The sequence below is a fragment of the Culex pipiens genome, chromosome 2, assembly GCF_016801865.2.
Source record: "Culex pipiens pallens isolate TS chromosome 2, TS_CPP_V2, whole genome shotgun sequence".
In the NCBI taxonomy this organism is placed as follows: domain Eukaryota; kingdom Metazoa; phylum Arthropoda; class Insecta; order Diptera; family Culicidae; genus Culex; species Culex pipiens.
This window is the reverse complement of record NC_068938.1, coordinates 198565115-198706531: the sequence shown is the minus strand read 5'-3', so window position 1 is coordinate 198706531 and position 141417 is coordinate 198565115. Positions and strand designations below refer to the sequence as shown.

Here is a 141417-nt window from a genome sequence, read left to right as displayed (position 1 = left end):
TGCTCCTCGAGGTAGGCCTTTCTCGCGGCACAGCCACGGAAGTTTGCAGTATGGTTGCCATCGCAGTCTTACTTCAATATTAAAACGAGTCAAAATAAAAAGCTGTCAAATGCAAAGTTATGGGAAATTGAACGAGCTTTCAGTTAAAAATATTTTTGCGACTGAAAAATCAAGTCTGTCATATAGAAATTGCCAAAAACCATCAATAAACTATTTTTTCAACAATTTTTATTTTTAAAACCGCTGTATCTTCACAAGGCTTGAACATAGTACAATGGTCAATATGGAGCCACTATCGGTTTTTGAAAATTTTGACATTTTGACCACTTTTCAAAAAAACAGTTTTTGTAAATGATTTTTGTATTTTTTTTAGGAGAGACATACCATCCTGCATTTTACGTGAGTCTTTTTGTAACATCTTAGGCTATTTCCTCAATCAATTTGTGCGAAAAAAAATCGTGACATCCTTTAAATTTAACTTTTAAACTTAAAAATTGAAAAATCTCGTGGAAGTGGCGTGTATTTTTCTTCCAGTGTTTATTTTGTTAGAAACCCCGTCCAATTTCCTCATATACACAAAAATGGCTTATATAAACCTAGGATAACATTTCTAAAAAGTTTCATTGAAATCGAAGAGAGTCGGGTACAAAAGAACCAGAAAAATTCCTGATTTGAGCTGGAATTGCTCAGGAAAAGTCAACTTAAGCTTGTTAAACAAATCAAGATCGTAATTATAACAACAGAGATAATCCTGAAACCTTGAGAAACAAATAAATTTGCAAACTTAAAAGTTATATAGTCACTGTAATGAAAAGCACAAGATTGTATTTTTATGATTCCATGGAAAATATCTCGTAAAACTTTTAATTTTTACTTTCCGCTTAGAAGACTATTCATTGTCAAATACTGTGAAAAAAATAAAACAACATATTTTTGTATCATTTTGATAGCGTTTTCGTTTTCAATAATTGAAACATGAACACTTTGTGTTTGAGCTCATTTTGTAGCGAATTCGAGCATCGAAAGCCTAATCCTTTTAAACTCGAAGCGATACGATGTGTACAATCTAGGGTATTTTAACCATTAGTGGACCCCCTAGTAGAGCCGAAGCACATTTTTCACAAATTTTCAATGTTTTAAGCACTTTTTCATAACTTTTTGTACAAAACAATGAAATCTGAAGTCTTTTGAACAATTTTGACTATTTGTTTCATCAGTTATTTGTTTTTGAGCAGAAAAATAGCCAATTGAAAAAAATGTTTTTTTTTGCCGTTTATGGACCCCCTTTTCCTATAGTGGACCCGGGTCCATAATCCGATTGTGGACCCGGGTCCACTATAGGCAAACTGTTATTTTTATACCAAATTTAACCGATATTTGATGTTTTGATGCATGGTGTAGGTCTAATGATAGATATAATGAATAAAAGATGGATTTTGCTCACTTTTCATCATAAACAAATATTTTTTGTTAACAAATTTGGCTTTAAACAACAAAAAACCAAACAGACATTTAAACACATTTATTTCCGAAAAAGATCAGAGAAAACGTCTCAAAAACCACTGTAAACATAAAAATAATTTAAAAAAGTAATCTTGATGCAAATTTTTCCATATTAATTACATAAATGGTTGACCGATACTAAACAATAGAATTGTTTACAGTTGCTGATAAAACCACGCATGTTTATTGGAAAAAAATGTTTTGTTATTGATTTATTATTATAAAATATCATTTCAAACTGCAATTATGATGCTTCAGTTAAATACAACTAACTATAGTTTTCATTAATTATTAACTCTTACGGCTTCAGCATTTTTGGTACTTTTAACATGAAAACAGCTATATTTATACTCATCATTGAAAAAATATGCGTTTAGGTTGATAACAACAAGCATTTATTGTATGTTTTAGAAAAACTTTTGCTTGAATTCACAGTTTTCATCATTTTTGAAGGTTTAATTAACAGGGGTCCACTTTTGGAAAAGTTTGGATTTTCGTTGTCCTATATTGGACCCCCCTAATTTTTGCTCGAAAATTGCAGTTCTTCGCTTTATTTTAGTAAAGATCCTTAAACTTACATTATTTCGACTTGTTGAAGTTAAATAATCAGTCAAAAAATGATTGGATGGTTAATTCAATCATAAAATATAAATGCAGTTTTGTTGTGAAAATGCTAGTGGCCATGGCTGATTTCAGATGTCGAACTCAAAACACTTATTTTGGTGAAAAGGACAATTCAATGTCAGTCAACATTGTTCTAAATGATGCTGAACATGCCAAATAAAAGATTTGTAGACAACATCACGCTTGAAATTGTGATTTTATTGAATTTTTCATCAAAAACCCTTCAGAGGGTCCACTATAGGAAAGGGGTCCACTAATGGATAACGTACCCTAGAGTAAAATTACGATTTTCGAAATAAAGCTCAGGGATACCAAAAAGTGTGAAGAGATTTGTCTAAAAGAATGTTGAAGAATGTATAAAATTACAAAAAAAAAATCCTTCAGAGTAATCGAATCGCTCACTAGTAGAAGGAACATTGATTCAGTCAGAACAGTGTTACAGTTGGAACAACCCCTAATTGAATTCTAAAAAAACAAGTCCAACCAGTATGGAAAACGCCAAAATGATATATTGCAGCAACTCATAAAATTAGCACAACATGATAAATAGAGTCGATCGTCAAACAACGATCATCAATTAGCTCGAACAACATTCCCGCAGTTTCCTCGCGCTACAGATGGAGGTGTGATAAACAGCCAATTCACAATTACACATTACATTGTAAAGTTTCCAAGCAGGGAGTGGTTTGCAACCTTTTATTACAACCTATCACACATATCACAATTAGCCAAATTTACGTTCGCCGCGCACCACGTGATCACGCTGAACTCAACACTTCATCACCTGACTCGATGAAAAACCAGACAGACTGCTCCTATTCAGTGCAAAACGTGTGAAAAGTTCTCACGGTCGATGCCGCCGGGTCATTATTTTAAACAGAGATATTGCAATTTAGTTCTCACCGGCAATCGAAGTTTCCACAACGCCTTGCATTGAAAAATATCAACGATTTAGATAACTCTAAAGGGGAAACAAAAACAAAAAAACAATAATCATATTCTAACATTCCGCCAATAACGAAGTCGGGCACGTGTCCCCCCTCCCCCCTCAAGGAATCCGATACGGCGTTCCGGCGTTCGTCAACTGGTCCAAGATGGACTTGTGCAGGTCCTCGATCTGCTGGTACAGATACGAGTGCACGTCCCCACTGCCCGAGTGATTGTACGAGTTTCCTCGGTTGTCGAACGACGCAATGTTCCCGTCCTTGTCGATTTCCGCATAGCTCTCGTACTTTCCGCCCGGGAACTGGTTCGGCTCCTTTTCGACGGTCTTGGCCGTGGCCTTGCCGGCCGCGTCCAGACACTCGCGCGTCACCTCCACCACGTTGACGTCCTCCTTGGTGTTGTTCTTCACGATGATGCACTTGAACGACGTGTCCGGACACTTGAGCGTGTCGCAGAAGATTGTTCCTGGGGGTGGAAATGAAGACGTTATATTTAGAAATGTCTTAGTTTATGATAGAGTCTTTGATTAAATTGAATAATGATAGTTTCAGTAAATTTCAACGTATTCGGTAATTAATATTTAGTGTGTAATTAAATTTAATGGAAATACAGTCCAGACTAGATTATCCGAAGACCTCGGAAAAATTTCACATCGGATAATCGAATCACGAAAAAAATATTTTTTTCGTTGTCCAATTTTTGATTGTCGAGCTTAAGTATGACCCATAAACTACTCTAAAATGATTTAAAATTTTGAAATCCAAGATGGCGGCCAAAATGACCGGGCTGAAATATTGAAAAAATTGCATTTTTTGATTAAAAATGCAATCAAATATTCAAATTTCACTAAAATGTGGTCGCAGAACTCAAATTTTAGGTTAAAAGTAAAAAAATTTAAAAAAATATGAAAAAATATTTTTTTTGGTCATGATTCGATTATCCGAAGTCAAAACAAACCTTCGGATAATCGAACTTCGGATAATCGAAACTTCGGATAATCGAGGCTTCGGATAATCGAGTCTGGACTGTACTTATTTCTGAAAATATGGTAATGCATCTATTTTTTATGGAAAAAAAATATTATGACATATTTTGATTATAAACTTAACTTCAGGTCAAACAACTGGCCGCAATCGAAAAGTGACGAATTTTTCAATTTCTTAGTATATAAGCTAGGATGTAACAAAAATGACTTTTTGACGGGCATTCAAAGGTTTGTTTCGGTGGGCATACTATGCCCAAATCCAAAATATGAGCTTGATTGGACGTAACAGGAGCTGGCGCTTTTCATTTGAATTTTAAATGGGATTTAACCCGTAAGAAAAGATTTTTTCAAAAATGTCACTTTTTAAGGCATTTTGGCCACTGAAGCGTTTATTTTCAACATCATTGCCGTATAGGCCAGATCCTTCCGCATCGTTTAGTATATATAACATTGAAATTTGGAGCACCCTGGAGCTCGGTACAGACTTTCAAAGTTTGGCATTTTTTAGAAAAATCGGCCCCGGCAAAAAAGATATGCGTTGCGCCTCGCGACGCCCTAGACGCCATTTGCTGGGGTCAATTTTTCGAAAAAATGCCAAACTTTGAAGGTCTGTACCGAGCTCCAGGGTGCTCCAAATTTCAATGTTATTTATACCAAAAGATGCTCAAGGATTTGGCCTATACGCCAATTATGTTGAAAATAATCGCTTCAGAGGCCAAAATGCCTTAAAAAGTGACATTTTTGAAAAAATCTTTTTTAACGGGTTAAATCCCATTTAAAATTCAAATGCAAAGCGCCAGCTCTTGTTACGTCAATCAAGCTCATATTTTGGATTTTGGCTTAGTATGCCAACCGGAACAAACCCTTGAATGCCCGCCAAAAAGTCATTTTTGTTACACTCTAATATAAGCGTTTTTAGCATAAAACATTGGCTACTATGATTACAAACGGGAAGGCATATATTTTGGATATTTTTTATTTTGCTCGCTCAAAAACGATATTTTTTATAACATTTCATGAAAAAACATGAGATTTTCTCACAATGTGACGTAAACGACATATTTATAAGTACTGCTCTTTGATCTTCTCGATATGATCAAATAATGCTCGAATTGATAACTATTTTAAAAAAAAACGTTTTTTTTATAAATTAATTTGTATTATCCGAATGTACATGCCCAAAAAATCACGTTAATTTTAATTTATGATTATTTGTAGTTTACGTCAAATTGTGAGAAAATCTCATGTTTTTTCATAAAATATTATAAAAAAAATATCGTTTTTGAGCGAGCAAAATAAAAATATTCAAAATATATGCCTTCCCGTTTGTAATCATAGTAGCCAATGTTTTATGCTAAAAAAGCTTCTATACTAATAATTTTGGAAAACCGTCACTTTTTATTCACTAAAATGCAAATATCTCGGCTTTGCTTGGACATAAATTTAACACAGCAAAAAATTGTAAATTTGGAAGGTGTAATATTAGAAGGTTGAATATTACCTCTTTTATGATGTAATTTTACCTCAATTTAGACTGAAAATGCGACATTACACCAGAATAGTGGTAAAATTACACATTTTCAGAGGTAAAATCACATATTTTTTCTGATATAAAAGATGTAATATTACCATGATTTTTTTCTGTGAATATTTAAAAAGCAAAATTTTCTACGTGAAATGTCTTGTAAGCTGCATGCAATACTTTTGGCTGCAATTTTTTTTTATCGCTTTGGAGAGTGATTTTTGAAATTTTTTAACTAAAAAATACAATTTGTTCTCCCTAAAACGTCCTGCCATGCCCAAACACAAGCTTTTATGGACTATATCTGTACAGGAATTTGCTCATGGGACATTAAACTATAACTTAACCCTCTACTGCCCAAATTTTTTTTTCGAAAATATTATTTTTTCCCGTGTTCAGGAGGTCATTTTGAGCAACTTTTGTTCTACGAAAAACTTTACTTCTCTTGTTTTATGTTTTTCTTGTTTTATTTTTAGTATTTTAATTTACATTTATCTTGTTTAGTTTATGTTTGTTTTTGGTAGTATTTGGTCTATTTGGTCTATTCTACCACCTTAATTTTTTCACGTTTTTACAGTCACTTTTACAATTTTTTGCATGTTTTTCACATTTTCTGCTATAGAATGGCACCATCATCATTTAAATTGCAAAAAAATGCATAGAACCATAGTTTGGGACGCAACAAAAATTACTGCATACTTCTTTTTACTGAAAATATAGGAAATGTTAGTAAAAAACACAGCCAAAGTTGACCCCTAAAAAATGACAATTTTAAAAACATTGGCAATGTCACCTAAAACAAGTTAAACTGCCAACCCTGAAATTTTCTAAAATTTTAAGAGTTCTTCTTTCCAATGCTTTTTAAAGATCAAAAATTGGTTGGAAAATTGTTTTTTGGCGATTTTTTAGATCGAAGCCCGTCTATAGGCGGGGTTAGGTTGTAGAGGGTTAAAGCGCAAGACGACCAAATTTGATTTGACCTTATTGATTGTTACGCGCATTTCTGAAAAATACTCGAAAAATGCACATTTTTCATTCAAGCTCAGCGCGCGTGTTGTAAACCATTATTGGGATTTTTTCGTTGTGTGGAAACATTGTACCTGACATCCTAATCTATCATTCTAGGGATGAGCACCAAAGTTTTGACAACTTTTTTTGGGACGGCCTAAGGAACATTTAACTTATAATTCCATTTAAAGGCTGCTTTTCGGAATTGCAAAAAATGTTGTATGGAACTCGTTGCAAAACTTCACAGCAAAAAATGGTGTAAATTTGGAAGGCTGAATATTACCTCTTTTATGATGTAATTTTACCTCAATTTAGACTGAAAAAGCGACATTACAACAGAAAAGTGGTAAAATTACACATTTTCAGAGATAAAATTACACATTTTTTCTGACATAAAAGATGTACCCCTTTCCAGATGTAATATTACCATGATTATTTTTTCTGTGTTGATTTTTTCAACAATCGTCGTAATTATCCAACTCGGTGAACCTCGTTGGATAAATGTACGACTCGTGCTGAAAAAGTTCTTTTTTGCACATTGTTGTATACACAACTATTTGATTCCCAATTCAATTTTACATGTGAAAACAAATTTTCGATATATTCTAAAATTTCTATTTTTTTAAACTTTATAATTCAGCGAAAAATACAAGTCCATTAATTAAAAAAAATGTATTTTTATGCGTGTATTTAATGCTTCGGAATAGTACTAATCGTAACATGAAACTTTGCAGAAGTTGATGTGTTAATGAAGTCGATCAGAAAATCCCTACTCAAGATACAGATTTGAGGGGCTCATTTTGACCTAAGGAGATCGATCGAAGGTTCATTCATACAAAAAATACGACATTATTTAAAAACTTATTTTTTTGCGGAATTCTCTGTGTAGATAACTGCTGTAATAACAATTTAATCTACCAACATTTTTATACAAAATTACATGGGTCAGGTTAGCAAGTTTCACCTCCAGGCAGGGTTTAGAGGCAAACAACTACCTATTGACAGCTACTATAAAAAGCAAGCTCTTAAAGAACAAAAATATCAGTTCCAATTAGTCAGTACCCATATACACAAAGTAAGTAAAAAAAGACAGGCCATTTCAAAATTGCGCATTTTCAATCCATGGGTGTTTAAAAAGATCTCTGGTTTGAGTGTTTCTTTTCTTTATCAATTTGTTTTATCCGTTTTGTTTTGCAACATTGTCAAATACTATGATTTCACTGAAGTTTCTGTCAATATAAATTCCAAGACCATTATTTTTACATAAACTACTGTGTATGGTCCAGGGAAAAAATTGGCAAACGACATCGTCCACTCAAAAAATGATACTGAATTCCTAATATCGTACTCAATACTTTTCTTCAAGCACATCTGGCAGCATATATCTAAATTGAATCACAACAGAAAGCGATGAAAATACTAGTTCCTGATGTAAAATTACACATTTTTATGGTCAAACAAGCTTTTCCCGGCAAACTTCGTCCTGCCCTTTTTGATTTCTTGACGTTTTTAGCTTGTTTGCTTGTTCAGCCTCCTGTGATCAAAATTTGATTTACGCAACTTTTCCCATACAATCTGCAGATGCTCTGGAATCGGTTCCAGAGTGGCCAAAGTGTCAATTAGTTAGCGTATAAACCTTCCTTGGGCTTATACGAACCCAACGCAACAAATAGCACCTCGATCCGACACTCCGTGTTGAATTGATTCGCGTTCGAACAAACCCGTCGAAATTTTTTATATATATAGAAGATATCGTTCATGAATAAGGCTACCAACTCTTGCTGAACAAAAATATTAAACTGAGTGGTATTCACTGCTTTGCAAAAGCCTTCCCGAAAGGAAAATAAATTTTTATTCAAAAAAGCGTTTTCATATTGTCATCATTGAATTGCTAGCAAATGCGTATTATACGAAATAATCCGTACAAAAATCCGCGAAGAGGGTCGAAAATCCGTCAGTTGGCAGCATCATCATTCATTTTTCCATCAGAAAAAAAATCAACAGTTTCTGTTGAATTTCACTTTTGATTTTGGTGGCATCATTAATTCAATTTTCCATCATAAAAAGATTAAATTTACTGTTTTGAACTGTTTTTCTACTGTGTGCATCAAAACGTGATGCTGTCTTCGACAGAAATGTATATTTTAGTTATAAACAACACTTCAGAACAAATCAGGCATCAAAACTGATTAAATATTTTTTCATCTTAATTTTCAGAATAAATCCATGTTTCCGACCAAACCATCAAGCGAGACTGCTGCCAACAGTTCTGATAGGATCGAGATCCAGTTGCGCATTCCCGACCAGAACATGGCCAAACAGATAATGGACAAAACCATAAAACTTCTTCAGGATACTGCGAATAGCACTACATTTGAACAAGAACGGGAGCAAGCTTTAGCGTGTATTAAACTCATTCGGCGTGATAATCGTAAGTTTAAATAACGAAGTGAATAACTCAACGTGTTGGTAACATTTATTTCTGTTTCGTTTTTTTCAGCAACGTTGATCTGAAGGATCACCGATTTCACAGTCCGAACAAATGTTGTCTCATAGGTCATGTTGTGTGTTCCAATTGTTTTCGCTCCGGCCAATTAAAATCGTCTCACAAATTTGTTTCACAGCTTGTGCTATGCCCTTTTGAAATTTTGATGTTTTTGATGTGAATTTGTCACTGATACTTATTAATTTTGCAGGAATAAGTTGATTAGAAATGACTTTTTTACGTAAAAACTGGATTTCTTAGTAGTCATCTTTATGCATCTATGACATGATTTAAAAATTATTTTGAAATCAGCTAAATATGTCATTCAAAAAAGCTAAAAAATTTCTTGCAAAATTAAAATACTTATCAACGTAAATTCACCTATTCATTTCTTAAGGGCAGAGCATCAAATAATGAACAATTGAGGTAAAACGGATTTAGATTGGGCGGAATGCATTCTACTAGAAACACATACTTTGGTTTATGAGGCACGAAATGCAACGCAGTTCGAATGGGCTGAGTTATTTAGAAAAAGCACTTTCTTTTTTATTTTATCAGTATTCATTGGTTGTGATACCTTGTAAGAATAATGGACTGCCATTTTGATTTACGTTAAATTAGACCTACGATAATAACAAGTGTAACACAATACCTGTGGAACAAAGTAAATAAAAAGTAAGCGATTAAAAAACCCTTGTTTTCATAGAATGACAACCAAAACAATCTCCCTGTTCTATGAATTATCCTTATCGGTTGTGATTTTTACCAAGTATGCATGATTTTCAATACTTCTATAAAATCGGGACATATTATGTACTAGAATAAAATTCCGGGGAGCGAGATAGTCAAAATATTTCTTGAAATTTTCACCCTTAAAAGATGCACTTAAATACAATACACGTTAAATTGAAGCTAGGATGATAAAATGTTGCAAGTTCATTTGCAGAAGATTTTTTGTGTAAAAATATTGCCAATATATGTAATTTAAACCGATTCCGAACGGATCTAAATTTTTCAAGCCCAAATTCCAATAAATGCTTGAGAAATTATTAAAATTGCTAAAGAACAAGACATTTTTAGCAAATTTTGTCTATGAAAAAAGTAATTCTCTTTTGTTATCTTTTTTTTTATTTTTTTATTAATATTTATTATTTTTTGATAGAACAACAACTTTCAATCATAGAGCAATTCTCTCAGATTTCGGTCATTCGATTTTTTTTTGTGTTTTTTAATCCGACTGAAACTTTTTTGGTACCTTCGGTACGCCCAAAGAAGCCATTTTGCATCATTAGTTTGTCCATATAATTTTCCATACAAATTTGGCAGGGGGTTAGACAAAAACGATGTATGAAAATTCAAAAATCTGTATCTTTTGAAGGAATTTTTTGATCGATTTGGTGTCTTCGGCAAAGTTGTAGGTATGGATATGGACTACACTGAAAAAAAAATGATACACGGTAAAAAATGTTGTGGTGATTTTTTATTTAATTTTTTGCAACTAATACTTGATTTGCAAAAAAAACACTATTTTTATTTTTTTTTATTTTTTGTTATGTTTTAGAGGACATTAAATGCCAACTTTTCAGAAATTTCCAGGTTGTGCAAAAAATCTTTGAGCGAGCTATGAATTTTTGAATCAATACTGATTTTTTCAAAAAATCTAAAAATTGGTCGCAAAATTTTTCAACTTCATTTTTTGATGTAAAATCAAATTTGCAATGAAAAAGTACTTAAGTGAAATTTTGATAAAATGCACCGTTTTCAAGTTAAATCCATTTTTAGGTGACTTTTTTGAAAATAGTCGCAGTTTTTCATTTTTTTTAAATAAGTGCGCATGTTTGCCCACTTTTGAAAAAAATATTTTTGAAATGCTGAGAAAATTCTCTATATTTTGCATTTTTTTACCTTTGACTAACATTTTAAAAAGGCGTAATATTGAATGTTTGGCTCTTTTGAAATGTTAGTCTTTGTTTAAAAAAATTTAAAATATTTTTTTCGAATGGATCGGAAAATTTCACGAATGTCTCATATTTTAACATTGAAAATCGGACCATTAGTTGCTGAGATATAGACATTACAAAATGGTGGGTTGTTTGGGTGAGACTTGGAAAACATCAATTTTCCTGTTTTTAAATCTTTACATGGCAATATCTCAGCAACTTAGGGTCGAATCAACAAAGTTCAAAAAAGCAAAATATAGAGAATTTTCTCAGCTTACCGAAGGCACCAAAAAAGTTTCAGTCGGATTGAAAAATAAGAAAAAAAATCGAATGACCGAAATCTGAGAGAACTGCTCCTAAAGGTAAGCAAACGACGAATTCTGATTTTATCTTAAGATTTTATCTCTTTTAATCATAACTTTGCAACTATTTGAGCAAAAGACTTTCTACAGGTTGCATTTTAAAGAAAATTGTTCAAGGAACTCGATAAAAATAAAATTTTAACCCTTAAATGCCCCCTAATATTATATTTTAACGTTTTAAGTATTAAAATTCAGTTTTGACCAATTCCTTATATTTTTATTTGTTTTATTTTATCACCATCGTGTTCCCCGGACAATTTTACATAATAATCAATGTAAACCTCAAACTAAAATGAACTATTGGCGAGAAACAGCGATTTTACTGCAAAAAGTTTGATTTTGCGCAGCACTTTGTCCTATGAATTCGAATCCGAAATAGGTTTCTCACATATAAAAACCGAACTATGCGGGATTGATCCCTTTTTATTGAAAAGTACACCATGTACTTCCGAGTGCTGCGCAAAATCAAACTTTGTCAGTAAAATCGCTGTTTCTCGTCAATAGTTCATTTTAGTTTGAGGTTGATTTTTATGCAAAATTGTCCGGGGAACACGATGGCGATAAAAAAAATGAAAAATATAAGGAATTGGTCAAAACTGAATACATAAAACGTTAAAATATAATATAAGGGGGTTAAAATTTTATTTTTATCGAATTCCTTGGACAATTTTCTATAAAATACAACCTGTAGAAAGTCCTTTGGTCAAATAGTTGCAAAGTTATGCCGTTGCAAATATTTTTCAAAGTTTATGTAAAACAATGTAAACAATGTTTATGTTTATGTAAACAAATATTTTTCAAAGTTTATTCAAAACTGGTCTGAAAAAACGAAAACGAAACTATTGGCACTACGCCCCCCGGGGCATGGCCTTCCTCTAACGTGGGATTTCTGCTCCAGCGCCTCTGACGAGACAGGAGAAACCGGGACCGACGTTTTACTTCACCATCCGATAGAAGCTCAGTGGATAAGGCGGGAATCGAACCCGCGTCTCATAGCATCATCGGGATCGGCAGCCGAAGCCGCTACCCCTGCGCCACGAGACCCACCGTCTGAAAAAACAGGGGGCATAAAAAATATTTTTCCAAAAAACTTCAAAATTTCCATGAAAATAGAAGTGTTATCAACTGAAAACAATCCAAAATGCATTTTTCTGCATTGATAATCATATTTAGCATGTTTGGGCTTGTTTAAAAATGTTTTGAATTTTTGTGAAATTCCAATTCCAAGCACCGTAAAAATTTTATTTTTGGCAAAAAATAATAAATTTCTCAATACTTAGAATTTTTGGAAACTAATGATGGCAAAACAGCTGGACAGGTGTATAATGCCTTTTAAAACACTTTTTTCATTAAAGTGTTGAAAACATGGCTCGTAATTTCTATTTTTATTTGTATTTTTTTTTCAATTTTTAAAAATGTAAATATTCCTATTAGCATTACTCACCATTGACAATCCTTGCGTTGGACTCTCCGCTAATAGTAAGCAGCGTGTTCAGCTGCCTTTTTTCACGAACCACAGCTCCATCGGCGATACTCAGTCCGGCTACCAAAACCAGCCCGAAGCACAGGATCACTTGTTGAGAATTCATTTTGCTTAAAATGTTCCCAGTTCAGTCCTTCACCGAATCACTTGTGTCGCACTAGTTTCTTCCCCTTAAAATCTGCTACCACACAAACCTTCGATCACCAAATCCCAACTGACAACATCCACCGGTTGGAGCGGCTTATTTAAGCTGTTCTAACAGCCGCTGCTACTACTCCACAGTCACTAACCTGGATAATTAGTAATTAGTGTAGAACATCCACAGTGCGAGGAGTTCACGGGATGACGACCTGCGTGTGATCTGGGAACTTATCGCAGTGCGTAGAATCTGCTTCGCGCGCGGTCAGATTAATTCGCACGCTGAAAGCTTTAGAAGTAGTCACGTTCTAGGCTGATTTTAGTTTGAAGCTGGAATTAACCATCAATTGGAGGGCTACTTGGGCGGGGCACCGTTATCAGGAGTTACCTTGGACATAAGAACACAATATGGCTTGTCGTATTGTGAGTTCATCAAGATCAAGGTTAGATCCCAAGTTCAAATCAAGTTCCAAAGCAACCCCTCGTAACGGTTTCAACCCCAAACAGTAGTGCAACACAGCTTTTGCATGATGCAGTCTGGGAACCGCGCGTCTCGACGGCACCGTTTTCATTTGCACTTATTTAGATCACTATCCGGACGACGCGGATCAATAGCCAGAGGGTGATACCTGTCAGAACCGTGCGTCACCTTGGCACCGCCGGGTCAGCCGGATGTCGTTAAACTCGATATCGAAAATATATCTCACTTGAAATTAGAACAATGCGGATCGCGCTGCCGGAATTCGCGAACGATCGGCGCTGGCAGTGATTCTGATTCAGACTATGCCTCAGTACAACGCCTCAGAATGGAATCGTACTACCCCGGCAGGGCTAGAACCTGGCGATGATAAGGTTTGTTGTGTGTTGTTGTGATTGATGGCGCTGGCTATAAAATGAGAGCAATAATTCACGCTGGAAGTGTTGTAATCATCATTACGACCGGAGAGCTTTGTAATCTGTAGAGGAGGTCGGTAGTAGCTTCGCGCCAAAAAGTTTGGTTTAGCAAAACAATGTTTCTGAAGGACCACAAGTGTCCAGTCAGAGTCGATGGAATCTGAACTTTTTGACCACGGAGTCGAGTCGAGTCGACACATTATGACAAGCTGGAGGTGAAGTCGAAGTCGGATTCTACAGTTTTCAGATTCATAAATTTTCTGAATTTGCTAAAAAAAATGTTCTGGTGAAAATGCCTATTAATTTGAAGATATTTTTGATATCTGTTTAAATAACACTTGAAGCTTGTAGAAACATAATTTTTGCTGTTATTATCATAATGTTGTCTAATGTATAATGCTCCGCCAACTTTTTTTTCGCAAAATCGCGATAACTCGTGATGTTTATAAGGAAACCCCTTATGTTTACATATCAAAATTTTTGTAATTGTCGGTTCTACAACTTTGTAGAACATTGTTACACTCTAAAAAAAAACCCTGCAAAATTAGAAAATACACGAAATTTTAAAATGAAAATTTTTGTTCTAAATGAAAAAAATGACCCTTCTGGGTCAAAGTATATTCGAAAAGTAAATTAAGTTTCCCTTAAAATGACATGTTCCAAATTACAGTCTTAGTAACAGAAAATGGCAGTCGAGTAACAGAAAATGGCAGAGTTTTTAAAACTTTTTTAAAGTTTTTAAAACTTTTTTAGAGTTTTTTTCGATGAAAAATACGTTTTTTTGGAATTCTGAGTACGCCATCAAATCGGGCGTAAAATTTATTTTAGTCCCTTTGACACCAAATTTCTATCTCATCACCGTTTCATGCTGCAATTTATTGAAAAACACCTCTTTTTTCGCATTTTCAAAACTGAAAGGGCGACCCTCCGTAACGAGATATCAAAAAACGGACCTCGGATTCGTGATCAGGGACAAAAGTTACCCCTTAGGACAAAGTTTCACGCAAATCGAAGAGGGGTCAGGCCAACATTTCCCGATTTCGTGTGAGTTGGTAGAGAATTACCCTAATGCATTTCGTTATCCGTTTCGTTATGTTACTCCTTCCATCTTTGAGTTTGTTACGTAAAATACCCAGAAAAATCCGATAAAAATATTTTCAGCGATAGGCTGTTTGGTCCAGACACATTCAAAATAACTTTTTAAATTTCATACGACTAACGACCTTTTAAAATGTTAGACTGAAGTCTTCGGTCCTCAAACTATTTCCCCTTGAAAAGACAACAAATCATCTTTCATTTACGTCCAAGGCACCTAAAATCGGTTAAAATAGCGCGGAGTTATTATTTTTTGAAAACAATGTTTTTGCGAAAATCAACGAAAATTACAATTTTTTGGATCACCAAAACGGCGTAGGTCACCCTAATGGTCACATAAAAATACGGGTCTAATAATTTCTGCCAGGAAACCATCAGTCCAATTTTGAGCCCTGTCCAAGCTCATTTCGATGCCTCTGTACTCGCTTATGCTAACAAGATAGGAAAACCAGCAAGCTTAGTACAGGAGAGCAGAGAGGCATCGATTCGTTTTCGGAGGTTTTCGTATAGAATTGCTGTAAAGTTAACTAACTTTTGAAACTTTTAAAAATTTGTTAAAAACTACTTCTTGAGGTACTTTGAACACTTCTCTTCCAAGGTCATTCATACCGTTTTGTTTGTATTTAATTCGTATTTTTCATTTTACAAAAATAAAGTCTTTAACTTATCAATGTCACCTCGGCTGTCAATGTCACCTTTGATTATGGTTATGTCAACTGTTAACTAGTTTACTAATTTTTTGTATTTTTTTTCTATTTGGTTTGTTATTGTTTAATACTTGTTCGGTAACTGGGCTGAGAACGTAGTCGTAGTTACTGAATACTGGGCTGAACGAAAAATGACAAGGGGACCACCGATGCACACTATTATCATAATAAATACCCAAATTTGTTTCTAGAGTTTACCTATCAAGTTTTTTTTATTATGACTTCAAAATGGACAAAGCCTTAAAAATGTTTTTTTGATTTATTAAACTTTTTTTTTGCGTGCACTGACTCCTAGGTGATTTTTGTTGTTTGACGTTTGTCGGCTTTTGAAGTGGTTATTAAGCCTCATCTACAATCAAACCTACACAAACTCTTGTTAAAACAATCATCAAGTTGATCCAGATGTCAGTCGAGTATCGATCATCGGTTGCTGCGATCCCTGTCTGACATCGAAGTGACAAGCAAACAGGGGCAAAAGTGACAGACGCGACATTCTGCGATTTGCCATTGCAGATCAGGCTTAAGGGTGCTTTGTTTTTTTTTTTTTTTTGCGTAGGTGGGAGCGTTCTTTTATTGTAAGATCAGTTCCTAACTGGACTCGGTCGTTGGAAACGACCGTCGGCTCAACGACCGACGAAATAGGCGGCGGGCCAGATGCGGGCATAAAAATGTCAAAACCTCTCCCCCTCACTTCGTCTCACCATCCAGCTGCAGCTTTGTTGACAAACAAACGGAGCACGCGGTCGCTTGATGGCGGCATCAAGCCAGAATTAGGGGTGGTCATGTGGTTAAAAATGTAACTTTTTTTTAAGAAAAATATTTTTCCGACTGAATAAAAAAATTGCGAGCATGTTCAAACAATTATTCTTGATGTCAGAGAATTGACTAAAAATCAAAATGTTAATCCATAATTTTTCTAGAATTGAACTTTTTTACACCAATTGGGAACCCCTAGGTCTATCCACGACCGTTTCCGATGACCGTGAGAAGATGCCCGAAAATTCAGCTACCAGCTAAATCCACAATATTTCGAAACGCAAAAAAGGATATTTGTATTAAATTGTATTAAGATATTACTAAAAATTCAGGGTACAAATTAGAGGTGGGCAAAATCGCTCTTTTTTAGGAGCCGCTCATTTCGACTCTTTCTCTCTTTTTTTAAAAATTGAGGAAAATGCTTCTTAAAAGCATGGTGTGATTTTTTTATGTTTTTCATTGGATCGCAAAAAAATATTGTTTGAAAAAGCTAAAAAGAAAACATTTTCTTATAATCTATAAATATTGGTGGCCTCTATATTCAGATTGAAATTCGAATCTTAACCGTCGAATGCTTGGATGGGAAGAGCTTCGAAATTTTATCTTGGATATTGGAGTAAGTAAAAAAAAGTAAATCTTTCCCAGTTCCTGAGGGGAACACCCTTGAAGAGTATCGGGGTCGGCATTTACAAAGCGGATTCAGTGGCAATTGTCATTCTCAACTCAATGTTAACATGTTAAGGTTAATGTTAACATTCCATAGGTTGCCTCCCTAAGGTGTCGTGATAAGGTCCAGTTTGTGACGATACACTACCTTCCCTTTACTAAGCAATCGATTCCAGAAGGGAAAAGATCACCAGTTGTGTTGGTCCGAGCCGGGATTTGAACCCCGATCTACCGCTTACGAGGCGGAAGCGTTACCACTGGGCTACGTGGCTCGGATATTAGAGAAGGTTGATATTAATTTTACGAAATTGCATGGAAATTGCGTTTATTTCTGCTAAAATAAAATAAATGCTGATATTTTATTTTAAGACAATATTCACGAACTTTTCCTAGATTCTGATTCAATTGATTAAGTCTATAAATGCCATAGTTTATTCGGGTCAGAGGATTTTTTTTTTTCGTAATGTCATGGGCTTTTTTTGGTTAAATTTTTCAAGTTGGGCATTTTAAAATGCTAAAATTTGAATTATTTTATAGACCTTTACGATGAGTTGTGCAATGAAAAGTAGAAAACTGAAAATATGGGTTGAAATACTTTTAAGTGGTGTTCAAACATTGACTATTTGGAGTCTTTCAATGTAAATTTATAAGAAAGTTGCAATAGACTCCTTCAGCGAAATATGTCAATTCAGCTCCGAAAAAAAAAGCGAGAAATAAACCTTGCCGTTATTTTCTTAAAGTTCTTGAAAAAGTACACCGTGGGACAATTTTGACAAATTTGGCATTAATTTAATGGCGTCATCCATAAAGTATGTCACGCAAAAATCGGCCAAAATTAACCCCCCTCTCCCCTATGTCACACTTTGTCACACAAGGTTGTACCCCCCCTCAAAAAGTACGTCACATTTTGCCAGACCCCCCCCCCCTCTTGTTTTTATGATTTTTTATAGTTTTTATATCTTTAAACTCTCATAATTTTGGTATTTTTGCCAATTTAATATAAAAAAATAAGTTGTCTAATTATTTATTTGTTAGAATAAACATTGCGATATAAAAAAACAGTTTTGTATCTTTTAAAAATAAGAAGGCCTGGTATAACATTCAAGTATAAAAAAATCATGAAAACTGTTTTTCACAGCTTTGTATCTAATAAATTCAAACCTATTTTAGCAGTTTTCTTATCACAGTAAAAAATTGTGTAAATTTTGAAGCTTTAATTTTGGAAGGTTGAATATTACCACTTTTATAATGTAATTTTACCTCTATTCAGACTGAAAAAGTGTCATTACAACAGTAAAGAGGTAAAATTACACATTTCCAGCCGTAAAATTACACATTTTTTCTGACATAGAAGATGTACCCCTTCCCAGATGTAATATTACCATGATTTTTTTTTCTGTGTATGAACACCCTGCTTTCAAAGTTTTTATTTTTATCGAGCAAGAATTTGCAAAATATTCAAGTTCCAGCGGAATAAAAAAATGTGACTATGTAATTAATTATAATAAGATACTTCAAAATAATAGTATGCAAACAATTTTAGAAAAGAGGATATAATTTAATTGTGAACATTAAGAATTAATATTATGCAATCATAAAAAAACCTACAAAGAAAAAAAATGATGGCAATAATGATGAATTTTACCTTAGAAAATGATGAATTTTTCATCAGTTTTTGATGAATATTCATCAGGTTCACTTTTTTACACATTTTTTATGTAACGAAACGAAACTATTGGCACTACGCCCCCCGGGGCATGGCCTTCCTCTAACGTGGGATTTCTGCTCCAGCGCCTCTGACGAGACAGGAGAAACCGGGACCGACGTTTTACTTCACCATCCGATAGAAGCTCAGTGGATAAGGCGGGAATCGAACCCGCGTCTCATAGCATCATCGGGATCGGCAGCCGAAGCCGCTACCCCTGCGCCACGAGACCCACACATTTTTTATGTAATATTACTCAAAAAAAGAGGTAATATACAACCTACCAAATCTTCAACATTCAAAAATTCAACTTTTTTTCTGTTAGCGTGACGTCACAGTCTCGCAAACCCCCCCTCTCCCCTTCGTCCCATCTTGTCACGCCTACGGTAACCCCCCCTCCCCCCCCTAAGAGCGTACGTACTTTATGGATAACGCCTTATAAGCATTGAAACAGTTGAAATATAATTTTCAATCCGCAAAAAAAGTATTTTTAATACTATAATTTTCTGTAATCTCAAATAATTATATTTTTAAACTACAAAAGAAACATTTTTAAAAATAATTAACATCTTGGAAAAATATTAACATCTTGGAACGGTTCTTTCAAAAGACTATAGTTTAAAAAAGAACCGCTGCTCTTTTTTTGTGAGATATAGATTGTTCGCTCTTTTTAGTGAACCGGCTCTTTGAGCGATTCGCTCTTTTTTGCCCACCTCTAGTACAAATCGAGTATAATGTTCATTTTGAATCCATTTAAAAAATTGAGATTTTTTTCCGCTGCGGCAAAATAAATTTCGATAAGTCGACTCTCGTAAATTACTTTATAATTTATTTTCTCTCAGTAAATTCTAACAAATTCCATCAACACATTTCCTCGAAGCTAAACAAGCTGCAAAGTAAATATTACAATTAATTAAATAACACGCAAAGCGCAAATCAAGCCGCTGCTGACTGCTGACGCGTACCGCCAATTGCGCCGCATCTTATGTTATTTTAATTCACTTATTGAAAACGCTAAACCCTACTTCACAGCCGTGTACACCTCTGCTCGATACACAAACAATACACCGGCGACAAGAGAAGTCGCGGTTTATTAATTTCTCCAGCCGCGAACAAGTTCGCGAAAACGTGACTTTGGGTTATTTGTACCCGCGGAACCCTTTGCGTCACTTGCAACTTTTCACAGATTCCGCCATTGTTGTTGACCCATTGTCTCAACAATTCGCTAACCTTTGAACTGGGTTTTTATTTTATTTATTTATTTTTTGTAGTTGCAAACTGTTATCGAGCATATTTTAACATTGTATATTGCACGCTGCATGCAAAAGTGTCGGCCTGATCAAATGGACCGTGGAGATAACGTATAGTTAAAAGCAGGAGGAGACACGTGGATAAATGCTTCAAGAAGTGTGCCTCAAAGGAATGCAAAGAAAAGTAAGTCATGCAAACTGGTTCAACATTTTCAAGCCGCAGATCGTGATCGGATTTGACAGCTTAGGGTAGGTTACGAATTCGAAGACACCGTTTGTTTATTTTTTATAATATCATTTTTGTTGCTTCATTCCTCCTTTACAGAGAGTTAAAGGAGGAGGTTAAAGTGGAATTGAGTGATAAAAAAGTTGACTATTTTAAGTATTTTTTTAAGAAATTGAAAATACATACAAATCCACAAATATTTGTTTGCTCTTATTTTAGATAAGAAAAAATCAAACACCTAATACCAATTCTTCACCAAATTCAATTAATCTGAACCAAAGAATTGTGAACAAATTGCATAATAACTAAGCATAAATGAATCCTTTTCACTCTCTCGTTACAGCAAAAAAAAAACAACTGCCACATGTCATATCGCAGTCCACAAATCCAATCAATTCGGCCGATGAATCGATTCCTGTTATTCACGCAGGACATCAGACAGCAATTAATTTCTCGTATACATTTATGCATCACCCGAGTTATGACACGCATTAATTAACGGTGTTCCTTTTTTTTCGTTGATTTTTATTTTATAAAACATATGGAAAAGAAAAAAATAATAAAAAAAAATCACAAACAGATCGTCAATTCTGGATTATATCGTGGAAACTGGTTCTTCTCCATCTAGCGCGGCAAACTCCCTTTCATCGTTCAATCAATCTGACTGGCGGCTTTTTTTTTTTTTTGCATGCAAATAAAAAAACATTTTGCAATCCGAGAAGTACGGAGAAACCTCTCTAGATTATTACTAATAAATTGTAAACGATTGCGGTTTGTTGCCACCTAGGACGACTATTTGCCGGACAAGACAAGAGGGACATGTTCGTGCTCGTGCCAGTGCTCGATCATAACTGTCACTCCGGCTTGACGAGATCGAGAAGAAATTCGATACTTTTTTTTCTCTCTCTTGAGGTGCAGGCGCCTCTTGGGTCTCGGTAAAGGTCCTCGGCAAAGTGGACCAACGTTGGCGCATGAGTCATATAAAAAGGTCATCGATTTGAACGAGTAAATAACGGCATAGTTAGATCAATTTTTAACCAGCAAAATAGAAATCTAAAGATGTCTTTCCCAAACTTTCAAAAGATCAATTCAGTTTCGTTCAGTTTTGATTGAAAGTTACCCAAATTAGACGTAAGCATTGAGGGCTGATTTCTGAATTGAATCGGCTTTTACGAAACTGATTGATATTAAATTGGAGTAATTTCGCATATTTTGAGATTTATAATTTTATATTTTATCTCAAAAGATGCCATTTTGTATCTTTCTTTTTTCCAGAAATTTGCTGATCGGTTTGGTGTCATCGGAAAAGTTGTAGGTTATGATTAAGAACGTCTAGAAATAAAGTGGCACGTGGAAAGGAATCCGATTTCCAAGGTTCCGAGAATCATCTAATTAATGTTTTGAGCATTCATTTTACCGATACAGAGCGGATTCGTTAATTCGAACACAACTGCATTCGAATTAGCATATCCAAATTTGCTAATTGGAACGACTGATAGCTGTCAAAAACACGAAACTACGTGCTCGAAAATCGATGAACAAAGAAGTCGAAATGTAAACATTAGGTTGACAACTCAATTTTTGACATTTGAGTGCATTTAGATTCGAAACGCTCGAATTAGCGAGTATCGAGTTAAACTAGCGGACATTCGAAGAAGTGAAATTCTAATTAACAAATTTGCTCTGTACATAGAAAAAATATGATGGTATGGAATGGTAACATTCAATATTACGCCCTTTTAAAATGTTAGTCTTGGTTTAAAAATTTTGAAAATATTTTTTTTTAAATATCGGAATATTTTACCAATATTTCATATTTTAACATTGTAAATCGGACCATTAGTTGCTGAGATATCGACATTAGAAAATGGTGGGTTGTTTGGGTGAGACTTAGAAAACATCAATTTTGTTGTTTTCAAACCTTTGCATGGCAATATCTCAGCAAACTAAGTGTCGTATCGACAAAGTTCAAAAAAGTAAAATATTGAGAATTTTCTCAGCTTTTCAAAAACATTTTTTTTTTCAAAAGTTGGCAAACATTTGCACTTATTTAAAAAAAATGAAAAACTGCAACTATTTTCAAAAAAGTTACCTAAAAATGGCTATAACTTGAAAACGGTGCACTTTATCAAAATTTACTTTTTGCAATTCCGTCGTGAAATTACTTACTTTTCCTGTCATTCTTGAACGACGAAATAGCCTACTTTTCTGTACCAAAAATAACAGAATCGAATAGCAACACTTTTCAAAATAAATGCTGAAAAGTTCTACTTTTCAGCACTGAAATGGGTGCTGAAAAGTTGAACTTTTCAGCACTTGTTTCGAAAAGTAACACTTTTCAACATTGTTTTGATTTAAACGATTTATTGTCAAAAACAATGAAAATTTGACTTAAAATTTCACTCAATGGTTGTTTTTCGGAATTGCAAAAAATGCTGTATGGAACTTGATGCAAAACTTGATTTTTTCAGCACTCTTCGTATTCATCCAACTCGGTGAACCTCGTTGGATAAATGTACGACTCGTGCTGAAAAAATCCTCTTTTTGCAACTTGTTGCATAAACTACTATTTTGATTGCAAATTTTTTGCGACCAGTATTTTGATTTTTTGAAAAAAAAATCAGTATTTGTTAAAAACAAATTTTTACTCGGTCAAAGATTTTTTGCACAACCTGAAAATTTCTGAAAAGTTGGCATTTATTGTCCCCTAAAACATATCAAAAAAAAACCGTGTATAATTTTTTTTCAGTGTAGTCCTTATCCATACCTACAACTTTGCCGAAGACACCAAATCGATCAAAATATCCTTCATACATCATTTTTGTATGGACAGCTGCCAAATTTGTATGGAAAATTATATAGACAAACTAATTATGCACAATGGCTTCTTTGGGCATACCGAAGGCACCAAGAACTACTGAGAGAACTGCTCTTATGACCTCTCAGAAAAAATAGGTACAAAGAACTAAAAATTCCCGAAATTTTTATTTGACTTTCTTTCTTAAAATTCTTAAAGATACATTTATTAACTGTCCAATTTTTTCATAAATTTATGATTAAAACGCATCTTTTGCGCTACACTTTTTGATGGTGCCAAATCTGATACCAAACACGGATAGAAATTTTAAATGTTTTGAAAAAAGACAACATTGTTGTTCATTATCGGAAAAAATGTTGACGATTTTGAAAACATTTCCATGTTTTCGAATTCGACAACACAAAGTTACCGGATTAGCTTACAGGATTTCTATCCGTTTTTCAAATAAGGATATTTTAAAAATAAAGTGATTTTTGAAAAAAAAAACGAAATTGTTGTCATGCATAATTTTGAAAATCAATTCTAGATGCAAAATCAAATTTGCAATTCATGATAAAGTACACTATTTTGAAGTTTATTAAAAAGTTTATTCTCAAAATCGTGAACTGTGTTCATGAATTTGAGAACCACGAAGGAATATATTTACTTTTGTAGTGCAAATGCACAATACTTATGAATAAATTCCTTCTTGGTTCAAAATTCATGAACACAATTCACGATTACTGGAATAGATAAGAAGAAGTATCCAAAAATGGTTTTAGCGTCATCAATGAGTTTTATTTTGAAAATGCTGAATTTTGATACCCATATTGCCACTCTAATAAAATTCTTGAAATTGCTCTGTAATTGGAGATATTCCGGGTTCCACCGGAGAATCTGGAACCGGTCCCAAAGTGGCCAGATATGTCCAAAATGGTTTTCAGCGTCATCAGTGAGCTTGATTTTGAAAATGCTGAATTTTGATACCCATATTGCCACTCTAATAAAATTCTTGAAATTGCTCTGTAATTGGGGATATTCCGGGTTCCACCGGAAAACCTGGAACCGGTCCCAAAATGGCCAGATATGTCCAAAATGGTTTTCAGCGTCATCAATGAGTTTTATTTTGAAAATGCTGAATTTTGATACCCATATTGCCACTCTAATAAATTTCTTGAAAATACTCCGTAGTTGGGATATTCCGGGTTCCACCAGAGAACCTGGAACCGGTCCCAAAGTGGCCAGATATGTCCAAAATGGTTTTCAGCGTCATCAGTGAGCTTGATTTTGAAAATGCTGAATTTTGATACCCATATTGCCACTCTAATAAAATTCTTGAAAATACTCTGGAATTGGGGATATTCCGGGTTTCACCGGAGAACCTGGAACCGGTCCCAAAGTGGCCAGATATGTCCAAAATGGTTTTCAGCGTCATCAGTGAGCTTGATTTTGAAAATGCTGAATTTTGATACCCATATTGCCACTCTAATAAAATTCTTGAAAATACTCCGTAGTTGGGATATTCCGGTTTCCACCGGAGAACCTGGAACCGGTCCCAAAGTGGCCAGATATGTCCAAAATGGTTTTCAGCGTCATCAATGAGCTTGATTTTGAAAATGCTGAATTTTGATACCCATATTGCCACTCTAATAAATTTCTTGAAAATACTCTGGAATTGGGGATATTCCGGGTTTCACCGGAGAACCTGGAACCGGTCCTAAAGTGGCCAGATATGTCCAAAATGGTTTTCAGCGTCATCAGTGAGCTTGATTTTGAAAATGCTGAATTTTGATACCCATATTGCCACTCTAATAAAATTCTTGAAAATACTCTGTAATTGGGGATATTCCGGGTTCCACCGGAGAACCTGGAACCGGTCCCAAAGTGGCCAGATATGTCCAAAATGGTTTTCAGCGTCATCAGTGAGCTTGATTTTGAAAATGCTGAATTTTGATACCCATATTGCCACTCTAATAAATTTCTTGAAAAAACTTTGTAGTTGGGATATTCCGGGTTTCACCGGAGAACCTGGAACCGGTCCCAAAGTGGCCAGATATGTCCAAAATGGTTTTCAGCGTCATCAGTGAGCTTGATTTTGAAAATGCTGAATTTTGATACCCATATTGCCACTCTAATAAAATTCTTGAAAATACTCTGGAATTGGGGATATTCCGGGTTTCACCGGAGAACCTGGAACCGGTCCCAAAGTGGCCAGATATGTCCAAAATGGTTTTTTGCGTCATCAATGAGCTTGATTTTGAAAATGCTGAATTTTGATACCCATATTGCCACTCTAATAAAATTCTTGAAAATACTCTGGAATTGGGGATATTCCGGGTTTCACCGGAGAACCTGGAACCGGTCCTAAAGTGGCCAGATAAGTCCAAAATGGTTTTTTGCGTCATCAATGAGCTTGATTTTGAAAATGCTGAATTTTGATACCCATATTGCCACTCTAATAAAATTCTTGAAAATACTCTGGAATTGGGGATATTCCGGGTTTCACCGGAGAACCTGGAATCGGTCCCAAAGTGGCCAGATATGTCCAAAATGGTTTTTTGCGTCATCAATGAGCTTGATTTTGAAAATGCTGAATTTTGATACCCATATTGCCACTCTAATAAAATTCTTGAAAATACTCTGGAATTGGGGATATTCCGGGTTTCACCGGAGAACCTGGAACCGGTCCTAAAGTGGCCAGATAAGTCCAAAATGGTTTTCAGCGTCATCAGTGAGCTTGATTTTGAAAATGCTGAATTTTGATACCCATATTGCCACTCTAATAAAATTCTTGAAAATACTCTGGAATTGGGGATATTCCGGGTTTCACCGGAGAACCTGGAATCGGTCCCAAAGTGGCCAGATAAGTCCAAAATGGTTTTCAGCGTCATCAGTGAGCTTGATTTTGAAAATGCTGAATTTTGATACCCATATTGCCACTCTAATAAAATTCTTGAAAATACTCTGGAATTGGGGATATTCCGGGTTTCACCGGAGAACCTGGAACCGGTCCTAAAGTGGCCAGATATGTCCAAAATGGTTTTCAGCGTCATCAGTGAGCTTGATTTTGGAAATGCTGAATTTTGATACCCATATTGCCACTCTAATAAAATTCTTGAAAATACTCTGGAATTGGGGATATTCCGGGTTCCACCGGAGAACCTGGAACCGGTCCCAAAGTGGCCAGATATGTCCAAAATGGTTTTCAGCGTCATCAGTGAGCTTGATTTTGAAAATGCTGAATATTGATACCCATATTGCCACTCTAATAAAATTCTTGAAAATACTCTGGAATTGGGGATATTCCGGGTTTCACCGGAGAACCTGGAATCGGTCCCAAAGTGGCCAGATATGTCCAAAATGGTTTTCAGCGTCATCAGTGAGCTTGATTTTGAAAATGCTGAATTTTGATACCCATATTGCCACTCTAATAAAATTCTTGAAAATACTCTGGAATTGGGGATATTCCGGGTTCCACCGGAGAACCTGGAACCGGTCCCTAAGTGGCCAGATATGTCCAAAATGGTTTTCAGCGTCATCAATGAGCTTGATTTTGAAAATGCTGAATTTTGATACACATATTGCCACTCTAATAAAATTCTTGAAAATACTCTGGAATTGGGGATATTCCGGGTTTCACCGGAGAACCTGGAACCGGTCCCAAAGTGGCCAGATATGTCCAAAATGGTTTTTTGCGTCATCAATGAGCTTGATTTTGAAAATGCTGAATTTTGATACCCATATTGCCACTCTAATAAAATTCTTGAAAATACTCTGGAATTGGGGATATTCCGGGTTTCACCGGAGAACCTGGAACCGGTCCTAAAGTGGCCAGATAAGTCCAAAATGGTTTTTTGCGTCATCAATGAGCTTGATTTTGAAAATGCTGAATTTTGATACCCATATTGCCACTCTAATAAAATTCTTGAAAATACTCTGGAATTGGGGATATTCCGGGTTTCACCGGAGAACCTGGAACCGGTCCCAAAAATGCCAGATATGTCCAAAATGGTTTTCAGCGTCATCAATGAGCTTGATTATTGAAAATGCTGAATTTTGATACCCATATTGCCACTCTAATAAAATTCTTGAAAATACTCTGGAATTGGGGATATTCCGGGTTTCACCGGAGAACCTGGAATCGGTCCCAAAATGGCCAGATATGTCCAAAATGGTTTTCAACGTCATCAGTGAGCTTGATTTTGAAAATGCTGAATTTTGATACCCATATTGCCACTCTAATAAAATTCTTGAAAATACTCTGGAATTGGGGATATTCCGGGTTCCACCGGAGAACCTGGAACCGGTCCCTAAGTGGCCAGATATGTCCAAAATGGTTTTCAGCGTCATCAATGAGCTTGATTTTGAAAATGCTGAATTTTGATACACATATTGCCACTCTAATAAAATTCTTGAAAATACTCTGGAATTGGGGATATTCCGGGTTTCACCGGAGAACCTGGAACCGGTCCTAAAGTGGCCAGATATGTCCAAAATGGTTTTCAGCGTCATCAGTGAGCTTGATTTTGGAAATGCTGAATTTTGATACACATATTGCCACTCTAATAAAATTCTTGAAAATACTCTGGAATTGGGGATATTCCGGGTTTCACCGGAGAACCTGGAACCGGTCCTAAAGTGGCCAGATATGTCCAAAATGGTTTTCAGCGTCATCAATGAGCTTGATTTTGAAAATGCTGAATTTTGATACACATATTGCCACTCTAATAAAATTCTTGAAAATACTCTGGAATTGGGGATATTCCGGGTTTCACCGGAGAACCTGGAACCGGTCCTAAAGTGGCCAGATATGTCCAAAATGGTTTTCAGCGTCATCAGTGAGCTTGATTTTGGAAATGCTGAATTTTGATACCCATATTGCCACTCTAATAAAATTCTTGAAAATACTCTGGAATTGGGGATATTCCGGGTTTCACCGGAGAACCTGGAACCGGTCCTAAAGTGGCCAGATATGTCCAAAATGGTTTTCAGTGTCATCAGTGAGCTTGATTTTGAAAATGCTGAATTTTGATACCCATATTGCCACTCTAATAAAATTCTTGAAAATACTCTGGAATTGGGGATATTCCGGGTTCCACCGGAGAACCTGGAACCGGTCCCTAAGTGGCCAGATATGTCCAAAATGGTTTTCAGCGTCATCAGTGAGCTTGATTTTGGAAATGCTGAATTTTGATACCCATATTGCCACTCTAATAAAATTCTTGAAAATACTCTGGAATTGGGGATATTCCGGGTTTCACCGGAGAACCTGGAACCGGTCCTAAAGTGGCCAGATATGTCCAAAATGGTTTTCAGCGTCATCAGTGAGCTTGATTTTGGAAATGCTGAATTTTGATACCCATATTGCCACTCTAATAAAATTCTTGAAAATACTCTGGAATTGGGGATATTCCGGGTTTCACCGGAGAACCTGGAACCGGTCCTAAAGTGGCCAGATATGTCCAAAATGGTTTTCAGTGTCATCAGTGAGCTTGATTTTGAAAATGCTGAATTTTGATACCCATATTGCCACTCTAATAAAATTCTTGAAAATACTCTGGAATTGGGGATATTCCGGGTTTCACCGGAGAACCTGGAATCGGTCCCAAAGTGGCCAGATATGTCCAAAATGGTTTTCAGCGTCATCAGTGAGCTTGATTTTGAAAATGCTGAATTTTGATACCCATATTGCCACTCTAATAAAATTCTTGAAAATACTCTGGAATTGGGGATATTCCGGGTTTCACCGGAGAACCTGGAACCGGTCCCAATGTGTCCAGATCGGTCCAATATGGTATTGGGTATTATAATTGTACTGTAACTTGCATTATGATAAAATTTTAAACAAATTGTCATTCAACATTCGATCCAAAATGCAAAACAACTAGAAAATAGAGGGTTAAAAAAAAGTTACCTGGTTGGTTTTGGGAATAACTTAGGGTAAGTGCCTCTGTTTTTGACTTTTCAAAAAGCAAAATAAACTAGAGATCTGTCCGCATCTTTTGCTTCTTGAATTTTGAAAATCCGTCCACAGGGAGCCGAGATACAGCTGTTTGAAGTTGGACTTCGCCTTTTTTCGCTAGCTTGGTAGTTCGCGGGATAATATTGAGGATGGTAGTTTAAGTGTTAAAGTCTATTTTTTGTGAAAAATTAGCTCTTCTCAGTGTCACCTTATTACCCCTCATTTTTTGAACTAGCGATTATTTAATAAATTCAATAATCATCATTTCAGAATTCTAAAATTAACATTTTAAAATGTCAAAAATGAGCGGAAATGATTTTAAAGGTTTTGAGAGGCCTAGAAATGGATGCGTTGATAAATAATTTTAGCAGTATTTCTAACTAGAGAGAAGATAGAGGTTTTTTGAATAAAAACTCTAAGTAAAGATTTTTGATGACGTAATCGCTTGGAGGTACGGAAAATTTCTTTCAAACAAACAATTAAAACATGACGAATTTACGGAACAGTGCTACGAAATGTGTTTTATTTTTGCAATATGAATAAATATATGGTAAACCTCATCTGCTGATTTTCCTGAAAATATCCCACCGCAATACACGCCAAACATTTTTCTGGAAGAATCACTTTTACATTTACAAATCCCCTCCGGACATTCTGAATTGATGAATAAATATCTACGCTAAAGATGGGTAAATATGTGTATCGATGATTTTTTGCTCTCCTACACTTTGCTAAATTGCTCTCCTTATCAGGAGAACAGGATAATTACACCTCAAACAGTTGCTGAACTAGCGATTTAATTAGCAAGCTATCACTCAAATTGCCTCCAATTAGCGATAAATCGTAGAACTAAATTAGTATTGTGTACAGGCGAAACGATTAGTGCAGTGGCATATCTGAGAAGTACTAAAACGTTTTAGCATGTAATTACTTGGAACGAATAAAATAACTTAAAGCATCACAGTTGAACAAAGCATCTTCTATTTTTTATAAGAACAACATAAATTCGATTTCAATTAAAGCTTTAGTGAAAATGTAAGCGCATACTCTCGATGTAAAATAAACAAGCCAAAGGAACTTAAAACAACTAGAAATGCAATTGGAAGCTACTTTCGCTAACCTAATAAGTACTCTAATATCAACTAATCTATTTGCTTGGCCATCGCAGCCAAAGTGACCAACAAACTTTTAAAACATGTCAAAAAAACCCAAATTTACAAACAGCCACTTTGGCAACGACTGCCCAGCTAACCTAGTTTTGCCTGTGTAATTTGTGATGAATTTGTAACTTTTGCACTTATCTAACATTGATGTGGCTTGTGGGTTGAGAGTTGAACCGGTGCTTAACTTTTTTTTTCTATTTTGAGATGACTTTTTTGCTGTCTTTTCCATTACTCTTTACGACTAACATTGATGGATCTTATTAGTAAATTGTGATTTTCAGTGAAGTTATGGTTGAGCAACGCTTTATTGTGTTGGTTGGTAATCTCGATCATGGCGAAAAAAAACGGTGCTACGTAGTTTATGTGCACGGTGAAGAATGGGCGCAACCAGTGAAACGTACATCTCTAACAAACAGTGACGATTTTTTTTGTAAGAACAATCTCAGGTTCAGTAGAAGCACAATATTTGCAAAAGTTGAATTTTAATTTACGAAACTTTAGATAAAATGGTTCATAATAATTCATTAATTATATATTTGAAAACGGATACATGACAGTGTTCCCAGATCGCCAGATTTTTTTTCAAATATCTGCTAATAGGTATTCATTACGATTAGAGCTTCTTGCAATTTTAATTGACATCCTAAAACATTCCGTCAAAAAATATTTAAAAAAAAATCAGTTAAAGTGAAAACGTTTCACGACAGGGTAGCCAGATCTCTTAATTTTTCATTGATAAAGTTTACAAAATTATCGGACAATGTACACACAATAGTCCCGATTTTGTTTCAACCTAAAAAAATCTAATTTCCATTGAGTGGTAAAACTTATGGCAGGGTTGCCAGATCATCTAAATAACTGGCTCATCAGAAACAAAGCAGCACAAATTTTGATTAAAATTAATTCCGATTTCAATTCCAGATTTCAACCTATCGCTTTTTTAAGTACAACAATTCATTGTAAACATACTACGACTGGGTTGTCAGATCTCAAAATTTGTTATCGAACAATAAACAGCGCAATCGTTCTGAAAGTATTTTTTTTTTTTCAACTAAAAATATTGATAAATTTCCCTTGATTGGATAAAACTTACGACAGGGTTGCCAGATCATCAAAGTGTGTGGCTCATCGGAAAATGTATTTAACATGGCAGTACAAATTTTGATTAAAATGAATTCCGATATCAATAACAAACTTCTACCTCTCGCTTCGAAAAGTATGAAATTTATAGAGAAATTCATGACATTTGGGAAAAAGCTATGCATAATTTTCTTAATTACTGACAACTCTTGACAGTGTTGCCAAATTTTGAACATATTTTCCAACAATATTTTTTGGAAATTTTTCCGTGTGTTTCGATAATATTCATTAACAATTGCAAATACTGTGTTGCCAAAGAGCCTCTCCCCAATCAATTACATTCAGACTAACTTAAAATTCAATTGACCATTACTTTCACTCGAGTTGAAAGTATGCAATTGAACGTCAAGTACTCAATTCTCCTTCAGAACCGATTCCCCCTCGTCAAACCACGAATTTCCTCACACTGCCCGATTTTTTAAAACTCTTTCCCGCGGAGGAAATCACGCGCCTAAACTCATCTACTGTTGTACGTCCCATTGGTCGCGTCCTGGAGTTCCTCCATCAGCGAAACCACGTGGTACCGCTGGTTACCGTTCTGCCGCACCACCGAGTTCAGCTGGTGCATCTCCGCCCGAAGCGAAGCGACGCATTCCTGAAGGGGTCTTACCGAACTCCGACGCGAACACTCGCTCACGAGCGCTTTTAGCGATTCTTCATCGAACCTGGCCGGTGCCGCCGAATCACTGCCACCCGAATCAAGGCTGGGAACGCTGGCGACACTGTTGTCGGTTTGGTCACTGGCGATGTGGTCACTCTAAAATGAAGCATTTAGGGTCAATTTCCGTTGAATTCTAGAGCTGTTCATCAAACCCACCTTGAGATTACATTCCACCATGCGGACCAGTTCCGTTTTCAGTTCCGCCACGGCGTCCTGTAGTGCTTGCTTTTCCTGCTTCTCGGCGATGATTTCGTCCCGCAGTATTTGCACGTCGTTGAAGAACCGATGCCGGGATTCCTCCAGAACCCGCTCGGACTCTTCGTACAGCTGAAGTCGCGCGTAAGCCGTCTCCAGCTGAACGACACAAATCTGAAGCTTCTTCTGCAGCTCGTCGATCTGATCCCGAAGTTTGCCCTCCTCCAGCTGGCGAGTTCCGATGGAATCTTGCAGTGAGTTCCGTTCGCTACTTATTTCTGTTAGGATTCGTTGGGAATCTTCCAACTGGAAGCGTTTGACAGTCAGTTCCGACCGTATTTCATCACTCTCAACGCGTTGGATTTCACCTTCAAGCTTCAAATTTTCTATCACCGTACTCTTCTCCTCGGACGAAGACAGTGACTGCTTGAGCTCCTCCTCCAGTTGCTGAATCTTCCTCTCACTAATCTTAAGAAGTTCCTTGAAGCGTTGATTCTCCTTGCTAACATGCTGCTTGTCCCTCAAGTCAGCAAAAATACGTTGAAACGAGCTCCAGATGTCCTCATCCACCTGCACCAAGCAGCTGTTCTGCAAAGCCATCGCCAATCGCAGCTTCTCTCCCTTCAGCGTGTCGCGTTCACCAACCGCCGACTCCAGATCCGCTTCCAGCAGCATCGTCTTTTCCCTCATCCCAGCCAGCTCACACTCCATCGACGATATTCGGCAAACGTCCTTCTCCAGCGACTCCACCTGCTGTTCAGCTACCCTACGCGCACGCTCGTGCTCCTTGACCTTACGCAACAGCGTTCTGTTGTTCAGCTCGTACCGCTTCAGCTTCTGGCGATGTTCGCTCTCGATCACCTTCAGCAGAATCTTCAGCTCCCGCGTATCGTCCTCGGGAAGACTCTGGCCATGCTTCTGACACGTGTTGCTGTTCTTAGCGTCCTCAGAAGCTTCCTCCCTGCTGTTATCCGAGCTGCTACTGCTAATACTCGTTCCGATGGAACTCTCGCTACTCGAGCTCATCTTGGCCGCATCCCGTTGCAGCCGTTCCTGCAACTCCCCGATGTCCTGCTTCAGCTGCCGAACGACCTGCTCGCTCCTCCGGAACTTTTCATTGTACTCCGCGCACTGACCTAGTTTCAGCTCAAGGTCCAAGTTCTTGGACTGGATCGTGCGAAAGTTGGCCAGCAGTTGCTCGTACTGTTCCTTCGCCACGGCCTCACTCATGCTCAGCCGGCGCTGCAGATCCTTGCGACATCGTTCCACCTGGACATACCGTTCCCGAAGCTCGCGATTATCCTGGTCCAACTTGTCCGCCGCAAATTCCTTCACAGCCAGCGCTCGTCGCGTGTTTTCAAAGTTTATCGATAAAACTTGCAATTGCGCCCGCAGGTGCCCAATGCTGACATCTAGGTCCCGGTTGGTAAAGTTCTGCCGCGCGACATCCAGATGGAGCTGGGTGTTCTCCTGCCGAGCATGCTCCCTGGCTGCCTTCAGCTCGGCGTTTTCTGTCTCGAGGGTCGCAATTCTTGATATGGTTTCACTTTCTTTGTTTTTACACGCTGCGGTGACCGCTTCTTGACTGGAGAGACTGCTTCGGAGGAGTGCAAGGTTGCGTTCCAGTTGTTCCGTCCTTTCCTGGTAGTCATTGTTGGATTCGGTGAGAAATTTGATCTTTTCTGACGAATCCTTCAATTTTTGAAGCGTTTCTTGCAGTACGAAATCGGAAACGTTTTCCAACTTGTTGGAAGCCTCTATGCAACTCAATTTTTCCAGCAGGTCTTCCTTTTCCTTGATAGCCCTTCGCTCAACCTCCTCCGCGTTCCGTATCACTTGCTGCAGTTCCAGTTTCAATCGATCGTTGTTGGCTTTTTCTATACTTATACGATTCTCTAGCTGTAAATTACTCTCCCTCAATTTGGCGTTCACATTTTGGCACGTATGTAACTCATCCCGGAACCACTGCTCGGAGCTGCGCACCGAGCTGAGCTCGTTCTTGATCTCCAGCAAAATCTTCCCCAGCTTCCTCACCTCGAGCGAAAGATTCTCCCTATCACAGTACTGCTCGGCAATCTTCTCCTTCAAGACCACATTTGCACGATCCTTGCAGTCGAGCTGAATCTTTGCCTGATCCAGCTCTGATTGTAGCTTCAAAATCTCCAACGATCTTCCACCCGTCAAACCCCTGTTCTCCGACACCCGTAATAATTCCTGTAACCGCTCCACCTCCTGCTGCAGACCGCTCTTTTCATCCTCCAATCGCCGATGCTTCTTGGTCCACTCCAGCTCAACCTCGTTCCGGATTTCGTTCCATTTGTACTTGTACGTCAACAGCTCCGTCCGCGTCTGATACAGCTCCGTATTCAGCTGCACGAACCGCTCGTGGGCCAAATCCTGACTTCCCGGACTCGCTGCCGTCTTCCCCTTGGAACTTTCCGAGAACGAAAAGTTTCCCGAATCATAATTCGTAGAGCCCTCGTTCCGCAGCACAGCGTTCAACGCATCCTCCTCTTCTCCAGCCGTTTCGGTAGCATCCGAAAGCAGACTCTCCGGAGCGCTTTCTTCCGCTGGTTCTGGTGTATCGAAGAAGCTGCTGCTTCTCCCTGCCAGCAGTAGCCGATGCCACGTGACACTACTGCTCCCATCGCCATCGTCGTCGTCGTCCCCGGCCACGGAACAACCCTCCGGTGCAGTGGACATCGCCTCAAAGGGTTTCCAGCGTCAAGTGAAAGGAACCGATGTACGTGTGTCTGTGCGTTTGCTCGTTTGGCCTCGATTCACTTTTCCTTACTTGCCATGGTGGCAGCCAATCTCTTCGCCGTCAGCAGGCTTGCCAATTCTGTTTGCTATTCCAAACCACAATGCTTTTGATGGATGTTGTCGCTCGGAATGCTTGAAATTTAAATGGAATTTTAAAAAGACACAAAACAATGACACAACAAGCGCGATAACACAACAATTTTCCAAGAGACAAGTGCTCGTCCCTCTCTCTCTTCTGTATGTTACGAAGACCCGAAAGTGAATGAAGTTTTCGCGCTGTCAGCACTTTTACTTCAATGACGTCGTCGTCGCTCGCTCGCTCGCAGGTGATTTGAAAACAAACAAATATGGCGATGCTTCGCAAAGGGCGTATGATGAATGAATCAGGGCGCGATAGGTGTCGAGTTGGTATTTGTTCTAGTCAATTTGTGTATGAATGAAAACTTTTGAAGTGATCAATACTAATAAATATAAGATTTTTTTAAATAAAAAGTTTATCGCAGGCCATAAAATTTTTAAAGTACATATAAAAAATTATGTAAACTTTGTTCTACCTATTCAATAGTACCTACTACCGACCAAGTCTTACCTATTCAATTTAAAATTTATTCAACATTATCAATTTTGGTGTCTTTTACAAAATTTTAAGACTATTTTGAACTATAATTAGTTTTTTTAAATTTTTATCCATAATTAAGTTTTTTTCTCAACTTTCGATTTTTTTTTTTTGCACAGTACAAAAGCTTAAAAATCTGATATAAAAAAGTTTTTGTCTCCAAATCCGGCCAATGTCGAGAGGGGGGGGGGGAGGGAAGGGATCAAAATAAAAAAAATGAAATTACAAGCAAGAATTCAACATTTCAATGAAAAATTATCGGAAAATGCATTATACACTCGTACATTTGATTTGTAATCATTGATTTTCCAAAAAAGTAAGAAATGCCGAAAACATTTTTTTATAGAAGCAGAAACTTTTTGCGGTACTGTACATCGAAAATTTCCTAAAATTCAAATGATTTTTGAATGAACATGCTAAAAACGATTCTAAACGCGAGGAATGCACATTTAAATGAATTTAGCTGTTGGCTTTTAAATTTCCATTAAAACTTTGAAGATGAAAAAATAAATTCTGTCCCCTGACTTCTTGAGCCGATTTTGGAGGGAGGGTGACAAAATCTTTGAAAAGTAGTTGATATTTCGTGAAAAGCAATTTATGGGATATATTGTTACAAAATATGTAAAATTAATATTTTAGATGCAAAATTAAATTCGCTAATTTTAATCGTCACCAAGTTCAAAGCACTTTTAAGTAAACATTTTTGAATACTGTTAAATTTTTGGCTTTGTTTTAAAATTTGTTTTTTTTTTCGTTTCGAAAAGAACAGATCTTAATATTTTTATTTTTGACAAAGAAATCTTTAAACAATTTTTTTTTTCAGAAATAACGTTTAACTTTTTCTATAAATTCAAATAACCATTTCCTTTGACCATCCTGCAAACCATTTGTAAAAAACTAATAATACACGTAAAATAGCTTCTTTTGACGAAGAGTAAAAAACAATCATTAATTAGAATTGTCTTTTAAACTTGTCATAATTATCGAGAGCATCGTTTTTTTTTTAGTTCAAGATTAATTATCAAGTTGTTGATGGTTTGACAAACAATCAATGTTATCCATCGAGCTTTAACTGTATTTACTTAACCGGAGACTTCTACAAGCATGAAAAGTGAAGCGAGAAACTCTTTATTATAATATGTATTTCTAACAGGGCTGCGGAGTCGGGTCATATTTCAAACGACTCCGACTCCGACTCCGACTCCGGCTTTCTCAGAATAGCCGACTCCGACTCCGACTCCGGCTCCGGCTTTCAACAAATGGTTGGCTCCGACTCCGACTCCGACTCCACATATTTTTAAATGTTTCAAAAGTTAGTCAACTATTATCAGTTAATTATTTTTAAAACATTGATAAATAAGATTAAATACTCTCTAAGCGTCATGTTTTTCTCAAGAAAAATAAGTTCGAATCACAAAACGAAAAAAAAGTTTCTAGGTTAAAAGTTTTATACGTTATGGAAACAGATATCAAAAAATATCTTCAGTTTTAGAGGCATTTTGAGAAGAACAGTTTTGTAAGTAAATTTGGATTTATTTGCTTAACCTAAAATTTGCAAATAATGTATTCAAAGCTAATAAATTTAAATATTAAATTGTTATTTTTGAATGAATTATTAAAAGAAACCTGGCCTTAATGATCTATTGAATATTAAAATTCAATTTGCTCTTTTTCAAGCTGACATTTATAAGAAGCACAGTGACAGGCACCTTGTTTTTTAAATGACAATTTTTAACGAAACATTTTTTTTGTTTTTGTTTTTTAAGACGTACATGGACATCACGCCATGGCAGAAGGAGATTATTATTGCAAATCAATGTATCTGAACAATTTCCTCGTGGAAAGGACGTTTCCTTTTCAAATATCTGTGACAAGGAAAATATTTTACCCTGGAATTTTTTAATTTATTTTAATTTTAAAAATTAATATACATTAAAAAGGAGTCGCACGATACTTCGTGAATCTTCACCTAAAACGAAGCTTTATGAATGATCTTGCGCCTCCATCAAAATATATGAAAAAACTTAAAATATAATAAAAAACAAATATCCACAAGTAAAATATTTTCTAGGTCACAAGTATTTCATTTTTTTAAGGTACATTGATTTGCATTGATAATCACCTTCCGTCATATTGGCGTGGGACATACAGTATGAGAAAATTCTTACGGGTTGATAATATTTTGATTTCGTTTTTTTTTAATAATATTTGAAAAATAAATTAAAATCCTACATTTTCTTCTATACATTTTTTTATTAGTTCATTTTTGTACTGAAGTCTTGAGATTTGTTCAACGATGATTTGCAACGATATCAAAATAGTTTACCTAAAATCAACATCAACATTCAATGATTATTTCAAATTAGTTGCAACTTCTTTTGATATTTTTTGTTAGTTTTAATTATTTTATTTGTTACAAAAGTTAAACTGTCAGTGACTCTTTTTCGATTTCCAAAAACAGTAATTAGGGGAGAGTGGGGAGACTTGATCCCCGGGGACACTTGATCCCAAGCCTGTATCTCGTCAGCATGTGGGTAAAACAATTAGCTTTGTTCTAGAAAGTTGCGCGAAATTAACTAAAACTCTCTGTAGAAAACGAAGAAAAAAATTAAACAATGTTTAGATTGAGTTACACACATTTTTGTAAAACGAGCTGCAAAAAACTTCCAAGAGATCTTTTTTTTCTTTGTTTTGATATGTATAGAAAACACTCAAAAATTATTCCCAAAAAAAATTTTATACATGAATTGTTTGATAAACTTATCAACTCCAAAACCCTTACCATTTGATGTTGAATTTATCGTCATACTATTTTTACAATCAATTGTTTAAAAAAGTGCGTTTAAGGAGACATGATCCCTGCATTTTTACAGTCACTGGAATCAGCCTCAAGATTAATTAATTGGGCTGGGTTTTCATACATAGTTTCCTTTAGTATAGTTGTACATAACTTACTGCAGTTTGAACTTTTTTTCAAAAGTTTTGTAAACCAAAATTTCCAGCTTTTGTAAACATGTTTAATTTTGGTCTAAAAAATAATATTTTAAGTTTTTAAATATTTTACATACTAAACTTGTTATATTTTGAACACAAACGTACAGGTTTTATGTGAAATTGCTGTAACTTATAGAAAATTAAAAGTTTGGATGAATAAGAAACATTTTGCTTAAGATTTCTTCAAAATGTTGAAAGGGGGATCAAGTTACCCCTAACATTTTTAAAATGCCGGTTTAAAATATTTTTTAAAGCGCTTGGCATGATTCGAAGAGTTCATCTGAGGAAATACCCTTATTAGCCAAACATAGATGAATGTTTAAGCTTTCAATTCATGCAAAAAGTTTATAGTTTTGTGAGACATTGACAGAGTTATGTGCGATACAAAAAAAGGGGATCAAGTCTCCCCACTCTCCCCTACTATTTTCAATCTTTTTATGTACCTCGTAATTTTTTTCCTAAAAAATGATTTAATTTAAAACCTCCAAGACATTCTCTATCGGGGTAAAAGATGACTGTGTGTGTTCTTTTTTCAGAAAGAACTGGATGAAATTTGGTCATATTTGAATCAATTAGATATGTCTGACTACATAACCAATATTTTTTATATTTTTTTAAATTATGATACTACATATTTGGGTAAGAGGTTATCATTTAGTGATTATAGTGAAATAACACAATTAGAGCTTTCCAATCACAATAAAAAGTTTCAAAAACATAATGGCATCGATTTATCAGAAAAAAAATATACGACGTAAAAAACAATTAAAAACATAAGAAGTTTTGTTAATTATGCTGTTATATAGTAAATACTGAACAATAAAAAAAAAACATATTTTTTGTTGAATTTAAGATAACTCCGACTCCGACTCCGACTCCGGGTTATCAGAAATCTTCGGCTCCGACTCCGACTCCGACTCCAGCTCTTAAAATTTAGCCGACTCCGGCTCCGACTCCGACTCCAGCTGTTCGAGTTTTGACGACTCCGACTCCGACTCCGACTCCAGGTCCCCAAAAAGACCCGACTCCACCGACTCCGGCTCCGGCTCCGACTCCGACTCCACAGCCCTGTTCTAAACAATATCACTGGAAAGGGAGACCAACGTTATACCTTATTCACTCCATGGATCAATCCACCTAAATTTTCCCTTCTTTTTTTTTAATTTAGAAACTTGAAATACACTTCTTAATAATATGTTTTCTGCTGATCTGATCGTCGTATTTATGATTTATAGTTTTTATTTAAGTATTAGCATTAGCATTAGCAATAAAGGTCGCACAATTCCGGATGGCTGCACAACGCTTATCTTGCTGTTTAACTGTAATTAAACGTATGATAGCACTAGACTCTCATCCGGTTACAATATTCCATCACGGGAGATACCATGTTTTCATCTTTAGATCAGCGTGTAATACTATCCAGTAAGATAAGGGGCTCCTGGCCGCTACCTTGCTAACCTCGGGGATTGGAAGGTATGTTAGTAAACATATATCTCTATGGTCTTAGCAGTCGTATGACAGAAACAAAAAAAAAACATATATCTAGAATGCGCAGAGATTTCTACGTCACCTAGTGGTATAGAGGTTTGTAGGAGGTTTTGGACTCAATGTTAGTAAATTGAATGTTTGTTTTATTTAACACCATCAGCACCACCACCAAAAACAATTCCATCACACAAATACATTAAAACACGTACACGACAATTAAACCATCTTCCCGGCACTGCTGCTCACGCGATACTGACGCGCAATAATATTCATAAGCACAATTACCTCCCTTCACCGCATGCATGACATTATTAATTTTTGTTTTTATTTAATTAAAAAAGCCACAGAGCACAAGACCTTTCCCTTCCAACGATACCCAGTGAGAGAGCGCCAGATGTTTTGATGTGAGCTTCCCTCCGTGACCGCCAGGGGGACAACCACTTCTCTCTCTCCCACTCTCATCTGAAAGTTCCATTCCCTTCCAGACTTTTAGTATTAGTTTACGACATTCTGTGTGTGTTTGCGCAGCTGGAATTGCAGCCAAATTTCGCCAGACGTTTTTGAAACTTTTTTGTTTTCGCACGCAAATTGTGCAAGTGTTACTAACTAATTCGGTTATTTTGTAGGTTAGATATTCGTTTTAAACATTAGTGCGTTCAGTGCGTTGGCGGGTAAGTTTAGTGGCTTGAAATAGTGCGTGTGATTTTTTTGGAACCAATCTGCGGGTTCTTTGTTAATTGCCACTTCCGACGTTGTTTACAAATACCAATTAGGGGCGCTTCGGTCGAGATTGGAGCGATCTGAGTGGGATTTGAGCAAATTTGAGGGGCGTTTGAACTGTCGCGACAGCTGTCAAGGTTTGTTTACAACCAGGTGCAATCGCGGGATGTGCACTTTGCGTTTCGCGTTATGATTCATATCAATAAACATTTGCAGATTCTGAGGAGAGGGTTTGGTCTTGTGACGGATGGTTTCGAGGGCTGGGGTTGTGTTTGTGCAACGTTTGTTTGTGGGAGAGAGCGAATGCACTTTTTTACTATTTCTCTCGTTGTCTGTGGTTGGCGCTCTCTCTCGAGAGAGGGGCGATTCGCTCTCTCAATCTCTTTACGATTTCTTTGGTGGGACTGGATAGGGTGGGCGGGAGGGTCATTCATTCAACATTTCGCTACAACTCTGGGTTCTTCAGATGGGCCAAAGCCGTGGCCAGTTCAGACGGGGCGTGCGGACGGATCAGACGTGTGTTGGTCGGAATACCCGGGGTTTGGTGGAGTAACGCGTGTGCAAATTCGACCTAAATGTCATGCTGAGAGAATCACTTCTAGCCGGGACTTCATTCCGCCGTACCTGGAAGAGAACCTACTCCTACTCCACGCGGGGATTGCCCTCTGTTTTGGGGCTAGGGCTGTAGTAGTGGTGAGCAATAATTACGAAAATTGCCACTAGTAGATACTCTCTGGTGTCCAGAAGTGAGAGGTGTGTACTATAGATCGTGTTACTTCTTTTTTTCACGAGGGCGGAATACGCCTAGTTTTACGCGGTCAAATCGTGCGGATTTAATCCGAAGAAAAAGTGATGTCTTAGTGGGTCAACGACGTGAAGTTGAACTGTGACCTTTATCACAAAATTAGTGCTCAAAACTACCCCGGAATACCCCAACTAATCGCACCATGGCTTCGATTTCGCTGCCCCGAGTCTTGCAGAGCAAGAAGAACAACCTGGAAATTGAGCACGAAAATCTCGTCAAGAATATGGTATGCCACTGGACCCCAGTTGATGTTTTGAACCCAAGTTTGTTTGACTGACACCCACCACAAAATCTAACCCATTGCATCGACGCAAGCCCCCCAAATAAAATATATATTCCGTGTACAGGGTCGATTGCTCCGCAAAAGGTCATCGCCAAACTAACACACAGCACCAACATGGATTGAGCACCAAAACGCACCACCTGACAACAATTAGCCATTTCCGGTTTATTGTAAAGTTTTATTTTTTTGAGCTTGCTTTCAACTCCGATTTTATTATTGTTTGGTTGTGATTTCGCGTGAAAAAAGTACTAATTCGAAACACCTAAAATTTTCTATTTCACTCGGTGAAAGAGTAAACACATGTGATGATTCAGTGTTCCTAGCCGGCTTCCGGTTTATGCTGAATTACTTTTATTCTTGTGCTGACTTTTTTTCTCCTCTCATTTCGTTCGTTCTGTCACGATACGCCTCAACTGCTATGCAAAGTGTTGCGCTTGAAAGATCTACAAAGCGGTAGTGCCGGATGACTCTCACTCTGTGTATTTTTTATCGTGAAAGGGCAGGGACGTTGCGGGGAGAGGTGACAAATGAGTTGAAATCATTTTTTAATAAGTTGGCTGAAAGTGGTATGAATTTATTCTTATTTATATAATTACTCAAAAATCTATTTCAACAAAAAATAATTTTTTTCATTCATAATTTTTGATACTCAACGTTTATTAGACAAATATGCGATGAAAATAAAATAAATGTCAACAATTTTGATCAATTCTAAAAAAAATCAATTAGTTTACGTCTCAGAGAGCACAGACTATATGTATTAAACTAGAGAGTAATTTTGTAGAATTTCGGTTTTTTAAATTTTTTATTTTGTATTGTTGACTCGGATGAAATTTTGTCCTTGCATTTGCACAAATCTCTATACAATTTTCAGGGCTGGTCACACAAAATGGGTATGCGAATATTCAAAAAACTGTTTCTCGAGAATCTATTTTCTAATCGATTTGATTTCTTCAGAACTGGTATAGGTTCTGATCTATAATTTTTATGAATGTTATTATTTTGTTATTTAATTTTTTGTATGTATCATTTTAGCTTAATGAATTTTTGCAGAATTTATGATTTTTGGAAAATATCAAACATCTAATCACTAGAAATTTAAAAAAAAAAACTTTTTAAGATGCAAATTTTAATTTGCAATCGAAAATGACGAAAAACATTTTTTTCGATAATGTGTACCGTTTTCAAATTCAATGCGTTTAAGGTTAAAATTTTGGAAAAAAATAATTTATTTTTGCGATTTCACATTAAAAAAAAGAAAAGCATCCTGTTCAAAAATCTTGGAAAATGTCCTGCAACTTTTCTTTCAAGACTTGAAAGCTTTAAAAAATCACACTAAAAATTTAAAACAAGTGGACATGTTGCATACATTAATTTATAATCTTGTTTAAGTTTTCTAAATATCGCAAAAGCCTCCTTTTTAAAAACCGTTTTCGATCGTTTTTCAATCTTTTTCCGAAACAGTAAATCTAGACTTTTCTATAAGAAATGTTTCAAAATGTTCTTAAACCCTCTACCGGCCAAATATTTTTTCGAAAATATTTATTTTCCCGTGCTTTGGAGGCCATTTTGAGCAATTTTTGTTCAAGGAAAAAAAAATGTCTTCTTTTATGTTTTTCTCCATTTATTTGGAATATTGTTGAAGGTATTTATCTTCTTTATTTTTCTTTTTGTTTTAAGACTTTTCTACAACTTCTAATCATTTCCTTATGCCTATTTCCTGTTGTTCATAAGTTGCTAATCATTTTTCGATTTTTCGGGGTTTTTACGAGGTTTTTTTAAACTAAAACCACTAGCTTTTAAGTTGCACCAAAAGTTGACACATGGAAAATATTTTATTTTTTCAAAGCATTTACAAAACAAGTGAAATCATTAAACTCCTAACTATAAAATAATTCAAAAGTTTTCCTTTAAAACGATTTTTCAAGATTCAAAATTGGTTAAAAAAATTATTCAATGTAAGCGAATTTTTAGAAAGAAATCCGTTCAAAGGCGGAGTTGGCTCTTCGAGAGTTAACTACCGGGAAACAACGAAATGAACTGAAAATGCAACTTATTGTCGAGATCACGGTGGTTCTTGTAAGCCTTTGAAAACTTACATAAGAAATAAACTTTGGGATAGAATTGGGTAATACAAAATTAATCATAAAAAAATCATGATATTTCTTGACAAAAAGTAAAAATTAAATAATGGTTCTACTGAAAAAGTGATTAAAAAAAATTGTTTGTACTATTCGTTCAAATTCACTATAAAATTTTCTTGGTTGCGGCAATTTTTAATTTTTTTCATAAAAGTTAAAAATTCTAAATAAATTGACTTTTAACTAAGCACTTTAAAAAACAATACATGGAAAAGCCTAATTTTCTATATCATTGGCTAATACTTTCTTAAATGCTATTCTATAGTTCTGTTTTTCTGCAAATCGAAGAGATATATGAACAAGAAGGTTCCTAGAATTACGAGCAGTTTGATTTTTTTCCAAAAATCTTCTGGGAGGACCGAATGGGTTTTCTTCAAAGTTTGAATGGAGAAATTGTGTGGGTTTATCCTCGTACATATTGCATGCAATTTTTTGGTTGTACGAGCGAACGATTTTTATTCCCTTTAATCAGTTTCTAAGCAACTCGGGCTGAATATTTATCACATATACATGACGAAGTCCAGTCTGCAACTCGTTAAGGTCCATCCTAATTCTCGATTAAAACTTCGGAGAAAAACCATTCAGCACTTCCAAAAGATAATTAAAAAAACCAAATTGCACTCGACTTTTTAGATTATCTTTTTTATTTTTTTTCGTTTATTGTTGTTCTGTGTAATTTCAATCAGGCTTGAATCAAGGCGGTCTAAAATTACTGTATGATTAAGAGATTGCAAAGTGGAAAAATCAAGATATTATAAATTCATTTTTCATGTCTTCTTCAATCGGTGGCAAAACATTTGAAATTGCCTTTATCGAACTGTAAACTATTCTTACAACAAACTCCACCACTTGATTCCGAACGGGTCACTGCCGATCGAACTTTTGTCTGACCAACTGTTCCAATGACTTGCTAAGGTCAAGTTTTGCTTTTATTATTATTATTTTCATTGTTATTTATCGCTTATTCTGTTTACTTTCCGTTCCACCGTTCAACAGGTGACGAATTGTGCCGTTCCAAATTGGTTTGCTAGAGAGCACTGTAAAACCAAGAAACACTATCGTTTTTCCGCTTTGATTAACTGTTTTCGAGACCACACCGCAACGGTTTAGGTTTAACGAGTTGTGAGGTTTAGGTTTTTGTAACTTCTATTTACAGTGGGCTGCTTGACGTGCGTTTGATTAGATTTTAAATTTGATAAGAAGTATACGCTTTAAGTCTGAATTAGATCATGATTCAGTATCAATTAGAATTAAATTATTTTTAAAGAACTTACATACTTTTTATTTTTGTTTCTTTTAATAGAGGAAAACTCAATTTTGATCCTTTTCCACGTGTGTATTCTGGAAAGTTCCACCATTCAATGGCAGTTAGCTCATAATTGATGAACGTTTCGATGTAAACTTGCTCTGCTATCGATTTACCATCAAGTATCAAACGACTTGCACCTGCCACCGACGTGGCTGCTTTGTGCAAGGAAGCAATCCAGGTAGAAAGGTCCAGAGAACAAAGATACCCCGAAGAACACGAAAAAAAAGGATTTCAGCAAACAAAATTGCCACCTTTCCCTTACTTTGTGACCATTTTCACCGGTCCTCGAGAGCAGCAGATGTTTTCTCTTTCTTTCTCAAATTTCGTGATGCATTTTTTTAAATGCATTCCATTGCAAAGCGGCACGAGACTTGCGAAAGCCAAAGCCATATGCATTTCTTAGATTTCATACATAAATCTTGCATCGAAATAACCAAAAATCAGTCAACCGACAAGTCGATCGTGATGAATCTCCAACAGATTTTTAACTCTATCCTAACCTAGCCCAGCAAAGTGCCACTATACATAACCTCACGCATCGGCACTTTGAGGGTGGAAAATGAATCTGCAATTACCTTACTGGTTGATGCATCGATAAATTTTCCACCGAAAGCAAGACTTAGTGAAGGTGGTTTGGTGGAAAATTTACTCAAGTTGGAAGAGGAAAAAAAGTGAAAATGCTTCGCGCGATTTGGTCGTTTGGAAGTTTCGTGTTGGAGCATAAAAAATGCATGCTCGCTGAAGCTAAAAATAATTTTAAACTTCAAATATTCAGTGCCCATCAGTGGCCTGCGGGGGAAGTTGATGGCGGTGCAGTTTGATGGACTTGAGGAAAGTTGGTTTGAATATTTGAACAGTTTTAGGATGGGAAAGCTAAATTAAAATTGATGGGAAATAGTAGTGGAAATGTTCCACTATGATAGTTGACGAGTCAATCAACAGCATTGTCTTCTTGAAAAAATGTAAACAAAGAAAAATAATGTTAAATTGAAAAAAAAACATTTACAAAAAAAAGATGTTGTTCGGTAAAAATTTCAAAAATATGATTGAATTTTCTTCGGTAAACCATTTTTAAACTGTACTACAAACAAAGAAACTAGATTACGAAGAAGATGATTTGAGTGTAAATAAAACATGATAAGGCCATTGCAATGCCATCTAGTTATACGAAGACTATGATTATATAAAAATATTATGCTTAACTGATCATTGAATAAATAAACATTAAAAATATAGAAAATTCAAGTGCTTATCAAAATCAAACATATTTTAGTCATCATCTCCACATACCAGCAATTACCATATAGCACAATAATGATAAGTTGCGTTATGTGTGTGTGTCGTTGTACTCTGTCAGCCGTCAGAATATTGGAACGGAATGTGAGGCAGCGGCGTGTGACGTGAGAGTATCTCAGCGTTGCACGCCACGCAAATCCAGAAATGTGCTGCGAATGAGTTATTTATGTATTTATAAACACGCAGTTCCGACAGGGACGTTTTAAGGGTTTTATGGAAATTTTGATACATTGAAAAATAAGTATCACTTTTTTAGTAATATTGATAAAAAATCCTTTTTTAAGAAATTCTAGGTTTAAGGCAAAACCAAAATACACCAATTCATTTTTTTTAGTAAACTCATTAGATCAAAAATCAAAATCATTCAAAAATTGGAAAAAGAAATGCCAATCAAACCCTGCTAGCTGATTTGACTCTCCACCGTTTCGCTTGCATCCAATTTAGTTTTAATAACATTATAAATCCACATCTCTTTCGCGCGTTTTCGTTACGGCTCTTGTCTGCTCTGTAGGTTAGTGGCATAATCACAGAGTCGTTCTCCTCGCATCTCTTCTTTCATCTCTCGTGTGTGTTATTCTCCAACAAAGTGCGTTTTTCTTCCATGTGTGTTTACTGTTTTCGAATGTTTGGCGTGCATAATCATTAACATTCCCATGGCGAGCGAGAAAGAGAGTTTAGAAGTGGAGAAAGAATTCGCACTTGTAAACGTGTGAAATTGCATCCAGTCAGGTGTAATGTGAGAGTTGTGAGGAAAATTAAACCAAGACATATTTTCTTAAGAGGTGGAATTCGGTAGGTTGCAGTTTTAATTGATAAATTTGCATATAACTTTCAATGTTTATCCTAATTTTTTAATGGATTTCTTTTAGGTCATCTCTAAAATACTTAAAATGTAGGAGTGAAGCATTGTTTGGTGTCCTCTACGTAGTGGAGTAACTTTTGGAAGGTATAGGGCAATTTGGGGGCCATTGTTTGCTAATTGGTGGTCCAACATTAATCATCGTTGCTGTTTTTGTAAGCTTTTCTCTTCTTTTGGGAATGATCTTCCGGTTGAGATTTTACGCCCTGAGTTTATGTCTTGATTACGTTGTTAACCCTCTGCGAAACTATTTAGACATTTGAGGTTATACAACTTTGTTTATGTTTGAACTGATCCGTTTTGTCAAAATCTAATGTCAAAATATATAAAATTTTAAATTTGAAGGCAATTAAATTTTAACGAAAGCAAAAAAAATCTTGTAATTAATACGATTAATTTAAAAGTTTAGGGCAGTTTTTTTTTAGTTAACATTTCAAGGACAGATATTGATTAATTGTTTGAAAAGGGATTTAAAAATTTAATTTAATTACTGTATTGCATAGAATTTAACATTTCTGCACCAGGTTGTTACATTTGTAATTCAGAGATGTGGAGAACCTTTCAACTGTGATCAATTCATAAGCATTTGCAGGGAGGTTACAAACTTCTAGTTTAGTTTTTGCTAGTGCTCTCTTGCAGGAAAATAGTTTTTGAGAAAAAAAAACCCTAGATCTATGCAATTGAAAACATAATTTATTCCTTATTAGGACAATTATTCTTTTATTGTCATAACATTGATGAATTAAAAATAATATTTACAAATCTATGGAAATAATACAAAACATACATTTTAATTGTTTTTTTAGTACATTTTCTTCAGAAGTTTTTTTTTATGACAACATTTGAATTATATATGTTTGATAAAATTCATTGGACTCGTTTTCAACTTTTTCCGAATAAACTATTTTGAAACCTAATAACTGTGCCTCGAGAAGATAATTTCTGATCGTTTTGGTGTCTTGGGCAAAGTTGTAGGTTATGATCAGAACTAGGCAGAAAAAATGAGTTTACGGAAAAAATCGAAAAAATGTATCCCTTTTTATCCCAAATCACGATTTTGCCAAACTTAATTCCCTTCGAATTTTTAGCTCTTTGATGTGTTTAAGTTGACCAACTTATTTGCTTTAGTGCATTACTACCGATTTGTTTTTCGACAAGTTATTAATTTTTGGGAAAATATAGATTTTTGCAAAGAATGGAATTGGAAAATTTACCTGTAAAAGGCATCACTATAATCATTTGTGGTTTTAAAACTGAATTTGCACCGTTTCCAAAAAAAAAAAATATTTTTTCTCGTCCAACTCTGAAAAAATAGTTTGAAAAGCTAAACAAAATCAATAAATTTATCTTATTTCGAAATTATTCGATTAAAGCCCTTTTGAAATTTAAGTAATGATTTAAAAAATCTGAAAATAATTGTATTAAAAGGGTGACCAAATTTCTCCGGATTTTCACTTTTAAACATTAAAAATGGAATCAATACTTTCCAAGATATTTGATTGATTGAAGAAAAACTCATAATTCGTTATTTCAATTCTTTACAACACCATGTCTTAGCATTAAATTGCGGGATTAAGTTTGTTCAAAAATTGATTGAAAATTTTCTCAGCTCTTCGACCATATTTTTTCAAAAATGGACTAAAATGGCCACTATTTTGAAAAAATAAAGCAAATTTTCTTAAATTTTCAGGCTAAAAAAAGCTTTATCTCGAAATCAGTATATTTTATCAAAAAAAAAACAATAAATTTTCCTTCCAAAAATTATTTCTGAAATAAAAATTCTTAGATATTTTCGACACTTTCCGAAAAAATGTCGATTTTTTCACGTTTTTCAAACGCTTGTTCACGATATTCAGATCTGATTTTTCTCCTTGTAGGGGAACAGCATCTAATTCCAGCGTGCCTCTAATGTTGGCAGGTCAGAACTTTGACATTCAATTAAAGCTAATTAAAAGCGTTTTCAACTGAAATCGAGTGATAAATAGCTCAATAAGAAGTGAGCAAGCAAGTTTCTATCAAAAGTTTTGTAAAATTAGTTGCTTAAATAGTGAAAATCAGCAAATTGGATGGAGTTAAGAGCGAGTGCTTAACCTGCCAAACATACGAGAATTTCCCTAACAACACCTTTTTTGTATTTTTTTCTCTATAAAATCCTTTCAACTCTAAAGCAGAGTACAGCATTAAAAAAATCACATTTTTAAAATAAAAAATATATTACAGGTCATGGTTTTTACATTTCAGTATTTTTTTAAACATATAATACAAAAGTACAGTTCTGTTACTTCCACCTTCATTAAGTCACCAACATGCACCGCGGGGGCGTGTTATGACCGCGTTTTATTCCGCGGCCGCGTGAGACCTCATTGCACCGTTTTATTCGTGGGTCTGGAAGCAGGGTCTTTGCTCTGTCGGGCTGTCTTTTATAACGTTTACGTAACGCTTCCCCCAGCGCAAAGGGAAACAACAATAAACAACACCACCGGGGGAGCACTAAACAAAATGGTAATACCCTAACGCTTTTCCCGTGAGCTTTTATACACTGGTTTCAGTTTAAAGCTGGAGTTTGAGGTCCAAACGGTTTCTTGAGCTTGATTGGTGATTTTCACAGAAAACGGTAATAATATTTGTTTAGTTTTTTTTTATTTCATAATTTTTTTTAAAGAAAAAAAAACAGATTTTTATAGGTCTTTCGAAATTCAATGAGTTTTTTTTTTCACAGTGTCACCTTAATTCTGATTACATACTTGGTATAGCTAGTCAAAATAAATGCCAGCCAGAAAAACCAGGAAAGCTCATTGTTGGTATTTGGTTCGTGTCGTTTCACCAAAGACCAACGAAAACAGAAGAAGCGACACATACTGGCTTGAAGGTGGGTTCTGCATAATCTAAAGAGAGCTTATACCTAGGTAATAACATAACCTAAAAGCACGTGGCCCTTACCGTGGTGCAGTTATGGGCCTGGTTTATTGTGTTTGCCATTATGCACTCCAACGCGCCCAAGTTGGAGGAGGCTTTCTTCCTGTTCCTTCTTTCTAACTATGCTAATAATGTGCCTTGAACCAGTGATTTGTTCCAGCTGTTTGAAGGCGATTCAGTTTTTGCTATTATTTTGCACGGTCAGTTGCTCTACTTTCATATCCTGTAATAAATTTTCGTTGAAAAGATTTTTCCCAATCAAAACAATCTCCAATCGACACAGTTTAGCAACACCCCATCCATAGAAGAAGAAAACCCCAACCCAAACAATGCAGTTTCGGTTGCAAGGCCACCCCGAGCATCATCTCTCCTCAATCAAATCAAAGCACGTATGCTTATTGAGAATTGCATTTCGCATCGGCGCAGCTAGCCGTGGAAAGAGATCAAAAGCTACGGCAAAGAAATATCTCAACGGCTGAGTGGCGTAGCGCCAACACATTCATTCAGCATTCAGCGGCTTGTGATGGGGTTATTGCACTAAAGAGAGTATAGGAGTCCCACTCTGTGAGTTTTGCGAAAACATGAATAAACCGATACGGATTATGACAGCTCAGAGTGTGTGGAGGAGTTCTCCAGGAGAAAAAGAAAAATATTTTTTTTTTTTCAGTTTCAATTTGAGATATTTTATTTTATTTTTATTGATTATGCAATTAAAATTTGGACCTAAACCTGGACATTTTAATATATACTTTGTTAAGCAATATCGAATTGTAAATATTCATATAAGTCTAAGCTTATCTACCAATTATTTAAAAAAAATCGCAAAAAAATATTATTAACTCTGATTTTATACATAAAACTTAAAATAACCAAAATCGGGGGAAAAAAAAAGAAAATAAATTCAACAACAACGAAAAACTTTACTTCTGAGCAGTTCTCTACGGAATCGGTCTTTTTTCTTTAATTTTAATTTGTATATTTTTTAATCCGGCTGATACTTTTTTGGTGCCTTCGGTATGTCCAAAGAAGCCATTTTGCATCATTAGTTTGTCCATATAATTTTCCATACAAATTTGGCAGCTGTCCATACAAAAATGATATGTGAAAAGATGTAGGTATGGATATGGACTACACTGAAAAAAATTGATTCACGGTAAAAAAATTTTGGTGATTTTTAATATATCTTTTTGTCATTAAAGATTTGCAAAAAAACACTATTTTTATTTTTTTTTATTATTTGATGTGTTTTAGAGGACACCAAATGCCAACTTTTCAGAAATTTCCAGAATGGGCAAAAAATCTTTGACCGAGTTATGATTTTTTAAATCAATACAATTTTCTTCAAAAAATCGAAATATTGGTCGCAAAAAATTTTCAATTTCATTTTTTGATGTAAAATTGAATTTGCAATCAAAAAGTGAAATTTTGATAAAGTGCACCGTTTTCAAATTATAGCCATTTTTATTAAACTTTTTTCAAAATAGTCGCAGTTATTGATTTTTTAAAAATAGTGCCCATGTTTGCCCACTTTTGAAAAAAAATATTTTTGAATAGCTAAGAAAATTCTCTATATTTTGCTTTTTTGGACTTTGTTGATACGACCCTTAGTTGCTGAGATATTGCCATGCAAAGGTTTAAAAACAATAACATCCAAAGTGTAAACTTCGGCTAATTGATGAAGTTCACTGGTGCTGAACCAGGGAGGAAGTTTCAGAATCATTTTCAGAATTTTGTTCTGAATCCTCTGAAGTTTTTTCTTCCTGGTTAAGCAACAGCTTGTCCAGATCGGCACAGCATAAAGCATGGCCGATCTGGACAAGCTGTTGCTTAACCAGGAAGAAAAAACTTCAGAGGATTCAGAACAAAATTCTGAAAATGATTCTGAAACTTCCTCCCTGGTTCAGCACCAGTGAACTTCATCAATTAGCCGAAGTTGACACTTTGGATGTTATGTCCAATAAGATAATTGATGCATTTCGACAAAAATCATTGCAGTTTTCAGCTGCATTGATCCGCTCTTTATATAGTTTATAAGTTAGTTTTAAGGTATCCCTTTTTCTTTTTGTACATGTAGGACCTCCTACATTTGAAATCACTGAATAGCGAAAGCTACAATATTTCATGAATAAATGAAAATTGCTATTATTTAAAATTGAGGTGAAAAGTCATCGATTGTGATTGGACACTCAATAATATTTTAACTGAATGAATGTACATGGAAGAGAAAATCTGAATAAATATAAATTAAAAAAAAAAAAGGTTTAAAAACAAGAAAATTGATGTTTTCTAAGTCTCACCCAAACAACCCACCATTTTCTAATGTCGATATCTCAGCAACTAATAATGGTCCGATTTACAATGTTAAAATATGAAACATTCGTGAAATTTTCTGATCCTTTCGAAAAAAATATTTTCAAAAAAATTAAATCAAGACTAACATATCAACAGGGCGTAATATTGAATGTTTGGTCTTTTTGACTGCCTATTTATTTAAAAAAATGAAGCCTTATTTTCAAGATATTTTCTGTAAGTTTTTTGAAAACTTTTTCTTACTCTTGTCTATTTCATAGTTATAAGTAATAATTTTTCGATTGAATTACGATGTAAAACACAGCTGAAAGGAACACCAAAACTCTGTTGCGTACCTAAAGGAACTCATTGTATCTTGATTATTCACAAATAAAACCGAATTGAATTGAATTGAATATTTTCAAGATATAGAAACAAAAAGCATCCAAAAAGGTATCATTTGATGATTTTTTTTACTAAAGTTTTCCGTCTTTTTCCGATCCGATGTTATAAGCGCACTATTTGATTAAAATGCAAAAATAAACCATATGCAATTTTTTTAAATAGTTTTTAATAGATTGAATCTTATAACATTTTTCAGTGAAAATTTAATTTTTCGGCAATCATAATTTTCTCCCCTTATTTTTTGAAGAAATTTTGAAAGGAGGGACGGAGTAGGGCAAAAGCTTGGAAATAAAATTTGCATTGGCCTAAGTAATTAAAATTAACTATTATTTCTTTTAATTTGAATATTTTGTACTATGCTGATGTCAAATATTTCCTATATTAGTTTTAGGTAGATTTCAATTTCATTTTTTAAATGAAATATCCTTATCCTTATTGACACAAGCCAAATCAAAAAAATGCTGCTCGCTAACTGGGCTGAACAAAAAAATACGAGGGGACTACCGATGCATAATATTTTCCTGATGAAACAAAAAAAAAGTTATTCAAATTTGCTTACTGTTTACTTCTTTTTTTTCTTATTGGGACTTTAAATTTGTTAAATGTTTGAAAAAAGTTTTTGTTTAGTTATTGAACTTGATTTTTACATTTACCTACCCCTCGGTCATTTCAGTTTGTTTTGGTTTTTTGACGTTTGTCTGCTTTTTAAGTGGGCTACGGCCCAGTTATCGAGCGCCCAGTTAAAAAGCAGCCCAGTTATACAACGCCCAGTTACCAAACAACTACTGTATCTGAGAATAACAGTGAAATATTTCAACAAAACAAAAAGTTTTTCTTGACAATTTTGCAAATTAATTTAGCATTTGTTTTTTTTTTATTTCAATGAAATTTTAATTAGTCATTCCACCCATAAAATTTCAGGACTATCCATACAAAAGTACTATGCAAATGTTTGAAAATCTAAGAGTAAAATATTACCTCTTTTTCAATATAATTTTAAATCAATTTATGTGTAAATCCATATTTTTTTTCAAGTGTTAACATTAAAAAATGCGGATTTCCACAATTTAAGAGGCTATATTAAAAAACTTACTCGAAATCTGTCCACATTCTTAGATTTAATATTAACATTTTTTTTCTAAGTGGACCTTGAGAAGTGATTTTCAGATCGATTTGGTGTATTGAAGATACATTTAAAAATAATTTCTTAAGTCATTTTTAAAGTGGAATTAAATTTGCAGTCAAACATTTTTTTGTGAATTTTGATTTAGTGGACTGTTAGTATTCTTCAGGTGATTTTTTCCGTTTCTTTTTTTACGATTATTGATCCGATTTTTAGCCATGAATCGGCCATTGAAAAATATGTCTTATTTCGTTCAATTATTTTACATTTGTTTTCTCTTCTGATATTGATTAATATTTCATAAATACTTGTTTTTTAAGCTTAAAAAAACTTAATAAATTTTGAAGCATATGGGACATTTTTTTACTTTAATTGTTCAAAATTTTACAGAGAACTGTTCTGTAAACACATCTCCCAACGAGATTTCACGGTCTACCGGCGCCAGCGATATGCCGTTTAACTAAAGTATGCGCGAGCGTATCATTACCAAATGCAAATTTTTGCATTGAAACCCCCAAGCTCCCCTTTATAGTAGCAGCACTATACCCAGAAGTATGAATCATGTGGCGCAAATGATTGATGTCTGCTGGATGAGGCAGTTGCCGGTGTGTGTAACTGTGTTCGTGGAAGACACACATTCTGACTATAACAACAATTCTGTTTCACTGACTTACTGACTGAATTGCGAAAGTTTCTCTGCGGGTTCCTCAATGCAAGGCGTTATTCTCCCACTTCTAGAACGTTACCAACCTGCAAGTGTTTCAAGTCATGGCAAATTTCAAACATTTTTATCGAGTTTTTAAAGAAGTTTGCGAAATCGGCTGATATCGATAAAGGTAAATCCCGGGAAGTACCCCCCAAAATTAAGGAAGCCAGAGTATGATTAAACATTGAGCTAACAAAGTTTTGGCTTCTATTTGCTGAGTTTGCCAAGTTGGGCAAGTGTCACTTACTCACTCACCTGTCGCGTTATCTAATCGGTTCGAAAAGGTAACGTTTCACATTGAGACACTTTTATCAGTGACAACAAAACGTGCCAGAGGGTAAATTTCCAATTATTGATTTTATTGTTTTATAATTTTTCAAGCAAATTTAGTAAAAAATAACCTTAAAAACAGCACGACTTCTTATTATGAATTTTCACAAAACTGCGCAAATAAGTGACAATTCTCCCCCTGCAACAAGTCCACTTGGGTTGTGAGTCTCTCGATCGATAGGATTTCGATTCTTAATCCTGTTTGTGTGGCCGCGGCAAAATTGGCTACCTTGCCTTAACTGGGCGACGGGGCTCAGTACCAGTTCGTAACGGGTCGCGAAAGCAGTCCAATCGCTTCGGTGGCGAAGCCACGTTTAATTAGAGAAAAATTAAAGCCAGGAATTGGTGTGTATAGTGATTTGCAGACGAAGAAGAGATCAATTTGAATCAGTTAATTTTGAATGTGTTAATAAGAAGTGAGATTTAAGGAAAATTTCAAAGTGCTTCTTGGAATATCTACATTGAACAAAACTTGGAAGCCTGTTGGTAATCGATAAGACAAGTTTAGTCATCAAGGAAAAAAAAGATAATGGTACCAACTCAGATAGATTATTCATTATTCTGTACTGGATTCAAACCCAGAAGGAATTCACAAAATTTATAAATTATGCAAATTAAAAAAATAATGTGTCTCTCATTCCATCGAAGGCTTGTTTTGCTCAGTACAGTCCAAACTCGATTATCCGAAGGCCTTGGCGAGATTTGACTTCGGATAATCGAGTCTGGACTGTTTAACGTATTATTTTACACAAATTTTAATAAATAAAAATTATGAGTTTTTAGGGGAGTTTACCATAATATGAACATTTTGGTTAATTTGGAAAGATCTTTATTAATCCATTTTTATCCAAATAAGTAGTCAAACAATCAGCATTTTTTCGAAAGCCTGTAGGAACTATACTAATATATTATAATATATGAGGACTGGAACATACATTTAGGATAAAAAGAGTAACCAAATATAGTTTTAGCAGTTATTTAGACTACATATATGAGTAGTAGGGTGGGTCATTTTTTTCGAAAGTGCACGGATCCGGCTGAAATAAAGACCATCTTGTAGAGGGGACCCATAGGGGCTCTCATACCAAATTTGAGCTCATTTGGTTGAAAACTGGCTTGTCGCTCGGGGGTTAAAGTTTACATGGAAATTACTATGGGAAATGCGTGATTTTACTTCAAACGCTCCTACAGGCTAAGCGACAAACTTTAACCCACACTTACACTAGGTAGCCGTGTCGGGGGTGGTCCAAGGAACATTTTTCTCTAAGGGTTCATGGTCATCCGTTCAACCCTGAGCTTGCGCCGGAATCCTTCTAAATCCCGGTTTTAACGGTCAACGCATGCTACGAAACTTTGATTGAAGCATCACATGAATGAATGAGAAACACGACGCCAAACGTCAACACACTTGCTCACCAACATTTACGAACCGCGCGTTGCAGCTTGGTCATTGGCTAGTGACCACGTTGTTGACCGAGAACAATTCGCATCATTGCGTGCATCGACTTCCGGTAGATAGCGGGATGAAGTGGTTACGTTGCGGAACAATTCGGACTGAGGCTAATGGCACGGGAAGTGTTTGTTGCGGTGAATGTCTGTGCAAGATCAGAAGTGGATAATGGCGATTGGACAAGATCCACCAATGGGGGGATGAGGAACCTACTGTACAGCGTTTTGGTGACGTCGGAATGCACTCCGACGTGTCTTGTTCAACCCGGCGGCGGACAGCGGACGGCGGACCTCTTTGGGAACCACACGTCTATGTACTTCCGGCAGAATGATTGCGAGTATTGGGGACAATTTAGCCGTGTGCCGCCACCCAGAAGGTCAAGCGAAAGCAGATGCTCGAGGAAGATGCTTAGAAGCTGATCCGCTCGATAGACAATTAAATAAATAGGAGGTGCTCAAGAAAAAAACTGCTTATGAATTTATTTCAACCACAAAATAATAAATACATTCGTAACTTCTATTTCGTGTGTGACGCGATTAAATTGATCGGCCATACAATGACTTCCATCACCGGTTCACGATCTTCGTCCCGGATGTGATTCTTGTCGATCCACATCCCGCACGGATATTTTGGTGGCCATCGTGTACATCACGGTACATGTTAGTTCTGGCTTCATCCGGTTTGCGTCCCTGAAACGCCCTTTGCAACGGACTGAACATTGATAGACCAGATTGTCTTTCCTGCCTTGCCGGTGATGCTTTCCGTGTTGGATTGGCCGCCTTCCTCCCCCTTCTGTGGCAACAGATCCCCAACTTTTGTCGGTTTTGCGGGCGTTTTTTTTCACGATGTTGGTCAGCGATGTTGATTTTCTGCATTCTCACGAAACAAATGTCTGAAATTTAAAGTGACGGTTATTGAAGGTTTTCAAGTTCTAGACTAAATTAATTGAACTTACTGATTTGAGACCTTCTTTTTCGAACAGCTGCAAGGTTCTGCTATTTCTCCCCCAACTTGAAACTTTTTTCGGTTGACGCTGCTACTGGCATCCGCGGGTACGCACTGAAATTCTGTCGCTATGGTGTGGCCAGCCGTCATGTCACTCTCTTTTGCAACGTGCTTCCGGAAACCAACTTGCGCTGTATTTGCCGACGGGCCAGCGAAATCGACGGCGAACCTTTGTTTTGCGCTTAATTTTTTTCAAGTTGACGTTTGGCGTCGTGTTTCTCATTCATACATGTGATGCTTCAATCAAAGTTTCGTAGCATGCGTTGACCGTTAAAACCGGGATTTAGAAGGATTCCGGCGTCGCCGGATGTTTCGGCTTTGCGCAAGCTCAGGGTTGAACGGATGACCATGAACCCTTAGAGAAAAATGTTCCTTGGACCACCCCCGACACGGCTACCTAGTGTAAGTGTGGGTTAAAGTTTGTCGCTTAGCCTGTAGGAGCGTTTGAAGTAAAATCACGCATTTCCCATAGTAATTTCCATGTAAACTTTAACCCCCGAGCGACAAGCCAGTTTTCAACCAAATGAGCTCAAATTTCGTATGAGAGCCCCTATGGGTCCCCTCTACAAGATGGTCTTTATTTCAGCCGGATCCGAGCACTTTGAAAAAAAAAAATGACCCACCCTAATGAGTAGTACCAAAATTTGCCATTATCAAAAAAAAACATAAAAATTTAAATTACAATTCAAGGTTTTAACATTTGAATGAAAAAAGTGTTTTAGAATGCTTTTTTGCTATATCGTCTTGAAACTTCTAACTTTACCTGTCACTCTCGAACGACGAAACGGTCTTCTTTTCTCTTCTTAAAATGGAATAATAAATACCTTTCAATACCAATGCTGAAAAGCTGAACTTTTCAGCACTTGTATCGAAAAGAAACTTTTTTCTATTTTTTTTTTATTCTAACGGTGAATTTACTTAACTCATGGATGTTTGACATAAAATTAAACCCAAAAAGCGTTTTTGGGAATTGCAAGAAATGTTGCAAGCAACTCGTTGCAAAACTTGATGTTTTCAGCACTCGTCGTATTTATCCAACTCGGTAAACCACGTTGGATAAATGAACGACTCGTGCTGAAAAGATCTTTTTTTGCAACTTGGTGCATCACTTTTTTTTACCCATGCCCAGTTTTTTTTCCATAATTAACATCAAAACATGTAAGTATTCACGATTTTATTTGGCAAAAAAAAATTTGAAGCAGGGGAAGGAGGGGCAAGACGACCGTCCGTAAATTTTAACAATTTCGATATTTCCAGTATGAAGAATTGTTGCTAGCAATGCAATTAGTTGATTCTACTACCACCGTTTTTTATGGGTTTTAACGAGCATTTTCTTAGCTTGTTACACTTGCCCCGCTTTCCCCTAATGAAAAACGGAATTTCGCAAAAAAAATCAAAATATTTTTGACCGATCCCAGACATGTTAAATATGCCATATGAATTTGAACATGTTTTCAGTTGATTAGGATTTTATGGGGGGGAGGTGTCCACGTGCTTCCATCCCGCCAGTCCATATGTATAGCCTTAGTGTTGTGTTTGCTGTATTTGATATTTTGTGAACCACACCGTATGCTGTACTCGACAGATATGGACTGGTTCCCGGCCGGGCTGATGGGTCTCGCAGCTGGCTAGTTGAACGTACCTGTTAGAACATCAAATAATGATGTTTTATCCTTTTGTTTCCTTAGTAACAGGAGAATAGTTAGTTCAGCAAGGGAAGCAACAGTTTGATCCGTTCAGCTGTTGAAGCAATTGCTTCCGATGCAAACTTGTGCTGAACATTGTTGGACTACCTAGACTACTGATCGAAGGAAACAAACACGAGGGTACAAAGGGATAAGCTCCCCCCGGATGGGGCTAAATTGTGGAACGCTCCCAGTGAGTTTTACTGAGCTGCTTTGGACATTTTAGGTAATAGTTGAACAAAAAATAGTTAAAGCTCGGTATAAATTCACTGGGAGGTTGTGTGGAAATTCCCGTGCTTGTAAAGTTCTGTTTCTGTGTCACTGTTGTGTTAGCTTGTAACATGTTCGACATGACACTAATAACCAGCAGTGATTAGTTATGCGGAAATTTCCAAGTACGGGAACACGACGAAAATTAGACGACCCGAAGAAATAGTGAAAGTGATAGTGAAATCAAATAAATAAAGTGTCTATAAAGAATCATGAAGTGAAAATATTATTATAATTATTTATATTTAATATGATATTACACTTTACAGCTGAGTTGAAACTCACTATCAGAATCTAATGTTTTCTTGTGTTCTCTTTTGTTCTTTTCGTTTCAAACTGAATGAGCGAGCATCTGACTTGCTACGCAGCCGCAGGATAACACCAGCTGTGATCAATACCACACCGACTGACGAGGATTGCTACCAAGCTTGGTGTCCACGGCTATATGTCCAACCGAGAGACCTCCAAGGTCGCAGGGAAGTATTAATTAGTATCGCCTTTTTATGTTTGATCCTTTTGTTAATACAAATTCCTTTGCAGATACAAACCACTTTAAAAGTATGCCTCGCGGCCTGCTTTGATCTTTTGCTTATTCTATCCGCTTTCTACCCCCAATGCGTCCTGCACGGAGAACCTGGGGTAGCTTATGGTTGACCTGGGGAGCCCGAGGAATTATGCCGTAGGTGGCTCGTATAGTCTTACTCACCTATCCTCGCGGCAAGGTCTTCCGTAGGTCTACACCCGAACATGCGACGTGGGACTGCATGAATCTTCAGCTGCTGCCGGAAGGGTGTATTCCGAAATTACCGAATTACCGAATTTTCAGTTGATTAGGATTTTATTTCCATAAAACAAATTTAAGTTTTTTGGAAAACAAATCTTCTCTGATTCCCCCCCCCCCCCTCCCCCAATGTCGGCCTGAATAATCAGGGGACAAAAGAAATATTTTTTCGAAAAACTTAAAAAATGTAATGAAAATTAGAGTTAAATCAACCAAAAACCAGTTAAAATGCATTTTCCTGCGTTTAAAATCATATTTAGCATGTTTGAACACCTTTAAACTGCCCATGTTCGCATAAATGTTCCATATGCCAAAAATAGCAAGCTGAGAAAAACGCATTCGAAGTTTGTCCCATACATAAGGCTACGTGTTAAGTTTTTGCGAAAAAACTGGATTTCCTCCTGATTTCTAGAACAAAGTACTGGATGTTATAGGCTCTTTTGAAAGAGCACACGATTTTGAACCAAACTGCATCAATAACTCGAAATCGATGAAAATGCATATGGGACATTTATGCGATCAGGGGCAGTGAAGACATTTTAAATTTTCATAAAATACCAATGTACAGTCCCACGAAAAGTTTTAATTTTCGAAAAAAAAAATCCATCGGTACATCGATATTTTGAAAACTAATGATTGGAAAGCAACTGGACGGGTGTAAAATGCATTTTAAAACACTTTTTCTATCCAAATTTTGAAACCTAGACTTGTGATTTCAATTTTTATATTTTTTTTATTTTTTTGTACACACCTGAAAAAATAATTTTTTCGAGAATTTTGCAACTTTCATTTTTATGAATATTTTTGAGTTGTTAGTTTGACTTGATTTATACAAAACATGCGACATTAAAAAAATTAAAAAAGTTTTTTTGCCAACCAAGTTTCCCCTATGCAAAAAAAAAATTGCAAATTTTGTTTAGTTTCTTAAATTTAAAAGCTAACAAATTTATATTGAATGAAAAGATGTAAAAAAACATAAATTGATTGAAAAACTTTTCAAACACAAAAAATCCTTAAGTAATTCGTTGAAGTTTGTAGAACAACCCTGAAACTATCAGGAAAAAAATATAGATGCATCTAAAAAAAGACCTTGGCGAGAGAGCACAGCAGTTTCGAAACTAAATCTGTAAAAAATGAGTAACGCTTTTGCTCTCCACAGTAAATAACGTACCAATTATCTCACTCCGCAAACGAAAATTGATAGTTTTACAATTCTTCATCACTATCAGCTGTAGCATTTATCAATATTGCTCACCACAAATCGATAAGTTTTTTCCTCACCGGAAGCAAACCATTTGATTACTCGTTTGCTCAAAAATGCATATAATCGAAACAATTGGGCCAAACTTTCTTCTTCCCCCTTACTCTGGGAGCATGTCACTGCAGTGAAGCTCAAAACGAAATTATTTCTCATTCAGCCCAAACTGCCAAAATAATTGCCCACAGAAGATTGGGCAGAGATAACACACCCCTCCGAATTGAGAAAAAGAAGAATTTAACAAAAACACAAGATTAAAGGGGAAACGATAAACTTCGCCAGCACCATCAAACAGACAGCGATAATTGGTCTAATAACTTACTTTTTTTGGGAAGTGAAGAAGAAAAGTGAGTTATAAATGTACTCTTTAATCTCAAGTAAAGTGCTATAAATCACTCAATTGAGAAAAACGACATGAAAAAACAAACACAACAATTATTTTTAACTCAAACCGCAAAAAAAAATCGCACGCAAAAACCAAAACATCGCGCTCTATATCACTCTCGCGCGCTGTCATGTCTCTTATCTAACGATATCAATTCCATTTCTTTCCTTTTTTTCTCTCTCCTACCCGGTTCCATGTCCCCTCCTTATCTCATTTCAGATTGCATGAACGCTCGTGTGTGGGTTTGTGTGTGTGAATGCTTGACCAGATAAAGCAAATCAATTATTTCATCGCACCGCAGCAAACGCTCTCTCTCTCGCTCGGAAGTAAAGTAATAAACTAAAACAACGCAACTAAAGTGTGAGCGCGTTGCCTTCTTCAAAAGTCGTAATTAGATTACTGTAACGGTGTTACACACGGAGAGCAAAAACGGCCATAAATCGTACGCCACAATGTTAGCTAACTTTTGCTTTCGGTACAAGTGAGCGAAACAAAAAAAAACATCGAATTTTAAGCGGGAGCTGGAATCCCCTTAACCGATTGGTGATTAAGTGTACCAGTTTAACTACACTTTTATTAGACTGATTGGAGGTGCTGAAAGCACTCGTTGATTCCTATCTTTGGCCATAAAGTGATTTTTAAATAGTATTTTTTATAAGTCGGAAGCATTTAATTGTAAATATCATAGCGATAAGCGGAAAAGCATTCCAAGATGTCGCTGACCGATAAAGAGTACCACAATCTGGTAAGTAATGCGTTTTTTGATGGTTTGGGTTTACTAACAGCACTCTGCACCAAATTTTGAAAAACATCGCATATCATCGCAAAAACATCGCATCGGTAGAAAAACTTCTAACATGTTCTCTTTCCATCCCCAACCAGACCATAAGCATCTCGAAGGCCGTCAGCAACCATGAGATGCCCATCAAGGTCAAACACGTCCGAGCGTCCATCATCGGAACGTTCCACAGCAAGGGTGGCCACGCGTTCTGGGCGATCGCCATCCGGCAGCCCATCCAGGAGAACCGGATCGTGGCGTGGAAGTTTTGCCACCTGCTGCACAAGATTCTGCGCGAGGGCCACCCGCTGTGCTGCCAGCACTCGATGCGCCACCGCGGCATGTTGATCGAGGCCGGCAAGCTGTGGGGCCACCTGAACGATGGCTACGGCATCTGCATCAAGCACTACACGAAACTGCTCGTCACCAAGCTGGAGTTCCACGACCGGAATCCCAGAATACCGGGCAGCTTGGCGCTGAAGCCGGGCGAGCTGGAGCGAATCGGCGAGGGAGATATCAACTTCTAGTGAGTAGTCGTGTGCGATGTTTTCGACGTTTTTCTTGTAACCCCGTTTTTTCTCGTGCAGCTTTCAACTTGCAGTAGAAATCTTCGACTATCTCGACGATATCGTTGCTCTCCAAGCCACCAGTAAGTGTTCTAATTAAGGCTCGAGCCTTGAAACACAACCCCCTAATCAATCTGCCCTCCCCAGTCTTCAACTCGATCACCACGTTCTGCGTGAGCTCGATGACCTCGGCGGGCCAGTGCCGCCTCGCGCCCCTAATCCCGTGCGTCCAAGACTCGAACCCGCTGTACGACTTTGTCGTACGCATCATGTTCAAGCTGCACGCGAACCTTCCCTCGGACCTGCTGACCGGCCACCGCGAACGCTTCCGGACGCTCTTCCATCAGCTCAAGTCGTTCTACAACCAGTCCCGCAACCTGCAGTACTTTGTGAACCTCATCACGGTGCCCAAACTCCCGGACGCCCCACCCAACTTCGAACAGCAAAGTGACCTGGGCAACTACCAGGCCCCGGTCATCGTGATGCCCGATTCGGACCCCGCGGACAACGATACCGAGTCGGTCGTGTCGGACAGTCTGATCGACACCACCGAAGCGGCGCCACCAATCCCAGAACTGCCCCATCACCACAACAATCACCACCAACAGTCAGCCGCTCCCCAAACCCCAGCGCCCCAACTGCTGGAGCTGGAGCGGCTCCTCCGCGAGCGGGACGACCTGATTCGGCACCTGCAGATGGAGATCGAGCGGCTTTCCAACTACGTCAAGTCGCTGACGATCGAGCAGCGCGACGTGCAGCACCGCCTCGAGGATCAGATCGCTCAGCTGAACTCGCACCTGGCGCAGGCTCAGGGGGAGCTGTCCACGCTGCGAATCCAGAAGGAGGAGCTGGAGCTGCGGGCGCAAACGGCGCCAACGCTTGAACGTGAGTACCGATCTATACACTACCTGTTGTTGATGTAATTTTACCTCAACTTATGAGGAAAAAGGGCAATTGCACAAACAAAGATGTACACATTTTTCGAAGTAATTCCGAATGATGCACGCTAACTGGGATGAACAAAAAATGATGAGGGGACAGTCGATGTAAAATATTTTTCGAGGTTCCATAAATTTGTTTCCACACACCTTTCAAGTTTCTTTTGATTACGACTTGAAATTATAAAAAAAAAGTTTTTTTTTATTTATTGAACTCGATTTTCTATCCACTCGTTCATTTTCATTTATTTTTGTTTTTTGACGTTTGTCTGCTTTTTTAAATGAGCGGCGGCCCAGCTATCGAGCGCTCAGTTCAAAAGCAGCCCAGTTACCGAACGAGTACTGTAATGTGTTTATTTATAACTGCTGCTCCAAGGGGGTCGAAAATGATGGAAATTGAACTTTTAACAAGTGAATCTGCCAATTTTTTACCATTTTTTTTAAGATGGCATGTCGTTATCAGTCTGAAAGGATTTATTAAAAAATTATTGAAGGTGAGACAGGTTCAACATAAGTTTCTTTATCCTAAATTCAAAATGTTGATCTTCTTAAATGCAGATTCCGATACAGGCCAAAAATTACAAACCATTAATATTTAAACCTTTGGAAACCAATAACAAATTTTATAACATTTTTACATAAATTCTTTTTTTAGCATGAAAACTTTTCATATGTTTCAAGTATTTAAGAGAACCTAGTTTCGTTAAACCATAAAAATACACAGCAAAAAATCCGATGGTAAAATCGCATGCAAAAGCATGCACATCACCTTCGTCAAAAAAGACACTTAATATTACACACTGCATGTACAATTTTTCTACACACAAAAAAAAGTTGCAACCGACGGGATTCAAACCCAGCACCAATAGTGAGGACTGGCGCCTTAGCCCGCTCGGACATCAGACCGATGAAAAATGGAATGGATAAACGCATGTATGAGCTTGTCATTTCGGTCAAGTAGGTTTCCCATACTGATGGGCTACATATTTCAGGGTGTAATATTACATAGAATTTCATAAAATAATGCAACATTTATTTTACACCCAGGCCTTTTACACGCAGCTGGATTACTACTTTATTTGCTGTGTAAGCTTGTTTTAAATTAAAAGAAAACATATTACACAAGAGCTAGAAAATGTATTAGGTTAAATTAGAAAATAACACACACAAATTTCATAATTTATAAATCAAATTAATTGACGAACTTTCCCCGTCTGATTTGAGGTTTGTAAAAGATTGTAACAAATATGACCAAACAAATAAAAATAATAATTCGGCGGCATTAGTAATCCTTCGCCTTTGCGAGTATGTCGAATGCAATCAATCTTATCGGATATTTCGAGAAATCACACAAAATTTTTCGCGAGAAGGTTTTAGTCATGGAAATAGAATGGCATTTTGATAAAGAGAGAACAAAAATTAGTAATGAGTAATATGATTTTTCTACATAAAAGCTATAATATGACAAAACATATTTTGACAGTATGGCTGACTTGTTAAAGTAGATTTGGATTCAGCGGACACATTTACATGAAATAGAATAAAGTTGAACAATTTTCAAATTTCGTTAGAGTGGAACTAACACACTCTTTTGCATTGATAATTGAGCTGTTTGAGTCTAAAATTTGCTTATTTTTTCGAAAAATATGGGGAAACATTGATCAATAAGTCCGAATAATTGTTTAAAAAACCAAGAAAAAACTGATTTATGAAGATTTGCTCCAATTATTGGCAAAAGCGAAAAAAAAATTTGATGACATTTTTTTTATTTTATTTTTTTTCATTATTAGCATGCTCAACAACATTCTAAACAGCAAAACATCCATGTTTAAAAAAATTATGGTCTTTTTCGATTTAATTTTACTTCAACTTTTGAGGAATAAGTAAAAATATACATAAAAGGATGTAAATTTACATATTTTTAGAGGTAATATTACACACTTTTTAAACCCATTTTTTAATATTCCCTGATGTAGATCCAAATCCGTGCATGAAGATATCCAAATTTTGATAAACTTCCTACACACAAAAAAAAAACATGGCTGATATTGACCGATTTTGCGTCAGAAAATTTTTATTTTACCTCGAAAATATATAAATCTGGTAGTTTATAATTTTGATCTTTATATGAGCAATTCGCTACAAAATCGGCCGATTTTTACCATTTTTATTTTAAGTATTTTTTTGATTTGGCTCAAACTTTATGGGGGCCTTTCCTATGGCCAAAGAACCTGTTTTGTGTCACTGGTTCACTCATACAAGTCTCCATACAATTTTGGCAGCTGCAAAAATGGTACGTAAATATTCGAAAATCTGTAACTTTTGAATTAATTTTCTGGTCAATTTGGTGCCTTTGACAAAGTTGTAGGTATTGTTGAGGAATATTCTGAAAAAAATAGGTACACGGAAAAAATGGCCATTTTTGCAATCAGTTTTTTTAACAAAAACTCAATTTAGGGGACAAAACCCCGCAACTTTTGAGCCATGATTTTTGAAAAAAAATGAAATTTTATGCAAAATGAGGTCAAAAAATCCTCATTTTTTATGTTAAAGTAATCGAAAAGTACTTTACAGATTTTTTGATATAGGGCCCGGGTTTACAAGATATTGTCACCGAATGTTTGATTTCAGCGAAATATTTGCTGTTTTTCGATTTTTTTTTTTTTTGAGGAGCTCAAAAAATTTGTTATGGAACACAAAATAGCTTTTTTGGTCATAGCAAAGGTCCCAACAAATTGGGGTAAAATTACATCGAAAAAGAGGTATTATTTAAGCAAACATTTTTCAACCATCCAATATTAAACTTTTTTACTGGGTAGATACTAGACTAAACGTAAACATTTATAAACAGAAAAAAGGTGGATTTTAGCAGGTTGAAAATTGTATTGGTTTAATATTACCTCTTTTTGAGTTATTTTACCTAAAAATGTATACAAATGTGAACCTGATGAAAATTCAGCCAGAACTAATCAAAATTCACCAGTTCCTTATGTGATGTTACATAAAAAATTTGTTACCATTCCCTTAATATTTTTCTTTGTGGACCATAGAAATATTATACTAAGATTAAACCAGTTTTTAGAATTTCACTTCAATTCGATTTTTCAAAATTTAGTTTGTATTGTAAATTCTGAAAATGCTAAATGAGGTATTATTTTTTACTTTCTTATTGATGTATTTTTGGGGTCTGGTTAATAGCTCGAAGATACATTTTCAGCGAGATTGGATTATAGAGACAACAACAATAACTTTTAGATACTTTCAAAAATATGCATGATTTCGATTTCATTTTTTCTGTTTAGTTGATTAAAAATTGTCAGAATGAATATAAACATTCTAATTATAAGAAAGTATACATTTTAAAATGTTAAACTGTTACACACAAAATAATTGTTATTTTTCTTTAATTTTTCAGAAAAAGCCCAAGCCGAGGAGGAGCGCGCCAAGGCCAGCGAGGAGAAGTTCCAGAAACTGAAAACGATGTACACCCAGATCCGGGACGAACACGTGAAGCTGCTGCGCCAGGTGAGTGCCGTGGGTGGGTGTGGCAAAATCTTGGAAACAAAACTGAAAGCCAAACAGCCGCGGCGGCGGCGGCGGTACTTTAATTGAACCAGTTTGGTACCGTTTTTCACGTTCGATGCGCTTTAATTTGTTTTCTCTTTCGTTAAACACTTTGTTCGTTTTCATTCTCTGTTGTTTTTGTGTTTCTTTCAATTTCTTTTGCATGCTGCAATTGATTATTAAATGCTTTTCTAACACCGACGACGTCATCATCGCGAATTGGCGTGGGCGGTGGCGTCTGCACGAAACTTTCGCTTTCGCTCCTCTGTACTCACGTGGCGATTCGCGTGTGTAATTTCACGGCTCGTTTGCCGGCGCGATCTTCGCCGCGGTCCATTTATCTCCATTGCGTACGAACGAACCGGACGCTTAGACAAAGTTTTACGAATACAAAGTTAATTGCTACAAACAGGTGATCAGCGAGGGTGGTTGTAGATTTAGTTATCGCTCAAGTATTGCGTAGGTGTGAATTTAAGTAGTTTACTTTCGATTATTATGTTTGCTCTGTTGCAACATGTGGTCAAGTAAAAAATACAGACATTTCATATTTACAAAATAGTTAAACAAAAAGCTAAAAACTTAAATATAAAACTCAATAAAACCACACAAAGTGAAATGAACTTATAAATAATAAATGTGATATTATAAATGGGTAATTCTCTACCAACTCACACGAAATCTGGAAAAGTTGCCCCGACCCCTCTTCGATTGGCGTGAAATATTGTTCTAAGGGGTAACTTTTGTCCCTGATCACGAATCTGAAGTCAAGTCCGAAATCCATTTTTCGATATCTCGTGACGGAGGGGCGGGACGACCCCTTTCATTTTTGAACATGCGAAAAAAGAGGTGTTTTGCAATCATTTGCAGGCTGAAACGGTGTTGAGATAGAAATTTTGTGTCAAAGTGACTTTTATGTAAAATTGGACGCCCGATTTGATGTCGTGCTCAAAATTCCAAAAAAAACGTATTTTTCATCGACAAAACACCCTGCCATTTTCCGTAACTCAACTACCGTAATTTTTTAATGTACTTTTCGAATCTACACACTCAGAATGAATTTTCGACTTCGGCAGAAATATCTGCCGAACGTGCTCGGCAAGGTGATATTCTTCCGAAATCTCGGCAGAAAATTCATTGTCCCAATATTCTCGGTTAAATTCAACCGATAGTTCGGCAGATCTAAGCAAAATTCCGAAGTTCGTCAGTTAAATTTAACGAAAATCTCGGCATGTCCAAAATCTACCGAGTTCGGCAATTCAACTGTCAAATTCGCTAGAAAGTGCCGAGCTGTTCGGTTAGATGTTGAGGTAGCCATATTTGTTTTCGATATGAGTAGTGCTCACTGAACTAAGTTCCGGAGCTTTGGATAAATCGGGATTTATACTTGAATTTCTACAGGATTTCTGCTTGGATTTCTACTTGAAAGGTAAACATTTTTAATAACATCTGTTAGGGAAAATAATATCTAATGGGTCTTTCATTTGCAGCTTTTATTAAAGAAAAGGCATGACGATGGCGCTTGGTAGAAGTATAGGATTCATTCTGGTTCAGATTGTATTAGATTATACATAAAAAGAGCAATAAATATAAAAAGCATGCATGCATATTGTTTTACAGCTTTAAATTAATTGCGAGAATCTCGATTTGGTTTTATTATGATAAATGCCGAGATTTTCGGCACAAAAAAGCTGGCCGTCAAAATTATTTTTGCCGAGACTTCAACTCCATCACGATACCGCGTTACGGAAGGGCGGTTCGACCCTTTCCATTTTTGAAGATTCGAAAAAAGACGTGTTTTTCAATAATTTACAGCATGAAACGGTAATGATATGGAAATTTGGTGACAAAGGGACTTTTATATAAAACTGGACGCTCAATTTAATAGCGTACTCAGAATTCCGAAAAAAACGAATTTTTTATCGAAAAAAAATCAAAAAATCTGCTATTTTTCGTTATTTACATTTAAATTAAAGGGAAAATGCAACAATCCAGAACAAAGATTTTCATTTTACGCATAAACAAGTTTTGAAACAGTTACTTTTTGTTTCTTTTTGTTCCGTCGTTTTTGTGAAGGATTCTTGCGCTTTTTGACAGTTTGGCAGTTTGCCTGCATCTGTTTGCAGTTACGTCAGCCTTATTTTTGCTTTGTTTGCGAGTTTGGCAAACTGTCAAACACGAAAAAATATAGTTTGTTTACTTGTTTGTCATAGTCTAATACCTCCTTCATTCGAATGCAGTAATACTGTTCAATATAGTTTTGATTTGAACGATTTTTCGAAATTACAAAAACAAATATTGTATGCAACTGGAAGCAAAACTGGATTTTTTCAGTACTGTACGACTCTGCCTGAACAAATCTTCTTTTTGCAACTTGTTGCGTAATAGTAGTTTATGCAACAAGTTGCAAAAAGAGGATTTTTTCAGCACGAGTCGTACATTTATCCAACGAGGTTCACCGAGTTGGATAAATACGACGAGTCATGAAAAAATCAAGTTTTGCAACAAGTTGCTTACAATATTTTTTGCAATTCCGAAAAATGCTTTTAAAATGAAATTTTATGTCAAACATTCATATGTTTAGTAAATTCACCGTTCAATACAAAAAAATATTGAAAAAAGTTACTTTTCGATATTAGTGTTGAAAAGTTCAACTTTTCAGCACCCATTTCAGTGCTGAAAAGTAGAACTTTTCAGCACTGGTAATGAAAGGTATTAATTTTCCACTCTGTTATTTTTTGTAGGGAAAAGTAGGCCGTTTCGTTTCTCCAGAAGGACAGGAAAAGTTGACAGTTTTACAGCGGAATTGCAAAAACTTCTATTTAAAAACTCTGTTTTGAAAATACTCACTTCTCCTGCCATTCTATAGTGACGAAAAGAACAACTTATTGTTGACTTGTTGTCCAATAGACAGTGCTGAAAACTTGTCAGCACTTGTTTCGAAAAGGAATACTCGACCAAGTACTCGACACTCTTTTGATTGGAGTTGACAAAGGAAACGGACGCCAGCCTAAATCAGAAAAAAATAAGTTTCACCAAAAAATGTTTTTTTCTGAATTTAAAAAAAAAGTTTTATGCGGCTCGTTGCAAAACCCGATTTTTACAGCACTCGTCGTATTTATCCAACATGGCAGGGCCTCGTTGGATAAATGTACGACTCGTGCTGAAAAATCATTGTTTTGCAAATAGTTGCAAAACATTGCATTCAAATCCAAAGAAAAATCATCATCAAAGTAGTCCGCTAGATAGCCAAACCAAAAACCAAAAAAATGGACTCTCGATGGACGTGGTCGCAAAATTTCAGTTTGTCAAAATTTCGGACCTGGTTCGCGAACTTCCGGATTGTGAACTGTCTAAATTTTCTGTGCACCTATTTGCCTCGCCTTTGCGTAGAACGCCCGGAAGCTCCCCTATTGCCCGTATATACTGCTCGATCTTTTCCTCCCATCTTTTTGTTTGAATTTCAAATAATCTCGCTTGTTTGCTCCCGGACAGCACGGTGAAGTCAGCAAGCAGCTGGCCGCGTCCAGCAAGGCCGCATCGGACGCCACCAAGGCCAAGGAGGAGGTCCGCATCCAGCTGGACGAGCTGCACCAGCAGCAGGCGGTCGTGCAGGAACAGCTGCAGCAAAGCTCGTCGGAGTCTCGCCGCGAGCAGGAGCAGGTCGCCGAGGAACTGAAGCAGGTTTCCGAACGGTACGAAACGCTGCGCAGCAAGTACGAAGAGATGGAAGCGAACCGCCAGGCGGAGATTGCCGAGCTGCGGATTAGCTTGGAGCGTGTCCAGGGGGAGCTGGGAACGTTCCAGAGCGATCGGGAGGTGCTGCAGGCGGAGAAGGGCGCTCTGGAGAGCAGCTTGGGTGAGGTTCAGAGCGAGCGGGAACAGCTGAACCGACAGTACGAGGAGGTGCTGGCCAAGATGGAGGCGTTGAACCTGAAGACGGAGGAGTACACGAAGGAGGAGGCTTCGCTGCAGCAGAGCGTGCAGCAGAAGTCGCAACAGGCGCAAGGTGGGTTGATTTTGATTGTTTTTGGGATGTTTTTGATGTACAAATCTTTGGTTATCTTTATTTTTAATGCATGCTCACTATTTTATTTGATATTGTAAGTCACAACAAACACCTTCCGCCATTATGGCGGCTGCTATAAAAGTTTGACAGCCGCCATTATGGCCAAACCTAACCTCAATTTTCGACCAATACAGAACTCGTGGACAAACTGAACCACCTCCAACGGGACTACGAATCGCTGCAACAACAACACGCCGATCTGGAAGCAGCCAAGGCGGCTCAGGAGCAGGAGTTCAACCGAATCCACGAGGAAGATCTGCTCAAGCTGGATTCGCTGCAGGGTGAACTGAGCGAAAAGGTGACCACGTTGAGCGCCGAGAAGGACAACCTGTTTGCCGTCAAGGAGGACACCGTGCAGCAGCTACTGCTGCTGCAGACCGAATCCACCCAACGGACGGCGGACTTTGACTCGCTGGAGAAGGACCTGAAGAACGTGATCGAGCAGAAGGATCACGAGCTGGAGGAACTTCGCTCGCGGTACAACGAGATGGAGGAAAAGTACCAGGTAAGGTGGTCGGTTGTCGGGGTCATTACGTGTACCACTCATAACTGTGTTGTGCTTAACCCTTGTAACCTTAACCCCTCACATATTCATATTTGCATCCGAAACTTCATGAGTCAATAACCAGCTTTTGTAACGCTCCGTACGGCGTCATGTATCGCTAGAGCATCGTGCTTGGGTAAAAAGTGATCATTTCTGTGTCAAACGTGAGCTCAACTTCAAATTTCTAACCTAAAAATTGTTTTATCCCCCACCAAAAAAAAAGTCTCTCGATGCAAATATGGACCGACTGCTGGCCGAGAAGGGAGCAATCGAGTCCGACCTGCAAGATTTACTCCACCAACAGGAAGAGATGGACGCGCGCTACCAGACGGCCCTCGGAACCATCCGAAACCTGGAGAACTCGCTCGCGGACGCCAAGATCACCGGAGAAAGCGCCCTGCGCGCCCTCCTCGAGGCCTGTATCAAATCGTCGGAGAAGCTCACCCTGCGAGCGATCAGCGAAAACGAAATGCCCGGCGCCGGAGGAACGCCCACCTACTTCCTGATGATCGCCGAGGAGCTGCAGGACGTGCTGTCCAAGCTGACGATCGTGCACGACAACTACCTGAAGGATAACACGACGAACGTGGAGTCGCTGGCGAGGAAGGTTATCATTGGGGCGCATCTGCTGGCGTCGGCGCACGTGCAGGGAATGTCGATCTGCAACCGGTCGGCGAACATTGAGTGTGGCGAGCGTGAGTATTTTTTTGAGGTTTTTGTTGAGTTTTCCTGAATCTTTAACATCTTGAGTTTCTTTTAAATGCATGCACATATTTATTTGTTTCTTGTTTAACGTGTAAGTATAACCTTAAGAATAATATCCCTGACTGAAAAGTCCGTCAGATGTCCGTCGTTTGTCGTCCGTGCAATCGTACGACGTTGCACGACAATGTTGCAGACATTTTTGTACCAAAAATTAATTAAATTTCCTAAGATCCTAAAATTCCTAAAGGTACTTAAAATTCTACAAATTCTTTAAAATTAAAAAAAAAGCCCTCTACAATATTTTCAATATCCTAAATTTTAAAAAGTTAGGAACTCTAAAAAACAAAAAAAAAATTGAACAATTATTTTTTTAATTTTTTAAAGTTTAAATTAACAAAAAATAGACAGTTACAATTTATAAAAACTCATAACAATCTCATTTTTTTAACCTAACTTTTTTATTTTTCAAATATTTTAAATACTTAACAAATTTCAAATCACTAAAAAAAATCATTTAAATTTTTTTTAAACTTTTAATATTCTTATTAATTAAATTCTTTAAATAAAAAAAAAACTCAATTATATGTTTTTATTCTTTTTTTTATTTCTTCAAATCTTAAAATTCATATAATCCTTAAAATAAAATTGAAGTACAAAAAATATAATAATTTCATAAAATTCTTCAATTGTGTATAGTTTTAAAACCTTTAAAAAATCAAAAATAATTTCTAAAAGTTCTTAAAACTATTCGATATTTAAAAACAAATCAAAATTATAAATCTTTTCATAAATTCTTCAAATTCTTTGAATTCTTAACATTCTTAAAATTCTTAAAATTCTTAAAATTCTTAAAATTCTTAAAATTCTTAAAATTCTTAAAATTCTTAAAATTCTTAAAATTCTTAAAATTCATAAAATTCTTAAAATTCATAAAATTCTTAAAATTCTTAAAATTCTTAAAATTCTTAAAATTCTTAAAATTCTTAAAATTCTTAAAATTCTTAAAATTCTTAAAATTCTTAAAATTCTTAAAATTCTTAAAATTCTTAAAATTCTTAAAATTCTTAAAATTCTTAAAATTCTTAAAATTCTTAAAATTCTTAAAATTCTTAAAATTCTTAAAATTCTTAAAATTCTTAAAATTCTTAAAATTCTTAAAATTCTTAAAATTCTTAAAATTCTTAAAATTCTTAAAATTCTTAAAATTCTTAAAATTCTTAAAATTCTTAAAATTCTTAAAATTCTTAAAATTCTTAAAATTCTTAAAATTCTTAAAATTCTTAAAATTCTTAAAATTCTTAAAATTCTTAAAATTCTTAAAATTCTTAAAATTCTTAAAATTCTTAAAATTCTTAAAATTCTTAAAATTCTTAAAATTCTTAAAATTCTTAAAATTCTTAAAATTCTTAAAATTCTTAAAATTCTTAAAATTCTTAAAATTCTTAAAATTCTTAAAATTCTTAAAATTCTTAAAATTCTTAAAATTCTTAAAATTCTTAAAATTCTTAAAATTCTTAAAATTCTTAAAATTCTTAAAATTCTTAAAATTCTTAAAATTCTTAAAATTCTTAAAATTCTTAAAATTCTTAAAATTCTTAAAATTCTTAAAATTCTTAAAATTCTTAAAATTCTTAAAATTCTTAAAATTCTTAAAATTTTTAAAATTCTTAAAATTCTTAAAATTCTTAAAATTCTTAAAATTCTTAAAATTCTTAAAATTCTTACAATTCTTAAAATTCTGTAAATTCTTAAAATTCTTAAAATTCTTAAAATTCTTAAAATTCTTAAAATTCTTAAAATTCTTTAAATTCTTTAAATTCTTAAAATTCTTAAAATTCTTAAAATTCTTTAAATTCTTTAAATTCTTTAAATTCTTTAAATTCTTTAAATTCTTTAAATTCTTTAAATTCTTTAAATTCTTTAAATTCTTTAAATTCTTTAAATTCTTTAAATTCTTTAAATTCTTTAAATTCTTTAAATTCTTTAAATTCTTTAAATTCTTTAAATTCTTTAAATTCTTTAAATTCTTTAAATTCTTTAAATTCTTTAAATTCTTTAAATTCTTTAAATTCTTTAAATTCTTTAAATTCTTTAAATTCTTTAAATTCTTTAAATTCTTTAAATTCTTTAAATTCTTTAAATTCTTTAAATTCTTTAAATTCTTTAAATTCTTTAAATTCTTTAAATTCTTTAAATTCTTTAAATTCTTTAAATTCTTTAAATTCTTTAAATTCTTTAAATTCTTTAAATTCTTTAAATTCTTTAAATTCTTTAAATTCTTTAAATTCTTTAAATTCTTTAAATTCTTTAAATTCTTTAAATTCTTTAAATTCTTTAAATTCTTTAAATTCTTTAAATTCTTTAAATTCTTTAAATTCTTTAAATTCTTTAAATTCTTTAAATTCTTTAAATTCTTTAAATTCTTTAAATTCTTTAAATTCTTTAAATTCTTTAAATTCTTTAAATTCTTTAAATTCTTTAAATTCTTTAAATTCTTTAAGAGGCAGTTTTTGTAGATTCTGCTCGGTTTGTTCTAGAGGTCGTATCGAGGTGCTCCGATTTGGATGAAACTTTCAGCGTTTGTTTGTCTATGCATGAGATGAACTCATGTCAAATATGAGCCCTCTACGACAAAGGGAAGTGGTGAAAAACGGGCATTGAAGTTTGAGGTCCAAAACACATGAAAAATCGTAAAATTGCTCGCATTTCCGTAAAACTTCATCAATTCCAACTCTCTTAGATGCATTCGAATGGTCTTTCGGAGCCCTTCAAAATGTGCTATAGACATCTAGGATTGGTTTGACTTTTTCTCATAGCTTTTGCAAATTACTGTTAAAAATTGATTTTTTTAAAACCTTAATATCTTTTTGCAACAGCCTCCAACACCCATACTCCCATAGGTCAAAAGATAGGTAATTTCATGGACTATAAGCTTACGGTATTGACTTTTTGGCCAATCGCAGTTTTTCTCATAGTTTTACGATTTTTCTATAACAAACATTTTACAACGTTAGTTTTTGCCCTGTAGGCCAACAAGACGGCACTTTTTGGTCTCAATTTTGTCATATTCGGAATCCTCGGTCAACTTCACGTAAGTTAGAAGTATTGGAGTTGTAATTTTGATTTAAAAAATAATTAAATAAAACATTTTTGAAAAACGAAAAAGATCTTATTTACCCTATGATCAATACGTCAAATGCTGTATCAAGTAGGCGAAAACTTGTTTTACCCCTAATCCGACAAAATTCTAAATAATATTTTAATTAATTCTAAATGGCATTTTTTTTTTAATTAAAAGAATTTAAAGAATTTAAAGAATTTAAAGAATTTAAATAATTTAAAGAAATTAAAGATTTTAAAGAATTTAAAGAATTTAAAGAATTTCTTTAAATTCTTTAAATTCTTTAAATTCTTTAAATTCTTTAAATTCTTTAAAATCTTTAATTTCTTTAAATTCTTTTATTTCCATTTTTAAATTTAATTCTTTAAATTCCATTTTAAAATATAATTCTTTACTTTTTTTTAGTTTTAATTCTTTCAATTCTGTTTTTAATTTAAATTCTTTACATTAAAACAAATAAAGCTTAAACACATAAAAATTGCTGAATAAAATTTAAAAAAAACTTTATTGCTTAAAACTTTTCAAAATTTTAAACAAAAAAAGTATTTAAAAAAACAACTTGTACGACGAACGACATTTTTCAGTCAGGGTTGGCATCGCTCAGTTCCAGTGCTCGCCGGTAGGTGTTGCATAGAATTATGTTCAATGGCCAACCCTACTGCGTGAAGTTCACCGCAAAGATGATTCTTTGAAATAAGATTTTGAGCATGGTTTTGAATCAACAAGCTTGTTTTACGATCTTCTAACCAATGATCTTCATCGCCCACACAGGCATAGCGGAGGAGGTCAAGCAGCTGGGCGGCTCCATCGCCAGTCTGTTCCAGTCGCTACAGAAAACGAGCGAATCGGACGCTGTGGGAGAGAAGATCATCGACCTTAAGGACAAACTGCAAGCGGTCACGGACATGATCGGCGACCTGAGCAAGCAAACCGACGGCACGGAAAATTTGGGCGACCTGGTCGAAAACGAGCTCAGCAGCATGGACAAGGCCATCGAAGAGGCGGCGGCCCAGATTGAGGTAAAGAGTGTGCTTCCGACACCGGCCGGGCTGGTGGGCTGGTTCGGTGGCCTGCGGGTCCTGCGGAGGACCCTCGTCGATGTGGATACTTGCGTTATCCAGTTCCAATGTTGCCTGGTGCTGCCCAGGTCTACAGTGGTGAGACACTCCCTTGTGGACGTTGCGAGTTCTTTTTGGAGGAGTTGGGTTCTTTTGGACATTTGAACCAAAGAAATGTCTCTATAATCTTCGGAGTTTTACGTCTATTGTACAAAATGTTGCTCAATCTTAAGGTTTAGGTATTTTATATTTATATATTTTTATACAGACTCAGGAAGTCTGTTCCCTGTACAAAAGTGTGACCTTTTCAGACCACCCTGTAGATCGGGCTCAAGGCAACATTTTAATCACTCCCTTAAAACACCAATCTAATCAATCCCAACCCCCGAATCGCAGGAAATGCTCTCCAAGTCGCGCGCTTCGGACTCCGGCATCAAGCTCGAGGTCAACGAGAAGATCCTGGACGCGTGCACAAACCTGATGCAGGCGATCCGCGTGCTGGTCCAAAAGTCCCGCCTCCTCCAGTCGGAGATTGTGGCCCTCGGCAAGGGTTCGGCCTCGGCCAAGGAGTTCTACAAGCGAAACCACCAGTGGACCGAGGGACTCATCTCGGCGGCCAAGAGTGTGGCACAGGGCGCGAACTTCCTGGTGTAAGTTCTACCAATCTCTCCTCCAAGTTCTGGAAGAATAATCATTTCTTTAATCTCAGGACGGCCGCGAACAAAACCGTCGCCGGTGGGGCCCGCCACCAGCTGGATCTGATTGTGGCCGCCCAGGAGATCGCAGCCTGCACGGCCCAGCTGGTGGTGGCGAGCCGCGTTAAGGCACCCCGCGGAAGCCAGAACCTGAACGCGCTCGGGTCCGCCTCCAAGCAGGTCACCCAGGCGACCGGCATCGTGGTGGCCACCGCCAAAGACTGCAGCCAACGGCTCGAGGACTCGCAGGACCTGGACCTGGGCTCGCTGACCGTGCACCAGGCCAAAACGCGCGAGATGGAGATCCAGGTCAAGGTGCTCGAGCTCGAGCAGGCCCTCCAGATGGAACGGATGCGGTTGGCGGCGTTCCGCAAGAAAAACTACCAAGCACCGGTCGAGGAATAAACGCTCCAAATCAATAGAAACAACCGAAAAGTAGCGAAAATATATCAATGTCAATCAACAAGCAGTGAGACAATATTAACAAAACAAATATCAAATTTCTAGCAGCGAAAATCGACCCCCTAAAAAGTCACAATCACTCCAAGTGTAGTAGATTTCTAGCAAATTACCCCACAAAATTAGAACAAAATCAAAGCGTTACGTATCGAATACACACATCCCACCATTCTGTCGAACAAAAAGCTAGAAAAAAAACTATTCCTGAATATGTGTCTTTAAACCTTCTGTCTTCTTAGTAGAGCAGATTATGCCATTGATATGATAAAAAAGAACCTTGTAAAACCCCACAATCATTGCAAAGAAAAAGGTTGTAGAATTAACTCTGTTTATGAACGAAAAAAAAGAAGTATTTTTCTGTCGCACGCGGAAGTATCATGAGTTTGATAATCACCATTTTTTAAAGGAAATTCTGTGAACAAATAAACTTTTTATCAAATGTGTTAAAACCAGATTCGAGCGAGGAGGTTACGAACAAAGTAAAACAAAAAGTCTAAGTAAAGATACCTATTATTTATTACCTGCGTCTTATTCTGTATCGTGTAGTAAGCAAAAACCAATTGTTGATATATTTTTATAAACGAAACCGGTAATTTAATAAACGTTGTATAGAAATAAACGCTCAGCTAATAAAATTAAAACAAGTGTCGTTTTGAATTTTATCCCGAAAGATCCAGTTTTATAATTTTCCATTTAATTCTTTGTAATTCTCTGCATTTCGAATTTCACCCGTCCGGCTCCAGTTGAAAATTCATGCTGCCCTGCGTTGCATGTAGAGTAGGGTGACAATAAAAAAAATTGATGGTGATTTTTTAGGAGAAGGTATTTTCTTATATACTTCCTATATAAGCCAATTTCTTTTCATCGCATTGCTAATAACTCATCAAGATCAACTCGGATCTTCTTGCACCCTTCGACAAAGTTGTAGGAAATTAAATTTACTTCAAAAATCTCACACTTGGACAATTTTGGGCGAGACCTGCGCCACCTGCAGCCATAATCCTGAAGCGATGTTTTTCCCCATACATTTTTGCGATTTTCCCCATATAAACTTCAGCGATAAAAAGCAGCGCCTTAACCCTAACCGATTTGGCTCAAAATTTGCACAGTTACTTATTATTGCCTAAAGAATCGAGCCAGGGGGTATGTCTTGAGATTTTCCAAAATTTTAAATTTTTCTTGTCACCCTAATGTAGAGCAATTCTTTGAGAAATAGGTCTTTTTTTATTTTATTTTTTGTATACAAATTTGGCAGCTGTCCATACAAAAATGGTACATGAAAATTCAAAAATCTGCATCTTTTAAAGGAATTTTTTGATCGATTTGGTGTCTTCAGCAAAGTTGTAGGTATGGATAAGGACTACACTGAAAAAAATGATACACGGAATTTTTTTTGGTGATTTTTAATTTCACTTTTTGTCACTAAAACTTGATTTGCAAAAAAACACTCTTTTTAATATTTTTTTTATTTTTTTCATATGTTTTAGGGGACATCAAATGCAAACTTTTCAGAAATTTCCAGGTTTTGCAAAAAATCGTTGACCGACTCACTCATGAATTGTTGAATAAATACTGATTTTTTTTAAATCGAAATATTGGTCGCAACAATTTTTCAACTTCATTTATCGATGTAAAATCGAATTTGCAATTAAAAAGTATATCAGTGAAATTTTTATAAAGGGCACCGTTTTCAAGTTATGGCAATTTTTAGATAACTTTTTAAAAATAGTCGCAATTATCCTTTTTTTTATTAATGTTTGCCCACTTTTGAAAAAAAAAAAGCTTAAAAAAGAAAAGCTGAGAAAATTCTCTATAAATTGCTTTCTGGGACTTTGTTGATACGAGCCTTAGTTGCTGAGATATTGCCATGCAAAGGATTAAGAACAGAAAAATTTATGTTTTCTAAGTCTCACCCACACAGTAAAAAATAATGTAAATTTGGAAGCTGTAATTTTGGAAGGTTGAATATTACCTCTTTTATGATGTATTTTCACCTCAATTTAGACTGAAAAAGTGACATTACACCAGAAAAGTGGCAAAATTACACATTTCCAGAGGTAAAATTACACCTTTTTTCTGACATAAAAGATGTACCCCTTCCCAGATGTAATATTACCATGATTTTTTTTTTTTTTGTGCAAACAACCCACCATGTTCTAATGTCTCAGCAACTAATGGCCCGATTTTCAATGTTAAAAAATGAACAATTCGTGAAATTTACCGATCTTTTTCGAAAACATTATTTTCAGTTTTTTAATCAAGACTAACATTTCAAAAGGACGAAACATTCAATATTATGTCGTTTTTAAGAAAATAAAAAAATACGATTTTTTTTCTCATGATTTGATTTTCCGAAGTCCTAAACAAACCTTCGGATAATCGAACTTCGGATAATCGAAAAACAAATTTTCTGCATTTTTTCATTCATTTCAATTTTATGAGCTTGAATTCATTCTACTCACTTCCCAAACACTTTTAAAAAAAATTGTACCAATTTTCTACAAAAACATGTTTATGTTCATTTTTTATATATTTTACCATTTGGAACATATTTAAATTAGATAATTTATACATTTTCTTGAAGCTACACGAATTTTTAAGTAGCTGTTAAGCTTTTAATTGTTCCCCACACTCATTTTGACCAATAAAGTTGCTGTCCTATACAATTTTGATGCTCAATGTCAATCATTACCCGAATCAGAATAATTTTCAATAAATTTAATTTTTTTCGGGTCCCGGGATTTTCCAGGACCTTTGTTGAAAATTTTCACAAAAAATCTTACAGAAATTAAGATAAAGTGAACAATTCAAACATTTTCTGATACCTTTTGCCTTTTTCCGTAGGGATTTCTTCCTATAAGAAGATAGATACAATCATACGGGTTACTCACTTACTCCGCATTAAAGTCCCTGGTGAAGGAAATTGCCTTGCTTTTTTTCCAAAACGAAGTCATAAGTTCATTTACGCAAATCGATTACCTGGGGTAATTTTACCCACCAGAAAAGCATCGAGAGGCTCGACACTTTGGCCGGGTCCCAAAACTTGTCTTCAAGTTGACTCGGTGGATGACCAGCACAACGTGAAACAGGTTTGCCGGCAAATTCGGCTTGTTTTGACTGTGCTGAAAGCTAGCACAGCTTGGATTATGTTGAATTTGTGACAAAATTTGCTTGAATTTAAGAATGAAATCTATTTTAAAGAAATTATATACTTTTCGAGAAGGAACTACGAATTTTTTTGAGTTGTTACGCCCTTCTCAGAGTTCCACAGGTTTAATGACGTTGGCGGAGTTCTTATCACTCGCACGGGCGCGTCGTGGTCAAAGCCAAATTCCGTTGCTTTAGAGTTTTTGAATATTTAATTGAGTTGAGGGCGACCCTCGTGCAACCGGTTCCAGGCTTATATTTGTTTTGTTGTTGTTGTTTTGTTTTCGATCAGCAGGTCGTACGATGTCTAATCTAACCCTTACTTTGTCAATATTTATTTCAAGTAGTAGATTTAGTTGAAAAATGTTCAGTAACATCTGATTCTTCAAGGGATAATTTATGGTCCAGATGTTAGCAACAGAGTCCCCCCATCTGGTCGCTGGGTCAATTTGACTAACAAATCCAACCGGCTAGTTTTCTAATTCAATGTCTCGGACTGAGGGGACGAGCCTCCAACAGAAACGATTAGTTGCTATACTAGCAAGACGTAAACAAGTTGGTCATTGGTTGGTTGGTGTAAAAAAGTTGTAAACAAGCGGGATTTATAGCAACAACGTAGAATTCTTGATTTTAATAAAAGCGACAGCAATGTAAAGTAGTTCCAGATGTTGTTCTCGAAAAAGATCAACATTTGACGTCTTTTATTTAATGGAAGAATGCAATTAAATGATTAAATTTTAGTCATTTAAGTTTATTTTAAAAATCCAAAGTGATCATTAATTTAAACATATTTGCAACAAACAATGAGTTTGTACAACTCTTCAAGTATCTTTTGACGCAAAGGTTTTTGATAAATTTGCTCACCAGATATTATCATCATTAGCAGAAACAGTCAAAAAGTAATTATCAAAACTGCATAACGACTTCAAAACCACTATTTGCGTTCAAATTAACGACCAAAAACACATTGTTTCGCCTGTTTACTTGCACTTTCTTCAGCAATAACAATATTGTCGTCAATTCATTCTAAACACCCCGCACCGGTTTCACCTCAAATATTGCAATGGAAAAAAAATATCGAACTCCGTCGTCAACCCAAGGCAGCGTCGTGAACCTGTCGGGAACAGAACAACAAAATTCCTGTCCCGGAGTTGGAAACAACAACCAGTTCTTATGCCGATGAAGACTCCTCGTCGAAGCGAACCCCTCTCTATAAAAGCGGCCGGCGATCCGGCGCTAGAAACAAGTTTGAATTCGGCCACGTCGCGGTACGGAGCTTCTCGTTTCGGGGTTTGTTTCGGGAATCCCGAAGAAAAAATCTGAGTGAATTGGGGAATTATTTGCATATTCTAGAAGGAGAAGTGATATCGCAGTGGTGGCTTGAAGTGTAGTGGGGCAAGAAGTGGTGTTACATAAGTGAAGTTTTGGTTGAATTTCAAATAGTTCAGTGATTATGGTGAGTTATCATGCAGTGTTAAGACTTTTAAATTGTTTAAATGGTTTAATTTGTAACGAGATTTGTAGTTTTATCAGCTTCTAAGTGTTATTTTTTCTGTGAGTGTTCAAGGAATTTAAAACATGTTTATGTACTTGTATAAAATAAAGTTCCAGTTTTTATCCCTCAACATATGAATGAAAAAAGTGTTTTAAAATGCATGTTACACTAGTTCAGTTATTTTACAATCATAAGTTTTCAAAATTGATCTCACTAGGTTTTTTGGCTAAATTTTCCCTAGTTTTTGTTTAATTGCATTTGAAGAACCTTCTTTTACCAAGCGGTTAATGAAAAGGAAATAGTCGCAAGGAACACCAAATCTCTATGAACCAGTCATTTACACAAGTTGCGGTACTGTAAATTCTAAACATTTTGAACAAACTCAAAAATGCAAAAAATGATTCCTAATGCAGTGAAATGCATATTAAATTCAGGGTGACCACTCAAATCCCATTTTCAAATTCCCGACTTTTTCCCGACTTTTCTAGAATCTCAAATTCTAGCCATTTCTCATCTAAACAATGATTTAAAACCAAACATTATTTTAAAAAAAAGTTGTTCGACGACTGAAAATCAAACCTTATCTGTAGTAATTTACCCATACTAACAGAAAAGTGGAAGGGAATCAAACATTTGGAAAAAATCTTTGAATTGACTTAATAAATTTTGTTCAACATTTACAAATATTTCACACTACTGCCAAACTCAATTTGGACTCGTTTTTGAATGTTCAAGCCATAATCATTGAAATTAAGCTCTGTTTGCCAAATGTTTGATAAGCTGTGCCGAATAATAATAATAATAATTCATTCATAGAATATCTGACGAAAATCTGTGTAAAATGCATTCCATCATAATTAAAAAATTAAAATAAAAAATTAAATTATTCGCTCTACAGCATTGCCTTGGCGTTCTCGATTGCGAGATTCCTACTCGAAACTAGGCGTCCGAAGGCTTGATTGTTGAGGCAATTGCAAACCTCTTTTTACACCTAAGCTTCCATCCACCTCGGGATTCGAACTGAAGACCTTAGGATTGTGAGTCCAACTGCCTACCAGCGACTCCACCGAGGCAGGACCCAGGGAGACGACTCCTACACCTGGACTGAGCTAACGACCTAACCTTTTTAGGTTAGTCCGGGGCCAACATTCACTTCCCGTCCGACGGAAGGCGTGATCAGACAAATCTCGTCTCGAAAAATGCCACCGGGACCGTCTGGGATCGAACCCAGGCCGAATGGGTGAGAGGCAACCACGCTTACCCCTACACCACGGTCCCGGCTAATGCTCCCTTATTTTTTAGGATTTCATAATGCTCCCTTATTTTTTAGGATTTTTAAAAGTCTTTTCATGCTCAAATAGATTAAAACAGTGTAAGAAACCATAATTAAAAAAAAGTTTCTAAAATCGAAATGAGTGAAATTAATTTGAAAATGGTACAAAATATTAAAAAATTATTCAAGGATTAGAAAATAATTTTCAAACATACTTGGTTGGGATTCTCGACTTTTTGTCAAAAAATCACAAATTCCCGACTTTTCCCGATTTTTCTCGGATTTTGAAGGGGGGACGGGGGTGGGATGACAAATTTTTTAAAAAATATTTGTACCAGCCTTAGTGAATTTTCACGAAATGAAAGCAATCCTGTTTAAGCATCTATTTTGAAGAAAAACGTGTTGAACATTGAATATGGCTTCATCCATAGAGTACGTCACGTTATAATCAGCCAAAATTCAACAAGATTTTAATTTCAAGATTTTTTTAATGGTTATATTTAAACTAACAGGATATCGTTACCAAATAAATTACAATTACAATCAGAAGAGCAAAAAAAAAAACTTTTAATAAATGAGTTGCTTTCTAGAATTTCTCATTTTTAAGATTTTCAATTTTGTATTTTGTTTGTATTGGATGAAGCATTTGCATTTCTTATTCAAAACAACCCATTTTACATCATTAGTTTTCGTGCAATTTTGCGGGATTTGCCATTGCAAATTTTATTACAGTCCAGACTCGATTATCCGAAGTTTCGATTATCCGAAGGTTTGTATGGGACTTCCGATAATCGAATCATGACCAAAACATTTTTTTTTATTTCTTGCTTTTAACATCAATTATGAGTTCTGCGACCCCATTTTAGTTAAATTTGAATGTTTGAATGCCTTTTAAATTCAAAAATTCCGCCAAGAATTCCTTTTTATAATATGTTATTTTTACGACCCCACAGACCTCCGGAGGTTGGCCGAAACTCGGTCGTGGGGTGTAATGATTATCACACTAATTAACACTGATTACAGGTAAACTTCATCAGTGTAATAAAACACGTGTGGTTAGTCTTCTATCAATCAAGTTAATAACATTTATTTCAACCACATGACAACCCACAGTAAACAATGACGCGCTGTCAACGACAGTCGAGGCTCGGCATTGGGGCCGAGTTCGAGTCCAGCGACGAATGCACAGTGGGCATATTCACAATTCCAGTCGTCACAATAGTTATCATCGTCATTTTGGCAGCCATCTTGAATTTAAACATTCTAAATCATTTTAGGGTAGTTTATGGGTCATACTTAAGCTCGATATTCAAAAATAAAGACTTAAAAAATGTTTTTTCGTTATTCGATTATCCGAAGTTTCGTATTTTTTGCCCTCAAAGAATAAAATACTAATAATAAAAAACAAAAGAAAAAAAAAAGAAAAAGAAATTCAAAAGAAGGGGTACTACTCATCTACACAGTAAAAAATAATGTAAATTTGGAAGCTGTAATTTTGGAAGGTTGAATATTACCTCTTTTATGATGTAATTTTACCTCAATTTAGACTGAAATAGTGAGGCTACACCCACAGACAAACAGACGTGACTCTCCATACAAATTATTTTTGAAATCCATCGTCCTTCATCAAACCACCATATTACGACGACGCCAGCGCTGCCTGGTGAGCTGATGCCGAAGCGCAGCCCAAACATACCAATACATACCCATTACTGTCATGTGTCATGTCAGTGTATGCGTGAGACAATCAAGCCCTAACGATTGTAAACATTAACAGCTGATTGAAATAATTTTGTTGTTGCTGATCGTCAGTACTCGATGAAAAAAAAAATAAAAATTAACGCCGACTGCCGAAAATGACGGTGGGTCGGCTCCGTTTCCAATGGCAGAACCTCATGAGCCAATCATGTGGCAGCACCAGCAACAACGCACCAAAACCGCAACGACAGAAACCAAACTACTGGTCCTTCCCGTTGCTTCCAAATTCTGTCGAACATTCCTTCTCCAAACCTTGAACCATTACACCTGACACCAAGATATAAGAGATTACGAAAACACCAGTAGTGGTCGCCGAAATAGAAAAAAATAATAATTCTAATCTACCGGAATTGATCCCCACGATGGGTGTTTGGAAACATCCGCGGGAAACGTGTCCACGGCGCAGTTAAGTTGCGTCACACAACAAAAGTAAAAAGTGGCGAATGAGATTAAAAAAGTCGCAAAGATTAAAAAAAAACGCTGCCGCAAAATCTAACTTCGAAACAGAACAACTGTGGATGAACATTGAGTGGCGCTCACAATCGACGCAACATCGCCAAAAGGCCAAAAGGATGACCAGCAGCAGCAATCTGAGCAGCAATCCACGAAGGATAAGCAGGTTGCTCCGAAGGAGATGACTCCACCACAGAATCCGGCTTCCTCCGCAGTAGCGGACGCCGCATCAGCAGCCTCGACATCGGCAAGCAGTTGAGACGGCCTACTGGGTCAATAATGGGGCAAGACGTATGTCCTCGCTAGTCAGTTGCTCATCTGACCGTGGCTGAGACTGCCCCAATCTTGTCCCGCAAAGCCTGGATTGTGGATCACCGTTAGAATTCCAGAATTCCATTTTTTTTTTGTTTTAATTTGCTGCCACGTGCTCACGATCAACTTTACAACAACAAAAACACATCACACACACTGAGGAAAGACGGGCGAGCTGTCACGGCAGCAGCGCCATCAGCGCCGGGTGAGTGGATGCCGAAGCTAAATTGCATTTGAAATAACCGTTTTGGCTCGGTTATTTAAGGACGATGGTTCCGCACTCGAGTGTCCCGTCTGTTTGTCTGTGCTACACCAGAAAAGTGGTAAAATTACACATTTCCAGAGGTAAAATTACAGCTTTTTTCTGACATAAAAGATGTACCCCTTCCTAGATGTAATATTACCATTTTTTTCTGTGTAGTTTTCCGGGCTTTTACGTATTTGTGAAGGTTAAGTACAGTACTTTCTCGGCAACTGGCCGTAGCCCAATGCAAGCAAACGTCAAAAAACCAAAACAAACCGAATTGACCGAGGTGTTAATGGATGCAAAAATCATGTACATTAAATAAAAAAAACTTTTTTCAAACTTTTATTTAATTTAAAGTCAAAATTAAAGAAATACTGGTAAACATTTTAAAAGTATCATTTATTGTTATATTTCAACAGGAAAATATTATGCATCGGTGGTCCCCACGTCATCTAAACATGCCTCAAAAATTATTTTTTATGAAGTGCACTGTTATCAATTTATCGGTAATTTCAGGTTGATGTTTAAGTTTTTTTTGCGATTTAAATATATTTATTTTTAAATGCTTAAAAGTCAAATAGTCAATTCCTTTTTCCGTGTACCACTAACGGAAAAAAATCAATTGAATTGTGAATTGTGTTCATGAATTAGAGAACCACGAAAGAATATATATTCACGTTTATAGTGCAAATGCTCCACACTCATGAATAGATAAAAAAAACTCGTGAATAGATACATGAACATAATTCACATTTTTTTTTCTGTGCATGTTTTCTAAAAAGTCCTTGGAAAAGTCCTAAAACACGATCAGAAATCTCTTTGCAAGATACGCATTTATGAATATTTTCATACCCTTTTCTTATGACCTGCTGGCTCTTATATTGTAGAAAAACATTCATCCAAATCAAAAAATACAAAGACGATTTGCGAAAACGTAGATAGGGGAAATATACCCTTTCTAATCAAATACCTATCTTCGTCATATGGAGAGTTTGATGCTCGATTAAAGCTCCAAAAATACTATTTGGGCTATAAACTTACCAGCAACAGCACCGCCTCGAGTAAGCACGCAAATGTATGCCACTTACTGGCCAAAAAGATCACATTTAATGCACTTTTGATCATAATTTGTATTTTGCGAGACCACTTCTCATCATTTTGTTGGCACACACAGTGACACACACGAGAATCCCTCAAACGCTTAATGAATATCGCCAAAATTAACTTTTCACTTTCGCTTACTTTTTCACGGCGCTTAAGATATGAAATTGCTTCCAACTACCGGCAACATGTTCTTTTGATCATTAGTAAGGCACTCACTTGAAGAATAATCCCGAAAAATGTAATAAATTAGCAAGCGCCATCAAAAAAACAAACGGGCCAAGTCGTTTGACGTTTCAATTTTCACTTTGCATTCCAATCGAAGGCTGAAGAAAACCGAGCGAGAGACGAAGGCAAAAAAGAACAAAGGCTGGCCGTCAACACCACCAGCAGCACAGCCAGCGATGCCAGGAAACTTTCCCTATAAATGCCACTTTTCGTGAGTGTTCGTTTGAACTGTCAGCGCAAATGGCAACACTCGACAGAGTGTTGGAAGAAAAAAGAACTAAGCCGATATTAGAAAAATGGGCGTGGCCCAATGCATTCGCCTCGATTAGAATAGGGACGTGGCGTTACATCGTGCTGCCATCTGGTTTTTTTAAGCGCAAGAGTGTAAAAGTGCTGAGTCATCGTCTAAAAATAGACGGCGTCCTATCTCGCCCAGCAAAATGAAGTCGATAAAGTAGTCGGTTTCGATGAGCAAAAGTGGAAAATGTGGTCTAAAAATAGCGACGCCATCCCCCTATACCCTTGGGATTTTTTTTTTGTTAAATGCTTGGTAAAGAAATAGAATAACTTTTAGTGAAAGTGAAAATAAACAGAAATGTTCACAAAAACTTGCTCTACTCGTTGGTGTACTTGGTTTTAGTAAAATTCAAGGGAGACTCTAGATTATCCAGCATCATTCAAACACGACCGCTTATTAGGATTAAAATGGGTAGATTTCCCCTACATTCTAAAAAGGCTAAATATATTGGAAAATACTGAAGATCAAGGGACTTGCAACGGGCCTTATCGATAAATTAAAAGTGAGAGTGTGCGCGTGCAACATGGAGTTAAACTTTTTGAAAAGCCTTGGTAAGCTTCACAGCAACTGCACAGAAAGTTTAACTCCATGTTGCGATTTGACAGCTCGGTACATTGATATAAAACGTTCTTCCTTTTCTCGCCCCCATTCCAGACCACCTACACCGACAAGGGCCCCAAGCCGGACGGCGGCAAGTTCCTGTCGTTTGACCACGTGACGTTCTACGTCGGCAATGCCAAGCAGGCGGCCAGCTACTACACCACCCGGATGGGCTTCGAAAACCTGGCGTACCAGGGACTGGAAACGGGCAGCCGAAAGATTTGCAAGCACGTGGTCCGCCAGAACCGGATCGTGTTTGTTTTTGTTTCGGCTTACGAGCCCGGGAATCACGAGATCGGGGATCATCTGGTGAAGCACGGGGACGGAGTTAAGGACGTGGCGTTTGCCGTTGAAGATCTGGACGTGATCGTGAAGCGGGCCAAGGAGCGCGGAGCTTCGGTGGTGCGGGATGTTTGGGAGGAGAGTGACGAGTCTGGAACGGTGCGGATGGCCACGGTCAGGACGTACGGGGAGACCCAGCACACGTTTGTCGAGCGGAAGAACTACCGGGGAGTGTTTCTGCCCGGGTTCAAGGCTCCGCTGTACGAGGATGTCCTGGCGAAGGTGCTGCCTCCGACGTACTTGGACTTTATCGACCACGTGGTGGGCAATCAGCCGGATCTGCAGATGGAGTCGGTGGCCGCGTGGTACGAGAAGGTGCTGATGTTCCACCGGTTCTGGTCCGTGGACGACAGCCAGATCCACACGGAATATTCCGCGCTGCGTTCGATCGTGATGAGCAACTACGAGGAAACCGTCAAGATGCCCATCAACGAACCGGCCAAGGGCAAGAAAAAGTCCCAGATTGAGGAGTACGTGGAGTACTACGGGGGTGCCGGGGTTCAGCACATTGCCCTCAACACCGGTAACATCATCGCGGCCATCGAGAACCTGCGTGCTCGCGGAATGCACTTCCTGTCCGTTCCGGATACGTACTACGATCAGCTGCGCGAACGTCTCAGCCACAGCCGCTGCAAGATCAAGGAGGACATGGACACGCTGCAGAAGCTGAACATCTTGATCGATTACGACGAGAACGGTTATCTGCTGCAGATCTTCACCAAGAACATGCAGGACCGTCCGACGCTGTTTTTGGAAGTTATCCAGAGACATAACCACAATGTAAGGCTTGAAAAACCTTAAATTCGTTTCTTTTGACTAAAACACATTTTCTTTCGCAGGGTTTTGGCGCCGGAAACTTCAAGGCTCTATTCGAGGCCATCGAAGCGGACCAGGAAAAGCGAGGAAATCTGTAAACGAAAACGCGGATTTGAAAGCGAACCACAACGACATCATAATCGCGCAAGTGCGGTCCCGACCCGCAAGCATCAGCTTGAAAGTGTAGTGGGGACCGATCACAAGTGAAAACGGCAGGAACTGTACAATTTGATATATCCACAACACACACACACAAAACTAACCTCTGCCCAGATTAGGGCACTTTTTTAGTTAGGTAAATTTTAAGTTTTAGTCGTAAATAAACCGTTCTTGATAAAATGTATAGTTTTATTATTTGAGAAAAATCCCTGAAAAGTAAAGATTACAAATACTGAATAAGGGACATTTTGGTTTTGTCCTATTCTGAACTTAATTAGAATATTTTTAAAATCAGTTCATCAAAATCACTGTTGTGGATTTTCAGAAAAAAAAAACATGCAAATAGAGGGCAAATGTCCCTATTTTGCACCCAAATCCCATTTTGGACCCAAGCGGCAGAATTACGGAGAATTCATCAATTTCTTAACCCTTTTCTTGTGAGAAATCCCTATAAAGATATCAGTCTCAACGAAATATAGTTACATTTCACTTTAACAATTCAAATTTCTTGGCTTTGAAAATCATTGGAAAAGCATTGTATTTATTGTAGGCTAAAAAACTGCAAAGTCGATAACTATCTGTTTTTAGCAAAATTATTGAACTGCTCTTCTTAACGGTACACATCAACCAGAGCTTTTGCGCCCAGATTTTTGTTACAGACATTTTAGTATCTTAAAAACTACGGGTACAAACGAATTATTTTTTCATTCATCCCCTAAACTATTGTTCACAAAGTAATTTACAACAAAGTTTGACCATTTTTACAATCACGTTGTTGCAGGATTGGGTCCGTAAGTTTGACAATTTTGCAGTAAGAAGACAACAACTTCCTTCATTGCTGTGCACCCTTAAAAAGGGCAATGAGCATGGTTGACTGACAACGACTACTACTACGTTATTCACAGATCAGTTGAAGTTAAACAATGGAACAAAAATGATAAATGGGCCGTACACTGTTTGACCATTGAAGAACCCTATATTAGTCAATACCGGCGCCCTTCCAAGAAGCCTGCAGTTCAACAAAAGAAAGGAGAGCAATTAGGTGGAACTTCGGATTTTTTTTAATATTTTTTTATTTGGTCCATCCACTTTTGGTGTACTTTTCTATGGCTAAAGGAGTCAGTTTGAATAATTAGTACATCCATACATTTTTTTTATACAATTTTGGCAGCTGGTCATACAAAAAGGCTATTTAAAGATTAAAAAATCTGCATCTTGAGAACGGATTTTCTGTCGATCTGGTTTTTTTTTTGTTGGCAAAATTATAGGCTTAAAACTTCTTAGGAAAAACAAAGTTACACATAAAAACAAATACCCACATTTTTTATTAAATTTTACACACAAAAAAATGATTGCGGAAAATAACCATTTTTTAATATGTTTTAGATGTCTAATTATGCCTTTTTTTGTCCAGTGGCACAAGTTGGTCAAAAGTTGGCAATTTTTCGAAAAAAAAATCATGATTTTTGAAAACAATGAAAAAGAACTTGAAAAACTTTTGTATTTTTGTTTTTGATGTTGAATAAAATGTCGCAGTCAAAAAGTACTTAAAACGAAATTTGATATCGTGATTTTGTCCCGTTCCCCAGAAAACTATTCCCCAAAATGAACCGATACCCAAAAAAATTTCAAAAATTTCAATATTTTTTTATAAATTTAATAAATTTTATTAATTTATAAAAAAAATCATATTTTTTTTTATAAATTTTATAAATTTTATAAATTTTATAAATTTTATAAATTTTATAAATTTTATAAATTTTATAAATTTTATAAATTTTATAAATTTTATAAATTTTATAAATTTTATAAATTTTATAAATTTTATAAATTTTATAAATTTTATAAATTTTATAAATTTTATAAATTTTATAAATTTTATAAATTTTATAAATTTTATAAATTTTATAAATTTTATAAATTTTATAAATTTTATAAATTTTATAAATTTTATAAATTTTATAAATTTTATAAATTTTATAAATTTTATAAATTTTATAAATTTTATAAATTTTATAAATTTTATAAATTTTATAAATTTTATAAATTTTATAAATTTTATAAATTTTATAAATTTTATAAATTTTATAAGTTTAATAAATTTTAGAAATTTTATAAATTTCAGAAATTTTATTAATTTTAGAAATTTTAAAAAATTGTTTTTTTTATTAATTTTTATTCTAAATTTACTTTTATAATTTTAAACAAAATAAAAATCATAAATTTTATAAATTTTACAAATTTAATAAATTTTATTAGTTTCATACATTTTTATAATTTCATAAATTTCAAAAAAAAACAGAAATTAAAAAAAATCAAACATTTTAAAAATTTGAACATTTTTAAAATTGAAATTTAAAATTTTTAGAAATTACGCGTTAACCCGTGCAAGTTAAACGTCTGATTAAATCAATCAAATAAAATTTAAACTGCCGTTTCAACGACCAAATTTGGTCAAATCCTTGATGCCAGGTAGACAAAAGAACAGAAAATTTCTTTAGTTTTCGATTCCGGATTCCGGAGATTGGCCAGTTTTCACCTGAGTTGTTGCGGATCGTAGTGGGATACCTTTTTTCCCGATGATTTGTAAATTTGGTGTCAAGGGGACTTTAGTGTAAAATTTTAACGCTTAATTTGATGGCGTACTTAAAAAAAAACTTTTATTTTTCATTTGCACAAAAAATAGATTAAAATGTAGTTTGGTTTGAAAATTGAGCTATCAAAGAACGAAGGATATTTACTCATTGTTGAAGTTGAAAGATGATATCTGGAGTTTTTTTTTAAAAAAAAAAAAGGTCCAATAAACCAAATTTTCAGTTTTCGCTTCTTGGGTGTTTTTTAATACCCCTGACTCAAGGCGGTTTCAAAAACACCCAAAAAGCAAAAACTGGAAATTTGGTTTATTGGACCTTTTCAAAAAAAACACCAAATATGATGAAAACTCATGAAATTTTACATTTTATATCTGGCTAAAAGTTTGTTGTTTCTCATTGATGAATTTCTTTTAAGCTCCACAAAAAATATTACGCCATCATTCTTTTTTTTCAATTTCAACATTGAATTCATTTGCAGATTCTAAAACTTCCAAACACTATAAAAAGAATTCAACAATATTTGCGCGACTCAAACAACGATTTCAAATGCCTCCGTAATTTCACTTACCTTTTATTTCTGATAAGGCACTTTGTTTGCAGGATGGCACATTTTCATTTTCTCCGCACGTCTCAAATCCTCTGCGTCGGCGAAAACTCCGGATTCCAGAAGCCGGGCGGCGTCTCGTGCAGCTGCGCCTGGCGACACCCGCGACAATTGCGCGCCAACTTGGTCCGGATCTCGTCCGGCGTCAGCCCTCGCAACTCCAGAATGCGGGTGTGCTTGGTGCACTCGGTGCAGCGTCGTTCCGGTGGTGGCGCCGGTTTCGGCACCACCGGCCCGACGCCTCCAAAGGTGTTGAACTTTCGCAGGGGGGAACTGCGGAATTCCGGCGGTTTGCGGATCGTGGGAGGTCCCATCGCGTCCAGGATGGTTTTACGCGAAGCTTGCTCGCGCCGTTGTTCCTCCCGGATGGCTTCCATGAAGAGATCGTTCCGGGTCGGTTGGGATTCTTCGATCGTGATGACGTTGTCCTGCGAGGGTGGCTTCACGATCTCGACGCCGCTCGCGTCCAGAATGCCTTGCTCAAGCGCTGGGGTGTCCAAGGCTAGGATCTTGCTTTTGGTGAGTTTCTTCTGGCTGGACGGTTCCTGCTTAACCCGGACGACCTTCGTCCCTCGACTCAGATCCTTTTCCGCCTCGGAAAAGTAGGTCTGATCGATGTCAAAGTTGTCCTCGTCGGAATCGACGGCGGGCTTCACGGCTTTGCGGGGTTTGGCCTCGGGACTTTTGAACACGTCGTCGTCTTCGTTTTGGGCAGGATTATTGGAGGTGGTGGCGGTGGAGGACGACGGGGCCGCTGCAATGAGCGAGGATTGTTCCTTCTTGCGCATGCTCTTGAAAAAGCGCGACCCGCTGAAGGACGTTGGACTTGGGACGACAAATTCGTCAAAGTACGTCTCGTCGTCGTCCGCTGCGGAGGATTTGTTGTCCGGAAAGCGCAGCTTGGTTTGGCGGAGTCTGGAGAAAGAGACATATTACATACATTTTTCGTTAATTATTTACGAAGAGCTTTATTGTAGGGATCATACGGTGTAGCAATCTAAAGTTTCGCGAAAAGAAAAGAAACGCTCGAAGGCTGGTACGAAGATCAAAAGGGACACAATACTCTGGACTCTGATTTGCTTATTTGAATGTGCCGTGTCAGTAGTTTTGAACTCGACATAACAATACTAAAAAATCCGAATTTTTGATATTTTTTTAAATTTTATAAAATCTATTTTTTATAAATTGTAAAGTTTAATAATTTTTTATTTATTTTTTTTTAGTTTTTAACCTAAAGTATGACTTTGAAAATGTCGGATTAGGATTTTTGAAAATTAAAAGAATTTAAATAATTTGAAAAATTTGCAAAATTTGGAAAATTTCATGCATTTTGAATATTTTGCAAGATATTTAGAAAATTTAAAGGAATTTAGAATATTTAGAAAACTTTGAAAATTCTATTAATCTTGAAAATTAAAAAAATTAAAAAAAAATAAGAATTATATATTTTAAGAAATTTTGAGAATATTAAGCATTTTGAAAATTTTAAATATGTTGAGAATCATATTTAAAAAAAAAGAAGAATTTTTTTTTTTATATGAATTTTAAAAACTCTCAATTTTTTGAACTTTGGAAATTTGTGAATATTTTGAAAACATTGAGAATTTTTAGATTTTTTAGAATTTATATAATTTTTATAATTTTTATAATTTTTAGAATTTATATAATTTTTATAATTTTTATATTTTTTATAATTTTTAGAATTTATATAATTTTTATAATTTTTATAATTTTTATAATTTTTATAATTTTAAGAATTTTTAAAATATTCAAAATTTTTGGAATTTTTAGAATTTTTAGAATTTTTAAAATTTTTAGAATTTTTAGAATTTTGAAAATTTTTAAAATTTTTAGAATTTGTAAAAAATTTTGAATTTTGAAAATTTTTAGAATTATTACAATTTAAAAAAAATAATTTTTAAAAGTTTTAGTATTTTTAGAATTTTTAGAATTTTTAAGAATTTTAAAAATTTCAAGAATTTTAAGAATTTTTATAATTTTTAGAATTTTTAGAATTTTTATAATTTTTAGAATTTTTAGAATTTTTATAATTTTTAGAATTTTTATAATTTTTAGAATTTTTAGAATTTTTAGAATTTTTAGAATTTTTAGAATTTTTAGAATTTTTAGAATTTTTAGAATTTTTAGAATTTTTAGAATTTTTAAAATTTTTAGAATTTTTAGAATTTTTAGAATTTTTAGAATTTTTAGAATTTTTAGAATTTTTAGAATTTTTAGAATTTTTAAATTTTTTAGAATTTTTAGAATTTTTAGAATTTTTAGATAGAATTTTTAGAATTTTTAGAATTTTTAGAATTTTTAGAATTTTTGAATTTAGAAATTTTTGAATTTTTGAATTTTTGAATTTTTGAATTTTTGAATTTTTGAATTTTTGAATTTTTGAATTTTTGAATTTTTAGAATTTTTAGAATTTTTAGAATTTTTAGAATTTTTAGAATTTTTAGAATTTTTAGAATTTTTAGAATTTTTAGAATTTTTAGAATTTTTAGAATTTTTAGAATTTTTAGAATTTTTAGAATTTTTAGAATTTTTAGAATTTTTAGAATTTTTAGAATTTTTAGAATTTTTAGAATTTTTAGAATTTTTAAATTTTTTAGAATTTTTAAAATTTTTAGAATTTTTAGAATTTTTAGAATTTTTAGAATTTTTAGAATTTTTAAGAATTTTTAGAATTTTTAGAATTTTTTGAATTTTTAGAATTTTTAGAATTTTTAGAATTTTTAGAATTTTTAGAATTTTTAGAATTTTTAGAATTTTTAGAATTTTTAGAATTTTTAGAATTTTTAGAATTTTTAGAATTTTTAGAATTTTTAGAATTTTTAGAATTTTTAGAATTTTTAGAACTTTTAGAATTTTTAGAATTTTTAGAATTTTTAGAATTTTTAGAATTTTTAGAATTTTTAAAATTTTTAGAATATTTAGAATTTTTAGAATTTTTAGAATTTTTAGAATTTTTAGAATTTTTAGAATTTTTAGAATTTTTAGAATTTTTAGAATTTTTAGAATTTTTAGAATTTTTAGAATTTTTAGAATTTTTAAATTTTTTAAAATTTTTAGAATTTTTAGAATTTTTAGAATTTTTAGAATTTTTAGAATTTTTAGAATTTTTAGAATTTTTAAAATTCTTAAAATTTTTAGAATTTTTAGAATTTTTAGAATTTTCAGAGTATTTAGAATTTTTACAATTTTAAGAATTTTAAGAAATTTTAACATTTAAGGAACTCAAGGATTTGAGAATTGGGTCCTAAAATTAAGCTTAAATTGGCAGACTTGACAGAAAGCATTTTACTTGACAGCTTGTTTCAAGGGGACCATATTTGATCCATCGTTAAATGTTGTAAAATGTTGTCTTTTTTTTTGCATTAAAAATGAAAAAAAGTGATCAAAGATGGTTTTAAATTGTGTTTTTTTCCGTTGTACATCATCATAATTGACATAGGGCTTTGACCCTATTAAGTTGCTATTAGGGATTGATAAATTTTAAGATTTAAGAAAACGTGAGATTTTTAAATTTTTAATTCCAAAATTTTAAATTGAAGAGTTTAATTGAATTGAAGAGCTTTTAAATATATTTGAGTTCTTTTTTTTTTTCGAAAATTAGGGACCCCCCCAAGACCTCCCGATATTTTCATAAAAGAACTCATACAAATTTGCAGATCAAAGCAACCCACGACCATAGGCACCACTCAAGGTGAAAATTTTTGACAAGTCGGTCGTGTTCAGTAACTTCTCCCGGAATTCAAGATCCCCGCGACCAACTTAAAATGGACCCCGAAACCGACCGCCAGGAACGGGAAGATTCCCTCATCCGCCAGCTATCCAGCCTGGACGTCAAGATCAAGCAGATCAAGAAGATCACCAACCTTCCCCCGAACGTGCGCGCCAAGATCGAAGCGCTGAAGAAGGTGCAGCTGGATCAGCTGGACCGGGAGGTCGAATTCCACCGGAAGGTTCACGAACTGGAGGTCACGTTCCAGCAGCGCTACGCGGACATCAACGACAAGCGGCGCCAGATCGTGGATGGGACGTACGTACCGCGGAAGGAGGACCTTCCGGTTGGCTTTCCGGACGTGGAGGGCGATCAGACGAGCGGAATTCCCGAGTTTTGGCTGACCGTGTTCAAGATGACGCCGGTGCTGCAGACCATGATCCGGGAGGCGGACGAGCCGGCGCTGAAGCGGCTGGTGGACGTACGGGCGGTTGTGAGGAACGATCCGCAGCCGGGGTTCGAGCTAGAGTTCGAGTTTGAGCCGAACGTGTACTTCAACGACCGCGTGCTGAAGAAGCAGTATTTGATGAAGTGCGCACCGAACCCGGAGAATCCGTTTTTGTTTGGCGGGTATGAGATTTACGACACGGTTGGTCATGAAATCGACTGGAAGGAGGGCGCTTGCTTGACCACGCTGACGGAGACGGACGAGGCCGGGCAGAAGCGCCAGCTGATGACGAACAGTTTCTTCAACTTTTTCAACCCGAAGAAGCTGTTTGAGAAGACGGATCCGGCGCTGAGCATCCAGTTTTTGGAGACCGACTTTGAGATTGGGTACTACATTAAGGAGCGAATCATTCCACGGGCGGTTCTGTTCTTCACCGGAGAGGCCAACGACGATTTGGACGATCCGGACTCGGAGGAGGAGGAAGAAGATGATGATGGAGAGAAGCTGACCGTCAGCGAGGAGGACAGCAAGTAATTTGAAGCAGCAATTGTGTGTTGAGTTAATTTGAAGTTTGTTAACCCTTAATAAAGAAACGTTCAACCTAAATTCCCACCCACCTTGTGCGATTCAGCAACGATCCGGTGCTGTCCTTGCCCGTACTCGTCGGCGTCCTCTTGAGCACCGCAGAAGACTCGCTCCGTCCCACGCCCGTGCTGCTCTTTTTCGCCGTCCACTTGCCAACGGGCGCCAAATTTTCCTGCTGTTCGACCTTCACCTTCGGAGTGGTCATCTTTTGCCGCACCGGCAGCTGCTGCAGCTGTTTGTTCGTCTCCGGTGACATCTGGAAGCTGGTCGAGAAGCGGCCCAGCGACAAATTATGCTTTTTGCGCTTCTTCTCCGTCGAGTCCAGCTTGGGTGGAGTGCTCGGGACGTTATCGGCTTGGCCGAGCAGGTCCCTCCGTGGGGAGAGCGGTTCCCGCACCGTAGGAGGACTCTGGGTCAGCGCGAAAAAGGACTCCTCCGAGTCCGGGAGATCAATGGCCTGGTTGAGCAGCGAGTAGGTGGACACTTCCGGGTCGGATTTGTTGCGCACCATGGACGAATCTATGGCGTCGTCCACGCACCGGCCCGTTGAGGTGGCGTTCGGGCGGGTCGTGGACGGTGAGTCGAACGAATGGGCCTTGCGACGTTTCTGCGGCGGTTGTTCCACCACGGGGGATGTTTGCTTGCGCAGTTGAAGGAACAGTGCGTCGTAATTGCTGGTGATGTCGGCGGCGAGCAGTTTCATGCCTAATTTGAGATAGTCATTTTTGCAATATTTAATTAGAATTTTGACCAAAACAGAACATACTTTGAGCGGTTTCGAACAACGTTCCGAACATCTCGAGGAAACGGTCGTGGACCTTTCGATGCTCGGCGAACGTCTCCATCAGGAGCGCGTGGTCACACATTTTTCACCGTTCAAACGCAAAGAAATCATTAAATTTACATGAAACTTCTTGCTTTAGCAAATCAACAAACAGAACAAAATTTTAAAATTTTAGCCGCGAAGCCCGCGAAGAGAAACTCCGAAAAATAAACAAACGGCGCGGTTTACTCTGCCAGTGTGGATCACAACTTTGTTTGGGTTGTGGATCATGTTCTGTGCACTGGGAAAAAAAGTCGCGCAGAGTTTCGTTGGGACTAAACTGTCAGAAAGTGGGTAAATTACTTTTTTGGGGAGCTGGCGTGGTTTTGGCGGGAAAATCTGTCACAGCCAGTTGCACGTAATCGCAAATTTTAAAAAATCTCAGCATTTTTCCTCCAAGATGGAGCAAATTGAAATAAAAAGCCTGTATCTGACTGTCCTTGGCAACCTGGATACCAGTCAGATCGGCCGCAACTCAAGCCTCTGGGATGTCCTAACGCTGGTCACCGAAACCGTCCAAGAGCTGAACATTTCGGAAATACAGAAATCCAACGAATCGGCTGCAAAACATCGTATCGCCGGAAACCAGCTCTATCAGGAACGAAAGTACGCCGAAGCACTGGCATATTACACCGAAAGCATTCGCTTAGCGGAACCGGAATCTGACCAGCTTGGCATGGGATATGCCAATCGGTAAGATGCTGCGCACGTTATTTTTTTGAGGTTAGCTCCAACGGGATTTCCACACTACAGGTCGGTCATTTACTACGAGCAGGGCGAGTTCGAGTTGGCCCTGTACAACATCGATTTGGCCAAGAGGAACAACTACCCGGTGATGCTGATGCCGAAGTTGCTGGATAGGGAGTTCAACTGCAAGCAGCAGATTGCCGCAGGCCGTTCGAAGGACACGTTTCCCTGTTTGCCGATGGACATTATTGTGGACACCAACCCGAGGATTCCCTTCTTGGCCGACGGGATCGGAATGACTTATGGATCTACGTATGGTCGAGGAATGGTTGCTGAAAAGGATTTCAACCCGGGAGATGTGATCTTGGACGAAAAAATCGAATTGTGTGGAGTTGACTTGAATCTTGCTTCGGAGCACTGCAATCACTGCAGTTCTCGATTCAACTACAGCTTGATTCCTTGTCCAACGTGCCCGATCTTCATGTACTGCAGCCAGGAATGTCTCGAGCAGAACTGGAAGTTCTACCATCGATTCGAGTGTGCCGTGGCGACCAAGCTTCTCAGCGCTTCCTATCTACCGTCGATGGTTTGTCCAAGACTGTTCTTCTACGGTTTGACGCAGTTTGATGACGATCTGCAGGCCATGATGGAATACTGCGAGAAAGAGATCAACGTCAAATTCAACCCTCTTGACCTGGATTACACGAATCTAGACCGACTGGAGGTGTTCAAGGCCTTACACAACACCAAGCCGATCGACATGCCGGAGATAGAACATGTTGTCAAATATACGGCCTGCGCGTATTACGTCGTGCTGCTGATGAACCCCGCGGTCAGTTCGATTATCCGCACCGAGACCCATCGACAATTCTTCCTGCGAACGCTGCTGCAGTACGTTCGTGTAACATGCTCATTGACTTCGTATTCTTCACGCTCGCTTATCAATGTGGGAACAATTTCTCCAGTCTACAGCATCTGCAACCACTCGTGTGACCCAAACGCGATCACGATCAACGATTTCGGCCGAACGAAGCTGGTAATCCTGCGACCCGTCCGCCAAGGTGAACAGATCTTCACCAGCTATACACAAACCTGGTGGTGTCCCGTTTACGCCGGTGTTCGCTGCTGCTGCAATATTTGTGACCTTGAAAAGGCTAGCCAAGGGTGGCGTACGAAGTTCAACCGAGATTTTTCACCGGAAGTTCAAAGGCAATTTGAAGCGCTGAAAAAGGACATGGACCGTGCTGATTTGAACGCGGTCGCCAAGCTGAATCGGCTGCAGCAGTTTATTCAGCGATACGCCGAACGTTACCATCCCCAGAAGAACTTCGGTATGGTGCTGAAAGGTTTTAGTGACCTCCTGGACTGCGCTGCCTGCAACGGGAATGTGGCGCTGGCGAAGGCGCAATTGCGAGCCACCTATGCCGAGCATTGAGTGCGGGCGAAGTAATTTCTTGCTCTTTTTCTTTCACTATTTTTTGACTGACAAATTGGATTGAATTTGAAATAAACCATGAAAGAATAAATGGACTCTGTCGAACTACACTGTCCTACAAAAAATTACAAAAATGACTGTGCAGGTTCAACTCAAAGGGGAAGTTTGAAGTTTGGGGTCCCCAGAAACACGTGCACTTTATTTTTTTCAAATATATTTAGACCACTTCTCAGAGAACTTTTTCCCAAAAACCAATCCATTTTTCCTATCCTTAAGTTTCTTATAGATTTTGATCTGGGGAACAACTTTGTAGAACATCGCAAAACGCGCTTAATCCTGGAAAGATACAGCCCAGTTACCGAACAAGTACTGTATTACCACAGACTGTGGTATTACGATCGTTATTTTTCGATGGTAAGTCGTGATTTCTCGATCTACCATTGACAAATTACGACTGACGTTCGAGAAAATCTCGATATGTGTTTAAAAAGAATTGTAGTTCAAAAATTTCAAAAAAATCAAAAATTATAAAAAATTCAAGGTTTCAAATATTTAAAAAAACATCAATGTTTTTAAAGATTTCAATTTTTTTATAAAATTTAAAGCTTTTAAAAATTTGACAAAAATTTCAAAAGTTCTAAGACTAAACAATCTCAAAAAATTCCAAAGTTGTAAACTTGAAAAAAAAAAATCAAATTTTAGGTTTTAAAAATTTCATTTTTTTAAGGGTGCACAGCAACGAAGGAAGTTGTTGTCTTCTTATTTCAAATTTACAAACTTTTGCAAACTTTGTTGTAAATTACTTTGTGGACAGTACTTAAGGGGATGAATAAAAAAAATTCGATAGTACCCGTAGTGTTAAAGATACTAAAATGTCTGTAACAAAAATCTGGGTGCAAAAGTTTAAATTAAAAATTTCAAAAATTTTAAACATTAAAAAAACAAAGTTAAAAATTTTAAGATCAAAAAATCTCTTCAAAAAAATATTTTTTTTTAAATACAAAGATCTTAAAAAGTTCAAAAGTTTTAAAACCTTTAAAAATTAAAAAAAAAAGTATGAATAACGAAAGAAGATCTGCTATGCTTAGGGCATGATTATCAGGCTTGATAAGGGCGTTTAAGAAACAATAGCAGAAGAAACATAAAATTAAAAAAACAAAGATAGCTGTAACAAAACCAAAGAGTATTGAAAATAGAGCGCGGACTCGGAACAAATTTCCTTTAAATTCATGGTTCCAGCCAAAGGTACAACCGTAACGCCTAGCTGAGGCGTTATGGTTGTCTGGTGTTATGGGATGGTGGCGTTACTCTATTTTTCCATCACAGCAATCTCGTCAAAATCTTTTATTTTCAAAACAAAACATCGTTGTCAAGCGGAAAATGTCAACCATCAACAGACATGAAACTTCCCAGTTAGTTCAAGTGAGTTTGTATAAAATCAAATTTTGCTTCATATTTGTAATAAATATGCCCTTTTACAGCAACCAAGTAGGAGAAACTCCGCTGTGCCTTTAGGATGTCAGAGTGATCTGAATGCTGCTGGTGGAAATTTTAAAAGTAAGTTGAGCTACAACAACCTAGAATGACCTTATCTTGAATTTTAAATTCTTTCAGAATACCTATCAGGAAGCATCGATCCTTTGTATCCTGGGGCCAATTCACGGGGTTGGGCACATGCTTGATCCGTATGGCATTTGGAGCAACTCCAGTAAATAATGGTAAATACGTGGTAAATACGGATGCACGTGATGCGCGAGAAGCGGCGTGAGAATTTAAAAGAAATTTTTGATCAGTGTGGGCTGTGACGTTTCTGAACGTCATTGGCATGAACTGTCACTTAATTTGTTTCGGTCTGCGTTTTTGAAAAAGATCCGGATGGAGCAAAAAGTAATCCGGAATTTAGCAAGGACTGGAGCCGGGAGCTGAGAAATTCGGTGCTGTGTGCAAACGAACCCCCCAAGCAAGACTAAAGGCTATACATTTTTTTTCCTTCTAAAAATGGAATAGAAAGCCACGCATCCCGCCGCAAACTTTTAACTTTGACACTTGCTCAAGTGAAGTATTTAATCAAGAATGACCGAGATCTTGACCGAGATGCAGCCTTGCGGCCAGTTGGTTGGCCATTCCGGCTGTCTCACTCAGATCGCGAACGACTCCAAGTACACGGACATTGTCCTGTCCTTTTCGAACGACATTTCCCAGATCTTGTGGAAGCTAACCCGGGACGACGCCAACTACGACATCCCGCAGAAGAGTCTGACATTAGACGGTAACAACGCCCTGTCCGATTCCTGGGACAAAACCTTCCGGCTGTGGGGGTTGGCCGTTGTCGAGTCGATCCGCAGCTCCGGAAAAAATGCTAAGGAGGCAAGGTTGTCATATTTATTTGTAGGTTGTTCATATTTAACAATACAAAAAATAAAGCTTAAACCACAAAAACTAATAAAATCCAAGGCGACTTCAATGTTCGTCTCTCGTCGAAATCCAAGATAAGGAGTGAGGAGACCAAATAAGGTCAAATAAGTTTAAAACATGCATATGCAACAGCTAGATGCGTCTGCAGCGTAGACGCGTGCAGGAAGTAATCGCCGGCGCCTTTTCCTTGGCCAGTTCGAACGCGTCCCGGACGAGCTTGGCACCGTCTCCGGTGGACATCTGCACCAGCTGTGGCCCGGCCAGCTTCAGGAAGGTCGACTTTGTTTACGTCACACACGTACGAGTCAACAGCGTGCAGCACTCCCTTCGGCGGATGAATTCCCAGGTTCTTGAACTTGTTCTTGCGCGGCATCGACAGCACGACGGTCCAGCCTGCCAATGTCCGAGTACTGCTCGGTGGGCCGTTCGTCCACCTCCATCAACTTGACGCGCGCGTCGTACTCAGCCGGAAGTGTCTCCAGGATGAGGTACGAGTCCTGTTCACGCCCACCAAATCGCCCGGCTTGAGCTTCTCTGGATCAACCAATCCAATTACGGGCAAAAAGTACGTCAGCCGTGTCGATGTCTTAATGACGGTGCGCTTGCCATTCCGCTATGAATCCAGCACCACCACCACCCCGTCGTCCTCCGTCTCCTGCGGGTCCACGTACAGCAGCTCGATCGACTTGTCCTCCAGGGTTGCCGCCATCTCGCTTGCTGGTGCCTTACTGAGTCCGGAACACGCACTAAATTCAACACAAAACAATGGAAAAATCGGATTTACTACGACGAAGCTGCTGCCTCTGGAAATTGCCAGATGATAACAGAACGCCAGCGAATCTCCCGGCCGGGAAATGTAATATAATACATAAATCGAACTCGATTTCGTGTAATGCCGATCCTCCGTGTAGAGACAGATTGATTTTTTTTTGTTTGTAAACAATCAGCAGTGCGCGCGTTTTCCTGTCATGTGAAAAACACTGAAATAAAATTCATAGAGGAATGGTGTATGCACGTGAATATGGATGCACATACGGATCAACTTATGAAATAAATGCAATATATTTGGAGTGACCACCTCGTGGGCCAATTGGACCATCAAGAAATACAAGCTGTAAACACCACAAAATATTTGTGCAAATAAGACCTAAGAGCAGTTCTCTAGAATTTCGGTCATTCGTTTTTTTTTTGTATTTTTTAATCCGACTAAAACTTTTTTGGTGCCTTCGGTATGCCCAAAGAAGCCATTTTGCCTCATTAGTTTGTCCATATAATTTTCCATACAATTTTGGCAGCTGTCCATACAAAAATGATGAATGAAAATTCAAAAATCTGTATCTTTTGAAGGATTTTTTTGATCGATTTGGTGTCTTCGGCAAAGTTGTAGGTATGGATATGGACTACACTGGAAAAAAATAATACACGGTAAAAAAAATTTGGTGATTTTTTTATTTAACTTTTTATCACTAAAACTTGATTTACAAAAATACACTATTTTTAATTTTTTTTATTTTTTTATATGTTTTAGAGGACATAAAATGCCAACTTTTCAGAAATTTCCAGGTTGTGCAAAAAATCATTGACCGAGTTATGAATTTTTTAATCAATACTGATTTTTTCAAAAAATCGAAATTTTGGTCGTAAAATTTTTTCAACTTCATTTTTCGATGTAAAATCAAATTTGCAATCAAAAAGTACTTTAGTGAAATTTTGATAAAGTGCACCGTTTTCAAGTTATAGCCATATTTAAGTGACTTTTTTGAAAATAGTTAATATATGAAACACTTGTTAAATTTTCCGATCTTTTCGAAAAAAATATTTTCAAAATTTTCAAATCAAGACTAACATTTCAAAAAGACCAAACATTCAATATTTCGCCCTTTTGATATGTTAGTCTTGATTTGAAAATTTTTAAAAAAATTTTTTTTCGAAAAGATCGGAAAATTTCACAAATGTTTCATATATTAATATTGAAAATCGGAGCTGAGATATTGACGATAGAAAATGGTGGGTTGTTTGGGTGAGACTTAAAAAACATCAATTTTCCTGTTTTTAAACCTATGCATGGCAATTTCTCAGCAACTAAGGGTCGTATCAACAAAGTCCGAAAAAGCAAAATATAGAGAATTTTCTCAGCTTTTCAAAAATATTTTTTTCAAAACTGGGCAAACATGTGCACTAATTTAAAAAAATGAAAAACTGCGACTATTTTCAAAAAAGTCACTTAAATATGGCTATAACTTGAAAACGGTGCACTTTATCAAAATTTCACTAAATTACTTTTTGATTGCAAATTTGATTTTACATCGAAAAATGAAGTTGAAAAATTTTTACGACCAAAATTTCGATTTTTTGAAAAAATCAGTATTGATTAAAAAATTCATAACTCGGTCAATGATTTTTTGCACAACCTGGAAATTTCTGAAAAGTTGGCATTTTATGTCCTCTAAAACATATCAAAAAATAAAAAAAATTAAAAATAGTGTTTTTTTGTAAATCAAGTTTTAGTGATAAAAAGTTAAATAAAAAAATCACCAAATTTTTTTTACCGTGTATTATTTTTTTCCAGTGTAGTCCATATCCATACCTACAACTTTGCCGAAGACACCAAATCGATCAAAAAAATCCTTCAAAAGATACAGATTTTTGAATTTTCATTCATCATTTTTGTATGGACAGCTGCCAAAATTGTATGGAAAATTATATGGACAAACTAATGATGCAAAATGGCTTCTTTGGGCATACCGAAGGCAACAAAAAAGTTTCAGTCGGATTAAAAAATACAAAAATTAAAATTGAAGAAAAAAGACCGATTTCGTAGAGAATTGCTCAAGGCAAAACCCTGGTCGAGAGCTGCGATGATTAGTCCGTGCTGGTCAAGGAGCTGGCGAGACCGGCGACAATCACGGTGTCTGACCAATCTAGTGCTTGGCTTCTTATTCCGACGCCCTCGTGTCAAAGAAAAACAATTATCGAAACATTTTTTTTAACCAAATAAAAGTTGAGTCTTAAAGCCAAAAGTCTTGTTTTAAGTTTGTTTTTTTTTATGATGGATGCTTCTTTCCCGGTAAAAGTTGTATGATTAAGAACAAGATGAATTTTGAGGCGCTCGATTCTATCCAACGTGATTAGGTCATAGAGTGACTTTCAAAGAAAATTATCTAAGAAAATTGGGCAGAGTGTGATCATAAGATATGCCCGCGACAGAGATTGTATGTTTACTATTTTTTTCGTTTTTTTTCTTATCTAACGTAGCCCCTGGAAAATAACATTCTAAGAACTGAAGAAGATGGTGCAGAAATTGTGTGTTCTGCTGGGAAGATTAGCGGCTTCGGAAACCGTTCTGAAGCATCATATTATCCGGCATGAGGATCCCTATGGGCACCAAAAACCTCACCAGCAGTCACAATTTTCGTTAATCTCAATGAACCCGCTATAATAAAATGAATTAGCAGCATTTCTCTATTTGACTGCCGCAAACAAATTCAAGTTGACAGTTTGCTTTAAAAACCTGAAAATTGTTGACAGCGATAAATGTCACTTAAAACCGTAACGCCTCAAGTCACTGAACAAAAATTTACATTTATTATCCAGACTGCTGAGACGTGTACCGCGTGTACCGCGTTACGGGGTCAAAAAATAATTGCCAGTGTACCCTCTCATTTCCCTTCTCTCTGACAAAACCATAGGATGGGTGGAGAGTGAAATTATTGGTCCATTTTAACAAATTTCTATATTTTTTAAATTGTTTTTTTTTCTGTATTTTTAAAATTAAATATTTTTGTAAATTTGTTCTTGACTTTTTAGAGTTACTAACTTTTTATTCAATTTACTTCGGTTTTATTTGATTTTTTTAAATTGAAATAAAATATATTTTTTGTGATTTCTTAAAGTTAAAAAAAAATTGAATGTTTTTTTTTGTTCAACTAATAAGAAATAAAACTTGTATTTTTTGTTAAAATTTTTAAGTTTTAAATTTTTGAAACTTTTAAATTCCTTAAAATTTTTGAAATTATTTAAATTATTGAAAAAAATTTAAAATGTGTGTTATGTCGATATGAAAATTCAAGTATTCAAAAATTTTCATAAAATTTGAGAATTTTAGAAATTTAAAAAATAATAAAAAAAATCTTTAAAAAAATATGTTTAAATAAAAAATTGATAATGTTTTTTTTTCAATTTCATATATCAAAAATATATTTTTTCAATTAGGTCCTAACATGAAGCTTAGATTGCTGATATTATTGTTTACAGCGATAAAGCTTATTTTTCTGAGTACAATGACCCTTTGTACGACCACAAAGAGTTTAAAATGGATTTTTAAATCAATTTTGAAAAATTAACCTCGCGGTCCTTCTCAGGGGGGCGACATCTATATCTCACTACAGGCAGCTCGCCCGTAGCCAACACAAGCTGTCAACTTCGGCACCAGAACAAAACGAGATCTGTCAACTTCGGCGCCAGCACAAAAGAACAGCTGTTCGTTACGGAACCAAAACAAAGCAACTGCGCACTGTAAAAAAAAAGTACAAAAACTGCAGGCATAAAATGGAAATAAAGTAATTATTGTTTTTATGTAAAATTTTACCGCAATGTACGTTTAAAAGTTAGCGTATATTTGTGAGGTGATTTTTATCAATTTATTTGCAAAATAAACTACTAAAGTTGGGATTATTAAGCACACATCGGGCCGATGACCTCATTTAAAGTTGTACTTTTATCACATGAAACGTTTAACTTAACTACTGTGTAATTTGACTTTTACTACAGTAATTCTTATAACAAAAATTGAATTATTAATAAAAGAAATATTTTTGTTTTCACTGTGCGCAGTTTGCGCGCGTTATCAATCTCAATCACCCAAGATGGCGGCCTTTAGCATCCCCCTGGTCCTTCTCGACAGAAAAGCTCCTACTTGACAGCTCGTTCCAAGGGGACCATAGTTGATCCATCGGAAAAATGTTGTCTTGTAAAAAAAAAATTGCATTAAAATGAAAAAAAAGTGATCAGAAATGGTTTTTAATCGTGTTTTTTACCGTTGTACATAAAGATTTACATAGGGCTTTAGTACCCAATTCCTTTAAAAAAAATCAATTAAATTTTAAAATTTAGATTTTTTTCAAATTTGTTTTTTTTAGACTTTTATTTTTTTTAAATTTTTTATATTATTTTTTTTTATTTTGAATTAAAAAAAATTAAATTGTTTGAAAGCAAAAAGAAATTAATTGAGATCTTTCTTAGTTTTGTTATTTTTTCACATAAAAAGATGAAATTACATTTTTTTTTAAATATTCCTTAATAATAAAAAATATTCAAGAAATGTTATTACAAATTACGATCGTATTTGTCGATGGTAAGTCGTAATCTTACTATCGAGAAATCTCGTTTGTGAGTCGAGGAATTATGATCGAATGCAATAATCACCACGAAAATCACAAATTTAAGCTTAATTTCAGGACCCAGCCATTATAATTATTCGAATAATCCAACTGCAGTGAACTGTATAGAATTTGGACTCATTATCGGACAAGCTCTTCAACGCAATTTTTAAAATTTCAAACAATTTATTCCCTTCAACTTAAACTACCCTCCTCCACCCCCGTCTCATCCCTTAATATCTCCAGCTCCTCCGGAATCGCGTGAATCCGCAGCTGCTTCTCCAGCAGCAAATCCAGCAGCTGGGACAGCTCCTGCGGCGCAAAGAACGCCCCGTCCAGATAGACGGCCTTGTTGAAGGGGCACGCCTCGAGCGCCAGGTACAGCGTCTTCCTGCACTGCTCCAGCGCGTTTCCGGCGGGTTGATCGAACAGCTCTCGGAGGTAGAGTCGCCAGAGGAGGGCGTTTTGCCGGAGGGGCGAGTCGCGACGGAGGGTGTGGGCGAGCAGGTTGAGCGTGCGTCGCTTGTAGGTGCCCGCGGACTGTTGGTCTTCTTGGGTTGAGTAGAGGCTGCGGACGCGTGCGGTGGTGACTAGGAGCAGGACGGACTTGGTGGTGAGATGTTTGCCGAGGATGGTTCGCAGCTGGAACCAGGTGAGGGACTCGGAGAAGGCGCAGAGACGGATCGCGGTCAGGTTGGCGGGGAATTCGTGCAGGACGCGATCGACGATCGCGAGGAAGCAGGTGTTGGTGAACTCGTCGAGGCGGAAGTCCGCGATGGTGAGGAAGATGGTGAAGAGTTGCTCGCGGATGAAGGTTTGGCGGGGGTTGGAGCGATCGTTGAAGTGGAAGAGGAAACCCTCGAGCTTGCGGGTGGTTTCGGCTTTGGACTTGACGAGCGCGTGGTAGTAGAGGTAGGCTTTGAGGGTGTTGATCAGGGGGGAGTGGGTGAAGTATTGCGGCAGGAGGAGGATTTCGACCTGGTCGTCGACGGGGAGGGCGCGGGTCACGCGATCGTTGAACTTTTGCAGGGCTAGGAGTTTGGTGGGGTCGGAGATGGCGTCGGAGCAGGTGAAGTTGATCTGTTTGGGGTTGAGGGCGAGTTTGGTGAGGAGGTAGATCGCTTGGGATTTGCGGTTTTCCTTGAGAAGAAGTTCGACTGATTTGAGCACGAGTGAGTAGAGATCGTTGTCGGCGAGCAGGTCGTCCTGGGCGCAGAACACGCGCACGGAGGTGTCGAAAATATTTAGGCAGTTCGACTCCAGGCCGTCCATTTCGTACTCGATCAAGCCGTACTCGATGTAGAAGTTGAGATCGTTCTGGTACTTGCTCTTTTTGAGCAGGTTCTTGACGCGGCTTCGGGTGGCTTTCTTGCGTGGTTCCGTGAGGTGTCCGGAGATGCGATCGAACACGACCAGGATCCGCTCGAGCTTGAGGTAGAGCAGCAACAGGATGATGTTCTTCTCGTCGGAAAAGTATTCAGCGCTGGCGATGAGGACTTGTCGCAGCAGCTCCAGGTAGGACTCGAAAGCAAGGTTGGTGTTCACGAAGGACGGCGGCGTGTTGAGTTCCTTGATCAGATTCAGGATGATCTGATCGTGCTTTCGATTCCTCGTTACATCCAGAAACAGTGGCAAGAGTTGCTCGGAATGATCCTCTTCGTAGCTCTCCGGCTGGAAGAACGATCCGCAACTCTCAAAAGCAACACTTTCAAACGGGTACTTCATAAGCTTTAAGATCAAGATCACCAAATCGAACGCGTAATCCTTGTTGATCAGCGGATACACGAACCCGACAATGTCCTCGTGCAGAACCATCCGCTGCGGATCACTGCACATGTTCGGCCCTCGAAAGGGCAAAAAGTGAAACGCGTTCCGCAGCTTTTCAACCCTCAACCAGATCTCGTTCATGGGAAGTCCCGACTTCAACACCAACTCCTCATACTCGATCAGCTGGTTGAAATGTTCCGGCGAGCTGAACAACGACTTCCCACCCGCAAAACTCGAACTAATGTTCATCCCGATGTTCAGCTCGACCAGCCCAAAGAACATCTCCCAAAGGCCGGCCTGCCGGCAGAACAGCGCACACTTCTTGAACAACTTCAGCATCACCTCGTCGCTTCGTTTCGCCATAAACAGCGATCGCACGCTCTTCTCGTACAGTTTCAGCACGTTCGGCACGATACACTGCGCCATCGACAGCTGCTTATTGTCGATCAACGCTTCCCACAGCAGAAAGTTCGTATTATCCTTCGCGATCATCTTCTGAATCAACTCCAACACCTCATCCGTCGGATAAACCTTCACGATCCCGCTCAAATAAAGCTCCAACAGCTTCGGATCGTCCGGATGTTCCCTCAACCCCCGCTCCACAATCGCCAGCTCCCCCTTACTGTTCTGATAGCCATCCAAGTGCACCGGATGTTCCTCCCGAAACCTCAAATACTCAATCCACCCCCCGGAACTCTCATCCGCCCGTGCCGCCTTCTCCAACTCCATCTCCCTCTCCCTAACACCCCGCTCACCCAACCCTTCCGCACCCACACTACCACCCCCGTTCAACTCCTTCTTCTCCCTTCTAAAGTACCGCACACTCCCCCGTCGCTGACTTGGCACCGGTTTCGCCACCGCACCACCTCCCAACACCCGGAACGACCCCCGTCGATACTTGGGACAGGCCGGCCGGTGCAGCGTCTCCACCGTCAGGTATATGCGCAGCGCAGCCACGTCCGTGTAAAACTCCTGCTCGGAGATGTTCACCGCTGGGACCGGTTCCACGACGACTTCCGGTGAGGATGAGCTGCTGCTGCGTTTCCGTTTGCGGTGTTTCTTCTTGGCTTTCTTGTGTTTGTGCTTGCGTGATGACGAGGGTCGAGGTTTGTGGTCCTCCGGACCGGAGGAATCGCTGGAGGCATCCTGCTGCGGTTGGCTGGGGAACGGAATGAAGCTCTGGTTCGTTAGCCAGGACAGGTTCTCTTGCGGGGCTGGCGGTTGAGGGGCTGAAAAGAGTTGGAGATTAAAAGAAATATTCTTGAAGTGGCAATTCTAAATCTTACCTTCGATGCTACTGGAAGTGGTGGCGGAATACGCCGGAAATAGGGACATTTTGGTGGGTTCAGATTCGGATTGATAAACGATTGCAGCGATGTGCAATGTAAATAAACAATCAGCTGAGTTTGACAGTTGCACCCTTTCAGTCCCAAACGTGATCCACAAAAAGATCTCGTTACACTCTGATTTGAAGATACGTGCAACATATTCAATTTGGACCTATTTGAACAAAAAAGAGGATTGGCTGATTAGAACGATTAGAAATTAGAATAAAATTAACCAGATGTTTTAAACGATAAATTTATTAAAGAAAGAAGGCAATTTCCTTTCCAAAACATCAATTCAATACATTCTTGAAAGCAGTTAACCCTTCGAATCATAAAGCACAAAAAGATCTCGGTACATTCTGATTTGAAGATGCTTGCAACATATCAAATTTTGACAAGAATTTTGACCTACACGCTTACTGGGGGAACTCAATTTTTAAGTTCGTTCAAGCAAAATGAAGTTCGGTTCAGCGATGTCAATTTTAAGATGGGTTTGTTTTGATTTTATTTCGCAAATTTGAGATCACTGAACCGAACTTCATTTTGCTCGGTGACTTTGCTGAAATTTAAAAAGTGACAGTTCTGGGGACTTAGCGTTTTCAAAGTGGGTGTTCTGGTAAGTTTGTAAAAATGAATCTTTTATTTAAAATATCTCTTAATTTTTATGTTTTACAGCATCATGCATGGCGCACCGAGTTGATTAACACTCGAGAGGAACCGGAAGCCAACAAGCAATAAAAGTTGTTTTTACGGGGCGTTGCCATCCAAGAGTAAAATCAACAAATATTTCCGGAATTTTTCGCAGCTTTACCATCTCTTTATATTTTTATTTCTCCATATTCAGCTCTTGATACTCGTCGATGGCCCTCCTGGAAGACGACCGTCCCGCCGGAACCATCACCCATCGAAATGTCCGCCGGTAAAAGGACCGCCGGAAGCAGTTGAAAGCGACCGCTGACGGCGTCGCCGGTGGAGGCTAACAGGAAAGCACGGAAGGTTCAGGCCGCAGATTCAGCGCGTTCTTCTGCACGACAACTCCAGACCAGCTTTGTAATGCTGTAGCTACTCGCCACAAAAGTTCGGCAACAATCTGGGCGACTACTTGCTCCCTCGATAATCCCGACCGCGGTCAAGCTTGTAGAACCGATCGAGGTCCCGTTCGCGGTATCGCTGGCCGCTCTTGGAACGATCAACTATCTTGCGGAAAACATGGACCATGAGGATCATCAACCCACTAGTTCACGTCCCGGATGACCATTCCGGTTAGGTGCAATCTGCCGCCCTGCAAATTCTCGCAACTTGGCGCAGCCGGAAAAGGTGCTGAACGATGGACAAACTTTACTATTGCTTGACTCGACCACGAGTATTCTGCCGTCGTTCCGCGGATGGGACAGTCGCGACGCGTAACAGTTGCTCGAAGCCCCGCTCCGGAAGAATATTAAGAAAACTTAAAGGTTGGGACTGGAGGTCCACGGCTGTCAATCCGTTTATAATCGAGCCGGATTGTGATTGAGAGGGAGTAATCTTGACCGAACCATGAGTCCAAATCTGCTTCCGCCACCCACCCACCGGTGCCATCGACCTGCTGCAGGAGATGCTCCTCGAGCGTGGGGTCATCCGGGCCGACTTTACGCTGTACCAGGACTTTATGGACCAGCGTCGGGATCTGCTGCTGGTTCCGGAACAAGGCAAGTGCGACGCCGACGCGGCCCGCTTTCGCAACACTGGCAACCGGCTCTATCTGGACGGGAAGTATGGGGAAACTTTGGTATGGTGCTTCGCGTAGAAGGAGACGGACCAGCTGGCCACGGGATACGGGAATCGGTAAGGCGGGAGGCGTGTGTGGTTTGATTGAGGTTAGGTTTTGATGTATGTTTTTGAATTTTAAGGTCGGCGGTTTACTTCGAGCAGGGCGAGTACGCGTTTGCACTGTACAACATCGATCTGGCCATGAAGCATGATTATCTCGAAAAGTTGATGCCGAAGTTGCGGGTCATGGAGTTGAACTGCAAGCAGCAGATTACTCCTGGCCGTTCGAAGGGCACGGTTCAAGGTCCGCGGATGGAAATTAATGTGGACACCAACCCGAAGATTCCTTTCCTCGCCAAGGGAATAAAGGTTGACCACCGGCGAATCCTGGTCGCCGAAAAGGACTTAAATCCGGGGGACGTGCGGAACCGCTGCTGACGGCGATTGACTTCAACCTGTGCTACGAAACCTGCAGCCATTGCGTAGTCAAGTTCAGCAACAGCTTGATTCCTTGCCCGGTCTGCGTCTTCTCCATGTACTGCGGCGAGGAGCTCAATTCGAATGTCCGGTACCACGAAGCTGCGCAATTGCTCCAACTTTAATCTGCTGAGCACTCCGCGTCTGTTTATCTACGGCCTTTCTCTGTTCGATGACAATTTGGCCGAGCTGAAGCGGTTCTGCGAGGCGAACGAGGGTGCAGAGCTGAACCGGTTCGAGTTGGATTACAGCAACCTGGACCGACGTGAGCTGTTCAGAATTCTGCACAACACGGAAGCTCGTCGCGACCCGATCGGAGAGTTGAACGGCTACTTGGAGGAAAAGCTGATTTCTTACGGTTACGGTGTTCCAAGCGAATCCACTGATGGTAACGGTCACCACTGGCCTTCGGAACTTTACGATCCAAGCCTTGAACAAGCTCGCTCGCCTAGCTACCACCCTGCTTCCAAACAACCGCGACTATCTCGGGCGCATCATTTCCGGATTCACTTTCCGGTCATCCCCGCCAACATCCACACGTGCGATCCGAACGCGCAGACGGCCTTCGAATCCGGCCGCATGAAGATGGTGCTGCTACGACCGGTTCCTGCCGGCAAACCCTTCGTTGAGTCGTTCGGATCAAACTGGCGGAGTTCCAACCCGGAACCGCGCCCCCCAGGAATGCGCTGTATTTTGTATCTAGATTATCGTGGTTTGCCGGCGGCGACGCGGCGACGCGAGATCGACTCGGATCGGAACGAAGCGTTCTCGTATGCCAACCAAACCATTAATCAAGTGCTCGACAGGACGGATGGGTTTCAGCAATCGGTGTGACGATCAGGACCAGGCACTGTACAAACAGAGACGCACTGACGTGTAGGTGATTGTTCCGACGCCGGACTTTTCCGGGTGGAAGGCATCTGCACATTCTGAGCAGGATCCACGTAGGCTGTCTTTCGGCCACTCCGCCTACATGCCGGAACAGGTTTGGTACCTTGTTATCAAACACTTGCTGCTGGCCACAATGGACACGATGACCAGATAACTTCCTGTAGGTGGTACAATGATTTGTTAGGTAATTTTAATGTTCTTTTGTCTTGATTCTAGGTACAAGCAGTGATCCGAGGCAGGATACGCTGATCGCATCGCACGTGGTCCGTGTGGGGCATGGTCAAGCAGGTTGGCCTGCGAAAGATCAAGTCTTCTAAGCTTTCGCGCCCCGACATTAACGATAGCTACGACCGTGGCAAGAGAATCCTGAAGTAGCACGCCTTCAAGAGTACAAAGCGCTTGCCGTTGAACTGCTCAAGTACTCCGAAAAGGTTAAGGATTTTTTGGGGGTGAATAGATACCCTTTGCCGCTGCTACAAACACTTTACGCATTTTCCGAAAATTTCCGAAAGAATGACGCGCAAGTCATCGGAATCGGCTAGCGAGACCGCCATTTGGCGGATCGCGTTGCTCGCCACAGATGAGTTACCTATCTCCAGATTCAAGAGATCAAGAGAACGCCCGCTCCGTGCTTGGGCTTGAGGATGATGCCACGATGCCCCCGGCTAATACACATTTGCCAGCTATTACAGCAGATTCTGCTCGTTTTCCTGCACAACAACTCCACATAGAAATGTTCGTTACGGCGAAGCTGCTCTCCGCGCTGTAAAAAATCGGCGACAATTTGAAAGACTACCTGCACTTGATCATCCCGGCCTTGGTCAAGATGTTCGGACCGATCGAGGTCCCGATCGGAGTGGAGTAGTGGACAGGCTTGCAATAATAGGCCCTGCAGGTGCAGCCGCTTGAGTGAGCGGGAGGATCCGGCAGGACAGTGGCGTTTATACGACCGCCAGAAGCAGAACAACAATGCCGCGGAAGGCTATCCGGGTGGGGCGAAGACGAAAGGGGACCAGGAACCGAAGGTTGACTTCCGGGCTGCGTGCTTTTTATGAACATAGGTCAGGCAGAAGCTTGTGCAGAAGAGCTTCTTGCCAGTGCTGCGGAACGTGCTGGTCAAGCGTACCTGTAGGACGTTCGTAGGTCGGCTGCGAGTTCAAGATCTATCTTCTCCAGCTAATGCCGTAGATTCTGCGCGTCAACTCATCCACCAGCTCCACTACAGTGAAGCTGCTTCCCGTGCTGCTGAAGTTTGGTAACATACGACTTGTCACTTGCCATTAGCCAAGCCGAGCGAACCGATCGAGGTTCCGTTCGCAGTATCGCTGGCCGCCTTTGAAGCGATCAGTTATCTTACGGAATATTTGGACTTTACAGATTTCTCCTCGAGGACCATCCGCCCGCTGGTGACCACGAAGCAGGTGTTGCCGATTTTGGGGAATATTTGCTTCGCAAGCACCGGTGAACTCTACTCTACCTGGACTGCACGATGCACGACCTGCGCAAGATGTACTCCGAGATGGTGACCTTTTGCCCATCGCCCATCAGGAACCCTTCCACCGCGGAGGTGGTCCCAACCTCCCGCAGAGTCGCCTACTCCGCCTAATGGAACCGTACCTATTCGTTGAAGTGCAAGACCCCGCCGATTGCGTTTCCTTCGTTTACACCGTCCTCGCCCGGCGACGTGGCCACGTCACCCAGGACGCACCCGTCCCCGGTTCCTCCCTCTACAACATCAAAGATTTCATTCAAGTTGCCGTGGAAGGTTCTTCCGCTCGATCAACCTCCCAAAGAAACTCTCTTAGAGACTGCCTGCAGCTAATCGCCCGAACCGACACTCCGCGTGACCTCATCAACGATATCTTCAAGTGTCACTCGCTAGTCCTCTTCCACCCGTAATCAATTCCGTCGAATTCCGCCAAACAAGATCCTCGGCTCAAATGCTAAAAATGATAATGAAGAAATTATAATTTATCAACATTAAAATTCAAATAAATTCAACAAAAAACTAGTACAGAACGACAATTTTCTTTTCCGTATCATTCCGAACCGCTAACCGTCCCCCGGAACCGTTTTTCTGCTTTCCTGGAGGATTTTTCCGGTACCCAGCGCATGTCAAATTTGACATCGGCTTCACCATGTTAAAATTAAGTTCGGGTACTCGATGTCAAATTTGTATGACTACGGTTTGCGCCGTTTTGATTGGATCCACTCAAATTTGAGTTCCCCTGGTAAGCGTGTACACTGTAACTGAAAATCACACTTGGCTGAGTTCGTTTTCGCATTTTTGTTGTCCTGCAGTCGGGTTACCGTTGGGGATTCGTTCATGGCGAGGGTTCCGATACGTTTCAGGATGGACCCAGTTTTGTTTTTATTTTGGCGCCACCTCAACTGTTATACAAACGACAGCTGGCACGAACTACACACCTGCAAGAAATCAAACACAGTTGGGTTAAATTCCGTTTGCGTGTTCAAATCAAATCAAGAATGTGTAAACTTTTTGGCGGGAAGTATAACAGTAAGGTCATTGTTTTCGTCTGCTGCAGTTCATAAAAGCAGCAAGCTTCTTTGCTAAATATTCTAAAATATTCTTTGCTAAATATCTTTAGAAGTCCACAAACGCAATGGCCCATCGGAAGAACGACCGGTCCGCCATCTGGCCGTTGGCGTGCATCTACAGCCAGCGATTCAACGCCGGCAAGGTGGACCGCGAGGCGACCCTGCAGGAGTTTCTAAAATCCGTCACCGAAACCATCGGGACGCAGAACGTGACCGAAATGCACAAGTGCAGCGCCAAAGCGGCCAAACTGCGCAACGTCGGTAATCGGCACTTTCTGGACCGTAAGTTCCAGGACGCGCTGGCCTGCTACAACGAGAGCATCTGCTTCGCGGACCCAAACTCGGACCAGCTCGCGATGGGTTATGCCAATCGGTAAGTGGCACACGTGGCTTGGTTTTGAGGTTAACGGCGCTTTTTTGATTTCTAGTTCGGCCGTTTACTACGAGCAGGACGAGTACGAGTTTGCCCTGCTCAACATCGATCTGGCCAAGAAGAACAACTACCCAGAGAAGCTGATGCCGAAGTTGCTGGCCAGAGAGCTCAACTGCAAGCAGCGCATTGCCGGAGGTCGCTCCAAAAACGCGACTCCGCGGACGCGGATGAGCGTCAACGTGGACACCAATCCGAGGATTCCCTTTCTGGCCGACGGCATCGGAATGAACTATGAACCCAAGTTTGGCCGGGGATTGATCGCTGAGAAGGACTTCAACCCGGGAGACATAATTTTGGAGGAGAAATCCGAACTCTGCGGAGTTGACTTTAATTTGTCGTACCGGAACTGCAATCACTGCAGCTCTCGGTTCAACTACAGCTTGATCCCTTGCCCAACTTGCCCGTTCATGATGTACTGCTGCCAGGAGTGTCTCGAGCAGAACTGGAATCTGTTCCATCGATTCGAGTGCAGCGTGGTGACCAAGCTGTACAGCGTTTCGAGTCTTTCGTCGATGATGCATCCCAGACTGTTTTTCTACGGTTTGACGCAGTTTGATGAAGATTTGCGGGCCATGATGAAATACTGCGAGAAAGAGATCAACGGCAAATTCAACCCTCTTGACCTGGACTACACCAACTCCAACCGGCTGGAGCTATTCAAGGCCTATCACAACACCCAGCCGGCTGCAGACCCCGAGAATGACCACTTTTTCAAAATTTTAGCTTGCGGCTATTACGTCGTGTACCTGAAGAACCCTGCGGTCAACTCAATCATTCGCACCGAACCCCAACGCCGGTTCTTCCTGCGATCGCTGCTGCAGTACATTCGTATCGGGTTCTCCATGGCTTCGTACTGTATCGACGCCCAGGGTCGTGCCATCGGAACTCTCACCCCGATCGACAGCCTGATCAACCACTCGTGTGACCCGCACGCGGCCACGTTCATCTGTTCCGGCACCATCAAAGTGGTCCTGCTTCGGCCGGTTCGCCGTGGGGAACAGATCTTCACCTCGTACGGGCCGGTTTGGTGGGAGGAGGAACCCAGCAACAAAACTCCCTTCACGTGCCGCTGCGTGTACTGTGACCGCGGTCCGGCCGGCCGCCGTTGGCGTGCGCTAATCGATCGTGACTTTCCGGTGGGCGCGGTCGATGACTTGCAGAAGCTGCACGACATCGCCCTCCGGATGGACTTTAACAATACGGCCAAACTGAACGCGCTGAAGCAGTTTATCAAGAAACACGCCCGCCACTATCCCGAGCGGAACTTTGGGACGGTGCTGGACTCGTACCGAATGCTGCTGGTGGCGATGAATCGCACCGACGTGGAGGCGCTGGAACGTGCGCGAGCTTGGGCTGAGGACAATTGACTCTGATGACATTTTCTTAACGAGGGATGGATATCCGAAGGAAAATCCAAGGACAAAGCCCACTGAATTTAATAAAACATAAATGCGGCCATAAATAAAGTTATTTTTGAAAATTCTAACAGCGTTCTGGCTGGGTGAGTGGGGGATCCCCACGTTGCTTTATCCCCTGTAGATTTCGAACTGTATTGTTGTTGGACAAATCATGCTCAAACTCAATTCAATGAATAATCTTTGCGGTAAACGTTACGCAGTTGGCCTGGCCGTTTAGAAAAGAGGGATGTTGGGAGTACTCGCCCTTATTGGACTTTCAGAGCAAAGGCAAAACACGTCCGGCTCGGGAGAGAGAATGCACACGAATGATGTTTATTGACTAAAACTAATAATAATAAAAATAAGAAAAAATAGCGCGCGGTGCTGTCAACAACTTGGCAGGGTTGCCAGTTTAACAGCCCTGACATTATCCAGGATGATTTCATAAGATTGGCTGCGCTAGGGTTAGATTAGATTAATGAAAAATTCTAAGGTAATTTTACAATAAGATGTAACCTTGGGCGTTTCAAGCAAGGTTACGACCTTTTGAAAAAATACCTTCCATTCCTTTACATTTTCCGCTGTGGTGAATTGGGTACTAAAGCCCTATGTCATTTTTTATTAAAACCATTTGTGATCAATTTTTTCATGTTAACGCAATTTTTTTTTTTAAGACAACATTTTTTCGATGCATTAACTATGGTCCCCTTGGAACGAGCTGTCAAGTAGGAGCTTTTCTGCCAAGAAGGACCGCGAGGTTCATTTTTCAAAATTGATTTAAAAATACATTTTAAACTCTTTGTGGTCGTACAAAGGGTCATTGTACTCAGAAAAATAAGCTTTATCGCTGTAAACAATAATATCAGCAATCTAAGCTTCATTTTAGGACCCAATTCAAATTCTCTGAGATGAGCATTTGATCAATCCAATTATAGCAACTACCATGGTTGGGTTTTCAGTGAAATGGAGCACTTCCATTCGAGCAGTTTTTGCTTTTTTCAACAATGTATTTTTTATGGAGCGAACTGTCAAAAACTGCTCGACTTCGGGTGCACCATTGACCATTAAATTGTTGACTGAAGGAAGTATTAGACTACGGCAAGCAAACAAACAAATTCGCTAATTTTGACAGTTTGTCTGCGTTGTTCGTTCGCCAACATTTGTTTGCAGAAACGGCAGTTTGCATAATTTTGTCTTGTTTGCGCCGCAACTCGGTCGGCGGTGGAATTATGACGGCGGAATTAGTGGACTGTAAATTTGTTGGGAAGGAACGATGTCAGGAAAGAAAAACACGGCAAACTTTACTGAAATTACGAACTAAAACTATATTTAAGCAAAGTTCCAAAGGAACGTCTGAACTGTACGCGGTCCGCAAGGCGAGTGTCAAAAATCTGACAGCGCGCGCTTTTCATGCTTGCCGTTGCGCGCTTCTTCGCTTTCGTCCGTTTCGCTGCCGTCAGGTTGGCAGCGTTGCGTCGGCTGCACACAGTTTGTTTGCCATAGTTTTATACCTCCTTGATAGATTTGAAAAGCATTCGCTGTTGTCCGTGGTACCATGCTCGTCGTGTGGTTTTCTGTCATGTTTTTCTCAATTGGGATATTATGTACTTCTTTATTTCTTTTATTTGAATTAAAGCAAGAATTCTGTTCGTCAGCAAATATTAATAATGAAAAACAACGCCAAGAGTCAAGAAAAAGTAGCACTATGCCAAGCTTGTGGCAACCCTACCCTTCAATCGCCCAACAGTTCCGCCCGCACGGAGAGTCGCTCACGAGTCTCGTTCTCCGACTGAATTGCATCCTCGAGAAATACCGCGTACAGCCGCACAATCTCCCCGAGCGCCGGCAGCGGATAGGCGCGGGTGTGCCGCTTGATGAACTGCTTCATGGCGTCCATCTTGGCCGCATCGACTAGACCCGGGCGTTCCACCAGTTTCGCAATCTGGGACACTTCCAGCAGGATTGGCTTGGGGACGTCCGCCCGCTGAAGTGCGGCACGCCACTTTTGTCCGGGCGGGTGATTTCCGCACACGACGCACTGGCAGGCGAACGAGCTCAGTTCGTAGTCGGCCAGTTTGGGATCCCACCAGCGGCGCCCGTACGAGGTGAAGATCTGGGCGCCTTCGCGAACGGGCCGCAGGATGACGGTTACGATGCGGCCGGAATGGATCACGGTTAGGGCGTTTGGGTCGCACGAGTGGTTCAGGAGGCTGGTGATGGGAGAGATGGTGCTGACTCCGGGTGGGCGGGGCGTGTCGGATTGCAGCGTCCAGGTCACGAGGGCGTAGTGATGGAGACAGCGGAGCATAAAGTTGCGGTGGGCGCGTTTGCGGAAAATGGCTTGCACTTGTGGACTCTTCAGGTAGATTTGGTAGTAACAGGCGGTGATGAGCTTGAAGTCGTGCTCGAACTGCGCGTTGGGCTTCACTTTGGTGCTGTGAAGCGCTTTGAAGATCTTGAGGGGGTCGCGTTCGGTGCTGAAGTCGATCTGCAGTGGGTCGGAACCGGTGTCGTAGTTCTGCTCGCACCAGGTCATCATTTGTTGTACGTTGTCGCCGAATGCGGTCAGCCCGTAGAAGAACAGTCGGCCGATCAACCGTCCGTAGGACACGCTTGTGAGCGAAATGTTGAACAGCTTCATGGCCACGGCACACTCGAATCGGTGGGCCTGCTTCCAGTCCGTTTCCAGGCAACTCTCGCTGCAGTACATATGGTTGGTACACTTGGGACACGGAATCAGACTGGTCTGGAACTCGGAACCGCAGTGGAAGCAGTAGTGATAGCTGAAATTGTTGTTGAAGCTGACCGCGCACAACTCTGGCTTCTCGTCCAAGATCACGTCCCCCGGCTGGAAGTCCTTCAACGCGATCAAACCTCGACCCAGCCCCGGATATTGCTTCATTCCGATTCCTTTGGCCAAGAAAGGAATCTTCGGGTTAACCTCCACGTTGATGCCCATCCGAAGCGCCGGAACGATGCCCTTCGACTGGCCATTTTCAATCTTGCGCTTACACTCCGCCTCCCGATCCAACAGCTTCGCCATCAACCGTTCCGGATAGTTGTGCCTCTTGGCCAAGTCGATGTTATGCAGCGCCAACTCATAGTCCCCCTGCTCGAAGTAAACGGCCGACCTGCACCGTTAACGCAACCTCAACCAACCCACGCACACCACCCCCTCACCGATTCGCGTACGCCAGCCCCAGCTCCTCCGAGCCGGGTTCCGCAAAGCACAGGCCCTCGTTGTAGTTGAGCAGCGCGCTGTGCCAACGCTTCACCGTGAACCGCTGGTTACCGGCCTGGCGGCACTCGGCCGCCGTCTTCGACTTCTTGACCAGCTCGGAGATGTACACCAGCGAGCCGAAGCGGGCGTCGATCACGTCCCGGTACTCGGTAAGGTCCGCCCGGCGCGCCTCCAGTTCCGGCGGAAACAGCCACTTGATGCCATCGTACGGGCCCTCCTTGCCGGCCTCCATGTTCCGCACGAACTCGTCGATTTCCGCCTCCATGGCCATGTTTGTGGAGATTCGTGGATCACTTTCTTGAATTCCAATCTACGCGGAACTGAAACACGACTGCCGCGCACACTTTCCCGCCAAAAAGTCCCCTATTTTGAAAGTACTCACTTTTTGACAGTTGCACGCTCATTAAACATACACCCTAACCAAAAATCATGATTTTCTGAGTTCAATGTTCTACTTTTCATACAATTTTTTTAGTTAAACCTTTATAACCATTTTTAATGATTGTATGTAGTACCTGAACTCAAAAAATCGTATGAAAAAGTGGGATTTGAACCAGGGGGGCGACATCTATATCTATCACTACAGGCAGCTCGCCCGCAGCCAACACCAGCTGTCAACTTCGGCACCAGAACAAAAGGGAAATGTCAACTTCGGCTCCAGCACAAAAGAACAGCTGTTCGTTACGGAACCAAAACAAAGCAACTGCGCACTGTAAAAAAAATACAAAAACTGCAGGCATAAAATGGAAATAAAGTAATTACTGTTTAATGCAAAATTTTACCGCAATGTACATTTAAAAGTAAGTGTATGTTTTTGATGTGATTTTTATCAATTTATTTGCAAAATAAACTACTAAAGTTGGGATTATTAAGCACACATCGGGCCGATGACCTCATTTAAAGTTGTACTTTTATCACATGAAACGTTTAACTTATCTAATGTGTATTTTGACTTTTACTACAGTAATTCTTTTAACAAAAATAAAATTATTAATAAAAAATATTTTTGTTTTCACTGTGCGTAGTTTGCGCGCGTTATTGATCTCAACCATCCAATATGGCGGCCTTTAGCATCCCCCTGATTTGAACTCAAAAATCATAATTTTTGGTAAGGGTGTAATAAAAGTTGAGTTAGACCACTTTTTGTTGGGATATTGATTTTTAACCCATACAATACCCCATCCAGATTAGCCGTGCACTTTTGCGACTCCGATGCCAGCACCATCTATATGTCGCTTCGTAATGTGTGACTGTGTGAGTGAGAATAAAGTTGGTGAAAAAACCCAACTTTATTCTCACGCACACCGAGACGCGTGAGTGACCGAGTATAACAGTTTGAGGTAAACAACATTTTCCCGCTAAAATCAATCTGTGCGCGGACCATCAGCTCAACCCCCGCAACCATGGAGCATCCAAGCATCCAGAAGACGCTCCGCCATCTGAAGCGGATTCGGGACCGGTTCCCGGACTTTCTGGAAAAGGGTGGCCCCCTGGTGACGCTGATGATCGTCGAGGAGAAGGGTCGCCTGCAGCGCATTCCGGAAGTGGGCAAGTCCAACGAGAGGGCCGTCGAGTATCGGAACGCGGGCAATGGCCTGTACGCGGAGGGTAAATACGAGCAAGCGTTGGAGTGCTACAACAAGAGTTTGGCCTTTGCGGAGCCGGACACGGACCAGCTGGGGATGGCGTACGCCAATCGATCGGCCGTTCAGCTCAAGCAGGGCGAGTACGAGTTTGCCCTGTACAGCATCGATCTGGACAAGAAGCATAACTATCCGGAGGAGTTGATGCCGAAGCTGCTGGAACGGGAGGCCGAGTGCAAGCAGCAGATTGTCAGAGGGAACTCGAAGGGTACGGTTCCATGTCCCCGGATGGGCATCAACGTGGACACGAACCCCAAGATTCCCTTCCTCGCCAGAGGGATCGCCATGAGTCATGACGCAAAGTTTGGCCGGGGATTGGTCGCCGAAAGGGACTTCAACCCGGGAGACATCATCTGCGATGAAAAGTGCGAACTCTGTGACGTTGATTACCACCTGATCTACCAGAACTGCAACCAATGCGGGGGAGACTTTGCCAACATCTTGATCCCCTGCCCAAAGTGCCCCTTCTTCATGTACTGCAGCGAGGAATGTCTCGAGCTGAGCTGGAAGCTCTACCATCGATTCGAGTGCGCCGTGGCGACCAAGCTGTACGTCGTGTCGCAAATCTCGAAAATGGTCCACGCCAGAATGTTCTTCTACGGCTTAACCCAATTCGAGGACAACCTTCAGGCCATGATGGACTATTGTGTGCCAGAGGTCACCACCGTGGCCAATCCCCTAGCCCAAGACTTCAACAATCTCAACCGTTTGGATGTGTTCAAAGCCTATCACAACACCAAACCGTACCTCGATCCGGAACTCGAAATCGTCAACATGTTCGGCGCTTGCGTGTACTACGTCCTACTCCTCACAAACCCCGCCCTCAGCTCGCTCGTCAACACTGAACCGTTCAAATGGTTCTTCTTCACCTCGCTGCTCAAATACCACCGGATGTCCATCTCACTAGTTTCAGTGTCCATAACCGGCGACGAAGACCACGTGGTCGGCTTCCTCTCCCCCGTAAACAGCATCTGCAACCACTCGTGCGACCCGAACGCCGTCGGAATCCTCCACTCGGGCCGCTACAAAATCGCCCTCATCCGACCCGTGCGCAAAGGCGAACCCATCTTCTGCTACTACTCGCCGCCCTGGTGGGACCCGGAGCGATCCCCAGTACCAACCCTGCACTTTCCGTGCGAGTGCGTGGTCTGTGACCGGGGACCGGCGGGGAAAGCGTGGCGCCTGCTGAAGAAGCGGCCCTTTCCCGCGGCAGCCGTCAAGAACGTCCGGATGATGCAGGACATGGTTTGCGGCGAGGACACCAGCAACGCCAACAAGTTGAACATGCTGCAGCAGTTTATCCGGCGATTTTCCGAGCTGCATCCGAACAAAATTGTCGGACAGTGGCTGGACTGGTACAGTTACTATCTGACGATTTCCGTGTACGCGGAGAACTTGGTTTTGCTGCGGGCTAAAGTGCAGGAGATGCGTGCTGAGCATTGAATTTGAGAGAAAATTTCGGGATCATGATCATTTGTTATAATTTACTGAAGTGTTGTCAAAATGGATTGAATTGGTTGATGCCTTCAAAATAAACCTCACTTGGAACAAACTTTGGTTCTAATTTTTGGGTTGGTTGGATGTAATGTTGGATCTCTAGTTGGATGGTTTTGAAAGAAAACCATGTTATATAATTCCGGACAGGTCTGATAACCTTATCAAAAGAAATGATAAAAAATAAAAACATTTAGATAAAGGTACTTACAAGTCGATTTCTGAAAAATTTAAGAAAACCTGGAATTTTCAACGATAGAATAAAACAAGTGTTTAACAGTCTGGACCCGAAGCCTGATTTTTCTGTAACATTCTTATTGGAATTCCATATAAACTGTAACGGGGATTGCAGGCACCGGGTCCTGACTATTAATTTGGAAATATTTGCATTCAAAGGCCGAAAAATTTAACAATACTTTCATTTTTAAATTTATTGACATTTTTTTTAAATACCTTAATCCTTAAATTTTTAAATCCTTTAGTTCTTAAATTCCTCAATTCTTAAATTCTTAAAAAAAATATATATAAAAACTGACATTACAAGCCTAGGTTTCAACATTTGGATGAAAAAAGTGTTTTAAAATGCATTGTACACGCGCCCAGTTGCTTTCCAATCATTAGTTCTAGATTAAATTTTCAAAACAACCTATCCTTCATGGGTTTCCTATGCAGATAGGACCTTTCGAAAATTTAATCGAGAGTTTGCATTAAATTTTGAAAAATATTTGCAACGGCCTTACTTTTATCATCAAATTAGCGTTCTGCGTCCCTATTTTAGTCAAATTCGAGTTAAGGATTGCCTTTTAGCATACCTAATACATGTTCTCAGTATTTAAAAACCGCCATTTTGGCCGCCATGTTGGAATTTAAAATTCTTAATAACTTCAGATCATGTTTTAGGCAATTTTCAAGCTCAACAATCAAAAATAAGACAACGAAAACAAAATATTTTTTGAGGATTGGGATTATCCGAAGTTTTGATTATCCGAAGTGAAATTTCTCCGAGGCCTACAGATAATCGAGTCTGGACCACGGGGTTGGGCACATGCTTGATCCGTATGGCATTTGGAGCAACTCCAGTAAATAATGGTAAATACGTGGTAAATATGGATGCACGTGATGCACGAGAAGCGGGGTGAGAATTTAAAAGAAATTTTTGATCAGTGTGGGCTGTGACGTTTGTAAACGTCATTGGCATGAACTGTCACTTAATTTGTTTCGGTCTGCGTTTTTGAAAAAGATCCGGATGGCGCAAAAAGTAATCCGGAATTTAGCAAGGACTGGAGCCGGGAGCTGAGAAATTCGGTGCTGTGTGCAAACGAACCCCCCAAGCAAGACTAAAGGCTATACATTTTTTTTCCTTCGAAACATGGAATAGAAAGCCACGCATCCCGCCGCAAACTTTTAACTTTGACACTTGCTCAAGTGAAGTATTTAATCAAGAATGACCGAGATCTTGACCGAGATGCAGCCTTGCGGCCAGTTGGTTGGCCATTCCGGCTGTCTCACTCAGATCGCGAACGACTCCAAGTACACGGACATTGTCCTGTCCTTTTCGAACGACATTTCCCAGGTCTTGTGGAAGCTAACCCGGGACGACGCCAACTACGACATCCCGCAGAAGCGTCTGACTTTAGACGGCAACAACGCCATGTCCGATTCCTGGGACAAGACCTTCCGGCTGTGGGGGTTGGCCGCTGTCGGGTCGACCGCAGCTCCGGAAAAATGCTAAAGAGGCAAGGTTGTCATATTTATTTGTAGGATGTTCATATTTAACAATACAAAAAATAAAGCTTAAACCACAAAAACTAATAAAATCCAAGGCGACTTCAATGTTCGTCTCTCGTCGAAATCCAAGATAAGGAGTGAGGAGACCAAATAAGGTCAAATAAGTTTAAAACATGCATATGCAACAGCTAGATGCGTCTGCAGCGTAGACGCGTGCAGGAAGTAATCGCCGGCGCCTTTTCCTTGGCCAGTTCGAACGCGTCCCGGACGAGCTTGGCACCGTCTCCGGTGGACATCTGCACCAGCTGTGGCCCGGCCAGCTTCAGGAAGGTCGACTTTGTTTACGTCACACACGTACGAGTCAACAGCGTGCAGCACTCCCTTCGGCGGATGAATTCCCAGGTTCTTGAACTTGTTCTTGCGCGGCATCGACAGCACGACGGTCCAGCCTGCCAATGTCCGTGTTTAGAGTTGAGAAGTAAATATTTTGGATTAAGAACACAATTTGTTGTTTAAAGTTAACTAAATTTGAGTAGGGCGAACCTATTTTTGGGTTTACGTTTTTCTTATTGGATTCACGAACACATACAAACGGGTGTGGGACAGAGGGTACGGGAGAAGTTGAATTTGGTTAGAAGGTCAGTCGGAATAAAGACTTAGAGACAACACGTCACCTGTTTCGAGTCTTTCCTCTTTTTTTTGCCTATCCGAAACCCAAAGTCGGTCCGGAATTCGCGGTTCGGGTTTGGCCGTCGGAAACTCCGCCTGCCACGGTTCACTGGGAGCAAGTTCCAGAACAAACAAATTGGTGCCGAAACCCGGGAGTTGAAACTCCACGTCGTCGGAATCCTGGTTGCACGTGGTACGAGTTCGGAGTTGTGGCCACATTTTCTCGCTGGATTTGTCGCGGTGACCAATTGGACACCGGTTTTCTCGTCGTGGCCAGCAGCTCGATCGTCCGCCGCAGGATTCAACCAACTTTCGAGAACTTCCAGTCGAAGCCGTAGCAGTTTGGAGTCGAAGGCGTAGCAGGGTAGCAGTTTGGAGGTTAGGCGAAGCACGTGTTTGGAGAGAAGCCGATGGCCGGAAGAGGCAGTCGAAAGAAGGCCACGCCAAAGGCGGCGGCGCAGTCCGGCGGTCTGCAGCACCGAACCCTGTTGAGGAAGCGCAGTAACATTTTGGGCTCTGCTAACTTGATCCAGGACTTTCTAACCAATTTCCGAGATGATCAAGTAACCCAAATTCCGCTGCGGATTCAGCGCTTGGATGAACTTTGGGAACGGTTCGAAGACGTGCAAGACGAGATTGAGGTTATCGAAGGTGCTGAGGATGACTATTCGCAGCAGCGTCAACAGTTCCACGACCAATACTTCGTGCTAAAGGCGGCCCTCGCGGACAAGATCCCGGAGCCCGCTGTCGTCGTTCCCGCGCCTGCCCCGCTCGCCCACCATGCTGCTGGGAACCAGATCTCTGTCAAGCTGCCGGAGATTAAGCTGCCGGATTTCTTCGGGGAGTACGAAGAATGGACCGAGTTCCGCGATATATTCAAGTCCCTAATCCATGCGAACATGCAGTTGACCGCTATACAAAAACTGCACTATCTGCGCAGCTCGTGCAAGGGTCATGCTTCGCGGCACATCGCGGGACTGGAACTCAACGCTGACAACTACGAAATAGCGTGGAACATTTTGTGGGATCGTTACGAGAACAAAACCTATCTCGTAAAACAACACCTGTCGGCCATGTTTCGAATCCCTTCTCTTCGGAAGGAATCAGCAGCTAACCTCTCGGACCTTGCAGACGAGTTTAATCGCCACGTGGGAATTTTGGACAAGCTCGAGTCTGCGGACGCCCACTGGAACTCTCTGCTAGTCGAACGATTAAGCAGCTTGTTGGATGAAAAATCCCGCATGGAGTGGGAATCGGAGTGCAAGGACAAAGTGGCCCCCACCTACCAAGAACTCCTCGATTTCATTCACAAACGTTCTCGTTTGCTCCGGTTGTGCAAACCCAATCTCGAATCCCCCAGTAGCCAGAGCAAACCAACGAAGGGCAAGCAATCCTCCTCCCATGTTGCTTCCGAACACGTGCCCAAATGTGTGCAGTGCAAGCAGGCTCACCAGCTGACCGAGTGCGAGGCGTTCCTTCAACTGTCACCAAAGCAGCGGCTCGAGTTGGCAAAGGAGAAGCGCCTTTGCATTAACTGCTTGAAGGGAGGACATATGGCGAAGGAGTGCAAGCGTGGCAGCTGCAGAACCTGTGCGAAGAAACATCACACGCTGCTGCACCTGCCTCCACTGAAACCAGCAGCAGCAGAGGACGATCCAGCCACTTCGCAGGCATGCACTGCCGTATGTTCGCCGCCTGTTGCCACGCAGGCCACAAATTCGCGCGCGGTCTCGTTAGCACCACCGTCGGTGCAGTCGCGTACCTCGTCGCAGACACTCGCGTCGTTTTCGAATTCGGTCGTCTCCCCGTCGCCGGTGTTAACCGATCGCATCGGTTCTGAACCACTCCAAATTGCCCCGCAAGTCGCCCCGCCGTTTTCCGCCCAAGCGAGCAAGCCTGCAGACACCACCGTGTTTCTCGCAACTGCTGTCATCCGCGTCCTGGACGTACATGGCCGTTACCAGCAGGCAAGAGCTCTACTCGACAGCGGCTCCCAGTCAAACTTTGTGTCGGAATCGCTGTGCCAGAAGTTGGGATTGAAACGCACACGAATCAATCTGCCGATCTGCGGAATTGGCCAAGCCACCGTGAACGTGCACTACAGTGTGCAGTTGGCTTTTGCATCTCGTTTCGCCAAATATGAACGTGAACTCACCTGTTTGGTGCTACCCAAGCTCACCGTGTGCTTGCCGAGTCGACACGTCGACGTCTCTCGTTGGTCGATCCCCCCTAATTTGCCTCTCGCTGATCCCCAATTTAACATTCGCCAGGGGGTTGATCTGATAATTGGCGCTGAACTGTTCTTCGACCTGCTCGAAAGTAACCAGATTCTTCTCGCTGACGACCTCCCACTCCTGCAGAAGACGCAACTCGGTTACGTGATTTCCGGCAAGTGTTCCTCGTTGTCGACAGCCCCGCTGGTATGCCACCTCGCCACAGAAGAGGATCTCAACGCCAAACTTGAACGCCTGTGGGAGGTCGAGAATTTCGACGTCGGCAAGGTGCTGACACCGGAACAACAGCTGGTCGAGGACCACTTCAAGCGTACCGTCTCAAGGAGCAACGACGGGCGGTACATGGTGCGGCTCCCACTGCGAGAAGAACTGGTTTCGCTAATCCCAAACTCGTACGCCACGGCGGAGCGGCGATTTTTGGCCATGGAAAAACGACTGTCGGCTGATGAGCACCTCAAGGAGGAGTATCAGCGTTTTATGGATGACTACGAGCGGCTAGGGCATATGGAGAAGTGTTCACGCGTCGCGGGCCCGCAGTTCTTCCTCCCCCACCATGCCATCCAACGTCCTGGAAGCAGCACCACCAAAACGCGCGTGGTGTTCGATGGCAGCGCCAAAGGGTCTGGAAGGTTCTCGCTGAACAGCATTCTGCACACTGGGCCAACGGTGCAACCACCGCTGCTGTCGACTATCCTGAACTTTCGGCTGCCAAAATTCGCCTTCACAGCTGACGCTGAGAAGATGTTCAGACAAGTGTGGGTTCACCCGGAGGACAGAAAGTGGCAACAAATCATCTGGCGCAAGAACCCGACCGAAACCCTGCAGATTTACCAACTAAAGACGGTGACCTACGGTTTGGCCAGTTCTCCGTTTCACGCAGCCCGTGTGCTGAACCAGCTCGCTGAGGACGAAGGCCATCGATACCCAATCGGAGCGCAGATCGTGGGAAAGCGGTTTTACGTCGATGACGTACTGGCGGGGGCGGATACTCTCGAGGATGCAGACGAAGCTTGCCATCAGGTGCGAGAGCTGTTCAAGCTGGCCGGGTTCTCTTTGAGGAAGTGGAGTGCATCGCATCCCGACATCCTGCAGCGCATCCCACAAGACCTCTGGGAAAGCAGCCCCACCAAGGAGATCGGCGAGCCGGATTTCGCCAAGGCACTTGGGTTGCTGTGGGACCCGCGTGCCGACTGTTTTCGCTTCAAGATTCCCACTTTCCCCGAGCTGGCAGTAACAACAAAGCGCATCGTGGTGTCGGAAATGGCTCAACTCTTCGATCCTGCTGGGTGGATGGGCCCAGTGCTGATGAGCGTGAAAATCTTCGTGCAACACCTTTGGGCCACCAACAAGGGGTGGGACGACCCACTCTCTCCAGAAGACGATCGGTGGTGGAAGGACTTCCGCCGCGAAATTCCTATGCTGCAACAAGTGGAAGTGCCAAGACGCGTCATCGGAAACACTACTCGAAACTACAAGCTTCACTGTGTGTGTGACGCCTCAACCAAAGGGTACGGTTGCTCGGTCTACGTTGTGGGGCCGGACGAAAAGGGAAAAATGCAGAGCCGGCTTTTGATCTCGAAGTCCCGTGTTGCACCGGTCTGCGGTCAAACCGTTCCCCGCCTGGAGCTGTGCGCTGCCCTACTTGGAGCGGAGCTGGTCAATCTACTGCTGGAAACTACTGACTTCGTCGGACCAGTGACCTTTTGGAGTGATTCGACGGTCGTTCTGCACTGGCTGCGGAGCCCACCTGTAACCTGGAAGGTGTTCGTGTCGAATCGGATTGCGGAGATACAGCGGCTCACCAAGGACGATACGTGGCGGCACGTGCCCACGGAGATGAACCCAGCGGACCTCATCTCGAGGGGTTTGCGCCCCAGCCAGCTTTTGGATCAACCGCTGTGGTGGTACGGCTGTTCGTTCTTCACCAACCTCAACGAGCCGTGGCCCCCAGTAATGCCGACCCTCAGCCTGGCAGCCCTTGCAGAAATGGACCTGGAGCGACGACAAAGCGTAGCATTGGTGGCCACCGGACCGGACGAGTCCATTTTTGAGCGGCAATCGGAACTTGGCAAGCTGCTGAAACTCGTGGCCTGGTGCAACCGGTTTTGCCAGAATGCTCGGCGACCAGAAGAAGAGCGGCTGTCGGGCAAGTTGAAGCCGACCGAAGTGGACGGGGCGCTGAAGCTTCTTGTGCGGGCCGCACAGAGAACCTCGTTCCCGAAGGAGATCCAGGAGTACGAGAAGCACGGAAACCAAGGGACCTCGTCGGTGCCACGTGAGCCGAAATCTCCACTGAAGAACTTGAACCTGTTCCTCGACCCCCAAGGAATTTTGCGCATCCACAGCCGTCTGTCGAATCGTGATGTTGCCTACGACTCAAAATACCCGATGCTGTTGCCGGCCAAGCACAAGTTGAGTACATTAATCGCCAGATCTTTACACTTGCAGACGGCACACTCTGGACCATCCGCTCTGCTTGCAACGATTCGACAAAGATTTTGGCCGCTACGAGGACGCGACTTGGTACGTCGCGAGGTGAAAAGCTGTATCACCTGTTTCCGGTGCCGCCCGCCAGTTCCTCAGCAACAAATGGCACCACTTCCGGCAGTTCGGACCACGCCTACTCGAGTGTTTGCCAACTCTGGACTGGACTACTGCGGGCCGTTTCTCGTGCGTCCGTTGTATGGGAGAGGTGCAAACGTGAAAATGTACGTTGCGGTTTTCGTGTGCCTGTCGGTGAAAGCGGTCCACCTCGAGGTCGTCCCCGACTTGACGACAACCGCGTGCATAAACGGGATCAAGCGCTTCGTCGGACGCCGCGGCCGTCTGATCGAACTCCGGTGCGACAACGCGACTGCTTTCGTCGGTGCAGATCGCGAGTTGAAGGAGCTCCGTAAACGCTACCTTGAGCAGTTTCGTACGGCCGAGTGGGAGAACTACTGCCTGGACAGCGGGATCACCTTCCGATTCATCCCGCCGAGATCCCCACACTTCGGCGGCTTGTGGGAAGCCGGAGTGAAATCCTTCAAGCACCACTTTCGGCGCATTTTTGGTGGGAGGTCCTGCACCGTGGACGAGTTGACTACCGCCGTAGTTCACATCGAGAGCATCCTGAACTCCCGCCCACTCACGCCTCTCACAGACCATCCGGACGACCTGGCTATCCTGACTCCTGGGCACTTCCTGATCGGGGAACCCATGTTCTCGATCCCAGAACCCGATTACACAAGTGCCCCGCTCAACCGAATCACTCGTCTGCAGGAAACGCGACGCTCCGTCCAGGATTTTTGGAAGGTTTGGTCCAGGGATTACATCAGCCAACTCCACCAGCGGTCCAAGTGGAGAACCGCAACCAAGAACGTGCAAGAGGGAGCCCTGGTGTTGCTCAAGTCCATAGACCTGCCACCGTTTCTGTGGAACGTCGGAAGAGTCACCAAAACGTTTCCTGGCGCAGATGGACTGGTGCGAGTAGTTCTGGTGCGAACGGCTCATGGAGAGTACAAGCGCGCCGTCACCGAAGTTCGGGTTCTACCGATCGACCAACCGGCCGACGATGTCGAGGACAAGGCGGTTCCAGAGGCAGCCGAGAACGAGGAAGGAGACGAGCAGGCGGATCCAGATGCAGCTGAGAACGACGATGAAGGTGTCCAGGCGGTTCCAGAGACAGCGGGTTGAAAGGCGCTTTCAACGGCCCCCGGGATGTTTAGAGTTGAGAAGTAAATATTTTGGATTAAGAACACAATTTGTTGTTTAAAGTTAACTAAATTTGAGTAGGGCGAACCTATTTTTGGGTTTACGTTTTTCTTATTGGATTCACGAACACATACAAACGGGTGTGGGACAGAGGGTACGGGAGAAGTTGAATTTGGTTAGAAGGTCAGTCGGAATAAAGACTTAGAGACAACACGTCACCTGTTTCGAGTCTTTCCTCTTTTTTTGCCTATCCGAAACCCAAAGTCGGTCCGGAATTCGCGGTTCGGGTTTGGCCGTCGGAAACTCCGCCTGCCACGGTTCACTGGGAGCAAGTTCCAGAACAAACAGTCCGAGTACTGCTCGGTGGGCCGTTCGTCCACCTCCATCAACTTGACGCGCGCGTCGTACTCAGCCGGAAGTGTCTCCAGGATGAGGTACGAGTCCTGTTCACGCCCACCAAATCGCCCGGCTTGAGCTTCTCTGGATCAACCAATCCAATTACGGGCAAAAAGTACGTCAGCCGTGTAGATGTCTTAATGACGGTGCGCTTGCCATTCCGCTATGAATCCAGCACCACCACCACCCCGTCGTCCTCCGTCTCCTGCGGGTCCACGTACAGCAGCTCGATCGACTTGTCCTCCAGGGTTGCCGCCATCTCGCTTGCTGGTGCCTTACCGAGTCCGGAACACGCACTAAATTCAACACAAAACAATGGAAAAATCGGATTTACTACGACGAAGCTGCTGCCTCTGGAAATTGCCAGATGATAACAGAACGCCAGCGAATCTCCCGGCCGGGAAATGTAATATAATACATAAATCGAACTCGATTTCGTGTAATGCCGATCCTCCGTGTAGAGACAGATTGATTTTTTTTTGTTTGTAAACAATCAGCAGTGCGCGCGTTTTCCTGTCATGTGAAAAACACTGAAATCAAATTCATAGAGGAATGGTGTATGCACGTGAATATGGATGCACATACGGATCAACTTATGAAATAAATGCAATATATTTGGAGTGACCACCTCGTGGTCTGGACTGTAACCTTGAACCTTTGAAGCATTTTTGGAGTCATATTTTAGGTTAGTGATCGAAATTTTGAGAAAAACTCAATTTAAGAATTTCTAAGTTTGTATGTAAACTATTGTATTTATGAAAAATTTTAGAACTTCTAAATTTAAAAATTTAAACAGCTGAATTTTCTATTTTTTTTCAGATTTCCAGCCTTCTGATTTTTGGAATTTCAGTTATATTTTATTTTTCATATTATATTTTTTTTAAATCTTCGATTTTTTAAATATTTTAATTGCTGGATTTTTTAAATTTAAGCATTTATTGAATTTTAATTTTTTGGATATTTATATTTTAAATTACCAAATTTATGAATTTGAAATTTTTGCGACTTTTTTGTAATTTTTTGGCATTCTAAATCTATGTTTTTATTTTTATTTTTTTTTGTTAGAAAATTGAATTTATTTGTTATGACCCGCAGGACCCCGCGTCCTTTTCACTTACGGCATTAGGTTTTACACCGTGACGTCATTTGACAGCTCGTGTGCACTGTTTACATGGTCTTCGTCGATTGTCGACGAATTTCCCCGAACAAAATCGACGAGCGCATCGAACTGTGCTAAGTCCATGTAAACAGTGCACTCCATTCTAACCTCCAAATCGAGTCGGCGTAAAACCTAATTCAAAATTATGTGTAGATTACAGAAGTTCAGACAATTTTGAAGCAGTTCAAGAGTCATATCTGTGGAAATCTGCGCTGTCCACATCAAGTCTGCGCACATTCTAGGCCCTTCTGGCAACCACGACGACGACGACGACGAGCTCTCCTTCTTTGACGACTCGTCGATCGTCCTCACAACCAGTTTAGCGATCACCACAATCAGACGCGTTTTTACGAGCAATAAATGTTAGTTAGTCTTAACTGTACATTCTCGCGTTTTCATTCTCACTTCCGACTTCTGCTTTCCTCTGGGCGCCGATAGGTTATGGGCCCAGCAGAGTCGGAATAGAAGGTTCGGTTGTTAAAAAGAAAAACCGCGTGGTTTTCTTTGTTCCCGCAGTGGAAGAAGTTTTTAAGAGACTATTGTTTGTCTGTGCCTTTGTGTTCCGTACCGGAAGTGAACAAAATGGCGGAAAAGTTCGCCATCCAGAAGCTGAATGGCCGGAACTGGCAAACCTGGAACATCCGGATCGAAGCGCTGCTTTCCCGCGAAGACATGTGGTCCGTCGTGACGGACGCCATCCCGGTCGGGGACGCCCGGAAGCCGGAGTGGGTCGCACAGGACCGGAAGGCGCGGTCAACGATCCTGCTGTTAATTGAGGACAACCAGTTCCCGATCGTGAAGGGCAGCACCCACGCGAAGGAAGTGTACGACAAGCTGAAAGCGTACCACCTGAAAACGACTCGGTCGTTTCGAGTAAGCCTTTTGAAGAGGTTATGTTCGACGAACCTCACCGAACGCGGTGACCTCGAACAGCACGTGTTGGAGTTGGACGATTTGTTCGATCGTTTGCAAGAGGCCGGCATGGACCTGGCCAGCGATGTCCGGGTGTGCATGCTGCTCCGCAGTCTGCCGTCATCGTTTGACCACCTGGTAGCGGCGCTGGACCTGCAGTCGGACAAGGACCTGACGCTGGACACGGTCAAGTCCAAGCTGTCGGACGAGTACCATCGTCGGCAGGAGCGCGATGGCGGCGGTAAGCTGAAAGTGGAAAAGGCCATGCGGTCGGCCGAGCAGAAAAGTGAAAAAGTGTGCTACCAGTGCAAGAAGCCCGGACATTTGATGCGCAATTGTCGATTGGGCAGAAGGAAGAGTGACACGCCAGCGAAGAAAGAAGAAAACGGCAGAGCCAAGGCGGCTCACAGTGACGCAAAAGCGGTCGCGTTCACGGCCGGTGACGAAAGGGCTGGCTGGGTGATCGATAGCGGCGCGAGTGCACACATGACGAACGATCGGTCGATTTTCACCTCGCTCCGAGAGTTTGCCGGCGGCTGGATCACGCTCGCCGACGGGAAGAAGACGCAAATTCTAGGTGAAGGCAGTGTTGTGTTGTTTGGCCTAGACGGCGAAGAAGATGTGGTGAAAATAGAGGTGAAAGAGGTTAAGTTTGTGCCCGGCTTGTCAACGAACTTGATATCCGTGTCCAAGCTGGCGCACAACGGCCTCAAAGTGTTCTTCGACGACGTCGGCTGCCAGATTTCGGATCCCAGCGGGCGTGTGGAGGCAACCGGAGATCGTCGCGGCGGGCTGTACTTCCTGTGCCTGGCAGAAGCATCGATGGTGGTGTCCGCAGGGCAGCACACGGAGAGTTGCCAACACCTATGGCACCGGCGGCTGGGCCACCGTGACTGGGCAGCTGCCGAACGTATCAACAAAGAACAGCTGGCCACTGGGATGAAAGTGCGTGACTGTGGAATTCGATCCGTTTGCGAGTGTTGTCTGGAGGGGAAATCTACAAGAGCCCCCTTCCCGCCAGTGACTGAAAGAAAATCGACGCAGATTTTGGACATCGTGCGTACAGACTTGTGCGGCCCGATACAAATGTCAACACAAACTGTCAAGCGTTACGTCATGCACCTGATCGACGACGTCAGTCGATGCACATCAGAGGCCGTGGACAGGATCAAGGTGCGGTGGACGGAGAACCGGACCGGCCGGAAGATGCAGGTCAAACGTTTGGACGGAGGTAACGGATTCGACAGCAAAGAATTGAGAAAGTGCGACGCCAAGTTCATCGAGTTGAGCAACAGGAGTTCTCAAGTGGAGTTACCAGCCGTGGGGCCGCCTGCCGTCGGAGAAACAGTGACGGGACCGCCTGCCGCGGAACGACCAGCCGCGGAAACGCCCGCTGCTGAGGAGGAGATCGAGCTGCTGCCGTGTGGGGAAAAGCTGGAAGAAGTGCCTGAAGAAGAAAATGAAGGGGACGAAACAGTGAGTGATCTTCAAGACGCAGTTCCTGAAGAAGATCCCGAGGATTACCCGGCACCAACCGCCGGCGGTGGTCGACCGAAGCGGTACAGCCAACTGCCGAAACATCTGGACGAGTACGAGGTCGGCGTGGCATCGTGTGCGTTCGAAGATCCGGAGAACTACAAGGAAGCCATGAAGAAACCCGAGTGGCGGAAGGCGATGCTGGAGTTGGTGGCACTGCCCGGCCGTACAGCGCTGGGAAAGGAGGAGCTCGTGTGCAGACTTCGGCGCAGCATTTACGGTTTGCGCCAATCCGCTCGGTGCTGGAACCGGAAACTCAACGAAGTGCTGACGAAGCTGGGGTTCAAGGCCGCGGACGCAGATCCATGTCTGTACCGGATGCAGCAAGGCGGACCAACTGCGTTGCTGCTTGTTTACGTCGACGACTTGCTCGTTGGCTCGACGCGGGAGGCTGACATCGACCGGATCTTCCGGTGTCTACAGAGAAAGTTCGAGCTGACCAACTTGGGGAGTGCCAAGCACTTCCTGGGCATGGAGGTGAAACGCGACGACGGGTGCTACAAGGTGCGGGTGAAGAACCACATTGACAAATTGCTCACGAGGTTTGGGATGGAGCAAGCGAAAACCACGAAGTCACCCATGGACCCCGGGTGCCTCAAAGCCGAAGAACCGAGTACGCTCTTTGGAGACCAGACGAAGTACCGGAGCTTGGTAGGTGGACTGATGTACATCGCCTGTACTGCTAGACCGGACATTGCGGTCGGTGCGGCAATTCTTGGGCGCAAGTTCAGCGCGCCCAATGAAGCCGACTGGACCGCGGCAAAACGTGTGCTCCGGTATCTAAAAGCGACGAGGGAGTACTATCTTCGACTGGGTGGCGAGCCTGGGGAAGCACTTGTTGGGCACTCGGAAGCAGACTGGGCCGGCGACCCAGGAAACAGACGCTCAACGTCCGGCTTTGTTTTCACCTTTGGAGGAGGAGCAATCTCGTGGGCAGGCCGTCAGCAATTGTGCGTCACGAAGCAGATTGCGACCGACGGACCGGATGGTAGCCGATCTCTTCACCAAGCCCCAGGGACCGTTGAAGCTTGGGCAGTTCTGCGGAACGCTCGAGCTGCTGGCGTAGACGTTGCTGCTGTCCATCGAGGAGGAGTGTGGAAATCTGTGCTGTCCACATCAAGTCTGCGCACATTCTAGGCCCTTCTGGCAACCACGACGACGACGACGACGAGCTCTCCTTCTTTGACGACTCGTCGATCGTCCTCACAACCAGTTTAGCGATCACCACAATCAGACGCGTTTTTACGAGCAATAAATGTTAGTTAGTCTTAACTGTACATTCTCGCGTTTTCATTCTCACTTCCGACTTCTGCTTTCCTCTGGTCGCCGATAATATCGACAACGACGACGATCATATTTTAGGTTAGGTACCCAAGTTTTGGACATTTTTATGGTTTAATTTTTGAATTTATAAATTACATACAGCATTTAAGAATTTTGGAATTTCTGAATTCCTAAAATGATTAATTTTTAGATTTCCGTAGTAACATTTCAACAGGGCGATTCTGCGTTTGTAAACAAGCAGTCTATCCCTTCTGCTCAAGTGACAGTTCACGTCAAGTAAGACAGGGATAAACCGCTTGTTTCCAAAAGCAGATACGCCCTATTGAACTGTTACTGCGGATTTTAAAACTTTGAACTAGAATTTTGAATTTTGATTTTTGTTTCAAATTTCTAGCCTTGAAAGCTTTTGAATTTCTAATATTTTTAAATTTTTGATTTCTATTTTTTTTAATTTTGATTACATTTTTTTCAATTTTCGAATTTAAATATTTATATTTTGAATTTTAAATTATTTAAATTTAAAATTCTAGAATATCAAAATTTTGGATTTTTTCAAATAAGAATTTTTAAATCATTCTATTGTTTCATTATTCTATTGTTTTGCCTGAAAATGAAATTTAATATTATTAATGTTATTGATTTGCCCTCTGTTTCACTTTATTTTGAGCAAAAACAAAACACGTCCTTTTAATTTTCGGCATTTCAAGATTTTGCGTTTTGAGATTCGGCCTTATGATGCAGTTATGGATTTCAATATTATTGTATCGAATTGAAACAACATTATTTTGATTTAAACGTTTGTAATTTTCAGTCGCATTCAAATAATCAAATTTAGCTTAGCTTATGATTGAATTGAATTTAGCTTTAGCTTATGATTGAATTCAGTTAAACAGTTTTGTTACTTATAAATTTGAAATCCATATGGAATAGAATTTTCAAAACAAAAAAAAAAATAGATTTTATACTTTTTTTTTCAAAAGGCTCCATGTCAATAAGAAAGCCATGGCGTATTGGTTGTTTTGAAAAAGTAATTTAGAGTTCAATGTTAAGGCAAAAGTCAACAAAAACTTTTAAACATAGGTATTTACGAAAACATCTTAGAAAAAAAAGTGTGGCTGTCTTGAAATTACACACTTTTTTTTAATGTTGGTACCACTGCGCGATTTTGACATTTCGGACGTGCTTTATTCGGAACGCCACTGTTCGCTAAAAATCTGGATTCATTTTTTTTTGTATTCAGGCTAAAAGTATCTTATAATTTTTAAAACGTTTATATAGTTACTTAAAAAACACAATTTATTTAAATAATTTTCATC

The 141417-nt window shown here is 39.3% G+C and overlaps 14 protein-coding genes, 1 long non-coding RNA gene and 3 pseudogenes across 24 annotated transcripts; 12 read left to right on the top strand and 6 right to left on the bottom strand.

Annotated features, from left to right (window-relative positions):
* Positions 1-2786: 2786 nt before the first annotated feature.
* On the bottom strand, positions 2787-13157 carry LOC120412758 (uncharacterized). The gene is made up of 2 exons (XM_039573349.2): positions 12819-13157; positions 2787-3537 (listed from the first exon to the last, which is right to left on the bottom strand). Exons 1-2 carry the CDS (start codon positions 12961-12963, stop codon positions 3176-3178), a joined length of 507 nt encoding a protein of 168 aa, XP_039429283.1. The 5' UTR covers positions 12964-13157; the 3' UTR covers positions 2787-3175.
* A 16623-nt stretch (positions 13158-29780) lies between these two features.
* On the bottom strand, positions 29781-35265 carry LOC120412751 (myosin-11-like). Its single transcript, XM_039573344.2, has 2 exons — positions 32174-35265; positions 29781-32113 (listed from the first exon to the last, which is right to left on the bottom strand). Exons 1-2 carry the CDS (start codon positions 34913-34915, stop codon positions 31814-31816), a joined length of 3042 nt encoding a protein of 1013 aa, XP_039429278.1. The 5' UTR covers positions 34916-35265; the 3' UTR covers positions 29781-31813.
* Positions 35266-40593: 5328 nt separating this feature from the next.
* Positions 40594-78988, top strand: LOC120412715 (huntingtin-interacting protein 1). 10 transcript variants are annotated; one of them, XM_039573296.2, is made up of 13 exons: positions 40594-40744; positions 62309-62834; positions 62972-63393; positions 63455-63516; positions 63581-64318; positions 67787-67896; positions 68309-68347; positions 71428-71941; positions 72136-72506; positions 72769-73240; positions 77143-77390; positions 77826-78079; positions 78139-78988. In XM_039573296.2, exons 2-13 carry the CDS (start codon positions 62802-62804, stop codon positions 78527-78529), a joined length of 3654 nt encoding a protein of 1217 aa, XP_039429230.1. In that variant the 5' UTR covers positions 40594-40744; positions 62309-62801; the 3' UTR covers positions 78530-78988. The 10 variants fall into 10 exon arrangements, with proteins under 10 accessions (XP_039429230.1, XP_039429231.1, XP_039429225.1 ...); XM_039573295.2 differs by lacking the exon at positions 40594-40744 and adding an exon at positions 41304-41824; XM_039573293.2 differs by lacking the exon at positions 40594-40744 and adding an exon at positions 55534-55787.
* A 4013-nt stretch (positions 78989-83001) lies between these two features.
* On the top strand, positions 83002-90992 carry LOC120412761 (4-hydroxyphenylpyruvate dioxygenase). The gene is made up of 3 exons (XM_039573353.2): positions 83002-83186; positions 89550-90617; positions 90677-90992. Exons 1-3 carry the CDS (start codon positions 83184-83186, stop codon positions 90749-90751), a joined length of 1146 nt encoding a protein of 381 aa, XP_039429287.1. The 5' UTR covers positions 83002-83183; the 3' UTR covers positions 90752-90992.
* Positions 90993-93901: 2909 nt separating this feature from the next.
* Positions 93902-99779, bottom strand: LOC120412744 (uncharacterized). Its single transcript, XM_039573336.2, has 3 exons — positions 99540-99779; positions 98806-99478; positions 93902-94925 (listed from the first exon to the last, which is right to left on the bottom strand). The coding sequence occupies exons 1-3, from the start codon at positions 99637-99639 to the stop codon at positions 94037-94039; spliced, it is 1662 nt and encodes a 553-aa protein (XP_039429270.1). The 5' UTR covers positions 99640-99779; the 3' UTR covers positions 93902-94036.
* Positions 97708-98794, top strand: LOC120412746 (nucleosome assembly protein 1-like 1-A). The gene has a single exon (XM_039573338.2). It carries the CDS (start codon positions 97796-97798, stop codon positions 98720-98722), a length of 927 nt encoding a protein of 308 aa, XP_039429272.1. The 5' UTR covers positions 97708-97795; the 3' UTR covers positions 98723-98794.
* Positions 99780-99896: 117 nt separating the features above from the next.
* Positions 99897-101833, top strand: LOC120412745 (SET and MYND domain-containing protein 4-like). Its single transcript, XM_039573337.2, has 2 exons — positions 99897-100289; positions 100350-101833. Exons 1-2 carry the CDS (start codon positions 99997-99999, stop codon positions 101716-101718), a joined length of 1662 nt encoding a protein of 553 aa, XP_039429271.1. The 5' UTR covers positions 99897-99996; the 3' UTR covers positions 101719-101833.
* Positions 101834-103016: 1183 nt separating this feature from the next.
* On the top strand, positions 103017-103373 carry LOC128092806 (uncharacterized). Its single transcript, XR_008212022.1, has 3 exons — positions 103017-103140; positions 103200-103275; positions 103333-103373. It is a non-coding gene; the product is annotated as an uncharacterized LOC128092806 (long non-coding RNA).
* A 91-nt stretch (positions 103374-103464) lies between these two features.
* On the top strand, positions 103465-104218 carry LOC120412721 (guanine nucleotide-binding protein subunit beta-2-like 1). Its single transcript, XM_052707078.1, has 2 exons — positions 103465-104090; positions 104173-104218. The coding sequence occupies exons 1-2, from the start codon at positions 103792-103794 to the stop codon at positions 104216-104218; spliced, it is 345 nt and encodes a 114-aa protein (XP_052563038.1). The 5' UTR covers positions 103465-103791.
* On the bottom strand, positions 104087-105070 carry LOC120412722 (uncharacterized; annotated as a pseudogene).
* A 4635-nt stretch (positions 105071-109705) lies between these two features.
* On the bottom strand, positions 109706-112671 carry LOC120412760 (nuclear exosome regulator NRDE2). The gene is made up of 2 exons (XM_039573352.1): positions 112565-112671; positions 109706-112507 (listed from the first exon to the last, which is right to left on the bottom strand). The coding sequence occupies exons 1-2, from the start codon at positions 112611-112613 to the stop codon at positions 109707-109709; spliced, it is 2850 nt and encodes a 949-aa protein (XP_039429286.1). The 5' UTR covers positions 112614-112671; the 3' UTR covers position 109706.
* Positions 112672-113020: 349 nt separating this feature from the next.
* On the top strand, positions 113021-114880 carry LOC120412738 (uncharacterized; annotated as a pseudogene).
* Positions 114730-117960, top strand: LOC120412723 (uncharacterized; annotated as a pseudogene).
* Positions 117961-118215: 255 nt separating this feature from the next.
* Positions 118216-120277, top strand: LOC120412734 (SET and MYND domain-containing protein 4-like). The gene is made up of 2 exons (XM_052707741.1): positions 118216-118655; positions 118711-120277. Exons 1-2 carry the CDS (start codon positions 118348-118350, stop codon positions 120080-120082), a joined length of 1680 nt encoding a protein of 559 aa, XP_052563701.1. The 5' UTR covers positions 118216-118347; the 3' UTR covers positions 120083-120277.
* Positions 120278-121743: 1466 nt separating this feature from the next.
* Positions 121744-123695, bottom strand: LOC120412735 (SET and MYND domain-containing protein 4-like). Its single transcript, XM_039573327.2, has 2 exons — positions 123293-123695; positions 121744-123243 (listed from the first exon to the last, which is right to left on the bottom strand). Exons 1-2 carry the CDS (start codon positions 123622-123624, stop codon positions 121845-121847), a joined length of 1731 nt encoding a protein of 576 aa, XP_039429261.1. The 5' UTR covers positions 123625-123695; the 3' UTR covers positions 121744-121844.
* Positions 123696-124578: 883 nt separating this feature from the next.
* LOC120412736 (SET and MYND domain-containing protein 4-like) lies at positions 124579-126539 on the top strand. The gene has a single exon (XM_039573328.2). It carries the CDS (start codon positions 124757-124759, stop codon positions 126437-126439), a length of 1683 nt encoding a protein of 560 aa, XP_039429262.1. The 5' UTR covers positions 124579-124756; the 3' UTR covers positions 126440-126539.
* Positions 126540-127534: 995 nt separating this feature from the next.
* On the top strand, positions 127535-128677 carry LOC120412737 (guanine nucleotide-binding protein subunit beta-like protein). The gene has a single exon (XM_039573329.2). It carries the CDS (start codon positions 127935-127937, stop codon positions 128220-128222), a length of 288 nt encoding a protein of 95 aa, XP_039429263.1. The 5' UTR covers positions 127535-127934; the 3' UTR covers positions 128223-128677.
* Positions 128678-129297: 620 nt separating this feature from the next.
* Positions 129298-134796, top strand: LOC120412724 (uncharacterized). The gene has a single exon (XM_039573310.1). It carries the CDS (start codon positions 129298-129300, stop codon positions 134794-134796), a length of 5499 nt encoding a protein of 1832 aa, XP_039429244.1.
* Positions 134797-141417: the final 6621 nt, after the last annotated feature.

Bases quoted from the DNA above. Each gene is read 5' to 3' on its own strand.
- LOC120412758 (XM_039573349.2), bottom strand. From the start codon at position 12,963: ATGAATTCTCAACAAGTGATCCTGTGCTTCGGGCTGGTTTTGGTAGCC. The intron at 3,538-12,818 runs GTGAGTAATGCT...TTCCACCCCCAG, and splicing joins CAACGCAAGGATTGTCAATG to GAACAATCTTCTGCGACACG.
- LOC120412751 (XM_039573344.2), bottom strand. From the start codon at position 34,915: ATGTCCACTGCACCGGAGGGTTGTTCCGTGGCCGGGGACGACGACGAC. The intron at 32,114-32,173 runs GTGGGTTTGATG...GCTTCATTTTAG, and splicing joins TGGTGGAATGTAATCTCAAG to AGTGACCACATCGCCAGTGA.
- LOC120412715 (XM_039573290.2), top strand. From the start codon at position 41,741: ATGGCTTCGATTTCGCTGCCCCGAGTCTTGCAGAGCAAGAAGAACAAC. The intron at 68,348-71,427 runs GTGATCAGCGAG...GCTCCCGGACAG, and splicing joins AAGTTAATTGCTACAAACAG to CACGGTGAAGTCAGCAAGCA. The intron at 73,241-77,142 runs GTGAGTATTTTT...TCGCCCACACAG, and splicing joins GAACATTGAGTGTGGCGAGC to GCATAGCGGAGGAGGTCAAG.
- LOC120412761 (XM_039573353.2), top strand. The intron at 90,618-90,676 runs GTAAGGCTTGAA...TTTCTTTCGCAG, and splicing joins TCCAGAGACATAACCACAAT to GGTTTTGGCGCCGGAAACTT.
- LOC120412746 (XM_039573338.2), top strand. From the start codon at position 97,796: ATGGACCCCGAAACCGACCGCCAGGAACGGGAAGATTCCCTCATCCGC.
- LOC120412744 (XM_039573336.2), bottom strand. From the start codon at position 99,639: ATGTGTGACCACGCGCTCCTGATGGAGACGTTCGCCGAGCATCGAAAG. The intron at 99,479-99,539 runs GTATGTTCTGTT...ATCTCAAATTAG, and splicing joins GTTGTTCGAAACCGCTCAAA to GCATGAAACTGCTCGCCGCC. The intron at 94,926-98,805 runs GTGGGTGGGAAT...CTCTTTCTCCAG, and splicing joins TCGTTGCTGAATCGCACAAG to ACTCCGCCAAACCAAGCTGC.
- LOC120412745 (XM_039573337.2), top strand. From the start codon at position 99,997: ATGGAGCAAATTGAAATAAAAAGCCTGTATCTGACTGTCCTTGGCAAC. The intron at 100,290-100,349 runs GTAAGATGCTGC...TCCACACTACAG, and splicing joins GGCATGGGATATGCCAATCG to GTCGGTCATTTACTACGAGC.
- LOC120412721 (XM_052707078.1), top strand. From the start codon at position 103,792: ATGACCGAGATCTTGACCGAGATGCAGCCTTGCGGCCAGTTGGTTGGC. The intron at 104,091-104,172 runs GTTGTCATATTT...ATAAAATCCAAG, and splicing joins AAAAATGCTAAGGAGGCAAG to GCGACTTCAATGTTCGTCTC.
- LOC120412760 (XM_039573352.1), bottom strand. From the start codon at position 112,613: ATGTCCCTATTTCCGGCGTATTCCGCCACCACTTCCAGTAGCATCGAA. The intron at 112,508-112,564 runs GTAAGATTTAGA...AACTCTTTTCAG, and splicing joins CACTTCCAGTAGCATCGAAG to CCCCTCAACCGCCAGCCCCG.
- LOC120412734 (XM_052707741.1), top strand. From the start codon at position 118,348: ATGGCCCATCGGAAGAACGACCGGTCCGCCATCTGGCCGTTGGCGTGC. The intron at 118,656-118,710 runs GTAAGTGGCACA...TTTGATTTCTAG, and splicing joins GCGATGGGTTATGCCAATCG to TTCGGCCGTTTACTACGAGC.
- LOC120412735 (XM_039573327.2), bottom strand. From the start codon at position 123,624: ATGGCCATGGAGGCGGAAATCGACGAGTTCGTGCGGAACATGGAGGCC. The intron at 123,244-123,292 runs GTGAGGGGGTGG...TTAACGGTGCAG, and splicing joins GGGCTGGCGTACGCGAATCG to GTCGGCCGTTTACTTCGAGC.
- LOC120412736 (XM_039573328.2), top strand. From the start codon at position 124,757: ATGGAGCATCCAAGCATCCAGAAGACGCTCCGCCATCTGAAGCGGATT.
- LOC120412737 (XM_039573329.2), top strand. From the start codon at position 127,935: ATGACCGAGATCTTGACCGAGATGCAGCCTTGCGGCCAGTTGGTTGGC.
- LOC120412724 (XM_039573310.1), top strand. From the start codon at position 129,298: ATGGCCGGAAGAGGCAGTCGAAAGAAGGCCACGCCAAAGGCGGCGGCG.